Here is a 143774-nt window from a genome sequence, read left to right on the forward strand (position 1 = left end):
CTTAGCAGCACTGAAAGAAGAGGTGAAACAAAGAGCAATTTTCTGTGCTGCCTGCAAACTCTTCTCCTTCAGTGCCACTGCCAGAGATCATCCCTCTGTCAGCTTGGCACTGTGCCTGCTACATCCTCGTCCCTGTCCCTTGCATCAGCTCCTGCACATCATCAGCACTCGCTGTCCCACATCATGAACAGAGAGAGCTGTGTCAGAAGAGCAAGGAGTGCATTTTCTTGGCCTTTCTAACAGACACAAGAAGCATGAGTCCAAATAACTTTGTTGTTTGTTCCTGCCCTCCTTTTCGATAACTCTTTTCTGCTTTAATGCAAAAGCCTCTTTTCACACATGGATGGAATGATCTGGAATTGGCAGTTCCTTCAGGCTTTCAGGCACTATGGGAGTTTTCTCTTGTCTCTGATGAGGATTTGGTGAATTTTCCATTGGTCACTTGGTGGTGTCACCATGGGCTGAGCTCAGCGGCCGACCCTGCTGTCCCCAGGGGATGCATTGGGACGCCAAGCCCCTCATGGCTGGGATTCGGGGTTGGGCGGGCTCGGAGCGCCCGGAGCCTGGGCCCGTGAGGAGCTGCTGCTGGCGCCGGCTGTGCTCAGCCCGCTGTGCCGAGCAGCCGCGGCCATGGAGACACAGGCGGGAGCTGTGGCCGAGGCCGGCAGGCGGCCCGGGCCGTCTCGCAGCTGCGAGGACGCCGGCAGCCTGTTCCCTGAGGCTGAGGCCGTGGCGGGCGGTTTGCGGGCAGGGCTTTTCCGAGCCGGCCGCAATGTGCTGCCTCCCGTGTGGGCCCAGCTGCGGCAGAAGCAGGCGGGAGCGCAGCGGGGCCGGCAGCGGCGGGCAGAGGCCGCAGAGAGCAGCAGCCCGGCCGGGCCCGCTGCGGAGCGGCATGGAGCTGCCGGGCAGCCCTCGGCCGTGTCTGTGCGCACAGGGCAGGAGCAGAGGCAGGAGCCGCGGCAGGACCCGGCCGTAGCGGCATATCGCCGTGCCCGGGGCCGCAGCCGCAGCTCTCCCCTGCCGGCCACAGCAGCAGCCGCTCGCCTCCGAGGCTCCGGCGCATCCCGAAGACGAGGGGCCCGGCCCCCAGCAGGCCCTGGAGCCCCGCAGCGAGAGGAGCCGCCGGCGCCGCAAAGGGCAGTGCAGAGGGCGCAGGGTGAGGAGGAGGACATGAGGCTTGCTCTGGGCCGCGCTGGGGCGGCTCTGCCCTGTCAGCCTTCGCCTTGAGCCCTTTGCTTCTTTTCCATGAGACTTGATCCCCGTCCTTGGCCAAGGGCCCAGGCAGCCCTTTGCAGGGCTGCAGGAAAAGCTGCCTCAGTCACAGAATCACAGAATCCCTGGCTTGGAAGACAGACACTTTCAAGATGATCGAGTTGAATCTGTGGCCTAATACCTCAACTAAAGCACGGCACCGAGTGCCACATCCAGTCTTCTTTCAAAGGCTTGCAGGGATGGTGAGTCCACCAGCTCCCTGTAGGGGTCTGTCCCAGGAAGAACCAAGATAACACTGGGGCCTTCTACCCCCCGGTGCTTGGAGCTCTGGAAGTTTGTCTTTCTGCTTAGGCAAAGGCCATGGAAAAGGACTGGGAAAAGTAGTCACAAATCGAGTAGCCTACAGAGCTCTAAATTGATGTGCAAGGAATACAGAAAAGACAGAAAAGAAAAAAGGCAAAACTCAAATGCCATCAGCAAAGTCTTGGGCATGAAGACGTAGCTGCAAATGGTCTTCTCAGCCCTATTTCTTTGTATTTCTGGGAACCAGAGGAATCCTGCTTGAGCCTCTGGGGAGATGGGTTTGGGAGGTAAAAGTTCATGTCTTTTTTCTCCTTGGGGCAGCTCCTGTTCCTGGCATCAGCTGAGCCTCTCTCCAGCCTGATACCTGTTCTGATTGTTGCAGCAAAACAACTCAAGGCAGACAGAAGACACTGACACTTGCAGGGACGTGACTTTTTCCAGTGCCAGCTGGGAGTGGGAGTCAGAAGAAAAACTCCCGAAAGCACAACTCCATTGGAAGATTGCCTTCCTTTTTGTTGCGTAAAGAAGCTCTAGATCCACTTGTGAATTGTCAGTTGTTTGTTAAGGATGGGAAGTTTTCTTTCCTGATTTTTTTCATGTGGTTTGGAAGTGGATGAGGCTCTTGTTCATTCACAAACTCCAGACCAAAGTGCCTTTGGAAGATGGCCCACGTGGCAGTTTTTGCCCAGCCATGGTACTTGTGGATAGAAAAAAGCAAGGGCAATGGTATTTGCAGCCAAAACCCAGCAAAGCTTGGCTCAGCCAAAACATCCTGGGGAGAGAGAGGCCTCCAGCTGTTCCTAGAAATCAGCAAGTTCCAGCCAAATGGTTGTGTAGCACTAAGTGCAATCTCTTTGCCTGGCTCAGAGCCTTGCTCAGCTGAAGAAGCAGAAAGATCAGCAAGGAGCTCCCAAAGGTCCATCTCATAATTTTCATTTTGCTCATCTTGTGTAAGTTTGCAACTGAACGTGTGTTTGCAGTTGAGCTAATGAGAGAAAAAAAAAAGTAAATAGAAGCTTTACGGTGGGGCCATGATATTCCACAAGAGGAATCACTGGTGTGCATTTAATTGGAGCTCTCTCAATCCTATAAAAGTATTGTAGCCCTGATTTAAAATAGGCCGATATGAACCAATTTGGAGAGACAGAGACTAAAATGGCTTATGTGGTTTTTTTTTAAGAGTGAGAAAAACTACCCAAAAGGTGTTGTTTTGTGACATTTTAAAATATACTACCTCAAAATTACCAACTGCAACAAATCAAGACTTTAAAATGGAGTGTTTAGGTATATGAATAATTAAAACCACAAAAATGTGAAGATATGAATGGATGTTTTCATAAAAACCATGAAAGTATAGACCAAAAAATACATGCCCTGAACTACAATGCAAAGGCAGGTAGAACTGTACTTGAATGATTTCTTTTTAGATTGCTGGAGTTTTTTCCTTGTGAAGAGGAGCTAGGGTATTGCTGAAGAAAAGTGGCACAAGCAGGACGGGGCAGCGTGCCGTGCTCCGTGCAGAGGCTGCCAGGGGCTGCCCGAAGAGCGCCCTGCTGCAGCCAGAGCCCTCCTGGCCTGGGGCCCGGGAGCAAAGGGCCAGGGCAGGCACCTCTTCCTCGTCCTGACCCTGCCACCGCTCCCTGCTGCTGCTGCTGCTGAGGGAAAGAGAAGACTCTCCTAAGGCCCCATGAACAAATGCACTTACGCAGCCTTGGGGATGCCAGTGAAAGAAACCATGTGTCACGTAATGCATGTGTGACCAGAGTCACCAAACACCACCTAAACATGGGATTGTGGCCCCTCTCTAGGACAGGCAGAAATTGAAAGAATTAACTGGGGACTTGAGGGCAGAAGAGGCTGGAGGAGGAAAACAACTCTGAGGGGAAAAAAACAACCATATCTGGAGGGGGAAACATCTCCGCCTTCTCAGAACTGGTCGAGGGAACATGTCTCTAATTCTCTCCAGAAAGGGATGCTTTAGGTGAGCTCTGCACCTCCAACTGCCTTGGACCAGAGCCAGAGCCAGAAGATTCAGTTATGTAAATGTTACGTAGATAGATGGATGGATGGATGGATGGATAGATAGATAGATAGATAGATAGATAGATAGATAGTAGATAAATAGACAGATCTCATTACTGAAATCTCTCTTTACTGTCCTCTCTGTTGCTACACACATCAGAACTTGGTATCCAGTGCGCCGCTCAACTACAATCCTGAGATTGCTCTCCTGTTGCTTCAGTAACCCACACTCTTGGGGCATCTGGAGCATGTAGGTCATTATGGAATGCAATCAGACACCGAGCATTGCTGGGAGCTGCACTCTTTGTGCATCTGTGCTCGGGCAAGTTCTTCTCTTGGACTCGACCACACTGATGGTGCTAAAGTGGCTGGAATCAGAAATGCAGCCCAGCCCCTTCCAGCTCCTGTAATCTCTGAGCACCAGCTGGAATGCAATTGATTTCCTGCTCAATTCCCAAACACAACACACACTGATGCCCTGGGCTGCCAAAAGACACAGGAGCCGTTAACCTAGTGAAAGTGATGTGTTTCTGCCAGTGCTGGAAAAGGGCAGGAAAGACGGAGAAAAAGCTCCCTTGCTCCCTGGAGAAGGAGAAATTACACAAGGCTTCTCCTTCTAGCAAACAAACAAACAAATAAACAAAAAAAAAAAAAAAAAGAAAGTGTTACCCACTCCAGTGTCTAAAGCACTTAGATGCAGTGAAGGGATGTTTGGCAGGGAAGCAGCCCCTGTGCTGAGCAGTGGCTCTATGGATCTAAGGCAGGGATCTATGGCAGTCTGCCTGAAGGTCCCTCATGAGCCCCCATTGTCCAGGTTAAAGCTCCCTCAGCACCTCCTCACTGGCCTTGTGCTGCCCCCCCTTGCCCAGCTCCCCTGTCCTTCTGTGCACGCGCTGCAGCCCCTCAATGACTCTCTGCTTCCCAGGGCCCACAGCTGCACACAGCACTCCAGCTGTGGCCGCAGCGCTGCCCAGCACAGGCCACGCTCCCTGCCCTGCTCCTGCTGCCCCACTGCTGCTGGCACAGCCACCGTGCCCTTGGCCTTCTTGGCCCCCTGGCCCCACGCTGCCTCATCTTCAGCTGCTCACGGCCGCCAGCCCTGCGTCCTTTGGGCCCACGCAGCTCCCCAGCCACAAAGGTGCCCATTGCACTTCAGGTACAGCAGGCACCATTGCAAGATGGTCCTCCTGTTCTACAACGACATCTTCTAAGTAGATATCATAAAGTGTGATGAGAATAGAATTGTAAGGCACTCTGACTAAATCAAAATGGTCTAATTCAACTGTACAGGAAATTGCTCTTAAGTAAATATTCCACCCTATCTGCCGTCAGCAAGCAAGGTTCTCTCTGCAAAACTGGATTTGTAGTTCTTTAAAGCTCTGAGATGGAAATTTTAAAATATCCATTTATGCCTTTGTTATTTTCATTGCAGGCATGAAAACTGATTTTCTTTCAGCCTTCCTTGCTGGCCCTCTACACTCTATTGCTACTGACCAAGCTCTCAGCTTCCTCTACAATTCTTAAGCACCAGGAACATGAAATGTTCCTTTCTCACTCACCTCAGGGTCAGCACTGCTGAATGCACACTTCAGGTGACCTGTAGTGGGCAGGGAAAATGAACCAGATGGTGTGAGAAAACTGCTTGGGCTGCTGAATCCAACAGAAAAGTCAACCCAAACAGAGAAGATTTCCCATTTTGTAACATCCCTCCAGGAGACACCTTTCATTCACACAGCCAGCAAGGGGTCAGGACAATATTCTTGCTTGTGCCTACACTTCAACCTGTTTAGCCAGTAAATGAATACAAACATGACCAAGAAAATCCAAATTGTTCTTTAACACTCAATGCTCCTGTTCTAGAAAACACATAAAACGGCTTTTTAAATCCACTCCTTCAGGTCTTTTTTTTGGTTTTTTTTTGTTTGGTTTTTTATTATTTTTTTTAATCAGTTGCATGCACTAATTCTCTTTAATTTGCTCGAAATGCTTGCCCAGAAATGCTTCCTCAAAATCCCCTCTGAGCTGTGGCGGACACTCACTGCTTTAGAGTTTACATTTCCTTGCAAAGAGAATCACTAGTTAAGCACTTGGTAAAGGGTCAAGTTAGAGAGTTAAATCCTTTCATGACAAAATTTAAAAAGAAATAAGCTGTCCCTGAGTTTTGGGAACAACTGCAGAGATTTTAAAAGGCATTCCAAGAAGGTCTGCCAGTCTGCATTTTCAAAGCTGTCTTGCTTGTCCCAGCAGCCTGAGGAAATGACAGACTCTGCTGCCACAGACTCTCCCGTGGAGGGAACGGAAGCCCTGCAGGTTCCCCTGCAAATGCTGCCCCTGTGGCTACAGACACCCCCTTTTTAGCTGAACCTCTTGGCAGGAGCTTTACCAAACCACTGGCATCCTAATGCTCTTTCTCTTTCAAAATCAGAAACTCAGCCACCAAGAAAGAGCAGGAAAACATAGAAAAGCCAGGTTGGGATACACCCTAACCTAATTAGAATGGAAAACTCTACTTACGTGCAAAGTGGGTAACATAACACGCGGAAAAAGAAATGCCATAAGCAGCAAAAGCTGCCCTGGCCAGATAGAGAAACATTGTTATTTTTGAAAGTTAGGTAAATAGATGAAACAATGCTCTTGTCAGTGGGCAGCTACCCACTGACAAAGGTGCCAATCAGGAAAGTTCTCCTGAATCTGAGCCAGCACTAGGGCTGCTCTGACACTCAGGCCTTCTGTGCACCAAGGCAACCTTCTGATGCCACTATGACGATGTGGCAACCATGCCCTGACATCACAAAGCAAACGCTCCATATTGGTCTGTGAATTTATGCCAAGCAATAACCAACCTTCCCTACAGCAAACACAGAAGAGCCTGGGAAGTTTTCCTCTGTCACAAAGCAGCACAAATTCCCCTCATGGGCCAAACCCTGTTGTTCAGGGGATCCAAGAGGAGCTCCAAGAGTGCCCCAAGGACCTACAGCCTGTACCCCAGCTGAGCACTCAGATGGGATACAAGCAAAGGAAACCAGACCAAGAAAATGGTCCACAGCCCAGGGCTCCTGTGTATGTACATCTCTGCCTTTCTTTCCCTTTGGAAGCAGTCAAACTGGCAACTTGAGGGGAAACCAAGGGCTTTGTGGAGGCTGCATTGCTCTGCACACACCCAGGCCACCCGTGGCACAGAGCTTTGGTGCCTAAAAGGATAAACCAGCTGGAAAATGTTTCATTTTGACCTTTCTTACCTGCTAACAGAAGTTGCCAAAATGAAAGTTTCCAAGCAGGGCCTGATCCCTGTTGCCAGCTCTGGGCTAGAAAGGAGGCATTACTTTGTTTCAGTGGTGGGTGCATAGGGAATCACTTCCCTAAGCCCTGCACACCCAGCAATCTCACCTACCCGTTTTGTATCCATGGATCTAAGACATATTCAATACTTTGCTGAAACTCATAGGCTAAACATTACCTCAAATTTATTGACATATTTCAATCACTTCTCAGAATTTACTGACATGAGAATAGGAGTGTCCTGTAGGTCCCTGCTGGTCGTTGCCACAGGTTCAGGAGGCGATCCATGCACAAAAGAACCTAAGACACAACTGAGCTTGCAAAGCAACTTTATTCCATTAGTTGCAGTAGCAAATAATACATACCAACCCCTGGATTCCCAAAAATCCGCTGAGCAGGAGAAGGAGATGGAGCGTGGTGCTCGGCAGCAGGGGCAGTTAGGCAGTGCACTTCCAGGACATCCTCTGGATCAAAACGCTGTGCATCTCATCCTTCTCACCCTTCCAGCTCAGAACCAGGCCTTGTATCTCCTGCTAAGGATGTGGAATTTTCCCAGTTACAGCACCAGCTCACACATGGCTGGCGTGTGAGATGATGGCTCAGGATGACTCCATGACTCCCTGCCACCGACGGCTCCATTGTTCCCCTTTCACAGCTTGACTGCCCACCGATTGACCAATACATTGTTTCTCTTTCAAGGGTCAAGGTCCCCCATGTTAAACAAGACACTTTCCTTCACTGTCTTGTTAACCTGCTCAAACATGGATCAAATATGGCAGGGCTTCGGGCCCGTCTCTGGTTCCTGACACAGTTGTTTGGGAAATATTCCCATTCCTCAGATTCTCCTTTGGTGGTCAAGAGCCTCCTAAAAACACTTTCTTCCCTTTGAATGCATTCCAGCTATGTTCTTAGCAGGGGCACTCTCCTTATTCTCAAGGCCAAGATCGCCAGTTGCACACAGTAAGCACCGCAGTGGGGGAATACAGGCTTCAGCACTCCTGTTAAAGCTAAAAGAATTCAAAAGACTAAGCCCTGTTTGTTACACGCCTCTTCTTCCTATTCTGGGAATCAAACACAAGCGTTTCATCAATACACCCTGCAAGTGCTCTTGCTGAGTGAAGTCACATTGCTGTGTCAATAAAGCAGCTGGGACTCAGTTTCTTCATGCAGGGAAAGCCAATTCTTCATTCACATAACTCATTTTTACACGGTTTTCACAGATCTCGTGTTCAGTCCAGCTGGCTGGTAGTTTCCTTGCCACACAATTTATTGCTTAAAAGGTGTATTAGTGTGTACATGCAAAGACTCACTCTTTTTAAGACTCACTCTTACTCAGGTGATTACATTTTTTTTCGTGGATGCTCATGGGAGAGATTTCTTGTTTATTACAGATGCAAACAGTTTTCTTAGCACAATAGCTTGTTGTGCTAACTGCACTCATGACTGTTCCCATGGGAAGTTTGCTGGCTGCACGTAGAAGATGTAACAGGCTATCTGGGAATTTACTATAGCAAGGCCTGATTTTATAAGGCCTTTCTTTTCTAATAACCCTACCTGTGTGCAACACATTATGACTTTCTTTCAGAAATTAATGAAGAAAACACAAATTGCCTGCTCAAACCCTTCTGCCCCCTTCCAAATCAGTTCACTCCTCAAGCACAAACCTCAGGCACATCCCCAACTGCCTCTCTCCCAGCAACTCAGAGCTGCATTGCACAGTGCATGCTGTGCGCCACAAAGCAGGCTGGCCTGGTGGGCCTGAATATTTCTGCCAATCACTCTGCATCTCACACCTTTGCTCAGGCTCAGTGCAGAACTGCAGGATTGCAGGTGCTTCCTCCCAGAGCTGTGTGAGGCGCTGGCTCCTGCAGATGTGCCCTGCCAAGCTGTCCCTGTTTCACGCTGGCCTCACTTCCCTGGCACAAGTGCCGGCCTGAAGGAGATGCCCTGTGCTCCAGCCTGCCGAGCAGCCCGGCTCCCTCCCACGGTGCCCAGAGTGCTGCACACACTGCTGGCCTTTGCCAGGAGTTGCAGAGCAGCCTGCAGAAGAGGAGGAATCCTCAGCCAACTCAGCGGCCCGCAGCTGCCCTTGGCCTTTCCCTGCTCCTGGGCACACTCCAGACAGCCAATGCCTCCAGGCCGGGCTGTGCCCAGCACGGCTGCGCTTCCCCTCAGCAGCAGCCAGCTGCCACCTGGGCTCTGAGAGCGGAGGATTCACCCGCTCCCAGCAAGAGGCACCCAGGCCCGGCTCCTGCCTCTTGCAGCTCCAAGGGCCTCCTTCCAGCCTGCCTCTGCCGGGGCTCAGGCTGCTCCGGCCTCTGCCAGGGCTCTGCTGGGGCTCCAGCCCGGGCAAGGCCGGGCCCGCTCTCACCTCACAGGCGCTGACAGCTCTGCACCACAGGAGACCTTCCCGAGCACCCTCTCTGATCTTTCTGCTTTCTCACTTGAGCAAGGCTCTCCTCCAGCCAAAGAGATTATTGCATTTAGGGATCCAAATCCAAGTGGCAGGAACCCCAATGCTCTGCAGTCACAGCTGAAGGCCTGAACCTGCACAAGATGTTTGGGCTGCCTCATTCTTCCTTTGGTTTTGCCTTCAAATGCCATTGCCCTTACTGCCTCAACTAGAAATATCACAGCTGTGCCATAACCAGCCAGTGGCTCATATTCCAAAGGCAGTGTGGTCTGGAGAGGATGAATGAAGAGGAGCCCTCCTCACTTATGAAACCATACAAAAGAAGGCATATGTGTGACTTAGCACCCATAAAACAAAATTGGTAATTCAGAAGGAAATGTTGAATTTTCTGAAGGGGTCAGAAGGAGGAGAATCTTCCAAATGAGTTGATGTTTCAGAAACTTTATTAATTACAACTCTAATCTATAATTCTATGCTACAAATCTGTTCAGCAACCCTACTCTACAATCCTACTCTAAATTGGTAACAGAGATAACATCTTGACATGATTGCTATGTTCTCGTCTCCTAGGGTTAGGGTTAGGCTTAGGCTTAGGCTTAGGCTTAGGCTTAGGTTTAGGTTTAGGCCTAGGCTTAGACTTAGGGTTGGGGTTAGGGTAAGGGTTACAGATAGGGACAGGGTTAGGGTTTGGGTTTGGGTTAGCATTTAAGGTTAGGGTTAGGGTTTAGGGTTAGGGTTTAGAGTTAGGGTTATTCGTCTTCTTCACTGAGTTGATGAGTTGTGCCAGGATGAATGGTGGCTTGGCTGAAGTTACAAATGGATGCTGTCCACCGGAAAAAAAAATACAACAAAGAACAGTGAACCATTACTTTCCAAGCTCATTGCTTCAGGGACTCAATCAGGATACATCAAGTTCCTGGAAAGACCCAGAAAGAGGAGCAATGGGACCATCTGCTCCCCAGTCATCTCCAGCGTGCAAGACCTTGCCATCACAGGCAAACCTGGCCCAGAATCCCAGTCATCTGTTTATTGTGATGTATTCATCATGCTGGGATTTTTGCCCTGCCAGTGCTCTAGAAATGGCGCTTTCTGTCCCTGGGTTTTCTTCCTTTCAGGAAACTCCAGTGACTCACATAGGCCCTTGCCTTTGAAAGGCAGGCACTGTGCTGATTGCCACAGGGACAGAAAGCAGTGTCTACCTTTCCATGCCCTGCCCCTCGTGTGCTGGATGGCACCTTCCTTCCCAGCAGGGCCAGCCCAGTGGCACTGGGCCCTGCAGTTCCCTCTCTGCCACACAACCTGGCAGTAACCCTGGCGCAGTTCCCGTCTGCTTGAGCGTGCCAGGCAGCAGATGGGGCTGGGACAAGTCCCTCCAAGCTGTCCCTGTTTGCGTGGCAGAAACCTCTAAGGGTGGGCTGGGGGGCACAAACCAGGGCCCCTCAGAGTGAGCCCCCCACAGCCCCTCCTGCCCACAGCCAAATCTCTGACTGCTCAGCTGGGACTGGCTTCCTTGGGCTCCTCCACCACCATTTCATGTCTCTGTACCCTGCATTGCTCTACTTCAATTCTTTTGCCATTAGATAAACCTGAACACTCCACCGAATTACAAAAGAGGGTGACAGAAACAGACAGAGGGCAGAGCATCTCTCCTCTCAAGAAATGCAGAGGGAGCTGGAGTTATTCAGTTTTGTGAAGAACAGGCTCCAGGGAGACTTTATTGCCACTTTCCAAGACTTCAGAGTGGCTTTGAAGAAAGTGGGGGACATCTTTTTTAACAGGGCCAGTTACAATAGGATATGGACAAATATTTTTAAACACAAAGGGCATCTAATCAGAGTAGGTCTAAGGAATAACTTGTTTCTCGGAGTATGGTGCAACCCTGGCACAGCTTGCCCCAAGAGCTTGTAGGAGCCCCATCCCTGCAACCATTTCAGCTCTGGCGGCAAAGGGCTCTGAGCAACCTGATCTCTTTAAAGAGGTCCCTGCTCATTGCAGGACACTTGCACCACAGGACCTTTATAGGGCCTGCCAGCCCAGCCCAGTCTAGGATTCCTCACCATTTTCATTTGAAGAGCACCAAGAGTGGAGGTGAGGAGGAAGGGGGCTCATCTGCTGCCTTGGACTTGAGTGGAAGAGGAGCCCATCCCTCAGAGCCTGTTTCACCTGCAGCCCCTTCACATTTTACCTGCAGGAGCTCCTTGGCAGACCAGCGCTGCTCCTCGTCTGTCTGCAGGCAGCAGCTCAGGAAGTCACGCAGCAAAGCCGAGAGGAGCTTGGGCTGCCGCAGCTGTGGAGTCCCTACTGTGGCTATCAGGTGTGTAGCCTGGAGAAAAAGGAGACACCAGGCTCCACCTCCTGCTTTCACATCTCTAAGGCTCTCCCAGATCCCTTTGTTTAACCTCTGTTCTGCAGTGGCAGTTTCTGCCCTGGCAGAGACCCAGAGATGACTTTCCTTTACCAACCAAAAACCCAAACCCCGATGCAGCCACAGCTTTTCCACCATCCCTCAGATCTTGCCTTGGCAGCTGATTTCATTGTCTGACCTAGTTAGTGGGAACTACATCAGCAAAAGGACATTTGCATCTCTGAGGATTCATGCCAGCTTGAGAGGCTTTTTGGAAGAGGGACTTTGCTATACTAACTAATTTCAAGGGTTAGTACATGAAGGGCATCTCTGCAGTGCTTTTTGGTCCTTTAAGCGCACGTGCCCTAGAACAAAACTCATCAGGCTTTTTGTGCTGTTCTTGAAAACAATGGTAATTGGAAGAAAAGAAAGGAAATCCATCAGTTAATACCCAGGTAGGGAACCAAACATTTACAATCTCCTCTTCAACACAGACACATTAAGGTGCCTGCACAAATGTATTGGGATGAAAATGCCTGCTTGGGCACACAGGAGCCACCTGCAGCTCTGTCTCTCAGCAGTCTGAAAATTTCAGCTTCCCATTTTTGCAGCAAAAGAAAAATTGTCTAGGTCAGAAGAAGGAGAGGCTCCATCCCTATGGCCACCCTCTAGTCATTTGGCTACTCAAGTCAATGCATGAATGGTAGGCCCATCCCAGAAAGTGCCAGGAATCACTGGGAGGTTTTGGCAGGCTCTCTGCATCACCAGGCTCTGGCTTGATGACGTGCAGAATGTTGCTTGGGCTAGGAGGGAAACACGGTCACTGAGTGTTTCAGCAGCACTGCACAAGAAGCAGAAGAGACTCTGTGGCCTTTACACCCTCATGCCCATGTTTCCCAATAAGAAGAAACTGCACACAGGGTTAGGTTCCTCTCTAAAGACCACAGTTTTAGAAACTTTGTTGGGTTTGGGTTTGGGTTTCCTTCCTTCATTTCTGGAAAGATAACAACACTCTTAAGATGCTCTTTTCCTGTTATTAAGGCCATCTACACAGACAAAAGAACTGGAACCACTAACCCAAATGAAAGTGTTGCCTGAGAACACTTTGTTTGTTTGGAGTTTGTTTGCATGTGGTAAGGCTTGAATTCCCCCATTGATGCAACCAAAAGTCCAGCAGATGCTGATGTGTTGCAGGGACATTTGTAGGAGGGGACCTTGGTGGAAGTAGTTCCAGCAGATGGCAATGGGATTTTGTCCAGTGGCACACAGGACATGGGACAGGTGAGAAAGACAGTGGGATCAGTGAGTATTTGCTCCTTACCGTGCCAGAACTTTCACTCAAGTAAGGAGGTTCTTGTTCTATCATTTCAATTCCCACAATTCCAAAAGACCATATGTCCACTTTGGGGCCATATGGTTGACCTGTCACCACTTCAGGCGCCATCCACCAAGGAGTCCCGGTTAGCGAGCACCGTCTGCTCTGCTCAGGGGTGAGCTGAGTAGCGAGGCCAAAATCAGCTGAGGAGAAAACAAAATACTGGTTTTATCTGAATTCTGTGCAATTAGGAAAGCAAGCAAAAGAATTCCCCAGTGGAAGTTTGAAAATGTGCTGTTGAATCTCCTGGCATTGGTGACTTTAAAAATCCCCCCATTTTTTACACTGCCTCTAGCAGTGGCTTTTGTTCTTTGGAAACTTTGGACTTGTAACTCCCTCCCTCTGGAAGGGACACACACAGAGCAAGGCCACTCTTGACTGCTTGTGGCTCCTTATACCTCTGTGCATGTTGCAACTGTGCCCTCAGCTCGCAGCAGGGGTCCCTGCACTGCCACCAGCACCATTTTTGGGGAGATGGCAGTCACTCCAAGCAGCCCCACACCCACATCCCTGGAACGCTGCACCTGACCAAGAATATACTGACCCAGTTTGACAGAACCGTCGGTTTTGAGAAGGATGTTGTCACTCTTCACGTCTCGATGGATCACATTGTTTGAATGAAGAAAATCCAGTCCTTGCAGGCACTGAGCGAGAAAACAGAAACAGAAGGGCAAAAATGAGTGATGTGATTTCATCACACAAGAAAGGAAACAAAGAATCTAAAAGATTCCCTCTCCAGGGGAATGGGGAGTAATGGCAGAACAGTAATGGCCACTGAGAGGAAGAGCTTGCTGCTCCAAAACTTGCAGAGCAGGACCTTTCTGAGGAAAGGCACGTCAGCTTTTGAAAGAGCAACAGCACCTGCTGTTGTAGGCTGTCCCCTGCCAACCAGCCAGGATGACTCCTGCTGCAGTGCATGTGCTCAGAAGCAAAGAGCATTCTGGCTGCACTCCTATCCTTTTTAGCTGAGGACTGAGAGAAACGAGTCTCTCTCTTTTTTCTTTGCTGTTTGTTTCAAATCCTGCCAGCAGCACCTTTGCTTTTACAGGCAAGGAATGCAGTGAAGACAGACTCCAGGCAAACATTTAGAGAGGCAAGGTGGAGAGCAGCAAATACAAATACAAGAGACAGAGAGACAATACAACAGCAGGAGATAAGAGTACTGGCACTGAGTACAGGGAGTGCAGGGGCACTGGCAGGCCTTTCACTTGAGAGGCTTTTACTTGCCCATAGCATACCAGCAACACAGAAACAAAGCTTGGCACAGGAAACCTCTCCTGTTCTGAGCCCCTGTTTCCCAGACAATCCTGCCCAAGCCCTTGGAAACACAGCTGGGATTGCTGACCTCCCGACTGATGGCTGCTGTCTCATCTTCAGACAGGCAGGTCTGGCTGACGATATCGCTCAGGACACCTCCATCCATGTACTCTATAACCAGCAAGAGTTCCTCGCCTAGAAGGTAGCTGAAAGAAGGAAACAAGGGGGTAGAGATGAACATGCATGGCTACACTGATTTTTTGCTTCCAAGTTTCTTATTTCCAGATGCCTTTGTGACAAGGACAGAATCAAAGGAATAGATATTCCCTCTTGGCTGTGCATTGTTTGCAATCTGTGCAGTCTCAAAGAGAAAGACACATCTGTGAAAAAGGAGATGTCTTAGATGGGCAGCAAATGAAAAGTGCAGTTTAGAAACAGCTCAGACAAAAAACCTGTCAGGCACGGTGTTTCTGGAAATAAGCACCTAGTCTTCCTGGCATGCATAGCAATGGCAGGGAGGGGCAACAATCCAAGGGTAATCCACTTTAGGATGGTTCATCTGCACTTAAGAAACTTTAAAAAATCAATCCCAAATAAATGTGGAGGCAGTGAACTTTGAGGCTATTGAGTTAGGAAGATACAGCTGATCCAGGTTTTGAATAATTTTGGAGTAATTATCAAACTAGGTGTGCCAGGGAAGACTGATGCAGACAAGATGCACTCTCTTCTCATCCATTGGAGATGAGTAGAGAAATATGAATAAATAAAAATAACAGCTTTACTTGCTGCCACTGACCAAAGTGGGTTTTTAACCTCTCATGTTTGCTTTATGTAAACACACATCCATGGGATAAGACCATGACCTCTCACCTGTCTAAATAATTCACAACATTGGGACTCCTATACCTCTTCATGATCGTTATTTCATTAAAGGTTAGCTCCTTCCTCCTCACTCCTTGAAGATTTATTTTTTTTATTGCCACCTAAAATGACATTGAAAATCAGTAACTTGGGAGGTTGGTGGCACGAGACCACAAGGCACGTGGAGCGAGTGATTTTGCAATGACACAGCTGAGCTGTGCCAAACTGCCTTGTGATTAGGCACTGCAGCCATTAGGAACTGACATTCCAACAGCCCATTTCTCTGCTCCCTTGGGAGCCAGTTACAGGACACGTGGGGGCACTGACATTTTGCCTTGACCACTTGGTAACAGCAGTGTCTCAGTTATCACCCACAAACCTCTGACCGCACTCTCTGCTGCTTTGTTTGGGACTCAGAAGAAGTAATCCATGCCTTAATACTCTGTGGATACATCTTGGGATATGGGCAGGGCTTAGGGCTTTCAGGGATGCCTTGCAGATCTCTCCCTATGTGCAGTTTCCAAGTGCAGCACTGCAGGTGGCCAAGGAACTACCAGTAACTTTCAGATGGATTTGCTGGCAGCCAGAAATGAGAATTCAGGACTCTGAAGCTGTAGCCCCAAAGAGCAGTGAGGTGCTCAAAGGCACCACCTTTGTTTTAGCAATGGAGAGCGAGTGAGCGCGTCCTTCTCTGAAAGGAACCGCTGCCCTCCGTGCCTTCCTTCCGGCAGCTGAGGGGAACAAAGTCCCAGATGTGTTCTGTGGGCTGGCACCAGTCTGTGCTTCTTGTGCCTTTTCAGCACAGCTCTGCCCAAAGCTCCAGCCACAGCTCACACCAGAGGGGAAAGCCCTCAAGTGCAGCAGAGCCTGCAGGGGCTGTTGACATTTACCTCTCCTCCTGTGGCAGTGTCGAGTGCTCTGTAAACATCTCCATACCCCCTAGAAACAAAACAGAAGCAGAGAAAGGAGAAGCCATTTAGATCTTGCAGTGAAAGCCAGCCCACACAGGAAATCTCTGCTGGAAGTGTCAAAACCTGCAGGATGCAGGAGGGCTCTGCCAGAAGGCAGATGATGCATTTTCCTCTCAAGTGCATGGGCACTGGGCCTGTTCCTGAAGCACTGGGGTTCAACTTCTAAAGGGAGGTTAGTCTTTCCTCTTGGGTTTCACTGTCTAAATGGTGTGATTCCTATCCTGACCACAGAGTGTTTCCTTCCTCAAACCAGGGGAAAGAATTGCTCCTGGGAACTGTTATCTCACAGCTTTGATAGGGCATAGGTTGCTCTTTCAGGCAAGCAAGTTTCTTCTCTTTTCATTAGTGTGCCACTATGATTTTGAGACATACAAAAAATGCTAAAGAAATTAAGACAGAGCTGTCCCACACTTGAGAGACAAGGAGACGTTCCAGATCCTGTTCCTTGATGCAGGCAAGACCTCGGTAGCAAGGCATCTCTGACAATGCCTTCTGAGCCCACTCACAAATTCTGAGCAGCATTGAGAGATGGGACAATCTATCCCCAGTGTGTGAACATCTTTGCAGCTGGCCTGACTTCACGCTGGATAGACATTCCACCAGAAAAACACCTGGCTTATGGTTGTGCAGGAATAACTGCTGTTGGACTCACCCGCTGCCAATATAATTCAGATACGTGTATTTCATTAGGGGATTTTCAGTGGGGTTCACCATTCTTCCTGAGGAAAACAAAATGCAAGATGCTGACTTTAAAGCAGAGATCCCAGCTTCCAGGAGACAGAAAAGGCAGCCCCAGCGCCTGGGGCTCTGAGCCCTTTGTGGTCGGCAGGGTAACAACGACCACAACCAGGCAGACAGCTCTGCAGCACAAGTGGCCAGCACAGAGACTGATTTGTACAGTCTTTTGAAGAGTTCTCTTGACAGGAAACAAAGCACAGGGACCTGCAATCCCAGGAGAGGAGGACATCTTCCCCACCTTTCAGCAATTTGCAAAAGGAATGCCTTCCCATTTGTAAACCAGAGCACCTCAAGCTGTAACTGATTCTGACGGGGCTTTCAGCATCAGGACCCTGACCTGTTTATGAGCAGGCTGAGCTCCAAGATGCCCCTCTCCCAGCTAAGGAAGGCTCCAGCCTCTGCAGTCCCTCCAGCCCTCAGGGACAGGGCAGTTAGCACAACAAGGCTGGCAAAGCCCAAGCATGAGCACTGACAGGCACTGATGGGAAGAAGCCAGAGTGAGCCTGGGCCCCAGACAAGCTGTTGCCCCCATTCAGGACACACCAGGATGGGCTTTGAGATCAGCCACACCGAGGCACAGATCAGTGCCCTTTTTGTCCCAACAGGTGATGGCAGACACAGAATTCACTGGGCTCTGGCCTCAGCCCCACCAGGTCTTATCTGAGAGCACAGCACTGGCAGCTGTTACGGGCAAGAAGCAGATTCATTGGGTTGTGCTGCAGAATCCCAAAGGGCTTGATATGTTTTCCTAGAGATGTATCTGAGCAGGGCCTGGGCCAATGGGTAGGATTCTAACACTCATTGGAAAGAGTGGGAATCAGGTATGGAAAAGTGCCATGGATCTGAGGGATATACCATGGCTGAGCTGGAGGCTCTCTCCTGAGAAATGCCTGCAGTACAGTTTTGTCAGATCACGCCACCTGGATGTGTCTCCTGGACACATCTTGACAAGCATAGAACTAGAAGATTAAATAAAGTTTGTTATCAAAGTCTCTGTTTTTTCTTTGGGGCACATGGAAAATACCTCGTGCTCTCTATTTGTCCTGTAACCTGATGTTCTTTCAAAGTAGTTCTTATTGACAAAAAGATAGCATTCTCTTATTGACAAAAATATAGCATTCTCATGCAAATAAACTGCAGATGTAGTAGTGGTAACAGTAACAGTCATAAAAATGACATCAGTAAGACGTGGGGTAGAAGGGCTCCTTCAGGAAGGAGAAAAACACAACAAAAAACCTCCATGAAAAATGAACAACACAAAAGCAATCCCACCCCCCCTCCCCTCCAAAAAAGAATCCCCAACCAAAAAGACAAAACTCCAAAGCCAGTCCATTTCTGTGAAGTTTTTTTGCTCTGATGACTGGTTGGAAGTCAGGAGTCTAAGGAGAATTTAGGAAGCTAAAAATTCTGTTCAGTTTGGCCACTAGCACACAGGACTTGCCTAGATCATTTGCTAGGTCACAGCCTTCTGCTGATCCAAGAACAATCCCTGCTTCAGCCTTTAGCAGAGAGGGAAGCTCAGGCAAACCCAAGCCAGTCCCAGGTGCCCTCGGAGGCAGCAGGAACACCCAGAGCTCTCTCGCTGCCTCGGAGCACAGCACTTCCCTGGGGAGTCCTAAATGGCCCTGTGACACCAAGCTCGGGAGGAGCATTTGGTACAGCTCTGCTGACACCCGCACACAACACACTGTCCCTCAGATAAGAAACACCCCAGACGTACCCAGCAGCTCCAGGTACTCCTCCTCAATCTCCTGTTCCCAGGATCTGCCCAAGCTTGAGTTCCCAGGTTTCACAGAAGGGTTTCCTCGAGGTGATGCTGCTGCAGCAGCAGGTTCAGAGCCCAGGATGTGCTGGACCTGGAGCATTTCTGGTGGGCACTGTTCCTGTGCCTCACTCCTAGCTTGGGGTCCTTCATTGCCACACATTCCCTGCAAGTCTTCGCAGGCTGCCGGGTGACAGGTCAACACTTGCACCTCAAGTCAAACAGAACAAAGCAGTCAGACACTACAGCTTGTCCCTGTCAGCCAGGAGTCATCGACTGTGAGGAAAGGCAAAGAACAGATTGACAGCAGATACAACAGCTTGTTTCAATCCTCCACCTGGGTCACCAAGTTCCACTGTAAAAACACCTCAAGAAAAAAGGGGAGCAGGAACAGGCCAGCAGGAATCAATTTGGATGACTGCGGGCCAAAAGGCCAAAGGACAAGTTTCAGGGCAGCAGCTGAGATTCAGCACACCAGGAAATGTCCTTCAGAGTGACTGTGATACACACACTACAGCAGCATGGCACTCAGAGGCATGGCCCCACTCCCTGCTGCTCTGCACTGGAAAGGCAAGAAGGGCAGAAACCACCAGATTGGTGACTGCAGTGGCTGCATTCCTCTTTCACTCACTAGGTTTTGCAGAGACTGATGGAAGCGATTAAGTTTCTCTCTGATGATTTTCATTTCTTCCTCCAGCTGCTTATGCCTTGCCTTGGTCATACTGTGAGCTATCTGAAGCTCTGCATCCAGCTGTTCCTTCATGTTCTCTAACAAACAAAAGAGAGGACATTTCATGAGTGGAGTGGCTGCCACTCTTTCATTCACCTGGTTTTGTTGATCGCCCCTCTGCTGATGGAGATTCTCCTCTTGAATTCTTCCCATGTCTTCCTTGTTCTTTCTCTTCACTGCCATGATGTCACTCTGAGCTTCGGGCAGCTCTGCTTGTGGCTTTGCCTTGATGTCCTGTACACACAAAAGCAGAGGAAGGGACTGAGAGCTGCCATCAGGCTCAGCTTTTTTCCTCTTGCAGCCTCAAAATCACATTTATTCAGCCATTTCTTTCTGCTTCCCTCTCCACATCAGCCTCCATTGCAAACCTCCTGTCCCAGGGCTGATCTCTGCAGATTGCAAGGCTCTGTCCTTCCAGTGCCTGTGGGACTCCTGGCCTCCTCAGTCCCAGGAGCTCTGGTTTACGCCCCTCTTCCTGCCCTTCCCTCTGTCCCCTGGCCAGTCAGGCTCACCTGGCCATTCTCCTGTGGCTCTTCCACCTGCTGCCTGTGCTGCTCTTCCTGCTCTCGGGCAGGGAACAGCTCTCTCTGAGTCTGGCATGGCATCTCAGATAAGGCAGTGTGCTCCTGCTCTTTCTCTAGAAGCACCTGCACAGAAAGCAAGACAAGATGGGTTTCAACTTCCCATACGCCCTTTGTGGGCCAAGACTCAAAGACTGCTGGACACAAACGTTCCCAAAGCACTGTGCTGCTGCTCTCCTGGGTCGTTCTCTGCCCGAGGGGAGGCACAGATTCCAAAGTGACCCTGGCCTTACAATCAGGGGCCATCTGGGACTGAAGCCCCAACAGCCTCTCAGGCAGCTGACAGGGAAGGGGTGGCATTTCTCAAGGGTCTGGTGAGGGCCTCCCTCTGCTTCTGCCATGTCCTGTTTGTCTTTCAGTAGTGACTGACACCCCGCCCTGTCCCACAGCTCCATCCTGGCTCCGCAGGGGCTTCCTGGGTGAGCTCACTCCTTGTGAGAGACACTTCTGGAGTTCACCTTCTCTTCAGGCCTGCACCAGCATTCCTCCTTCCTGACATCTAAACTCTTGCTAGAAAACCGGGTCATTCAGGAGATGAGGATGCGTGCAAAGATCTCTGATGGAAGGCAGAGAACCTCTATGGCCATCTCAGTATATGGAGGAAGACCAAGGTGTTTCTTCTCCCTCTTTTGTCAACTGAGAATTCTGACCAGCAGTAACAGAGTTTCTCATAAGGCCCCATTAACGAATGCACTTACACAGCCCCGGGGATGCCAGTGAAGGAAACCATGTGTCATGTATGGCATGTATGAGCAAAGTCACCAGACCCCAGCTACAGCATGGGATAGTTCCACTCCCTTACGACATGCAAAAATTTAAAGGATAAAAAGAAGGTTTCAGGGCACAAGAGGCTGGAGTAGGAGAACAGGAGGGGAAAAATCAACCATCTCTGGAAGGGGAAACATCTCTGCCTGCTCAGGATCAGTCAGTGGAACTTGTCTCTACCCCTCTCCTGAAGGGATGCCTTTAGGTGAGCTTTGCATCTTCCACTGCTTTGGAGCAGAGCCAGGAAGATTCAAATAGACAGGTAGACAGATCTCACTTTTATAATCTCTCTTTACTGTACTGTGGTATTTACATTTTTTGTACACAAAGAGATATAGTTCTCTCTCCTAGGTTTTTTTTTTTAAGAGAAGGTAGTGAGAAACTTAAAGAACAAGAGAAAGCAATTATTATCTCTACTTGCTGTTCTTGTTGTTTAGTACATGTAGAATGTGTTCTAGTGATTGTTTACTGAAAGTGATTTGTTAATTGGATTTTAGTGGTAGTTGTTTAGCTTGATTAGCTAATTAGATAAAAGCTGTGTTGTGACTGTCTGGAGACAGTCACGAGTTTTTCTTTAGTAGCTTTATAGTATAGTATCTCTTTAGTATAGTTTTAATACAGTACTAGTGTAATATAACATAGCTTAAAAAAGAATTTGTTTAACATTCTAAATCATAGAGTCAAAGCACATTATTCACCACGTGGGGTTCACCCTGAATCAACACTGTTTCTGTCGCTACACACATCAACACTCGGTAGCAGTGCCCCGATCAGCAGCCATCCTGAACTTGCTCTCCTGTTGCTTCAGTAACCCACACTCTAGGGGAATATGGAGCGTGTGGGTCCTTATGGAATGCAATCAGACCCAGAGCATTGCACTGGGAACTGCACTCTTTGTGCATCTGTGCTCGGGCAAGTTCTTCTCTTGGACTCAACCACACTGATAGTGCTGAAGTGGCTGGAATCAGAAATACAGCCCAGCCCATCCCAGCTCCTCTAATCCCTGAGCACCAGCTGGAATGCAAGGGCATTGATTTCCTGCTCAATTCCCAAACACAACACACACTGACTCCCTGGGCGGCCAAAAGACATGGGAGCCGTTACCCTGAAAGTGATGTGTTTCTGCCAGTGCTGGAAAAGGGCAGGAAAGATTGAGAAAAAGCTCCCTGGAGAAGGAGAAATAACACAAGGCTTCTCCTTCTAGTAAACAAACAAACAAATAAACAAACAAAATATCAAAGTGTTACCCACTCCAGTGTCTAAAGCACTTGGATGCAGTGAAGGGATGTTTGGCAGGGAAACAGCCCTTGTGCTGAGCAGTGGCTCTATGGATCTAAGGCAGGGATCTATGGCAGTCTGCCTGAAGGTCCCTCAGGAGCCCCCATTGTCCAGGCTAAAGCTCCCTCAGCCCCTCCTCACTGGCCTTGTGCTGCCCCCCCTTGCCCAGCTCCCCTGTCCTTCTGTGCACGCGCTGCAGCCCCTCCATGACTTTCTGCTTCCCAGGGCCCACAGCTGCACACAGCGCTCCAGCTGTGGCCGCAGCGCTGCCCAGCACAGGGCCACGCTCCCTGCCCTGCTCCTGCTGCCCCACTGCTGCTGGCACAGCCACCGTGCCCTTGGCCTTCTTGGCCCCCTGGCCCCACGCTGCCTCATCTTCAGCTGCTCACGGCCGCCAGCCCTGCGTCCTTTTGGCCCACGCAGCTCCCCAGCCACAAAGGTGCCCATTGCACTTCAGATACTGCAGGCACCATTGCAAGATGGCCTTCCATTTCTACCACCTCATTTTCCAAGTAGATATCATAAAATTTGATAGGAATAGGAGTCTAAGTCACTCTGTTTAAATTAAAATTATCTAATTCAACTGTACAGCAAAACGGTCTTAATTATATTTTTCCTATCTGCTGTCTGCAAGCATTGTTCTCTTTTCAAAACTAGGTTTTAGTTCTTCAAACTCTGAGAAGGAAATTTAAAAATATCTATAGCTGCCTTTGTTACTTTTGTTTCAGGCATGGAAATGGATTTCTTTCAGCCTTCCTAGCTGGCCCTCTACAGTCTACTGCTACTGGCCAAGCTCCCAGCTTGCTCTACAATTCCTCAACACCAGGAACATGAAATGTTCCTTTCTCACTCACCTCAGGATCTTTAGCACTGCTGAATACACGCTTCAGGTGACCTGTAGTGGGAAGGGAAAATGAACCAGATGCTGTCAGAAAACTGCCTGGCCCTCTGAATCCAACAGAACAAGTCAACCCAAACAGGTACGATTTCCCGTTTCACAACATCCCTCCAGGAGACACATTTTGTTCACACAGCCAGCAAGAGATCAGGACAATATTCTTGGCTGTTCCTACACTTCAGCCTGTTTAGCCAGTAAATGAATACAAAGATGATCAAGAAAATGCAAATTGTTCTTTAACACTCAATGCTCCTCTTCTACCAAACACATAAAACAGCTTCTGAAATCCTCTCCTTCAGGTACTCTTTTTTTTTTCCAATCAGATACATGCAATAATTCTCATTAACTTGCAGGAAACAGTTGCCCAGAAAAGCTTCCCAAAATTCCCCTGAGCTGTGGCAGTTCTGTTGTGGAAGAGCACAGCAGCACCTCTAGGGTTCAGGAGTAGACACTCACTGCTTTAGAGTTTGCACTTCCTTTCAAAGGGAATAAGTATTTTTGCACTCAGTAAAAGCTTATTAAGTTAGACAGTCAAATCCTTTCATGATAAAATTTAAAAAGAAAGAAGCTTTCTCTGAATTCTGGGAACAACTGCCGAGTTTTTAGAAGGCCTTCCCTGAAGCTCTGCCAGTCTACATTTTCAAAGGTGTCTTGCTTGTCCCAGCAACCTGAGGAAATGACAGACTCTGCTGCCACAGACTCCCCTGCGGAGGGAACGGAAGCCCTGCAGGTTCCCCTGTAAATGCTGCTCCTGTGGCTACAGACACCCCCTTTTTAGCTGAACTTCTTGACAGGAGCTTTACCAAACCACTGGCACTCTAATTCTCTTTCTGTTTCAAAATCAGAAACTCAGCCACCAAGAAAGAGCAGGAAGACATACAAAAGCCATGTTAGGATACACCCTTACCGAAGTAGAATGGAAAACTCTACTTACGGACAAAGTGTGCACCGTAATATGCGGAAAAACAAACACCATAGGCAGCAAAAGCTGCTGTGGCCAGATGGTGGATCATTGTCCCAGTGCTGTGCAAGTTTTCTCCAACACTAGAAAAACAAGTGCCCTGTCAGAGTGCAGCTGCCCACTGACCAATGCTCAAATCAGGAGGGTTCTCCTGATCTGAGCAAGGCCTAGGGCTGCTCTGACACTCAGGCCTTCCGTGCACCAAGGCAACCTTCTGATGCCACTATGACGATGTGGCAACCATGCCCTGACATCACAAAGCAAACGCTCCATGTTGGTCTGTGAATTTCTGCAAAGCAATAACCAACCTTCCCTACAGCAAACACAAAAGAGCCTGGGAAGTTCTTCTCTGTCACAAAGCAGCAAAAAATCCCCTCATGGGCCAAATCCTGTTATTCAGGGATCCAAGAGGAACTCCAAGAGTGCCCCAAGGACCTACAGCCTGTACCCCAGCTGAGCACTCAGATGGGACACAAGCAAAGGCAACCAGGCCAAGAAAATGGCCCACAGCATTGCACATGTGAGAAATGACTCTCACTTTTAAAGGTTTAATAAACCTTAACAAAGGACTGACTAAGGAAAAATTGCAGCATTGGGAGTCTCTGTGACTAGCAGCCATGTGCTCATCTACAAAAAGGATGCTCTGCCTTTTATACCCTTAGCTCCTCCAAAAGTTTTGTCAGTCAACTCTTTCTCTACTGTCCACTGGTGGAGATTACTTTCTTGCATCTTGACTGGAGGTCAGGTGTTGTTACACCCTGCCTGCTGGTCACAAGCCAGCCCTCCCAAACGCCCTGACTACCAAGGCTATTACAAGGGAGACAAGAAAGAGGACTATGGGAGGATATATTACAATACCATCACTACACATTTGAACATCCACATAACATCTACTTCTTAATTGTCAGAGCCAACCATTGCATTACTTGTCTAGAACACACAGAACCAGGAGTGAAGCCACTGTTGGCATCACAGCTGAAATCCTTCCTAACAAATCTCCCCACATATTTGCACGTTTATTGGACATGCCCAGGGCTCTGGTGCGGGTACATCTCTGCCTTTCTTTCCCTTTGGCAGCAGTCGAACTGGCAGCATCTGCCCGCCAGCAGCAGCTGCTCCAAGCTGGGAACGCCACTGGCGGTGCTGATTTCCAGAGGCTTCTGTGTGCCAGGGGAAGCCAAGGCAGCAGCGGGTTGAACGGTGCTGGCGCTGCTGCTGCTCTGTGCCAGAGAGCCCCGGCTGGGCAGGGCACGGTGCCCACTGCGCTGCGGGCTCCTTCTCCTGCCACAGCTGGGCACACCTGGCCACAAGGCATGACAACTTGTGGGCAAGCCAAGGCGTTTCTGGGGCTGCACTGCTCTGCACACACCCAGCACACCTGCAGCACAGAATTTTAACCCTCAAACAGGTAAACCAAAGGGAAACAGCTGGAAAAGATTTCATTTTGACCATTCTTACCTGCTCAACAGAAGTCTTCAAAATGAACGTTACCAAGCAGGGCCCAATCCCTGCTGCCAGGTCAGGGTTAGAAGAGAGGCAATCCTTGATCTCAGCACGGGGTGTGTGGGGAGTCACTTCCCCAACACGTGCACACCCAGCAATCTCAGTTACTAGTTTGTATCCATGGATCTAAGACATATTCAATACTTTGCTGAAACTCACAGGCTAAATATTCCCCCAAATTATTTGATTTACTGATTTATGCTTATTGACTTATTGACACTTAAATCACTTCACCAAATTTACTGACATGAGAAGAGGAGTGTCCTTTAGTCCCTGCCTGTCTTTGACACAGGTTCAGAAGGAGACCCATGCACAAAATAACCCAGGACAAAACTGGGATTGCAAAGCAAATTCATTCTATTTGTTGCAGTAGCAAATCATACATACCAAGCCCTGGATTCCTAAAAATCTGCTGAGCAGGAGAAGGAGGTGGAGCGTGGTACTCGGCAGCAGGGGCAGGTAGGCAGTGCACGTTCAGGACATCCCCTGGATCAAAACGCTGTGCATCTCATCCTTCTCACCCTTCCAGCTCAGAACCAGGCCTTGCATCTCCTGCTCAGGAGTGGAATTTCCCAGTTACAGCATCGGCTCACACATGGCTGGTGTGTGAGATGAGACCAATGAATCCAGGATTGAAAAGAACTGGAAGAGTTAAAATTTTAGCAAGATTTAGTTAGGCAGAAAGAGTATAGCAAGAAGAGTAGAAATAATAAGGAATAGTTAATTTTTAGCAGATAAGGTAGTTAAGTCTAGGGTAATATATCACTTGCCTGTCTTTACTATGTTTAAAGAAGCAGGATGGGATGCGGATTTCTTTGTGACAAAGAAGAGGACCGTAGCCTGCACCTGGGCCCCGAAATTTCAGCTTTAGCCAAGGGGTGCGAAAGCCTGCCAACAGGTCATAAGGAAAGAGGTCAAATTGAGGAAGACGTCTTGGCTTCATCAGAAGGACATCATTCCCCACTTTAAAACCCACCCAGCCATGTGATGTGAAAGAACCCGCAAATATGAGGGAACTTTGGACTCAGTTATAATACATTTTAATACAAAGGGGGTAGGTGGGGTTACCTAATGAATATGTATTAGTCATTTTGTGAATTATATGAATATGTAGGACTTTTTTAGATAAGTAGGGCGGCAGTGATTCTTCACACATGTCTTTAGGAGACAACTCCTCGTGTGCCTGGCGCTGTAATAAACACACCACCTTCTACCTTCATCTGTGGTGAGTTCTATTCCACACCTCATTTGGTGACCGCGGCAGGAACGCTTCTCTGCTCCAGTGAGAACAACCGGGCTCTGGACATCTCTGGGTGCTGCCAGGACATTCCTTTCCTGGAGGCACCTCCGCTCTCAGCTGTTCCTCGAGGGGGACAGACAAGACTGCTGGGACTATGGAGAAAGGGGATGTTTAACTCTGTATAAAGAAACCCCTAAGGTGTATGCAGGGGAAGGGCTGTTCACAAGTCACACAGAGATGTCCTGTGCACAACGTACGCCTGTCCAGTTTGGGTTTGGGTCTGGCTGCTGGCAGAAAGGATTTGCTGTGTTAATCAGGACCTGCTAGCAATTCTGGGGGTGAATTGAGCAAATCCTGTTTCGTTGCTGCTGTTTTTCCTGTGTTTTGTAATTGTGGTTGTGTTTTCAGTGTGTGAATGTTTGAGGAAGATGATGTGGGTGGATGCTGATGTGGTGGATGGTGTGTGTTGTGTTGAGAAAAGTGAGCACTCTGTCCCCTCATAAAGATATACTCCTTTCCCGGTGAGCCTGTGTGTGTGGACTTTCTAGTTGCAGGGGTTGGTGCTCCCTGTGACACCTGGTGCTTGGGTATACAGGGGGGTTTAGTGGTTTTTCTCCCACATTGTGGTCATTTGGGACTGCACGGTTGTGTTTGGGGAGATTTTAGGATTTTGTTTGCAACAAGTGCAGCAATTTATGCAGAAAACTTCAGTGTGGTGATTTATTATGTTGAATTATGGTAGTTCCTTTCTACCCACCCTCCTCCCCCAGGGTTTAAAATCCCCTGCCATGAGGTGGACACTCTCTATCCTCCTCTGGACATCTTCTTTCCTCTCCTGGACACTCCCTTTCTCTCCTGGAGTTGTTCTCCATTAAAGCTGTGGGACTTTGGTCCCGGGAAGAGAGAGCGCCTCTCGTCTTTTGCTTTTGTCCTTGTCAGTGTCACTGGGCCCAGAGCTCGCCAAACTGATCCCCCACGAGATGAAAACTGACAAATGGCCCCATATACACAGCTCAAAAATTGGCCACATTTTTGATGGACTGGGGTGTTCGCCACATTTTAGAATTCCTTATTCCCACACAGGTCAGGCAATTGTTTAAAGGACGCACCAAACTCTAAACTCATTCTAGATCAACAAAAGGGGGAGTGGCTCAAGCAACAACCCAGATGTGCTTGAGCAAAGCTTTATATGTTTTTATATTTTGAATAGCTCATTTGCAGGACCTAATCCTCCAAATTTTAGGCACTTTTCAAACAGCACACAGGCAAAATTGAAAGAAAATCCTTCGATTTTGATCAGAAACCTTGAGTAAGGACAAATTGAAGGACCATTTCCGCTAATCACTTGGGGCAAAGGGTATGTTGCATTTGCACAGGTGCCGGACCTAAGATGGTCCCTGTGAAGGACGTGAAACCGTCTCATACACAAGAGCGCAGCGACAATTCCACCAGCAGGGAAATGAGCACGCAGACGTGAGCCGCATGGAGTAGCTACGGTGCATGCCACCTGTTCCCTGTTCAACCTGTGAAAGCTACAAATCTTGAGTTTGATGTTGATTTTTGGACTGTGAAAATGGTTTGTATCATAGAGCTCTTTCAGCAAAAGCGTGGTGTCCATTGTGTTCAAAAGAATTCTACGATATCCAAAGTTTTAAAAATTGAAGGGTGGAGGGACAGTTTAGTGCCCTATAGTTGGCCAGTCCCTGAAGAAGTGCTAAAAGATTTGCTTGAGAACTGAAATAGATGGGGAAGCTTTTGCCAAAAAACAGCTGAGCAGGAACATGGAGCTTGATCAAATGATATACAGGCGCTTGTTGGTTTTGCTTGCTTGCTTTTGCATGCATACATGCCTGTAGATCAACCAAAAATGAATGTTTGCCTTGCTTTAGCCAAGTCAGCAGGCTCAGACACCATGTGTTTGACCAATTTGAGCCCAGATAAATCCTTTGCAACCCTTTTGGTCGGTGTGCCTGTGCCAGCCAAGGAGTAGCCAATACCCAATGGTGACAAATATTGGTGTGAGGCTGCCAACGAGACCAATCCCATAACCAGCTGACATCACTGGGCCCCGGATCTTCTTAAAGCACCTTCTGAACCTCAAGAATTGGAATTCTTGGTTCATTGGCGATGTAATTTTGTGCTGAGTTTCAGTACCAGGGAGATCCACAGTAAAATGTTACTCCCCATCATCCTGAGGACAGATACTCAAGTTTGTGGTGCAATTGTACTACCCCAGTGCCCCCTAAGGGTGAAACTGCCTACGAGTAGATGACCTAGATGAGTCCCCATGACAATTAGCAACAAAATATTGGCTCATTTGGGGTGATAGAGCCTGGCAGGACATTCCCTCAAAAATTAAAGGTGGCCCATGTAGCATCATGCAACTCACTGTGATAGCACCTAGTGTTAAAAAAGCCATCAAGAGAAAACACAGAGAAAAAAGATTTGCCCATCATTATAAAGAAAACTGTAATAGCAATTTCAGACCCTAGGGCCCTGCAAAATGAGGTACATGGAATTTATTTCTACATGAACTTGCCTCGGGCGAGGCATTGAAACCATTACACCGACTGCAGTGTTGGCTGAAGAAAGAAGACAGTGCTACTTCCATTGCAATTAGTGACATGATGACTGATGTTAGTGCTGTCAGACATGCAACCTTACAGAACAGAGCAGCAATTGATTTCCTTAGCAGCCATTCCATGTGTTCAGTGTCACCCCCATGTTCAACACTGTCACTGTCAGCTTTGACAGCTCTTGGACTGTGTTTGAGAAGTCAAATTTTTCTGACTGTTGAAGGGCTTTGGGGCCCAGAGTTCTTGTTAGGAACAAGGGATTAAGTGTGTGAGCCATGGAGTTGTTGGACCAGGTGTTTTGTGTAAGTAGTGAGAAGGGTTTCTTCCTTTCTGTTTCTCTTTCAAGGGGAATATTAATTTGCCCCTGAGTCCTCAGGAGGGGAGCCTGTGGACAGAGCTGCAGCAGAGGGAGCTTTGCCTGGCACCGAGAGCTGTGGGAACAATTCCCAGGAGCCCGAGGAGCCTGGTAAAGACAGAGCCCCACTGGTTTAGAGAGGGGTGAGATGGCTGCTCTGAGCCTGCCTCTGGCAGTGAGGGAGATGAGAAGGGTTGAGTTCCTCTCTGCAGGCTTGGTGCTTCTTGGTGCCTTGAGTTCAAATCCTGCAGTGGCACAACCTGCCTGAGCCCTGCTCTCCACGCTCCTCCAGAGGCTCTGACACTGAGTCCTCTGAGGGAATCCACAAAATTAGAGGGTTTTGGGAAAGCTGCAAAAGGCAGGTCTCAGATACAGTAGAACTGTGATTAGAGCCAAGCAGAAGCCATGAGATAGGTCAGCAGAAAAATTATTTAAACTGCAGAAAAGCAAGGAAAAATAGAACAATGGTCTGTGCATTAACGCTGGTCTAGAATAACTCTCTAAGCTACAGAAAAGTTTATCTAGCAAGATATTAGGAAGGTTGAAGCTTAATAATGGAGCTCAGTGCGTTGTGTTTTAAGGCTTACACGTAGGTATTGTATTCGAAATAAGCAAGCATTGTTTTAAGCAATGGAACATGTGCTTAAAGTGATTGGATAGAACTACTGTCAATATGCTTTTGCTTTGCGTGATTGGTAAAAAAATTTTTAAAGTAAGTTGTAACATTAATTTCTTTGTCTGCTGCCTGGGATGTGAGCTGCTGGCATGTTCCCATTGTCATAACCATGTAATGAGACTGATGCTGGAAAACAAACAGCTCGAGGCGCGTTCCTCAGCAGTCCCGGCCCATTCGTGATTTCTACACAGCCCCCTGCCAGTGTCAAATGGCATGGCTTGATTTGCAGGGCAGACAGTCTTAAACATCTGCAATACCCTATCAGAGTCCTAGTTTGGCTTCATTCAAAGAAAGAGGAGAGTGCACCTAACACTGACCACTTGTTAAGCAATATCTTCCACCTTGCCCTTGTACCCCTACAGAGAGGCTGTCTGCAAAATGCCCAGAACACCATCCAAATCTGCAGCAAGTACAGGAAAATCAGGCAGAGAATCTTTCTGTTTTCAAGGTCCCCCTTCCTAGGTGACTTGACCCTTTCTACCTGATTCTCACTTGAGATCTACCCATGATAGAGCACTGCAGGAAAACATTTTAAAGGGTCATTAACCAGGACCTGCTTGGAAAGCAAGGGCAGAAACTCTTTCCCTCCCTGATAGGATGCGGGCCGACAACTGCTGCTCTGAAGATGTGCAGCTGCTCCTCTCTGGAGAGGCCATGGAAAGGCTGTGATGGTCTACGGGAACCAGAGGAACGATGAGCTCAGGTTGGCATTTAAGCTTCAAGGGAACAAGCAGAATGAAGAGCTCACAGTGGAGATGAAATTTGCCTGTGCCTGGCTCCTCCGATGAAACCCCAAGAAGTCCAGATGAAGCAAACACCTTCTCCCAAGAAGCTAGGAAAACCTCAGAGTCCTGAGCACCTGCACTTAGCCTGGAAGGGCCTGGAGGCAGCTCTAAATCCTCAGGTGAGGCAGCACTGAGGTCCTGGTATGAGAGCGCTGTGTAGCAGTGAGGGAAGGAAAAGGGAAGCAAAGGGAAGGCTGGGTCACTATTGGTCTTTGGGTGTGTTTCCCTTGGCAGCAACTGTACTGTCAGGGGAAACAAGAGCTCCCTGAATTGTTAAAACTGAAAATCAGGAACAAAGACTCTCTAACTAGTCAAGGTTACAAAGTGGTATGTTCATTACACTGGTGGGCGGCACAGGGGAGGGTCATTCCCGAAATGCGTGACCACTGGCCGGGCTCGGCTCGGCACGGCACAGCACAGCAGGATCCCGCAGGACAGGGAAGGGCAAGGCAGGCAGGGAAGGGCAGGGCAGGCCACTGGGAGCAGTGACAGGCTCTGTCCCCACGCTGCATCCCATGCCTGGGTAACCATCGGGGACAGAGAGGAAGGACATTGCTCTGTCTTGGCTGCGGAAAGGATGAAAAGGGGGAGTTAGAAAACATTCATTTGGACTCCTTTTCAGCAGACTAGCTGGTTTTATCTCACCATGTCTGCCTGTCTTTGGCAGAATTGGCACATTTCTCGTGATTCGGAGTCAGCTACAGCAGCAGGAAGGGGCAGCAATTTTGTCAGCATTGATATCAAAGGCAAAGTGCTGCACCATGATGGATGTTGCTTTCTTCAAAAGATTTCTGACCTTGAGTGGTAGCAAACTCACACTGGCGTCTTCCCAAATGGCGTTGCCGTTTTATTTCCACAGGAATCATCTCTTCTTTTTCTTCCCCCCCCAGGCAAATGCCTCCTGCAGCCAGCTCCTGTCACTGTAGACTGACAAAGGAGGTTTTGCAATGGAGAAAGACTCCCTAGAGCTGCTGTGGAGAGCTGAAGGGGAAAGCTTTGTCCCTTAGTCTTGAAGTCTTGTTGGGGAGCTGCTTGTGCTTTGGGGGATGGACACCAATGTTGTTTATCCAAGGCTTGTAGGTTCATTCCTGAGCTTCCTGACACACCACAGAGACTTTGGGGTTGTCATATTGGCAAAAAAATTTCAGTCTGGGCACTTCTTGAAATGCTTCAATTATTCTTTTTTTTCCTTTTCTGCGGAAATGTTGTCATCATCTATTCCTTCCAGAGAATCTTTTCCTACTTTTTGGGGAATTCCTTTTGCTGCCCTCCCAGATCAGGCCAATTCCCAGGGCTCCTTCCCAAAGTGAGGTGCAGCCCATGGCCTCCACTCTCCAGCTGGAACAGAAGGAAGCACAGAGTTTGCGGTTGTGGGAGAGGAGCTTCTCTCTCCTGCCTGCTTTCCCTTTGGGACAGGTTGGTGTGTGCTCATTTGGTAAAGGCAGGTTTAAACTCTGAAGCAGTTGTGTTTCAAACTGCTCCCTTCTCCAGGTCTTCTGTGGGTATCCTTGGACAAAAGGCCTCTTGGTGGGAGCTCTCGTGGCAAGTTAAGGAAGGAGGTTGATATTTCAGGGTTGTGGCTGCTGAAAACAGCTGGTTTCCAGAGGTGTCCAGAGCTGGGAGTGGCTCCTTTTCTCACCTGCCTGCAGAAAAGGAAGTTGCAAAGTAGGAATTTCATTTGTGGAGATGGCCATCAGGGGTGTTTGCCAAGAGATGGGCTGGCAGAGAGGCAGGTCACGTGCTAAACTGGCTGTGTGTTTGATTTGATGGTGGGGAAGGTCAGAGATGCAGATACAGACACCAGCTGAAGGAACAGTGTGATTTACTGTAATGCAGAAGTGCAAAAAAGAGTCAGGAAAGGATAAGCTGAGCAATGCACCTCAGCATTATTACAAAAGGGTGCCTCTGGTGATTAAGGAAGATCCATCACCAGGTAGCCCAGTGGTTTCCCCTTCATCCAGAGCTGCACATCAGCTGGGGGAGGATGTCCCAGCCCAGCCCAGCAGAGCCACGGCCGGGAACCGGGAAATCCTGCGGTGCCTCCACCTTTGGCGGCCACGAGGCTCCCGAGAGCGCTGTGAGAGTAGCCCGGCTCTGACAGTGCTGGACGAGCAATGTGCCAGAGCTTCTGCTGGGGGCACAGCTGGTGTCATTCTCCTCTTGGTTTTCTCCCCAGGCCTGCCCAGGGCTCAAGGAGGAACCAAGGCCAGGTGGGGCCTTGTCCATTTTCCTCATGCAGAAAGGTGAAGACGTGTTTCACCAGTGAATGGATGCAACAATCCTTTTGATAATAACACTTGGTTAAGGAGCAGGTACATAGAACATTGGGTTGGGAAGGTCACCTAGAGGGCAGCTTTGGCGCAGGTCCTGTTGTTGAGGCTTCAGTCAGGGTCTGTTGTTCAGGCCTTGGTCCTTCAGTATTTTGTGGTGCAAATCATACCTGTGCAGAGCTGCAAACAAACAAGCCTGTCCTTAGCACATTTGAGACAGGATACAGGATTAGCCCTGCAAGGCCAGGCTAGGGCCAGGAGCAGAAGGCCAGCACCCTGCTTTTGCCCACAGGCAGCCCTGCAGAGCAAGCAGCCCCTCCTGCCCAGGGACTGAGGTGCCTGAAGCTGCCTCCCCGCTGTGCAGCTCTGCAGAGCCCGCGGGGCGCAGGGTCCTGGGCAGCCAGGGCAGCCCGGCTGCCTTGGGGCACAAGGAGTGCCCCAGAGAGAAGCTGCTGCCCTTTGCTTTGGAACTGTTCCTCAGAGTCTTGTCAATAATCCACAGTGTCTGATGTGTTTTCCTTTCCTCTCCCAAGTTTAACACAGCTTTTTGAGAAAATTGACTGATGTAGCTGCTGCTGGTGGTGATGCTTTTGTCTGCAGGTAAGGGGAGGTGATTTGAACCAAGGACAGAGTCCATTGTTAACACCCCAGCCTTTGCCAAGTCAAGAAAACCATTCACAATTGGGCTATCACTGCTGAGCAGTTTTCCTAGGTTTTGGAAAGCTACCACCTTAAGAAACCCAACAGATTTTCCTCCAGGATGATACCAGCAGTAGCATGATGCCAATGTTTTCCACCCCTTTTCTGTGTCATTTTTAGAGTTCCACAGTGCCCAGCAGGAATGAAATGACCTGTGATAATGTGATTTGAGAGCTCTGTGTTGTTCGTTGCCACATGAGTGTTCATGACATGCTGGACATCCCACTCGTGGCTCTGTGGAGTTAAATTCATCCCAGTTCTGTGCAAACAGCAGCCCCGAGATGCTGAGAAGGGCAGGCACAGTGGGTTGGTGTGCATGCACGCCACCGGGGGCTGACTGCTCTGTGGGCAGATGGTTTTGCACTGTTGTAAATCTTCACTCTCCCAAGCTGAAAGACTATTTCAAATATATATCTTAAATGAAAATATATATCAAAAAATGAAATTGTCCAAAAATACATGTGCATAAAATTTCATGCATATTATATATTATGTATTTTGATTAATATAAAAATAACATAAAATAACATAAAATAACATAAAATAACATAATGTAATGTAATATACTATCATATAATATAATATAATGTAATATAATATAATATAACATATAACATAACATAACATAACATAATATAATATAATATATACATACATAACATAACATAACATAATATAATATATACATGAGATCATTTTTGTAGCCATTGCTTGTGGGGGATATTAGATGATCTCCTAGTGTTTGTACATTTTAGTTTCTGCTACTGCTGATCCTAGCAGCAACTCCCTGTCAGTTCTTCCAGGTCACTTCACACAAAGGGATTCCATCATTTCAGTGCCTGTGAGAGTTTGGCACTGAAATGCCAAGTTGATTCCTAGCTCTCCAGCCTCCCTCTGGATTTTGGGGCATCTCAGCACTTGTGTCCATGGCCCTTCCTTCATCCCCAGCCTGCAGCAGTCACAGTCGCTGCTGCCTCCCCCTTGCTGCAGCTCATTTGCCAAAGTGCTGTCAAAGGCAGCAGAGCTGGCTCAGGACCCCTGCTGGCTTCTGCTCTCTGGGATGAGCTTCAGGGGGACACTTGGAGCACTTTCCTAAAGAGCTGCCCGTGGGATGAGGGATTTGTCCTCCCGGGTGGCTCCTGCTTGGACTCTGTGCTCATGGAGCCCCGGAGTTTTCTCAGCAGCCTCTGCAGCGAGTTCTGAGCCAACGTGGGGCTCTGCTGCCAGCCCAAATCTGCGCTTCCCCTGCCCAACCTGAGTGCAGGTGGGGCATGTGCTGGGCATGGCCGGAGATCTGCATGGCCAAAATCCTCCAGCATTTACATCTGCTCATGGCTTTGTGTAGCACAAATCTACACTTACTTCAGTTGAAACATTGCATTTATTGCAGATAGTTACACCCGCACTACTAATGTACAAATACACAAACATTAACTCATGTTTAAAAATGAAATTTATTTTAAATTGCAACACCTGTGCTACTGATATAGAAACACAGAAACATCAATTAATGATTAAAATCTAATTTATTCTGAGAATTGTGCTATGTAAATATATAGAGATATCAACTTCAGTGAAAAAAAATTACTTTATTGCAACCCGCTGCAGCAACTCACTGTACACAAATATTGAAGTTACTGAATTGAAGTTTAACAATTAAATTTATTACATATTACTACAACCGTACAGCCCATATACAAACACAGAAACATCAATATCCCTCTCTAAAGAATCTCAGATCCAGAACTAAATAAATAGAATTTTAGAATTATACAACTCCATACATAATAAATAGAAGTAAATACATATATAGGCATAACAATACAGAGATGTAAACATGCATTGCATATTTCATGACATATAACATGACAATATAATACAAACATAACAAACCTGTCTATAAGTACACAAATATCAATGGACCAATAAAAAAATCTATACATCCCCAGCAATAGAAATGCACAGCTACAGAGATGTACAAGTATGTAGACAGATGAATATACACGCATCAATATAACAATATACATACATAATATCCCTATACAAATATCAGTCAGTGTATGTAAATATTCCTATACTTGTAACTATCCAAATCTAACTACACATCCACAAACAGCGCTAGATCAGGAGGGATTGCAGCCGCCGATGTTCCCAGGCCCTCGCTCGGTCTCCTTCTCCAGAGCAGAGCAGCTCTCCTGGACAGGGACAGCAGATGGGACATCTGGCAAGCAAAGGGAACACTGAGTGAGTGTGGGGACGTTTCCCTTGGCAGCAGCTGCGCTTCCATCAGGGAAGAGGAAATGTCAGAGCCTCCCCAGGAGGGTCAGAAGGAAAAGCAGCCGAGTGGGCCGGGCTGTGGTGAGCTGCTCACTTCTTTCTGGCATCCCAGTTGCTCTGAGGGAACTCCCTCATGTCACGTTATTGAACCACCTCTGCACTTAGCAAGACTGTGGCCCCCAAATCAATCAGCATTTATGTCTCCAGCTGCTTGCACCAATGACAGGGAATGTCCTCTAACAGTGCTGGGGCACAAAGTTACCTTGCACAGGTCATCTGACAGGGCCTTGTTCTTTCTCTGCTTCCTGTGTTTCTCCTTACCTTCCACTTGGAATTTTCACAGCATTTCTTTTTCTTTCCCCTTGATCAGTGCTGAAATGCGTGTTTCTCTTCCAAGTTACAGTTTGTTCAGTGATCCCGTCAAGCCTTTTCTCAGAAGCTTTTATCATGGAATTGAGAGTTAATTTCAGCAATTTTGGTGATTTTCTGTGAGATTTATGCAAGTGTCCTGTTCATTGGGCACCATTTAGGAAGGTACAAAAGAGAAAAAGGATGTTCTGTTTGTCAGTTCACTAGTGGAATATTCATGCATAGAGAGAGTGATTGGCTGAATTTTACATCTACTCCTAACCTGAAAGTGCAGCAGGTAATTTGGGGAGAAATTAAAGCCTGATTTCTCCTTCTACCAGCCTGTATTCAAATGTAAAGTAAATAGAGCAGGGTGAGAATGTCAGTGTTCAGTTCCTGAAGTCCCTTATTAAGGTGTTCTTAAAGTAAGGGAGATAAAATCTGGGTGGGCATTCCTAATTTCCAGCCGCTCATTGTCAATTTCATTGACTCTGAAAACAGCAGAGATGTGCACATCATACCTGATCAATCCATTTGGGGATGGTTTAGGTTCAGATTCTGTGAGGCTTTAGATTTTTAGATCTCTAGACAATGTTTCCAGGAATCTAAAAAGCTTTCAGGGATTCAACATTTTCCTTTTTTCCTCAGTCCTTGTCACTCGTGCACCAGAGCCTTCAGTGAATGGATTCCACTCTAATCCATCTCCAAGCTGAATCTCCCAGCTGTGTTCACACTGGTGGTTCATGTGTCTCTTCTGCACAGTGCAATTTTAAAATCTTTGTTCCTTATTATCTCTGCCCTTCCTTTTCTGTTTTAGCTTGCAAATGCATGCAGATGTATCAGAAATGATACATCTAATTTCTGACGCATCAGTTCCTGTCTAGCAATTTCATTTTATCCTGTTCTGATGTCATGCTAGCCTTATATGTTTTATTCTAAGTGGACTCCTGTTTTCTTGCATGTGGAAGTTTTACAATGCAGTGCTCTCATTCACCTGCTTTCATGAAACCCTTTATTAACATTAGCACAAGTAACTGTGTGATTCCCTTCTGCTTTGTAGACGATTTGGGAAACTCAAGTCCTGCTCAGCTACAGAAAAACATACATGGTGCTTGGTAATTCCCCTAAGAGCTTAAGTTAATGGTAAACAACTGCAGCTTATTCATTTCACAGAAATTGGGAGAAAAGACATTGCAAATATTGAGGAATGTAGTGCAATATTGATGGGCATCCCTCAGTTACCCAGACAGTCTGATGTCACTGGCAAAATTCCCTGTTTTCCAAAAGTTTTCATTTGCTTTGGCTGTACTTCGTAAGGCTGCAGGTCACATTTCCCTTGATTTAAGGAAGTATCTTGGCAGGTGTTCTTGGTGATATATCTTGCTAATTCTGCCCTTGGAGGAATTACTTAGTTCTGCAGTCCTTATTACACACCCTATTCTAAAAGACTTTTATACTATTTTCCCTCTCTCTGTGTTTTCACACTTGTTCAACAAGGTTTTCTTTCTAAGAATATTAATCACAATATCCCAAAGGATTAAAAAATGCTTAGGTATTTTTTCCCTAAGTATTTACTAAAGAAAAATAAGTAATTAAAAAAAACCCTGTATGCATGCTGGATGTAAAATAGAAACAGAAATAAACTTGAGAGTTCTCCCAAAAACCTTAAGAAAAAACCCCATGTATTCTATAAAACCCGGAGTATTCATCTACAGCATACAAAAATGGGCATGTTCTAGAAGAGAAAATTTGTGCAACGGTTCTGCACATAATTATATGCTTTCAAGCTTTTTGCCCTTCAGGGGCAATGCCATTCTCTGAACTGTAATGCTCTGAGCATGCTCTGCTCACCATGGCAGCTTTCTGCTCTGCCCTGGTACAGATCATCCTCCCAGCAAAGGGGGAGTGCAGCCACCACAACTCGCAGCACCTTCCCACACAGCAAGAACCTGAAGGAGAGAGATGGCTTTCACCACCTGCTGCTGGTTCTAATAGTGCCACCTCTCAGCTGCGGAAACCCTGAATTTCTGTGTTGCACTGTGTTAGTTTATTGAGTCAAATGTTCTGTTATGTAGTGGTATGTTCAAGTGTTCCCCGAGTTATTACAGTTAGTTTCTCCCCTGTGTTATGCCCTCCTACCCAAGTGTCTCTCGAGGAAATCCCTCCCTCCTCACCAGATTTTTCCCTGTCTGTCAAGTCAACCTGGCCCCTTTGCCCCACCCATTAACCCAAACCCTACACTTTGTTCCAGAAAGTTCCCTGTCCCTCACCCTAAGATCCAATCCCTATCCCAACGCTCTCTCCTCCCCTTGTTCTGATTTGTTGTAGCCCTCAAAACCACACCCCAAGAGTCACTTATTGGTTACTGTATGGTGTCCACTCCCTGTTTTGAAAGATTTTAAAAATCCGGTCAGAGGGATGTTGGGGGTTTTTTCAACATCTGTTCCCTTTGGGAATTTTTGCCTGCACGACCTTCCCCCCGCCTCTCCTGATTAATTTGCTGCACTTTACACCGCAGAAGAGCCTCCTCTGCTTCCTTCCCTCGGTCCTCCAGAGGTCTCTACTGCTCGGCATTTGGCCTAGAGGTTCTGGCTCAGGCAAAACCCTAACCTAGCCAGATTCCCGCTCTTGCCATTGTCCCTGGAGCATCACAGAGCTAGTCAGGGCTGCGGAGGGCAGTGACAGTGACCCATGGCCTGGCATGTCACAGCCCCCAGAGCCACACCTGTCAGGCCACAAACCCCAGCCCTGGTCCCCACTGCCGGCCTCAGCAGCTCCTGGGCATCCTCACCCTGAGTGCAAAGGCAGCCTCAGGAGCCCCCCAGGGTGCTCTGGATCCAGGCTGCAGACACCCTAAAGCCAGCACTGAAAGGGACATGCATGGGGACTGCAGCTGGATCTTGCAGTGCTCACCAGCCCCGACTACTCTCTAAGTGAACCCAAACCTCATTGGCAGCACCTTGAGCACATTAACCCTGCTCGCTCCTCCTGGAATGTGGTGTTCCCACTTCCTACACCAGCCCTTTGCAGGGAGTGACCAGCTCCCAGCTGCTCTGATACCCTGGCCTTACTTGCTGTTTGCTGGCAATGAACTTAACAGATACACTCCTGAGAAACCTAGCCCAACCTTTGCTTCTCAGGAGCTCTGTGGCAAAAAGTCTCCACCAGTCCCTTGTTTTGCACAGAGAAGGAGGTCCTGACAAAGCATAAGGCACAGGCAGGGCTCTGGCATATGAATTCCTGAGCCACAGGATTCCACCCATTGTTGTTCCTAGCTACTTTGCTGATATTTTAGAGCCAGTTCTGGACAAGGGCTGCTGCTGACAGGATAGGAAAATTTGGAGAAAAAAAGGTGCAGGAGACAACCAAAAAAAACCAAGGGGGAAACCCCTTAGAAATACAGAGCACAACAGAAGTCCTTGGAGATGGTTCAATAGAAAATGCCAGCAGCAGTGAGCAGAGCCCGAGGTTGCTCACTGCCACCCCAGGGGCTCCTCAGTCCCCTGCTGGTTTGTGTCTGATGCAGCCCTGCCTGGAAAGGGCTCCAGGCTCTGGAGTTCCCAGCTTGTTCCAGGCTACATTCTTAGCAGCACTGAAAGAAGAGGTGAAACAAAGAGCCATTTTCTGTGCTGCCTGCAAACTCTTCTCCTTCGGTGCCACTGCCAGAGATCATCCCTCTGTCAGCTTGGCAGTGTGCCTGCTACATCCTCGTCCCTGTCCCTTGCATCAGCTCCTGCACATCATCAGCACTCGCTGTCCCACATCATGAACAGAGAGAGCTGTGTCAGAAGAGCAAGGAGTGCATTTTCTTGGCCTTTCTAACAGACACAAGAAGCATGAGTCCAAATAACTTTGTTGTTTGTTCCTGCCCTCCTTTTCGATAACTCTTTTCTGCTTTAATGCAAAAGCCTCTTTTCCTACATGGATGGAATGATCTGGAATTGGCAGTTGCTTCAGGCTCTCAGGCACCATGGGAGTTTTCTCTTGTCTCTGATGAGGATTTGGTGAATTTTCCATTGGTCACTTGGTGGTGTCACCATGGGCTGAGCTCAGCGGCCGACTCTGCTGTCCCCAGGGGATGCATTGGGACGCCAAGCCCGTCAGGGCTGGAAATCAGGGGAGGGCGGGCTGAGAGCGCCCAGAGCCTGGGCCCGTGAAGAGCTGTTGCTGGCGCTGGCTGTGCTCAGCCCGCCGTGCCGAGCAGCCGCGGCCATGGAGACACAGGCGGGAGCTGTGGCCGAGGCCGGCAGGTGGCCCGGGCCGGCTCGCAGCTCCGAGGACGCCAGCAGCCTGTGCCCTGAGGCCGAGGCCATGGCGGGCAGTTTGCGGGCAGGGCTTTTCCGAGCCGGCCGCAATGTGCTGCCTCCCGTGTGGGCCCGGCTGCGGCAGAGGCAGGCGGGAGCGCAGCGGGGCCGGCAGCGGCGGGCAGAGGCCGCAGAGAGCAGCAGCCCGGCCGGGCCCGCTGCGGAGCGGCACGGAGCTGCCGGGCAGCCCTCGGCCGTGTCTGTGCGCACAGGGCAGGAGCAGAGGCTGCAGCAGAGGCAGGAGCCGCGGCAGGAGCCGGCCATAGCGGCAGCTCGCCGTGTCCGGGGCCGCAGCCGCAGCTCTCCCCTGCCGGCCACAGCAGCAGCCGCTCGCCTCCGAGGCTCCGGCGCTTCCCGAAGACGAGGGGCCCGGCCCCCAGCACGCCCTGGAGCCCCACAGCGAGAGCAGCCGCCGGCACCGCAAAGGGCAGCATTGAGGGTGCAGGTTGAGGACGAGGACATGAGGCTCGCTCTGGGCCGGGCTGTGGCAGCTGTGTCCTGTCAGCCTTCGCCTTGAGCCCTTTGCTTCTTTTCCATGAGCCTTGATCCTCGTCCTTGGCCAAGGGCCCCCGCAGCCCTTTCCAGGGCTGCAGGAAAAGCTGCCTCAGTCACAGAATCACAGAATCCCTGGCTTGGAAGACAGACACTTTCAAGATGATCGAGTTGAATCTGTGGCCTAATACCTCAACTAAAGCATGGCACCGAGTGCCACTTCCAGTCTCCTTTCAAAGGCTTGCAGGGATGGCGAGTCCACCAGCTCCCTGCAGGGGTCTGTCCCAGGAAGAACCAAGATAACACTGGGGCCTTCTACCCCCCGGCGCTTGGAGCTCTGGAAGTTTGTCTTTCTGCTTAGGCAAAGGCCATGGAAAAGGACTGGGAAAAGTAGTCACAAATCGAGTAGCCTACAGAGCTCTAAATTGATGTGCAGGGAATACAGAAAAGACAGAAAAGAAAAAAGGCAAAACTCAAATGCCATCAGCAAAGTCTTGGGCATGAACACATAGCTGCAAAGGGTCTTCTCAGCCCTATTTCTTTGTATTTCTGGGAACCAGAGGAATCCTGCTTGAGCCTCTGGGGAGATGGGTTTGGGAGGTAAAAGTTCATGTCTTTTTTCTCCTTGGGGCAGCTCCTGTTCCTAGCATCAGCTGAGCCTCTCTCCAGCCTGATGCCTGTTCTGATTGTTGCAGCAAAACAACTGAAGGCAGACAGAAGACACTGACACTTGCAGAGACGTGACATTTTCCGGTGCCAGCTGGGAGTGGGAGTCAGAAGAAAAACTCGCGAAAGCACAACTCCATTGGAAGATTGCCTTCCTTTTTGTTGCGTAAAGAAGCTCTAGATCCACTTGTGAATTGTCAGTTGTTTGTTAAGGATGGGAAGTTTTCTTTCCCGATTTTTTTCATGTGGTTTTGAAGTGGATGAGGCTCTCGATCATTCACAAACTCCAGACCAAAGTGCCTTTGGAAGATGGCCCACGTGGCAGTTTTTGCCCAGCCATGGTACTTGTGGATAGAAGAAAGCAAGGGCAATGGTATTTGCAGCCAAAACCCAGCAAAGCTTGGCTCAGCCAAAACATCCTGGGGAGAGAGAGGCCTCCAGCTGTTCCTAGAAATCAGCAAGTTCCAGCCAAATGGTTGTGTAGCACTAAGTGCAATCTCTTTGCCTGGATCAGAGCCTTGCTCAGCCGAAGAAGCAGAAAGATCAGCAAGGAGCTCTCAATGCCCCATCACATCATTTTGATTTTGCTCATCTTGTGTAAGTTTGCAACTAAACATGTGTTTGCAGTTGAGCTAATGAGAGAAAAAAAAAGTAAATAGAGGCTTTACGGTAGGGCCGTGATGTTCCACAAGAGGAATCACTGGTGTGCATTTCATTGGAGCTCTCTCAATCCTATAAAAGTATTGTAGCCCTGATTTAAAATAGGCAGATATGAACCAAGTTGGAGAGACAGAGACTAAAATGGCTTATGGGTTTTTTTTTTAAGAGTGAGAAAAACTACCCAAAAGGTGTTGTTTTGTGGCATTTTAAAATATACTACCTCAAAATTACCAACTGCAACAAATCAAGAGTTTAAAATGGAGTGTTTAGGTATATGAATAATTAAAACCACAAAAATGTGAAGATATGAATGCATGTTTTCATAAAAATAATGAAATTATAGAAAAAAAACCACATGCCCTGAACTACAATGCAAAGGCAGGTAGAACTGTACTTGAATGATCTCTTTTTAGATTGCTGGAGTTTTTTCCTTGTGAAGAGGAGCTAGGGTATTGCTGAAGAAAAGTGGCACAAGCAGGACGGGGCAGCGTGCCGTGCTCCGTACAGAGGCTGCCAGGGGCTGCCCGAAGAGCGCCCTGCTGCAGCCAGAGCCCTCCTGGCCTGGGGCCCGGGAGCAAAGGGCCAGGGCAGCCACCTCCTCCTCGTCCTGACCCTGCCACCACTCCCTGCTGCTGCTGCTTCTGAGGGAAAGAGAAGACTCTCCTAAGGCCCCATGAACAAATGCACTTACGCAGCCCTGGGGATGCCAGTGAAGGAAGCCATGTGTCACATAAAGCATGTGTGACCAGAGTCACCAACACCACCTAAACATGGAATTGTTGCACCGCTCTAAGACAGGCAGAAATTGAAAGAATTAACTGGGGACTTGAGGGCAGAAGAGGCTGGAGGAGGAAAACAACTCTGAGGGGAAAAAAACGACCATATCTGAAGGGGGAAACATCTCCGCCTTCTCAGAACTGGTCGAGGGAACATGTCTCTAATTCTCTCCAGGAATGGATACTTTAGGTGAGCTCTGCACCTCCAACTGCCTTGGACCAGAGCCAGAACCAGGAAGAGTCAGTTATGTAAATGTTATGTAGATAGATGGATGGATGGATGGATGGATGGATGGATGGATGGATAGATAGATAGATTGATTGATTGATTGATTGATCGACAGTAGATAGATAGACAGACTGTAGTTGATAGGGTTAGGCGTTCGGAAAATCTCGCGATGTCACGGAAAGCAGTAGGATCCCTCTCCCCCTAACTTCTAGTGATAAGGGATCACCCAAGAATGTAGTCCCCCCTAACATTAGTAACTTTCGACTCCTTACTAACCAATTACAGTAAAGTAAGACCCCCTGACGTAGAGAGAAAACTCCCCCAGTATAAAACCCGACGAGACGGGACAATAAAGGTCTTGAACCGTCCACCATACTGGTGCCTGCGTGTGTTCTTGGCCCAAGTGACCCTGGAGAGTTTGGGTTGCCGTGCCGTTTCCTCAGAACCAGGTCGCCTCGCCTTGCATCAGAAGGCGACAAGTGGTGCCGGAAACCCGGGACCGAACCAGTGCCCGGGGAACGGGGATCGCCTGGACAGAGGACGGCGGCTGCACAGCTGGCCTTGTGCAGCAGAGGGGACGCCCTCGGATCATGGAAGCAGTCTCAAAGGTCGTAAGTGAAGTGTGCACACAATGGGGAATAGATTGTAAGCTTAAAGATGTGACTCTTGCATTGTCGATATTGATTAAGCTGGGGGCTATAGAGAGCCCCGTGGGTATTTTACACCCAGAGGTGTGGGATAATTGTACGAAAACCCTGGCCAAGGATACCATGTGTTCAGGCTCGGGGAAAGCTCTAAAATCGTGGTGCAGAGTCATCCGGGCTCCGCAAAAAGCTTGACAAGAGCAAGAAACCTGGAAAGCTGCCAGAAGCTACTTAATAGCCACTCTGCAGCTAGGGGTGGGGGCACTGACACAGACCACCCCGGAAAGCGATCAGATTGCAGATGGGGATGTGCGGGGGCTAGGCGCGTCCCACCTCCCCTCGAGCCCGAGCCCAAAACCCCCGGGAGACCCCCCAACCCCCCCGCGAAGCCCGCCAGATCCCAGCCCCCCCCCGGAGCCTCCCGACAAAACCACGGCTCCTCTACCCGTTCCCCCCCCGCCGATTGCCGACCCAGCACAAGAGGCAGAGCAACGGGCGCAGTATTTTTGGGGGGGGGCTCACGGAGGAGGCGCGGGAAGCGGCGGGACGGTCAGAAACCGCCCGGATCAGTAACATCTCTCCGCCGCCGTATGGGCTCGAAGATGGCGGCCGGCCGCGTGGTCAGGGCGGAAGAGAAGAGGGGACAAAGGGCAGAAATGGGATCAGCCCGCTTAACATCGCATGCGTGGGAGAGCGGGGAGGGGGGGCGGTCCCCGCAGTGAGGGGTGAGACCAATCAGAGCGCTCTATTCAAATTAAGCCTGTATAAGGCAAGGACCTCCTCCAGCAGGAGGCGGGGAGACCCCAGGGGGAGGGAATGGTCCGCCCCCCGCAGGAGGGGGCGGGGTTGGAGCCCGAGAAAAAGGCAGAGCAGCCCGGAAGTGCTCGACCAGTCGACTTCCGACTCCGACTCAGACTCGAGCCGGGACGAGTCCGAGAGGGAGTCGGGGAGCTCCGGTTCGGATACTAGCCTTAACAGAGGGAGAGCAGCAGCATACAAGATCTCTAGTCACAGTGCTCCCGCATGGGTGAAGGGGTTATCAGAGAAAGACCAGACCCCTCTTACAGATTGGCGAAAAATAAAGATAGCCTGTGCCGAGTACACCCCTTCAGCCAAGCTAGTGTTTCCTGTCCGTGTGGGGGGGGGCAGGCGAAAACCAAAGAAGGACCTATTCTCCAGTGAATCCAAAAGAGGTACAGGCAATTATTAAAGCGATTGCAGACAAGGGAATTAATTCTGCCATGGTTAACATGCTCATAGATGGGGTTTTTTGAGGGGATGACATGCTTCCCTTTGACATCAAGCAGACGTGCAGAATGATTTTTGATGGGGCAGGAATGATTGTTTTTAAACAAGAGTGGGAGGATCAATGCGCAAAGGAGCTAGCCCAGATAACGGGGCCTGACCATCCACTGCACGGCTCCAGTATACAGAGATTGATGGGTAGAGACCACACGATGATCACCCCCCAGGCTCAGGCTGAGGGATTAAGGGCCCATGAAGTTATGACAACCACTCGTGCTGCCCGGGAAGCCATCCGTGCTACTGCCAAAGTAGTAGCCAAACCCTCACAGTGGTCTACCATAAGACAGAGTGAAAGTGAGAGCTTCACTCAGTTTGTGGACAGACTTCAGGCAGCGTTAGATTCCTCCTCATTGCCCCCAGAGGCTAAGGGTCCCGTGCTGGCAGACTGCCTATGCCAGCAATGCAACTCAGTCACCAAGGACATTCTAAGATCACTGCCACCTGGAGCCAACATAGCAGACATGATCAGACACGTTGCAAAGGAGGAACACCTTGCTCCCATCCAAGCAGCAGTCCACACTGCAATAACCAGTGTGATGGCGTGCCTTGAGTGTGGCCAGGCAGGCCACTTGGCAGTAAACTGCCCCCAGCCAAGGCACCTATCAGCAGCTGCTCCACCATGAGAAGGAGAACTTAAGGGACCATGTTGGGCATGCGGGAAAGAGGGACATTTAGCTAAGGAATGCAGATCCAGGCTTCAGGGAAACGGGGGAGGGAGGGGGTGGCCGGGCCGCGTTCAGCCCCCTCCCATCTGGAATGTGCAGCGGCCCAACTTCAGCAACCCCCAGTGGGGCAGTGGACCCTCATTCCCCATGCCCCCACAGGGAGCAGTCAATTTTGCATCCCCGCCTATGGCGCAATGGCAGAGTTATACAGCACCCTCAGTACCTTCGCACCCCCCACCGCCACAAGCCGCACCGGTGCCACAGGGCCAGCAGGAGACGCCCCAGAGGGGGGTCCCTGGGTGGCCCTGGCCATGAAAATAGGGAAGGAGCCCCTGATGGTGTGGGGGACATGCCGCCTTTACGGCAGTCAAGATCCCCACGTCATAGAGTTTCAGTTCTGGGCAGACACGAGATCAGACTGCACAATTATTCCCCGAGCGCATTGGCCCGGACGTTGGCAATTCAAAGAAGTCCCTCCAGTGAACGGGGTGGGAGGGCAGTCCCGGGTGTGGAAAAGCACCCAGCTGGTGGCTTTAACACCTCACACAAAAAAGGGACCAGGAGTGCCAACATCAGCAGCAGCCCTAATGCTGGAAGAAGCACCCTCCTCGCAACAGGGCACCGTGTCAGTCATTCACATCAACAGCCACCTCCAGATCGGCAACGACAAAGCGGACGCCGCAGCGAAAGGCGTCTGGACGTGGCAGGAAGCCCTGAAAAAGGCCCAGATCGAGGAGCAGAGAAAGGCAGAGCTGGAGGTCCAGAGGAAACAGGGGCTGATGAGAGCCCAGCAGGGCATTGCGAAACAGATGGAGCAGAATGTAGAGGAGCGGGCATTGAGGGCTGAGGAGCTGTACCAGCAGGGCCAGAGGCAGCTGGAGCGACTGGAGCAGATGAAAAAGGGGGGATCAGAAGGCCTGGGAGCAGAAACAGGAGCAGGGGGCCCACAGGTGGTAATTAGAAACGAGCTAGGCGAATGGGAACGGGGCTGGAGGTTGATGCTCACGGGGGGAGGGTACGCAGCTGTCAAAGAGGATGGCAAACTAAGTGGTGTCCACTTGGGTCAATTAAACCGGACCTCCATAACGAGCAGAATGAGACTGATGAGAGTTGCGAGTTTCTGTTTGCAGGACCTGCTCGTGAGACGTCCTCATGACGCGTGCATCCCCATTCCAGAGGAAGGCGGCAGACTACCAGGCCGCCGGGCAGCGCCCGAGGGACCCGCGTGGGTGAGACCCAAGCATCAATGGTGTTTCTGTGTGATTTTGCTGTTGGGGCTTGTTGCCAGAGGGCAAGCCAGCCCAGATCACTACCCCCATCGGCCATTCAGGTGGGTCATGCAACACCTTAGTAGTGACAAAGTGCTCAAAGAAATCACCGCACCAAACACCCCATCCTTCGTGCCACATCACCCCAGCTGGGCAACAGGCAGAACGTGGAGAGTAGTCCTTCAAGGGTCAAAAGAGAGAGTGAATGTGCGAATTATCAGGCTCCAACCGTCGGCATCCCGAGCGGTCGGACCCAACAAAGTGATTAAAAGTGTGCCGAAAGGGAGAAACGCGACCCACCCCAAAGCCTTGCCCACAAGGGTCGCTGATATCCCGACCGGCCATGTAGAAGCCTTTCAGGTAGACCGTTTAGCCGAGTCAGACTCAGACCCAATCCTTCGTATGTTAGAAGCTACCTTCCTATCCCTGAACGAACCTAACCCTAACCTGACCGAATCCTGCTGGCTTTGTTACGATGTCGAACCTCCCTTTTACGAAAGAGTCGCTCTAAACACTCCCTTCAGTTACTCCACAGCAGATGCACCCAACCAATGTAGATGGTATACCCCCTGCAAAGGAATCACCCTGAGTCAAGTCACAGGCCAGGGCAGATGCTTTGGCAATGCAACCCTAGCTAGGCGGAAAGGCAACGTCTGCACCGAAGTTGTCAGACCCAGAACTGCAAACAGCACTCAAGGTGCTGCCCAAGCAGTGCTGAGAACAGGGGAAGAATCCCTGCCCTGCTCCTGCTGGTCACACCATTCCTGAGCCAGGCCAGGAGCCATTGGCCTTCTTGGCCAACTGGGCACACTGCTGGCTCATGTTCAGCCTGCTGTCCATCAGTCCCTGCAGGTCCCTTTGTGCCTGGCTGCTCTCCAGCCCCTCTGGCACCTTGTTGAGGGTGAGAGGCAGGGAGGGAATGGGTCCAGATCCAATCCTTCCTGAAATGTGGTGTTTGCTGGCACTGCCAGTTCCCAGATCTTGATATTTCCCTATTCTGGTACAGCCCAAGTGCAGCAATTTGCTGGCAAAGAAAGTCAAAACCAAGCAAAGACCTGGTACCTACAGCAACTCAATCTCGGGTTTGCTGATACCGCCAGTACCCAGATCAGGACTGTTTCAGATGCCTGCACAGCCTAATTCCAGCAGTTTGCTGGCACGGAAAATTAGCATCTGGAAATTTCTCAGTGCCGGCACATTCCTCACCCAGATCTGGTGTGTGCTGGCACTGTCAGTGCCCACATCTGGCAATTTCCCTCTTCTGGCACCACCCATGTCCAGCAATTTTCTGGCAAAGAAAGCTAAAACCTGGCAATTTCCCCTTGCCAGTACCGCCCAATCTGGAGTTTGCTGGCAGCAGGACCCTAGGAAAGAAGGAAGGAAAGAAGGAAAGAAAAGAGGAAGGCATCCAGATCCAGTCCTTCCTGGAGCCTGGAGCCTGAAATGGGCTGTTTGCTGGCACTGCCAGTGCCCAGATCTGGAAATTTCCCTATTCTGGCACAGCCCAAGGGCAGGAATTTGCTGGCACAGAAATCCAAAACCTGTGGCAGCTTCCTGCTACTGGGTCTGGCTCCACCCACATCTTGTTTTTCATGTAACCAGAACCCAGATTTGGAAATTTCCTGGTGCCAGCAGAGCCCAAATCCAGCAGATTTCTGTCGCTGGCAACGACACCACCCAGATCTGGTGTTTGCTGGCAGCACCAGCGCCCAGATCTGAAAACTTCCTGGTGCTGGCACAGCCCAAGTCCAGTGATTTGCTGGCACAGAAAGCCAAAGTTTGGAAATGTGCAGGTTCTGGCTCCAGCACCATCCAGCTCTGGTGTTTGCTGGAACCACCAGTGCCCAGATTTGGAAATTTCCCGATGCCTTCACAGCCCAGGTCTAGCAATTTGGTTTTAGCTAGCTTAGGAAGAGAAGTTTCTTTGGACTGTGACTTTCCTTTTTCTTGGAACTGTTTAAACCTGCTCTGGACTCAAAACCCAGAAAAACACCGGCAGCTCACACCTGTGGCCCACCGAGTTCTGGGACGCTGCATTCCAGAACCAGAGGGACTTAGAAGAGACCGAGTGAGCCAACTACAACCCACAAAAAGGACTTCCTGAATTTGCCATCTCTTCAGCACTGTCCGAGGTTTTATTTAATATTATTCATTTTTCATGCTTGTGAATACTTTACTTGTTTAATAAACTGTGTTTTTTTCACTTTTCTCCAGGGAAGTATTTTCCTGAACTAGTAGGGGGAGGGGCTGCTTGAACTTGCTTTCTAGACAGACCCCTTTAGGAGGTTTCCTCTCCAAATTTGCCCTAAGCCAGCACTAACAGTCATCATGAAAATTGCACCAGTGGCCTAATTTCCTGGTGGCAAATCTTGTGACAGAAGCTTGACCTCGTTTTCCATGAGAGATTCTTGGGAAGAGCAGACAGTAGAAGATTCCTGGAAAACTGAAACAGCTTTACAGAAGTGAAATGAAAAATGAAAGAAACAATCCAAGATATTTCCCTCTATTTGTTTCTATGCTCTCCTTTTCCATGTTGCATCCCAGTAATTCCAGATGCACCTCACCTCTAGGATCGATGACTTAGTGATTTTTAGACACTCTAAAATACCATGAGCCACACACAATGTTTTCCTTCCCTTGTTTTTACAGGAAAGCAACACTGGAGATGTAAGTGCAGTGCTTGGGTCAGGTAGGAATCCTACCCCAAAGGAAGGTGCCCCGACAGTGTTTGACCCTCAGCAAGGACAATGCACAGCAGCAGGCGAGGGGATCGCTGTGCCAGTGCGCAGGAGTCAGGGCTCTGCATCTGGGCTCAAGGCTGCAAAGTTCCCGTGTTTGGGCAGACAGAGGGGCTGTCCCCGGGGCGCGCGGGGCTCGAACGTGGGGCTCGTGGGGCGAGCAGGGAACGGATACGGGGACGAACGGCCCCAGTGCTTCAGTTGCAGCAGCGGCAGCAGCGGCGGAAGCAGCAGCAGCAGCGACAGCAGCAGCAGCGAACACATAATTTTAAACACTCTTTCTATTTCTCTTTTCCTTTCTCTCTTTCTTTCTTTTTCTCTCCCTTTCCCACGGTCGGGCACCCTACTCTCGGGGTCCCTTGCCCGGCGTCCCTCTCCTCTCCCCGCCTCCCTGTCCCCTGCCGGGCTGGGCGATGCCCCCGGCCCGCCCCCGGCCCCGGGCGGGGCTGCCCCGTGCCCGGCCCCGACCGTCCCACTGCGGTCTCGCCTCCGCTCGGCTCTGGCCGTTCTGACGGTGGCGCTGCCGGGTGGGAATCAGTGCTAGGGGCCGAAACGGCGTCGCCGCCCTTCGGCTCCGCCTGGCCCGAGCCCGACCCCGGCCCCGGCCCCGAGGCAGGGTCCAGTCCCGGCCTCGGCCCCGGCTCCTCCCGGGGCCCGCGCAGGACACAGGCGGCGCTGCCGCTCCCGCCGCCTCCGCTGCGGCTTCCCCGGCCCGAGCTCCGCCGCTTGGCAGCGCGGCCGCCAGCCCCGAGCCTCCCGTGCCGCGTTCCCGGAAGCGAACGCCTGGGCATGGCCGGCCCGGGGCGGGTGAGGGGCGCTCGGGGGCCGTTGCTGGCCCCGGGCCGAGCGCTGACCGCCGCGTCCCGCCCGCAGGTGAGGCGCAGGAGGCCCTGCAGGAGCGGCACCGGCTGCATTTGGTGCTGGGGCGCGCTCCAGCAACAGCCATGGACCAGAGAGCCCCCAGAGTGCCCAAGCTGGTCGGCGTGGAGGACGAGGAAGAAGGCCCTGGTGCTGTCCCAGCACAGCAGACCGAAGAGGTGGTGCCGTTCCAACCACCGCAGGAGGGTGAGTGGCTGAGCTGGGCTGCAGGGCTGGAGCCTGCAGCTAACTTGGCCCTATGCCATGCCATGCCATCCCATCTCATCCCATCCCCTGGGGAAATGCCCATGGACAGGACAGAAGAGGGGCCGGGCAGACACCCCATAGGAGCCGTGCTCCATCCCCCTGGAGCATCCCAGGGCTCTCCCTGCCTGGGGAGCGCAGGGCTGGGCTGTGTTCTCCGGCCTCTCCCGCAGCCCCTCAGCTCTGGCTGCGCTCACTCTTTGCCAGATGCAGCCCTGGAGCACACACAGCAGCAGGAGCGCAGACGTGGCCGCTTCCGAAGAACAGCGCAGGTACCTGCAGTCACCCCCACCTGGGCTGGGCCTGCTGTCCCTGCTCAGCCCAGCACCGTGTGTGGAGCACTCCATGCAACATCCCCGGCTTCTTGCCCATCTGCTACAGATGGTGTGCAAATTCATGAAGAGGATTCGGGAGGAAGAGACCAGCGTCATGGGCACTGTGGTCAGAGTGTACCCTCCCATCTTCAAAACCAACACCAGTGCTGCCCTGCTGGATATGCTTGTGGAGGAGGGTCCTTCCAGTCCAAAGCAAGTAAGCAGCCTGTGGCCTGGCATCCATCCTCACAGCAATTGCTTGGCCTCCCAAGCCACGCCTGCTGCTCACTGTAAGCCTTGAGGCCATGGCGGTGTGCTGGCAAGGGAAGCACTTCTCTGGGGCAGTTGGGCACATGACTCCCTCTGGCAGCTTTCCAAGTCTCCCCTGCCTCTCCAGGTGCCCGCCATGATCAGGTACATCTACCAGTGGTTCGTGGCAAATGAGTTTCCTGAGTACAACCTGTACAGGCCCCTTCTGGATCTGACAGAGGCACAGCCCGCTGATGTGGTGATGGCTCTCCTGCGTGTGGCCCCATCATGTGACAGGTACAGGGCCCACGGGCCCACAAGGCTCAGGGCTCAGCAGCTCATCACCCTGTAGAGCCTGTCCCAGTGGTCTGACACACAGAGAATTCCAGGGCCCTCTGGCTCCTCCCTTTGCCAGTCCCCAGTGTTCTGCCATGCTTCTTCCCTGCTCCTCAGGGGCCAGTCCCATGGGGCTGGGCTGCCTGCATGCTGAGGGCTAGTGGGCAGAGGCAGAGCTGGCAGCCAGCTCAGCTCCCCACTGCGGCCCAGGCCACAGTGCTGTGTCCCAAACCCCCTGAGACAGAGCTCTAACCCCACAGAGCTGCTTTGACCATGTGGAAGACCATCATGTGCTCGTGCAGGACTGCAGAGACAGCCATGCTCGTACTCCTTGACGTTCTGGCCTACTGGCCAGAGCACAGCACGTGCACCTCCGATGGGGACCACACGGCTGTCCTTGCCCTGGCTGTGAGTTTCTGCAACTGGCCTTTGCTCAGCCCAAGCTCACCTCTCCATCAGGTCTCCATCCTCCCTCCACCATGGTGTCTTGCTGCCTCTCCCTGCTGGGCTGAAACCTGGCCCAGGGGCAGCTTCAGAGCCACCAGGCCCCGTGCTTCCCCTGTGTCTCCACTGGCCTCTCCCTGCCACACGGACACCTCGGCACTGAGCTCGGGCTGCTCTGTCCTTTGCAGGCAACTGTGGTGATGCGGAAGATCCTCCAGATGCCCTGTGTCCCACATGTGGTGACCCTTCATTTCCCTCGCCTCTTTGTGTATCTGCTCTTCCAAGTGCTCTTCAGCACCTTGGATATGCCAGAGGCAGCCGATACCTTCTGGAAGGGATGCCAGCAGCAACACGGCCTTGCCACCAGCCCCAACAGGGGCTCCATCCCAGTCCTCCTGTCCCTGTCACGTGCCCAGGGCAGGAGCCAGTGCTCCCAGCGTGACCTGGGCTTTTCTCTGCACACAGCTTTGCAGAGCAGACCCTGAAGGCCCTGCTCTGCCGACTGCACTATGAGGATGTGGTGGTGGCAATGGAAGACAAGCATGGCTGGGACACACTGCTCTGTGCTGACACCCACCACTGTGCTGTGGGCATGCTGGCCAGGTGAGACGCCCTGCTCCCCAACTGCCCCTGGCATTTGTGCCCTGTTCCCGGGGTGCCCCACACAGTGGGGCCCCTTGGTCGTGGGCCACAAAGCCTTGTCACCAAGGGACAGCCAAGGAGACTGCAGAAGGCCAGGAGAGGGGCTCGGCTCCCCCTTGCTGGGTGCTGGAGAAAGGCCAGACCTCTGTGAGTCAGTCCTGGGAGAGCTTTAGCCCTGCTACCTCAGGGTTTTGCTTCCTGTTTCCTCCTACCAGAGAAATGCACCATGCATCTGAAGCCTTGTGTTCCACAATTGCATTCCACCTGCTTGGGCTGCTCTGCAAAGACACGCCATGCCGGGATTTGGCTGCCATTGCGTTCCTTGTGGAGGTGAGGCTGAAGGCCAGCACTGCCTGGCTGAGCTGCCTCCCGGCTCTGTGCCCTCTCGTGGCCGCAGCTGCCCGGGACGGTGCCCGCGCCCTGTGCTGCTGCCTGGGCCTGGCCCTGTGCGGCTCCCCCATCACCAGCCTTGTGCCTTTCAGACCCTGGACTGCCTGGACTTGAGTGAATGCCGTGACAGCATCCTGGAGGTCATGTCCAAGAAGCTGCAGAGCGAGTGCAGGGAGATGCGTCGCTTGGCACTCAGAGGCCTCCTGGTGCTCGGCACCAGTGTCTCGGTGAGAAGAGGGCAGCGGCTGAAGCCATGCTGCCAGCGTGGGGCTGAGCAAGGCAGTCGCTTGCCCTTGCCTGGCCTTGGGGTGCTGAGGCAGCTGCTCCCAGCTCTCTTGCCTCCCGTTTCAGCTGCTCCAGTGCTTTGGCACAGGCCTTTGGCCTCTGGGCCCTGTGGCAGCAGGATGGCCTTTCACACACTCATGTTCCACGCAGGCCGCAATAAGAATGTGGAGTTTGCGTGAAAGGCTCATGGAGCTGCTGCAGGAAAATGACAGCAACATGCTTAGGATGACCGTGGTTCTCCTCAGCCGTTTGTTCCTGTGCAATGGTGCCCCGCTAGCCAGCCCCCTCGCCCTGCAGCTGGCTGGGGCGCTCCTGCCGCTCTTTGACAACGTAAGGCTCTGCGCCTCCAGCCATGGCCACTGGCTGCTGCCTGCAAACTTTGTGCCCTGTGCATTTTCAGGCCTGTGCCCAGATGGGTGTGAAGCAGCCGATGCTGAGGTCTCTTCTTTCTTTCATACAGGATGATAGCCAGGTGCAGGTGTGCTCCATGTTCATTTTCAGAGAGATGCTGTATTTTTGGCCAGAAGAGGAAAAAAAGGCCGTGAAGTCACATGTGCGCCAGAGCATGCTCCCACTGTTCTTCCACTGCCATGACAAGAACCAGCTTGTGCCAGAGGTGAGGACTCAGCGGCTGCTGCCGGCCCCCTGGCAGGGGGGCTTGGCTGCCTCCTGCTCTGTGGCCTCGTGGGCTGCAGCCTCCTCCTGGCATTGGTACAGGGACCTGTGCGGGTCCTGGGCCCTGGGCTCTGGTGCCATCTCCAGGTCTCTGCTGCTCTCCAGGACTCCCGAAAAACGCTGCATTGTTCAGCCACATTCCTGCACAGAAAGGATCTCCAACACATGCTGCAGCTGGGTCAGACCTGGAGGTTCGGCGAGGCCCTGGTAAGGACGGCCTGCAAGCCCCAGCCTCAGGCTGGAGAAGCCCCCTGACCGCACTGCTCAGTGAGTGCGGCCGGCAGCTGAGCCCCTGCCCAGTGCTGCAGCCAGGGCCGCCAGCCTGCGCCCCACACGCCGCTGCCTTCCCTGAGCCGCGCGGGCTCTTCTCCAGGCTCCCGTGGGCCAGAGCCAGGTGCCCATGGAGCCCCGGCCCGGCGGGGCTGCGGGCCGGCACTGCGGCTCCCCGGGCAGCAGCCGGCCCGCTGCCCCCTCCCCTCGGGAGCCCTTGGCCAGCGGCTGCTGGCCGTGCCTCAGGGCTCTGCGGCCAGGGGAGGCCGGGGCTGGGCACAGGCAGCGCCCGGCCCAGGGGCTGAGCCCGCACCAACCCTTCCCTCCTGCCGCTCTCTGCAGCTGGCAGAGGACAGGAGCAGAGCGGCCGAGCACCTGCGCCGGGCCCTGCGCTACGTGGAGAGCCCAGAGGAGCCCCTGCGAGAGGCGGCCGTCAGGTTCATGGGTGAGTCCCGAGCGCGGGCTGCCCTTCCCCTCCCCGGCCTGCCGCATCTCGGCCCCGGCCCCGCCTGCTGCCCCGGCAGTGCCAGCCGGGCCCGGCGCCGTGGAGCCCCGCCTGGCCTGGGCATTGCTGCTGCCGCCCTCTGGCAGCCGTGCCCTGGGGCGGCAGCGAGCGGCAAGGGCCGGGCTGAGCCCTGCCCGGCCAGCAGCCCGTGTGGCCACAGCGCCGGCAGCGCCGCTGGCAGGGAGCAGTGCCGCTGGGGCCGTGACAGGTTCTGTGTTCACAGGCATGGCCGGGCGGCGCCTGAGGGGGCAGCAGCAAGAGCTGCAGCTGATCTGCACTGGTGAGTGAGTGAAGGCAGCGGGCTGACAGCGGGGGCTGCTGGGGGGAGCTGCAAGCCCTGCTCCAGCTGCGGAGGGCTCAGCTCCCGTGGGCAGAGCACAAGGAGCTTTCAGGGCGACGTGGGCCATTCGTGGCCAGCAGCTTCGGGCTGATTCCCTTGCTCCCTGCTCCCTCCTGGCCATGGCAAGAGCCGGCCGGGATGGCCCTTGCAGGGGCTCTTCTTGGCTCCCCGCAGATCCAGCTCTGACCATAGCTCTGTTCCTCTCTCTTGCAGCCCTGGAATGCCTGATGGAGGACAGGAGCAGTGCCGTGTCACAGCTGGCACTTGAAACACTGCATGTCCTGGGGGAAATACAGCGTGGGCGATATTCCACCATCCAGAGGCTGCAAGATCAGCTGCGCAGGGCATGGAGGGCTCGGCCTCGCCTGTCGGGGCTCGACTGCCTGGTCTGCCGCATGACTTAGGAAGAGAGCTGATCCCGGAGGCTGTCTTTGCTGGGGCAACCTGTGCGAAGGGTAATTTTCCTTTTCTTTAAGATTTTTCTTTTCTTCATTTCCCAGCTAGGGTCTGGGCTTTGGCCTAGCTGTGTCCCCTGCTGATTGTGAAGTGTGCCATCAGCTGCAGGGCTTTCTGGGCTAAAAATATCATCAAGTCACTTGGACTTGCTCTTTTTGGCCTCTAAAATCTGGATCCAATTTCGGGGCAAATTTGGAGACCTCATCTATGGGTGGATGGAGCACCTAGGATTTTCCCAGTTGCTGGGAATGGTTCTCCAGGTCCCTGGAATATCCATGGCCCTGGTAAGTTCCAGCTGCACACATGCCTTGGCAATCAGAAGCAAAGGAACCCAGCCCTTTTTGTGTTGCCTATGTCACTGCACCGGGCTCATGGGATGGGAACACGCAGCCCTTGGGCTGGAGCTGAGCTGCTCTGCCCAGCACTGATGCCCGCCATCCCAGCTGGTTTTGCTTGTCCTGGTTCCCTGACAGCTGGGGCCCTGGGCAGAGCCCTGAGAGCCTGGTCTGCCCCCAGTGAAGGAGAAGGAGCCCCTGGAGAAGCTGTACTGGGTGGGGATGCTGCTGCTGGAGAGAGTGAGGGTGACATCAAGGATGACAAGCTCTTCCTCAGCCTGGCCACGGGAGGCTGAAGGTGATGGACTTTGATTCTGGCACCTTCTTCAAAGCCAAACTCCAGAGGGAATTTGCGGGTGAGTCCCACCTGGGCAAATTCTGCCAGATTTGGGCATGGCCCAGCCTGGTGGGGAACCAAAGGCTCCCCCCTTGCTGGGGGGAGATGCAACTCATTCTTCAGTCACTGCCCAGCTGCTTTTGGCAGGGCTGGGGCATGGGCTGGGGTGGGTACGAAATGGGAGCGGGCTCCTGGCCCTGCCAACAGCCCCCAGCACCCACTGTGGCCATGGCTGGGGCTGGGGCTGGGGCAGCCAGCCCGACACAAACAAAGCCCCATGGTGGGAGCAGAGGTGGGACTCCAGAACATGTGCACAGCTGCTTTGCTGTGCAGGCAAGGAAAGGTTTGGGTTGCTCCACTGCCCTTGTTTGCTTTGGGGTCACTGTGATTTTTGGCAGCAGTGCAGAGGGGAAGAGAGAAAGTGTGGGCTTCCCTCACCCATGGCTGGGTTTTTCCCTGGCATGTGGGGGTTGGGCCTTCCTCAAGGCCCTGACACAGATAAGAGTTTTTACCGTTTTTCTTGTTTTCCCTTTTTGCATCTAATCTCTTTTCAATAATGTGTTGTTTATTTTTCCAGAGGAAGCATTCAAGGTGGTCCAGTGTGGATGGGGAAGTGCTTGGGAGCAGCTGTGGTGTGGATGGGCCATGCCCTTGGAGAAGGCTGAGGCCGTGGTTTGGGAGCAGCTTTTCTTGCAGCCGTGGCTGGCGTGAGGTGGGTCCCTGTATACTTGGCAGGGTGGGATCAGAGCTTTTGGGAGCTGGCAGCAAGCACAGGAGCATCCTGCTCTGGGCAGCTGCTGACGGCTGGATGTGCCGTGGCTGGCTGCAGGCTGGGCACATGTGCTGCCCTCCTGCTCTGCTGCCAAAGGCAGCAGGGATGGGCAGCTCTGGGCACAGCTCTGGGCACAGCCAGCATGGCCTGGGCACCGCAGGCCTTGGCACAAGGGCACAGGAGCCCTCAGCTGACGGGCGGTTTCTGCTTTCTCTCCTTGCAGCCGGGCTCTGCGGGTGCTGAGGCTGCTCTGGGCTCTGCCAGGGTGTCGTGGTTTGACCGGAAATGGGACATCTGGGATATTTTGTTTTGCTGTGATTACCAATGGGTAATTGGAATTTAAGATGGGCACTTAGTTTGACCAGTGGGACATTTGGATCCGCCTCTTGAGACTACGAACTCAAGGGGTTAAAAGCAGGGCTCTTGGCCTTCGGAGCCCTCTTGGGATTTCCGGCGTGAAGAAGTCTCTCCCTCGGCCCAGTTTCTGGCTGGGCTGGGGGAGGGGAGAGCCACGTGGCCCATCTACGGTAGGCCCGGGAGGAAGGGTGGCAGACCCTTGAGCGACCAGTTTATTCCCCCCCCCCAGAGAATGCAGCCCGTGCTCGAACTGTATATCTTGAAACTTGATATCATGTGCCGGCAGGCAGCACGGCTGGGAGGAGAAAGGGGGGGGCAGCGGGCAGTCCGGCCGCCTGGGAGAACTTTTAACCCTTTGGGGAATGAAGGCTTCACAGAACATTGCCTTTCCTGGGAAAGGGACAGGAGTGGAAGATGAAGGAAGAAAATCAGGCCAGTAAGGAGGGTCTGGCAAAGGGAGAAGAGAGATGTTGAAGGAATGGAGGAAGATGGAGTGGCAGTTTTTGCTGGACTCTTTTTTGTTGTATTTCCATGGACTGTTTCCTGGTGAGGCAGAGGCTGTATTGCAGGGGGAAGCGGAGGCTCGGCGTCAAGAGAGTTTGGTTTTGAGACCCCTCGGCCCCAGGGGGTATAGAAGACATGGGGGGGGGGACAGAGGTCCCAGGATTGTGACTGTACTCTGCTTGGAACGAGACGAGGCATTCTTAAAAGGCCCTGAAGGCAGGCCCCTGCCCCATCCCATGCCAGGTGGTGAGAGCACCTCGGCATGGAAAGGAGATGTCACGAGATAGCAAGATACCGGGCGGATTGCTGATTGTGACAAGAAGTCCGTGGCACAAGGAAGGACTCCGTCTATCCCTTATGAGCTGAAGATTTGATTTTTTTTTCCAAAGGGTGGTGCCAGACCGAGTGTGGATAATTTTTTGGGAAATGTAAATGTGTTTGGGAATTTGGTGGGAGGAGGATAAGGAAGTGTTTCTGTGTAGTTTTCATTCTCCTTGTTTTTTTCCCTGTGTGTGTGTAGGTTAGTAATTGTGTGTGTAGTTTAGTAATTGTGTGTGTAGTTTAGTTAATAAACTTCTCTTTATGTTTAAGTTGGAGCCTGCTTTGCTTATTTCCTGGCCACATCTCACAGCAGATATCAGGTAAAAGGTATATTTATGGGGGCCTTGGCTTTGCCAGGCCTAAACCATAACACAGGGCTCTGCTGGGCTGGCTCTGCCCTCACATTGCTCTGACAGCTCTGCATCAGATGAGCCCGTTGCGAGCACAGTGCCTGAGCTTTCTGCTTTGGCAGGTGAGTGAGACTCTGCTGCAGGCCCAGAGATTGCAGCTGGGGACACACATCCAACTGGCAAGGACCCAAACTCTCCACAGTCCCAGCTGAATGCCTGGATCTGTAGAGGGTGTTTTGTCTGTCCCATTCTTCCTTCTTGAGTGGCTGGAATTGTGCAATTGCACTTTCTTCCTCCTCCAGAAGTGCCACGAGTGGGCCAAAGCTGGCGAGTGGGCGATGTTCCTGAGGCAGTGCAGTCTGGAGCTGGTGGATGGAGAATTGCCCTTCTGCACTTCCAAACCCGAGCAAAAAGCCGTAAGTGAGACTTTATGTCTCTAAGAAATCCCTGACAGTTTCAAAAGGAATGTGCAGCTCATTCCCAGGCTGAGAAGGAAGGTGATCTTCTAAAGGATTTGGGCTTTGACAGAGTTTCCATTCCCAGTCCTGCTTGGAGCTGGAAGGGCACAAAGCAATTTCCTCTTGCTTCGACCGCAATTTCAAATACCAATATTGGAAACAAAGCCCAAAATCTTTTAAGAGGCTTTTGAGGTCACAAAGATGGATCCCCGCCATCAGCACATTTACAATGTAAATAACTGAGTTGTCTTTTTAAAAAGATCATTTACCTCTTAATGCAAAGAATGTAATTTGGCATTTATGTTTTGTTTTTTCATTAACTGTATGGTTTTTTTTTCACTAACACTTGGATTTTATTCTTATCTTTTACAATTTTTTTTTCTTTTTTCCTTTTTTTTCCTTTAAATAGAAAACATGTCCTATAAAAGGAATGTCCTTTGCTCCTGATTCCCGTGTGGAGCAGCTCCCTTCCTGCTGGCTGAGCTGCTCAGGCAGAGCCCGGCAGCTCCTGGCCCTGCAGGGCTGAGGCTTTTCCCCGTTGCTGGGCACAGACTGATGGAGCAGCACTGCTGAACACGGGCACACAGAGGGACCAGCAGCAGCTGCTTTTGGCCACCTGAGGCTCCAAGGCCCAAACTCTGAGCAGCCAGGGCTGGAAGAGACTGGCAGGATCTGATCCCTGACTCTGGGCCAGGGCTGCACAAATGACCCCACAGCAGCAGCAGCAGCAGCAGCAGCAGCAGCAGCAGCAGCAGCAGCAGCAGCAGATGGAGCTGACTTTGAGCACAGCCCCTGCCCCTCTTCCCTCCCGTGTGCAGCGGTGTCACAGCAGCCTGAGGCACCTGGGAGCCCCCAGTGCCAGCAGGGACTGGAGATGACAGCCCTGGGCTCCTGGAGGCTGTGCAAGGAACAGAGCTGGGCACTCCCTGTCCATGGGGAGCTTCCAGATGGAAAAGGCTGCTGTGCCCAGGGAGCTGCAAGGGCACAGAAAGGAGGCTCTGGAGCACTGGATCTGTGCCAGTGCCACAGTCCTGGGCAGAAGCCAGCGAGCCCTGGGGAAACAGAGGGCACAGCACGAGGGACAGAACCAGGCAAGGGCAGAGACTGGAGAGAGCCAGGCCCAGGAGCAGGAACAGCTGCTCCATTGCACTCTTGGAGAAAGCTCTTGGCTGGTTCAAAGCGCTGAAAGGCGTGAAGGGCAGAGGAGGAGGCCACAGCAAACAATGCTCCTGTTTGCACAGCCTCCCCTCTCCATGTCCCAGAAGGAATTGCATGGACTGTGTTCTTCTCTCTGATTCGTCTCGTTCAGCAGGAGCAGCTCAGCACCAAGAGCTGAAGGAGCTGAAGCCTCAGGCCACAGGAGCTGGGCAAGAGGGAACTTTTGGAGCAAAGTAATGCTGCTAAAATAGACCCAGCTGAATGCAGTGGATAGAATCAAGGAATCACAGAATCCTTTCTGTTGGAAAAGCCCTCTGAGCTCAGCCAGTGCAGCCGCTCACCCAGCAGTGCCAAGCCCAGCAGTAAACCACGTCCCTGAAGTGCCAAGGCCTGGACACCAGCCCTGAGTGAGGCCTGGACAGCAGGCCCTGAGCCAAAGGTGGCCTCTGGATGAACCTTCCAAGCAAACGTTATCTTTGTATCTGCTCCCTGATGAAATATGCATGGTCATTAGCACTGAGATAGATGTAGCCACTCATTAGTGAGACATGGATTGACCTTTGTGTATTTAGAAGCCAGACAAGGCCATGAAATCTGACATCTGGCCTTGTTTGGGGCTGTATGGTCAAAGTCAGCTCCCTTGGTTCCTCCTTGAGCCCTGGCCAGGCTTTGGGAGGGACCCAAGAGGAGGATGAAAGCAGATGTTGCCACACTAGCAGTGCTGTCAGTTTGTTCATTCAGCACTGTCAGAGCTGGGCCCTCTCCCAGCGGGGTTGGAGCCTCACCTGGGGCTGGAAGCACCTGCAGGAATTCCCAGTGCCCAGGAGTGGCTCTGCAGCCCTTGGCTGTGACAGCTTCCCCAGCTGCTGTGTGGGTCTGGGGGATGGTAAAGCCTGAGGGTAAATGCTGCTGGATCTTTCTTAATCACTGCAGGCAATCTTTGTTGGGGATGGTTGGGTGCATTGCTGAGCTGCTCCTTTTGTGATTCTTTGCTGCTCTGAACTGCAGTGAATGACACTGATTCCTTCAGTTGGTGTCTGTGTCTCTGGTGCTGACTTTGGCCACTGGTAAAACAAAACTGGCACAGTCTGGCCAGATCCCAACAAAATGTCACTTGTTCAGTGTCAGTGTGAGGAATCAGTCCCATCAGAAATTCCCAGCTGGGAAGCCCTTCCCTGGAGATCCCTCTGGAGTGGGCTGAGGTTGGAGCCTCATGTGAGCAGTGAGACTGTTGGGTAAAAGAGGCTGCACCCCTGGATGGCTTCAAATGCATCCAAAAATTGCAAATGGAAAAGGAAAAGACTTTGTGGATTTGGGCAGACAAAGATGAATTTGTTGAGAGTACATAGGAAACAGCACCTTCAGAAGGAACAATCATTGTTGGAATGCTCCCACAAGGAGCAACAGAAGAAGGTTTTCAGCTTGAGCTCAGATGCCCTTGTGCAAGTGAAATATCAATATAACAAATAACTATATACATATTTATAGTATAATAAGACCTTCCTGTTTATATTTATAGATTTTTATGTATATATGTCTATATCTACATGTCTATATCTGTATTTATATATAAATATGTACATATAATAATAATGTGAAATAGTGCTTACAATACTAATTTGGTATTTTTGGCTGCTCAGGGATGTAACACTAAATACCCTACAGAACAGGATTGGCCAGGACCCTAATGTCAGTGGTCAACTTTGTGAGATTGTATACAATGGAAAAAGGAGGAAGGGAGGAAATTGGTGACTTTTACAGGGTGTGCTGATACTGTGATGCAGAGTGCTTTACCTGTTCCTGTGAAAAATACAGTGATTTTTCCTGCAGGGTTTTTCATGTACCAGAGTATGCACAAGCTGCAGGATTGGTTGAAAGAGTGAAGGGGTTCTTAAAAGAGCCGTTGGAAAGATGAGGAGATGGGAACCGTTGCCCATGGAGAACCCATCTCCCAGATGTGCTCCATGCCCTTCACAATGGCCCACGGGGGAAATGAAACCCCCTGGCTGTGCACGGCTGCCCCCAATTTGCAAATCTAGCCATGGGCAGTGAGACTTGGGCTGCCTGGGAAATTGTTCTGGCTGTGATGGCCCCTGGCAGGGCCAGCCCAGAGGCTGCAGGGCTGGGCCTTCATGCATTGGAATTAATTAGGATAAATTCAAAGCAAATGAGAGCTATCAATTCTGAAACAGGAATTCAGATTCCTTCAGGACACTTTGCTTTGGTAACTGCTGCCTTGGAGCTTGGCCTTGCAAAGTGTTCCTGTCATGGCAGGAGGAATTGATGCAGAATATCCAGGAGAAATTACAGTAATTCTGTTAAACAACAATGAACAAGATTGGATTATTCAACCCCATGACAGAGTAGCACAATTATTGATCTTGCAATTTTAAGAATGATTTTGAAAAAAAGAGATCCAGCTCCAATCACCACCGTTTGTGGAGATAAAGGGTTTGGATCCAGCAGCCCTAATAATGGAGCCAGAGTGTGGGTCCAGAGGCCAAATGGCCCTCCCGAGGCAGCTGAAGGAGCAGCTCCTAGGAAAGACAACTCTGAGTCCTGAACCCTGGGCAGGAACAATGGGAATGTGTCCCTGCAGCCAAGGATTCTGTGTGAGAACAAGTAGATCTGCCAGGATATTGTTTTACACATCCTGCCAGACCAGATCTCCCTGTTTGCCCCAAGGGCCCCTTTGGAAAATGCTCTGATCCACGGGGCTCCATGTGAAGGCTGCTGTGACACTGAGGGACTTGCACAGGAATTCCATCCAGGAGCCTGGGTGCCCCTCAGGGACTGGGACCCGGCCCCTTCCAGCCAGAGGGGAAAGGGGCCCCCCCAAGCCTTGTTAGCCACAGACAGCATGGTAAAGCTGAACAGCAAAGAGCCTTGGGGCATTATTTTGGAATTAACATGGTGGCAGCTCCATGGACAACAGAATTCTTGTTCCTAATTGGAATGAGATTGAGAAAAAAGAAAGAAGAACAGTGTCACTAAAGTACAGCTGATGTCTGTAAGGTGTACCTTGATAGTCAGGCAGAATCTTTGTCTGCCACAAACACCTCTGGTGTTTCACCAAGGGATTGGTCATCAAAATGTAATGATGGCTTATGATGGATTGCTGAGGTTCTTTTGTAATTCTTTGCTAATGATGATGTGCTTTGCTGAGCTTATCCTTTTGTAAATCTTGGCAGCTGTGCTCTATATAAATGACACAATTCCTTAAGTTGGTGTCTGTGTTTTTGGTAGTGACCCTGCCCACTGGTGAAACAGGGCCCCCTCTTGCGTAGGTATTCCCTGGGAAGGCAAAAGCCCTCCCTCCCAAATTCCCCCCTTCCTCCCTGTTCCCCCGCTTCACACCCTGAGCATGATGTGCTCCGGTCTAGGGTATGCCCGGGGTCAGTTGGGCTCCCCTGTCCTGGCTGTGTCCCCTGCCCAGCTCCCCCGCAGCCCCAGCCCTTCCCCAGCATGGCTGGACGAGGGGCAGGACAGGCCTTGGCTGTGCTGCAGCTCAGCAAGAACAAAACCATCTCTGCATGCTCAGCCCTGTGCTCAGCACCCGGCCCAGCAGTGTCTCAGTGCCAGGGGCTGTGCCCTCAGTGCCTGCCAGGGGTTTCCATGGCAACTGCCAGGCCAGGTGACCCAGGTGTCCCCCAGTGCCGGTTGCCATGGAAACAGTGCCCAGCCCTGCCCCTTTCTGTCTGGCTGACCTGGCCTTTGGCCCTGGCAGTGCCGTTGGCTGCTGGTTCCTGGTGCCTGAGCGGCCAGCATGGCACAGGGCAGGTGGCCATGGCACAGCCCCCAGCAAGGGATCCCCTCTGGCTCTGGGCACTGACACCAGCCCTGAGCAAGGGGCCAGGACAGCTTTCCATGGCCACCAACCATCACAAGGGGGCCGGGCATTGGTTACCATGGCACCAAACCAAGGAATGGTTCCTCATGGCCATTGCCATGGCACCTGGTGGCACCAACGAGTGTCACTGCAATTGTACCTGGAACAACCCTGGCGCCGCTCTGTCCCAGGGTTGCCATGGCAACCGAGGGCAGCAACAGCTCTGCAGGCAAGTGGCCATGGAACCTGGCTGCAGAAATGGCTCCTTGAGCTGGTTTCCAAGGAAACCTGAACTGATGGGGGTTGCCATGGCACCCAGACACGGCATTGGGGTCCCTGAAGTGTCCGTGGAACAGTCCCTTGCAATGGCACCATTGCATGTTGGGATGATGATGCACCCTCACAGCTGGCCCGGGACAGGTCTGGAGTGCTCTGGGTGGCACCTTGGGCTTGGCACACACTTGAGGAGGATGTCTGTTTGCAGTGGGGAAACTCAGGAGTTTTAGATTGCTTCAAAAAGAAATGAAGAAAAATCCCTCTTTGGCTGTGTGCAGCCAGTTCTTCAAGCAAAGCAGGTCCCAGGTGAGTGAGGAGGGACACGATGCGGAGCAAGTTTGTCTACACTGGCTCAGAGCTCAAGACACAGCTTCTGTGAGCAGGCCAGACCTCCTTAGGAGAGTCCCTGCATCAATATCAGTCACTGAATGCTGCAATCATCTCTTGTGTAATAGGAACAGCAATAAAAGACACCCTTTAAAATAGGACTACATATTTCCTGGAAGGTCTTGGAACTATTTCTCCATAACTGTCAAAGGAAAACCTCCTAATGAACTACACTGGAGCAGAGGGAAATCAAGGCAGAGCCAGGGTTTGTCAGGACTTGCTTGATCCTCATGAGCCTCACTGTGCATTTGGAGCTGAGCCCTTGAACATCAGGGCCTGGGAGGAGATTGCACAAACCTTGCCAAGAGTCAAAGGCAGAGGAAAAACCCAGAGTGTCTCCAGGCATTCATGGCTCCCACTGAGGTCCCTCTCCAACACAGGCTCCTCATGGACTCCTTGGAGGAAAGAATTGGTGGCCAGGATGGCACAGAAACCTCTCAGACACTCAGTGTGGGAAGGAAAATCCAAAGTACCTTCAACACATTGAAGTGTCTCAAAGCATTAATTGAGGCCCCTGGGATGTGGGCTAGGGGAGGATGCTGAGGGCAGGACAAGGGGCTGACAGTGCCCAGCCTGGCTGGGGCTGTGCCAGGAGGCCCCAGGGCCTCAGGACAAGGTGTCTCCTCACAGCCCTTGGTGGCACAGACCCTGCTGTGCCCCAGGGCAGCAAGACTTGGCTTCTCTTTGTCCCCACCTGTTGTCACTTCCTCCAGTTCTCTGCTGTGCCTGGGGCCTGGGGACACTTTCTCAGTCGTGTCCCTGACAGGGATGTCTTCAAAGTACAAGAAACTTCAGTGTTTCAATGGAATTGAGTTCTTGAGGGTTCTTGAGGGTTCTGTGACATCACAGAGCTGGTGGTGACATCACAGAGCTGGCTGTGACATCACAGACCAGAGTGTGAGGCCATAGAGCAGAGTGTGCCATCATAGAGGGTGGCTCTGAGGCATCAGAGAGTGGGTTGTGACATCACCTGGTGACTGTGTAACATCATAGAGGAGGCTATGACATCACAGAACAGATTGTGACATCACAGGGTGACTTTGTGACATCAGTCTTCTGTGATGTCACAGCATTGCTGTATGAAATCACAGGGTGACATAGAGTTGGCCCTGTGACATCACAGGGTCAGTGTGACATCACAGGGGCAGTGTGACATCACAGGGCAGTGTGACATCCCAGGGGCAGTGTGACATCACAGAGGCAGCTGTGTGACATCACAGGGGCTGTGTGAGGTCACAGGGGAGGTCACTGTACCCCGGCCCCCCTCACAGCTCCCCCCAGAGCAGTCCAACCCTGCTCGTGCACAGCAGGGTCCCCTGTCCCCCCAGGTCCCCCCGCCCCCGGCCCCGCAGCATCCCCCAGAGGATGTTCCACGAGATCGACCCCAGAACCTGACACGGGGATGGGGGGACAGGGCCCTGGGGGTGGCACAGGGGGACAGGGACCCCCTGGCAGCGTCCCCATGTCCCCCAGGGCCAGAGCCTGGGCCAGGGCTCCTTCACCCTATTACCAATGAGGCCTTGAGAGTGCTGAAAAAATCTATGGCAAGGGATCAGCAAAAACCAGATTTAATATTAAGGGACAGCAGCACAAAGTTCCTTGGCAAGAGTCACTCTGCTCCTGACTGGAAACTTGAGGCACACCAAGGAAACAAAGCAACAACACCAAACAAAATCCAGGCAATCAAACCAGAAATGAACTGAGAACTGTCCCTGTGTGTGTGTATGACACATGCACAGTGAGGGCAAGGATAAAAGGAATATAGCCTAAAGCTTAACAGGCCTCACGCTTAACAGGACTTAACTTACACCTTAAATGTACCGATACCTTAAACATCAAAGTTTAGCAAAACAACAGCACTAAACAGTATTTAACTTTACTTATAGCCTATGACTTAGCAATTTAACAGAGGAATAACACCTAACAATATTTAATTTAGCTAACAACTTAAATTAAACATAAAAATTTTGCAAAAGAACAACTCTTAATAGAATTGAAGTTAGCTTAGACCTCATGACTTTACATTACTTACAGCTATCTGGATATCTGACTGACTCAGCTATCCAAGGCACTCAAACCCCTCAGAGAGCAGCATTTCTGCCACATTTCCCCAGCACAGGCACTCCTGTGTGCACACAAAGAGTCAGTGCAAGGCACCTGGGAGAAATTCCCCTGAAGGCAGAAAATGCTCCCTGTGGATCCGTTGGCATTTCCCCAGTGGGTGAAGGGTTGAGCCTGGAGGAGTGGGGGGATCGGCCCAGGCTCCGTCGTTGTTCGGGGATCCCCGAGTGCAGCAAACGGGAGAGTTCCCGGATGGGAGAGGCCCCACTCAGAGGGAGTCGCTGGCCCAGGAGAGCTCCAAGGGCTCCTTTTGGAGCGCTGTTTGCAGGGCCCCAAGAGAGGGGCTTCATTCCCAGCAATGGTTCATCCTGGCCTCACTTGGCATCAACAGCTTTCTTTGGCAGTGTGAGAACAGGGATGTTGTGCCACTGAGGGAACAAAAACAGTTCCCAGGGCTGCTCCTACAGGAACCAGGAGCTGGTTGGGCAGCAGCAGTGCCTGGAGCAGACAATGTTTGTGATGAGCTGCAGAGGACTGTGGAGACCATTGTGACACTTTGGGGTGTCATGGAACCAAGGGACCATTGTGACACTGTGAGACCCCATGGAGCCAAAGGTCCATTGTGACATTGCAAGGCCTCATGGAACCATGGACAGACTATTAAGATACATCACAGCCTCATGGAACCAAGGGGCCTTTGTCACACTGTGGGGCACCATGGAATCATGGTGACCAATTTGACACTGAGGGAACTCATGGAATCATGGAGATCATTGTGACACTATGAGGCCCCATGGAACAAGCAAAGCATTGTGACACTGTGAGGCCTCATGGAACCAGTGAGACCACTGTGACCCTGGAGGTCCCCATAGAACCAAGAGGACCATTGTGATACTGTGGGGCCTTGTGAAACCAAGAGGCCTTTGTGACACTGCAGGGCTGCATGGAACCAAAGGTCTATTGTGACAGAGAGGGGCTTCCTGTCATCAATGGTCCATTGTGACTCTGTGGAGCCAAAGGAGATCATTGTAGCACTGCAAACCTCCAGGGTCCAAAGGTCCATTGTGACATTGCAGGCCTCATGTAACAGAGGAGCTGCATGACATTGTGGGGCCTGGGGAACAACAGACCATTGTGACACTGCAAGGCCTCATGGAACCAAGGTGACACTATAGGGCACCATAAAACTAAGGGAACATGGAACGGGTCTGGCTGGTTTGACCTCCTCTTCCCCCTCACTGGTCCAGCTGACCATGGCATGTTGAGGGTCTCTTCTCATCTGCTATTGAAACACGGGGGCTCTCTGATTTCCTTGCTATGGAAAAGAACTGTCTTCTCCTCCAGGTGCCCATGGCCAGAATTGGGATTTGACCTCCAACATTGCCTTTTGTGAGAGACTGGAGGAGACTGTTGGCTGAAAACATTTCATGTGTGGGGGATGAAAAGGCAGGTCCAGCCTTGCCCTGCCCAGTAACCCCAATCCCCCCAGAGCCTCTATCCCAGCCCAGCAGTGTCTGCCAGTCCCTGGCACAGCACAGGCAATGCTCCACAGCCACCTCTGCAGCCCCCAGCCCAGCTCCTGAGGGACCAAATGAGCCCAAGTCCCACCTGGGGGAAGGGCCCAGGGAGACCAAGGGGTATTTAAGGCTGACCACAAGGCAAGCACACATCTCGACCCTGCCTCCTCTTGGAATTTCCATCTGAACACTGCTGGAATCCAGGAGTTGGTAGCTGTGTGTTCTTCTCTGTATCTTTTATGTCTTTCTTGCTTTCTATGTCTTTTTCTTCAGTTTCTGTGCTCCTGCAAATTTTGATTAACTTAAAATTGAACAGACTTAGAGTTTGTGAGGTTGAATGGGCCAAGTCAACACTTTGAGAAGTGTTTTTTGTTGACTGAATATCTGTCATCGTTTGACATGAGAAGAATTTTAAAAAGTAATACAAAACTTTTTGTGTAACTGACAATCTGTTGAACCACTAAGAGACTGAACACATTTCTGTGAAACACAAATGTTAAAGATGAAAAAGCCCAGGAACCTCCTCTTTCTTTTCCAGTCAACAAAGAAGCAGTGGGCCCCTGCCCAAGGCCCCATCTCAACCAAACCAAACCAAACCAAACCAAACCAAACCAAACCAAACCAAGCAGCCCTGGCATGGGCTGAGCCCCTCCCCCCTCCCCAGGCTGCCCCTCCCCATCAGATCCATTCTAACCAAACCAAACCCCAACAACTACCAAACAGGAAAACAAAAGTGGCTACAAAACCCCAAACAGAACAAAGCCAGCCACAGCCATTAAAATCTTATCATCAAGTCGTTGTCCCCCCCCTCCCAACACAACTCAAACCAAAAACCCCTACAACCTGTAACGCATAAAAAATAACCCTACAACTAAAATTAAACACAAAAAAACCCCCAAAACCCCAACCATAAAACCAATCCTAACACAACCCAAAACCAACTCCCACCACAAGTTACTGGCAGGTCAGGTGTTAATCCTTTCAATACATCAATCCTCCATTGAGTAAAAGAAAAAACAAAATGCACACATATTAAAAAACACTCCTCAAAGTCAGTAAAAAAGAAATGCAATCCCAAATAAAAACAAAAAAGAAAAAATACCTTATTCTTAAATCTTAAATCCTCCTATAAAGTATGAAAAAACCCTCTTTTTTATAGCACATAAAATTGTAAAAAAATATTCAAATAATTATCAAACAAAAACCTACATACTAAAATAAACAAATGTTAAAATTACTGTAATTTTATTAAAAGTTTAAAAAGTAAAAGAAAAAACCCATAATCCAATACCTTCAAGAGAAGAACTCTATTCCGGAAGATAAAAATAATTTAAAAAGTAAATAATAAAACCTTTTGCCTTTAAAAAACTCATCTTTAAAACAATACCTCATAACAATATAACAATACCTCAGCATGGCCCATCAACAAGCAGTAAAATGGCTTATAGCAATAAAAGGAACTTCACAATACCCAAGTTCCCTAGACAACTGTATTCATGACAAAATTAAGAACCACAAAAAAACTAATTTTTCCTCCTGTAAAAAAACTCCATAAGTTTAACATGAAAAACTTCTCTCTCAAAGTGTTCTAAAAAAAAGACTATTCTGGAAAGAGTAAACTAACTAGAAATTTTAAATTTAGTTACTTCACATTGTCAGAAAAATTTGGAAGAAAAAAAGTGTACTAAAGAGTTTATTTTAATTCCTTACTACTTTCTTCTTTTTTAATTTATTTTTAATAAAATTTTCTTTATACCCTTTTAAAATTTTAAGACTACTTTACCTTTCTCGTAATCCTGTCTCACAATAAAATAAATACAGAAATAATTAATTGACACTAAAACCCACAACACTCATCAATACATTAGTTAAGAAATCTCAAGATTAGAAAAATCTTAAATTAACAAACCAAAACCACTACAATATTGTAATAAATATTTTGCCAAAGTTTCTCTGATTTTCTAAAGTTGCCAGTAAAAGCTGTTTGGTTGTTTTGAGTGCCTGAGAATCTCTTGTTATTTTCCAGGGAGTCCAACTCAGAGGACACGAACAATTGTAATTCCTTTTAAATCTCTCTTCGAGAGAGTTGTCTGGGAGATGGGAGTCAGGGTTTGTGTGTCCTGCTTGGCACAGCCCAGGCAGGGCTTTCCCAGCCACATTCCACACTCCATTGCCCAGCTGGAGCCCCTGGTGCCTCTGAGTTGTGCTGCCCCAGCCCCAGGGACGCTCTCCTTGTCTGCCCATTCCCCCACGGTCTCTGGGCAGGGATGGCCTCAGTGGGGGCTGCTGACATCCTCAGCAACTTGGAGGCTGCTGCTGAATTTTCCTGCTCCAGAGGCTTGTTCAGCCTTCAGCTCTTCAGTGCAGGAATTCAGTGTCCCAGGGCTCATTAACATTCAGAACACCTGAACAAGCCAAGCCTCTGGGAATAATTTGATTTTAATTTTCAAATCCTTTGCATTTAATTAGATCTCAGTAGTGTATTCAAAGTGAATACATGATATTTAAAAAGACAGCCAGAAAAGATTATTTTGGTCCTGTTTAGTTTTGTTTTCCTGTTAATTCATTGCTATGTGCAATCTCCAATTGATACTGAATCCAAGTACCTCCTCATGCAGTTTGAATAGATATGAAAATCAAGATTCTTCATGGCTGACAATCCATCATACTCTGTCCCTACCCCCACCCCACCATTCCCCCCCTCCAAGCCCTGGCCCTCAGAGCAGCCTTGTGCAAATCTGAGCTCCCTCCAGCCCAGGCTGCACCTGCAGCTTTCAGCTCCTTGGCTCCAACTCCCACCTGCTTTCCTTGGAGAAGGAGCTGCCCGAGACACAGAGGGATGTTCATTCATTGTCATCTAACAAACCCAAGGGGAGGCACAGCTCCATCAAATGCAAAAGTCATTCTTCTCCCTGGCTCTGCCCTGCCTCTGATCCCCACAGCCTGTCTTGTTTCCTTCATCCCTCCTTTGCCAGGGACTTTGTGGGACAAGGGAGCACTGCTCTGGCTATGGAGGGAAGTCCAAGTGCATCCACTGTAGTGGGAACCACAACTCATCTGGTTTGTGTCCTTTGAGGGACCAGGAACTGCTGAGACTCAGAGGCACAGAAAGGATTCTCTTCATGGCCAACATAAAAAATGTGAACATGATAAATTTTAATAAACATCAAAACACTTCTCTGAGCTGCTTGTAACATGTCAGCAACATCTGACATGTCCACCATCCACAAGTGATTGCCATACAGGAAGGATTTTGGCACAGACGAAAAAAGAGGTGATATAAAAAATAAAACTACAACAAAGGTGCTGACTAAGGAGTTATTTAAACTTCTGAAAGATTGGGCAACTCCCTGATGCTCAAAGCATGAAGCCTGTTAAGGGAGATGCATTGGAATGATCAGAGAACAGCTGCAGAAGGAAATCTGGGAGCAGCAGCAAAGACATAGATCCAGCTGCTCTAAATGAAGAGACATCCTTAGACATGGCCATTTAAACAGGAGAGCTGGAAACACCCAAAGGAAGAAGATAATGAAATATTAGACTAAATGTTGGTGGCAAAGGCAGAAAGGAAGATCATTATTTCTTCTGCCATCAGCATAAGAATGTAGTAGATCTTCAGGATATCCCCATTCCTAGTCAGAAAATTCTGTAATTTCTTAAAAGTACTCAAATGACCCATATAATAAAGATTTTCTTGTATATTATGAAACTAACAGGCACTAAAACCTGTGCCCCTGTCCAGGCAGACATCAGTTGTGTGCCCATGAACAGGCAGTGCCACTTGTGCCCTCAGGTGCCCAGCTGGGATTGGATCTCTCCAAGAGCACCTGAGTGAGGGCAGAGCACCTTGCAAGCTGCAGGTCCCAGCCAGCCATGCAGGGCTCCTGTCCCATCAACATCTGCTCTGCTCCAGTCTGAAACAGGGCCCAGCATGGTGCCAGGATCATCAGAGAGTTGAGGTGTGTGTTGGAATTCAATGCCCTCGTCATCGCGCAGCAGCCCTGCATTTCCCTCCTGCAGCCTTAGTTTCCAGCACAGCCATGGAGGCTCTTTGGGCTCTGGACTGTTCCTGCAGCCCCCAAGGGCAGCTGAGCTCTGCCTTTGGTTCAGTCAGGTCTGGCCAGTGCAGGCCATGCTCAGCAATTGCTTGTGTGTGCCTGGCCTTGCTGTCAGCCCCGGCAGTGGCTGTGTGGCCCCTTTGTGGCCCTGTGCTGGCCCAGCCACGGTGGCCCAGCCCCTGTGCAGGCCCAGCCCCTGTGCAGGCCCAGCCCAGGCCAGGAGCATTGCAGATGGGAACGGCCCCTGTGCCGTGGTGCCCACGGCAGCCTTGGGGCGCTGTGCCCCATGGCCTCCCTGCTGGGAAGCCACTGCCAGCTCCTGCAGAGCCTGTGGCACCTGTGGGGCTGCACAGACAGCTCTGCCCTGGGCTCTGCCGGCCTCTGGGCCAGCAGAGAGGCTGGCCAGGGCTGGCCATGGCCAGGAACAGGCCCTGAGCCCCGCAGGAGGATGGAGCTGGGCCACAGCCAAACTCAGCCCAGGCAGAAGCTGGGCTCAGCAGCCAGGGCTGCAAAGGCCTGGGCAGAGAGGCTGGCGCTGACAAATGTCCTCGGCCCCCTCCCTGCTCTGTCCATGCCACCAAGGGCACAGAGCAGCCTCCTCTCTGGGCCACTTGCCTGTTTTCAATGCCTTGCACAGGTGCTGGCCCTGCCCCACAAGGCCTGGCCTGAGTCCTGTCCCTGCACGCTCAGCCAGGCTGAGATGGACACTGATGGTTTCTTGGCCAGGCTCTCTGAGCCTAGCTCCCTGCAAGCTCTTCCAGCTGCGTGAGCTCTGGGCAGTACCAAGGGCCTTTCCCCAGCCCAGCCGGCTCTGGCTCCACAGCTCTGCTCAGGCCAGGCTGCTCTGGGCACTGCCCCACAGCCTCAGCCCCTGACAAGGGCACAGCAGCAGCTGCAGCTGCCACAGGACTCAGCCCTAGCCATGGGGGAAGGCGCTTGGCCAAGGCCAAAGGAGGCTCCCTGGCTGCCCTCTGCCTGAGGTGCTGAGAGCTCTGCAGCCCCTGGTGCCACCCCATCTGCCCAGGGCAGCACAAGAGCCCCGGCCTTGGGGCCCTTAAGAGCTGCTCCTGCTCCAGGCCCAGGGCCCATGCCAAAGCTGGACAGTCACAAAGCTGTGCCCATTTCTGTTCATTGCTGCTCTGATGGGGCTGAATCCTCAGCCTCTTGGAGGCTGCTGATGAATTTTACTATTCCAGAGGCCTATTCTTTCTGGAGCTATTCAGCTCAGGAATTCACTGAGAAAGGCTCATATATATGTGTTCACAATACCTGAGCAAAAAAAAAAAAACCCTGGGAATAATTTAAATGTTCAATTCTTCGCTGGTTAATTGAAGAGATTTCAGTAGTTTATTTAATGTGAATATATTGTATTGAAAACAATGCAGAGAGAACTGTTTTGTCCTGGTTTCTTTTCCTGTTATAGAAGGTTATCAGCAATGTCCAATTGATATTCACCCCCAATTCCTTCTAATGCAGTCTGAACAGATATGAAAATCAAGACCTTTCACAGCTGACAATCAATCACACTTTGTCCCCACTCCCTCCCCACCATTTCCCTCATCCAAGCCCTGGCTCTCCTATGGATCAGGAATGGTGTCGCCAGCAGGACCAGGGCTGTGATTCTTCCCCTGTGCTGGGCACTGGTTGGGCAGCACCTCGAGTGCTGTGTCCAATTCTGGGTCCCCCAATTTCGGAAGGACATGGAGAGGCTGCAGCATCTTCAGAGAAGGGCAACAAGGCTGGGGCGGGCTCTAGAGCACAAGTCCTGTGAGGAGTGGCTGAGGGAGCTGGGATTGTTTATCCTGGAGAAGAGGAGGCTCAGGGGAGACCTCATCACTCTCTACAACTCCCTGACAGGAGTGTGCAGCCATGTGGGGGTCCAGCTCTTTTCCCAGGGAACTGGGACAGGACAGCAGGACACAGCCTTCAGCTGCACCAGGGGATATTTAGGCTGGACATTAAGAAATATTCTTCACACTAAGGGTGATTGGGCATTGGAAAGGGCTGCTCAGGGAGGTGGATGAGTCACCATCCCTGGAAGTGTTTAAGGAAAGACTGGATGTGGCATTGAGTGCCATGGTCTGGGTGACAAGGTGGTGTTGGGTCCCAGGTTGGCCTTGATGCTCTCCAAGGTCTTTTCCAGCCTGGTTGATTCTCTGATGATTGTGACACTGCAGGGCCCTGGGGAAGCAAGGGGCCATTGTGACACTGTGGGGCCTGATGGCACTAAGAGGACCATGGTGACACTGTGTACGACATGGCAGCACAGAGCCAAGGGGCCATAGTGACACTGTGGGGCTGAATGGAAGCAAGGAGTCCATTGTGACAGTATGGGTACTGGTGGAACCACAGAGGCCACTGTGACTCTGCAGGGCCTTGTGGAACCAAGGGGCCATCGTGCCACTGCAGAACCAAGGAGACCCTGGGGAGAGCCTGGGGACAATGGAATCAAGAGACCATTGCTCCATTGTAAGGACTCTGGGAACTGAGGGAACAATTGTGACCCTATGGTGCCCCATGGAACCAAGGGTCCCTGGTGACAGTGCAGGATCATGTGTCACCAGAACTCCATTGTGACACTGCAGTGCCAAGGAATTCCTTGTGGCACTCTGAGGCCTCATGGAACCAAGAGGCCACTGTGACCCCACAGGGCCTTGTGGAACCATGCAGAGCGTTGTGACAGAGCAGGACCTGGTGTCAGATGGGGCCATTGTGACACTGCAGGGTCCCATGGAACCAAGGGGCCAGTTCGGCTCCTCAGGGACTCCTGGAATGACGCCATGGTGGCTGTTGGGACCAAGAGGCCATTGTGACACTGTGGAAGCAATGAGAGCATTGCTGCACTGCCAGACCTCATGGAACCACGGATTGTGACACTGCAGGGCCTGGGGGAACCATGGCACCATTGTGACTCTGTGGGGCCCAAGGACCCAAGGGACTTGGTGGCACCAAGGGGTCCCATGGAAACAAAGGGACATTGTGACACTGGGAGACCTCATAGAAATGTGGAAACCATTGGGACGCTCTGGGGCCTCATGGAACAGGCTGGATCCAGGGTCCAAATCCATCAAGGTGAGGTTTAACAAGTCCAAGTGCACGGTCCTGCACTTTGACCACAACAATCCCTGCAGCGCTACAGGCTGAGGACAGAGTTGCTGGACAGCAGCCAGGCAGAAAGAGACCTGCAGGGACTGATGGACAGCAGGTTGGACAGGAGGCAGCAGTGTGCCCAGGTGGCCAAGAAGGCCAATGGCTCCTGTCCTGGATGAGGAATGGTGTGGCCTCCAGGAGCAGAGCTGCTGTGCCAGCACTGATCTGCCCCCTGCTCGGCACACAGACATTGCTGCTGCAGCTCCAGAGAAGGCAGCCAAAGTGCATCTCTGCAGAAAACTTTGCTGGGAGATCCTTTAGTTCCTTTAATGCCACTGAGAGTGCAACCACTCATTGACATAGTCTTGGACCACAGGGAAGGCGGAGAGAAACAAAATGAGAAATGGCACAAACAATGACATTTCTATGTGGACAAGATAAAAAAATTAAAATAAAGGGAACCCCTCCCTCCACAATTAAACAAACAAGAAGTATCAAAGATGACTTTTATTACCAGTGATTTTCAGAAATTTGGCAGCAGTTTAATGTTTCTGAAAGCATCCAGCCATTAGTCTCCTCACAGCAGCCTTGAGCTCCTGGTTCCTCAGGCTGTAGATGAGGGGGTTCAGGGCTGGAGTCACCACCGAGTACAGAACTGACAGGGCCAGATCCAGGGATGGGGAGGACATGGAGGGGGGCTTCAGGTAGGCAAAAAAGCCAGTGCTGATGAACAGGGAGACCACAGCCAGGTGAGGGAGGCAGGTGGAAAAGGCTTTGTGCCGTCCCTGCTCAGAGGGGATCCTCAGCACAGCCCTGAAGATCTCCACATAGGAGAAAATAATGAACACAAAACAACCAAAATTTAAACACACACTAACAGCAAGAAGCCCCAGTTCCCTGAGGTTGGAGTGTGAGCAGGAGAGCTTGAGGATCTGTGGGATTTCACAGAAGAACTGGCCCAGGGCATTGCCATGGCACAGGAGCAGGGAAAATGTATTGGCTGTGTGCATGAGAGCACTGAGAAAGGCACTGGCCCAGGCAGCTGCTGCCATGTGGGCACAAGCTCTGCTGCCCAGGAGGGTCCCGTAGTGCAGGGGTTTGCAGATGGACACGTAGCGGTCGTAGCACATGATGGTCAGAAGGTAAAAATCTGCTGAAATGAAAAACATAAAGAAAAATACCTGAGCAGCACATCCTGAGTAGGAGATATCCCTGGCGTCCCAGAGGAAATTGTGCATGGCTTTGGGGACAGTGGTGCAGATGGAGCCCAGGTCAGTGAGGGCCAGGTTGAGCAGGAAGAAGAACATGGGCGTGTGCAGGTGGTGGCCGCAGGCTACGGCGCTGATGATGAGGCCGTTGCCCAGGAGGGCAGCCAGGGAGATGCCCAGCAAGAGGCAGAAGTGCAGGAGCTGCAGCTGCCGAGTGTCTGCCAATGCCAGCAGGAGGAAGTGCCTGATGGAGCTGCTGTTGGACATTTGCTGTGCCTTGGCATGGGGATCTGTAAGAAAAGCAATCATGGAATAGGTTGTAGGAGGACACAGTATGGGTAATGTAGAATGTAATCTCTTCCCCCAACAAGTTGCAGCTGCACCCTACTACTAAAGATGAGAAACAGGCTGGATGATAACAGGCAACACCTGTAACCAATAAGAACTAGTGGTATAAAAGAGAAGTCACTGGAGTCCGATGGTTGCTGCAAGGACCAAGAACAGTCAGTGCTTAGAGGAGGTATGAAACTCTGAGGGTATGAAATCCTTGCACAATAATGATAAGAGAACTCTTGATATACAAGACAATGTAAGACAACAGAACTCTTAATCTCTGAGACAACATATAATGATAATTGAACTGTTGTAATATATAAGACAACAATAGGTGGGTTTGGAGAGGACTTGAAATATCCCAGCACAGCCTTGGGGGAACTTTCCCCCCTTCTGCCTGCCCAGGGCTCTGCTGCCTGGAGCTGTCCCTGCCAGCAGCTGCTTCCCTGTACCCAGGGCTGAGCCCTGCCAGTGCTGCCAGGGCCCAGCCCAGGCCTGGGGGCTCAGCTCTGCCCTGCAGACCCCTCCCAGCTCTGGCACTGCCCAGGGGCAGCTCTGGCTCTGCAGGCTCTGATGGTAACGTCAGAGTGACCCTGAGGAGGCAGAAAAAGTGACACTGATGCAGCCTCTAGGGGGTCCTGTGTTGATTGCTGTTGCTGCCTGGTTTACTCAGATTGGGAGATTATTTTTATATTTCACAACCTGAAATGAGAGATGAATATGTATGTTCAATTTCTAACTCAGAGCAGTAGATAAAAAAGCAGGATTTTCCCTTTTATGCAGCCCCTGTTTCAATATGCTCCCTGTGTAATCTAGTTGGAAGTGCTGTGGCCTTAAATGCCATCCTTGAAGCAGTCCTGAACAATGCAGCATCCTCTCCACACAAGGAGAACACGTCCAAGCCTTACCAGCTGTCTCCTCCCACCCAGATCTTGTCCCCTAGTGCTGGAAGCAGCTGCCAGGGCTGGCTGAGAGCTGTCCCTGGCAGGCAGCAGAGTCCCTGCCCCAGCACAGCGCCCTGGGCTGCAGGACCCTGCTCTGCAGGACAGCCCTGGGCACCCCTGCCTGCTCTGCACAAGAGACAATCAGAGAATGTACTCACAGGGTCTGTAGGCATTGGGATGTTCCAGCTTTAGGAGATGGCTCCAGGAGCTGCAGCTGCATTGTCCTGCAGCCAGAGGTTCCTGTGCCAGGGGCTGGCAGTGATTCTGTCCCAGGCACTTCTCAGCATCTTCCCAGCCCTGACTGATTGAAGCTCTCTCTGCCTCTGTGCTGTGCCTGGGGTGGCTGCAGGCAGTGCCCCAGCCCTGCTGGGCTGGCAGAAGAGCTGCTCATCAAGAGAAATGTGCTTTTGAAGCTCTTCTTGGTTACCGGGAGCTGCCTCTGTGCCAGGAGCCCAGCCCAGCTCAGCAGCACAGACACAGCACAAGGACTGTAATGAGCCTCTGGGGCTTTGTGCTCAGGCCCTGAACATCAGTCCCTGAGAGGGAGCTGAAGAAACCTCTCCAGAACTCCAAGTCAGAATCCAACTCCAAAGTTTCTTGGAGTTTTAATGGGTCCCAGTGAGGGACACAACTGAGAAAGTGTCCCCAGGCCCCAAGCAGAGCAGAGAACTGGAGGCAGTGATGACAGGTGGGGACAAAGAGAAGCCAAGTCTTGGTGCCCTGGGGCACAGCAGCAGGGTCTGTGCCACCAAGGGCTGTGAGGAGACACCTTGTCCTGAGGCACTGGGGCCTCCTGGCACAGCCCCAGCCAGGCTGGGCACTGTCAGCCCCTTGTCCTGCCCTCAGCATCCCCCCCTAGCCCACATCCCAGTGCCCTCAAGGATCTGCTGGAAGGAGTCCCTGGGGAGCCTTGCTCAGCAATGGCCCTGGGGGCTCCTGAATGCTCCCTGCAGGGACTGCAGGTTTTTCAAAGGACTTTGAGTTTGGCTTTTGCCTTGGAGTCTCTGAGAGGTTTGTGCAATCTGGCCTCCAATTATCTGCTGTAATAAGTCCCTTGAGAGGCTTTGTCAGTAACAACACTCAGTGGGGCTCATTAATGCTTCAGAGTACTTCAGTTATTTTTGGTACTTGGTGTTTCCATTTTGATAAAGACTCTATTAGATTTTTGTGCAACCATGGCCCCAATTATCTGCTTTAACGAGTCCCTTGAGAGCTCTGTACTGACACTCAGTGGTGCTCATTAATACTTTGAGGTACTCACGGTTTTTAGGGTACTTTGGAATTTCCTTTCTACACTGAGTCTCTCAGAAAATTTTTTGCCGTCCTGGTCTCCAATTCTCTCCTCCAAGGAGTCCATGAGGAGCCTGTGTTGGGATGGACCTCAGTGAGACCCATTGGTGCCTTGAGACACTTTGGGGTTTTCCACTGACTTTGACTCCTGGAAAGGTTTGTGCAATCTCCCGTCAGGCCCAGGGTTCCAGGGCTCAGCTCCAAATGCACCACAGGGCTCATTTGGATCAAGCAAGTCCTGACAAACCATGGCTCTGCCTTGATTTCTCTCTGGTCTGGAGCAGTTCATCAGGAAGATTTCCTTTTACAGTTATGGAGAAATATTTCAAGGAGCTTCTGAGAAATATGCAATCCTATCTTAAAGGGTGTCTTTTATTGCTGTTCTTACTATAAAAGAGGTGATTGCATCATCCTGTGATTGATGTTGATCCAGGGTCTCTCCTAAGGAGGTCTGGCCAGGTCAGTGAAGTTGTACCTAGGAGCTGACCCAGTGTCGACAACCTTGCCCCACATTCCCCAACCCATAGGAGAAATTATTTTTACTTTCAAAAATTTAAATTGTTTATTGAGACCTCATGAAAATACAACAAAAACTGAATAAAGAAAAGGATACAATGCAGGGAGCAAAAATTCAGTCACTGTGTGCTCATCTACAAAATGGATATTCTGTCTTTTACACCTCTAGCCCCTCCCAAAGTCTTGTGAATCGATTCCTTGTTCACTCTCCAGTGGTGGAGATCACTAACACCTTGATTGGAGGTCAGGTGCTGCAACAGTAAGAAGCCGACCCTCCTAAATGCCCCAACTACTGAGGCCATCCTGTGATAACAATGCAAGGGGGAGGGGAAGGATAACTATACATCTACAAAACTTCTCTTAACATATACATTTAATATTCACCCCTTAACTGTGAAAATCAACCATGGAATTACACATCTATAACAAGCCCCCATTTTCTTTTTCTATAAGTCATTTTGTGCGAACAGTTAGGTAAAAAATTTTCTGTCTCTCTTGAATGAGTCATACCAGCATCTGTTGATGTGGGCAAGGACAGTGGGAACAGCAGAAAAAACCTCAGGTTTTCCTTAGACACACTTATTTGGAATGAACAAAAGGGCATCACAGAGGTCCAGTATGGCTTTGACTCCCATCTACAATGCCTATGTGCCTGATACCCATAGTTGGTGTTTCTTAGGGGTGAGTACAGAGGCCAACTCAGTCTTGCCTTCCAATTTCTGTTGAATTAAAAGACAACTGAGGAATGATAGAGGTCTGGTATGGCCTTTTGTCCCTACCTTACCATGCCTATGGGGTTCCTACCCACAGCAGGTCTATGGAGCCTTCTTGGTAGCAAGCAAAGGGGCCAACTTGGTCATGCCCTCCTTCCTTTGTCTTATTTTCTTAAGGAAGCTGTCCCACTGCCTTTTACAGTCCCTTGTGTACTTCTCCTCAACAGATGCTGGTAAATCTCTGCTTGAGAGTCAATCTTGTTTCACCCAGCCTGGATGTTATAGTCCACTCTTCGGGTTCCTCTCCTGGGCCTTTGACTCTGTTGGCATGAGTCCATCCCCGCTCTGCAGTTTGCACGGCTGATTCAGTGGTGAGCAGTACCTGAAAGGGACCTTCCCACTGAGGAGTTACAGGCTGATCTCTCCATGGCTTAATCATCACCCAATCCCCATTATGGATTCTGAAATCCAGGGTGGTAGTTTGAGGAATTGCCCCTCTATATCTTAGCCCTTATAAGGTTTGTGCTATAGACATCATTTATTTCTTGGCATTGGATTCCCCTTCCTCATAGGTGGCAGCCTTCTGGGGTGAGGTCAGGAAGGGTAACACAAACATCATTTCATAGGGTGACACCCTCAGATCTGACTGGGGTTGAGTTCTAATTCTTAATAAGGCCAAAGGGAGACATTTTATCCTTGACATTTGGGTTTAAATTATTAGCTTAGCTAGAGCTCTTTTAAGAGTTTGATTCATTTTCTCAACCTGACTGGAACTCTGTGGATGCCATGGAGTGTGTAATTCCCATTTTACTCCTAGGGACTGAACAAATTTCTGCAATATCTTTGATATGAAATGAGTTCCCCAGTCTGAATCAATCTTGTTTGCCATCCCATATCAGGGAATGATTGATTCTAGAAGTGTTTTACTCACAACATTGGCATTGAATTTCATAGTGGGTACCACCTCTACCCAATGAGTCACGTGGGACTCATCGCTGGCAAAAACTTCCACTGTTGTACCTGGGGAAGCTCAGTAAAGGCTACTTGGATGTTTTGGAAGGGCCATAAGGCTAATTCTTGCTCTCCTCTGGGTGTTTCCCTCATTATTTTTTATTAACTTGTTGACATATCACACACTGTTCAGTTACTTGCTTAGCTATTCTGAAAATTCCTTTGCATCCCAAATCCCTTAAAAATTGATCACTTAGCACTTGGGTACCCCAGTGTGTTGTTCCATGTATGCCTTCTAGCATTTTCCTGGAAAAGGGTTTATTCAATATTTGCTTCCCATCTGCTAATCTCCACTTCCCTTTATCTTTCTTTGCTTCTATTTTGAGAAATTCTTCCTCTTCTGTCCCACTGAATACAGGGACTTTTTGCATTTCTCTCATGGGTGTTAACACTATTATTAGTTTTTCTGTCGCTGATTCAGTGGCATTTTTAGCTTCTAAATTGGCTAAATTGTTCCCTTGCTCCCCTTTTTGACGTCCTTCAACATATACCCCCACTACTTCTCTGGCAATTGGACAGTTTCTAACTCTTCTCAGACAAATTTTTTGTGAATCAGTCCCTTTCCCTTTGAATTTAATAGCCCCCTCCCTTCCCAAATTTTTCCAAATATATGCACTATTCCAAAAGTGCATTTTCAGTCTGTATATATTGTTCCCCTTTTCTATGCTAATATATCCAGAGCTTGTTTTAGGGCATACAACTCAATGCCTGGGCTGACCAGTTGGAAAGTAACTTTATCTTTTCTATGGCTACCAACCCTTCATGCACTATAGCGTACCCTGATAACCTGTGCCCCTTTATTACCTGTGAAGATCCATTGATGTACAATCGTTTTCCACCTTGGAGTGGTTGATCTGTTACGTCCTCTCTCTAGTTTGACAGTTTATAACCTCTAGGCAATTATGTATTAGTGCCTCATCTGGTTCTCCATACAAAAACGGGGCAGGGTTGAGTTGGTTACTCACAATTAGTTCTAAACCATTATCTATTAAGATGGCTTCATACTTTAGCATTTGGGAATCAGTGAGCCATTTGTCAGCCTTTTGGCTCAGGATACTTGTTACTGAGTCTGGTCTGGGACATATATCTTCAATTTTTCCCCAAAAGGTTAATTTTTTGCTTTTTGCTATGAGTAGGGCAGTCACTGCCACACCTGAATGCAGGTTGGCCACCCCTGGCTGACAGGCTCTAGTAATTATGATACATAGGCCAGTGGTTTCCTGGATCCTCCTCAGTCCTGGGCTAACACTCCATGTATTACCTCTTTTTCTATATCCACAGACAGATAGAAGGGTTTGTCTAAGGCAAGAAGACTCAGGGCTGGTGCACTAACCAATTTTTGCTTCAAAGCTTCAAACTTTTGTTCATCGTCTTTTTCCCACCTAATCTCTTCAATTAACTTTTCATACAAGAACCAGATGGCCTGCATGTATCCTCCAATCCATAGCCTACAATATCCCAACAGGCCTAAAAACCTTCTGACTTCTCTCTTAGTTTTTGGTGGGAGTGAGACTATCCCTGTAATTCTCTCAGGGTTCATCTGCCAGGTCCCTTGGAGCTGGGTATATCACAAATCCTGGGTATATTACTTCTCTTTCTACAAATTCGAGTTTCCCTTTTAATACCTGAAGTCCTTGGCCCCCCAGAAAATTTAGCAACACTATGGTGGATTCCCAAACTTCTTTTTCTTCCTGTCCTGAGAAAAGCAAATAATTTGCATATTGGATGAGCTTTATCTCAGGTTTAATGGAGAAGAGTTGCGTTACTTCTCCTAGCGCTTGACCAAAGAGGTTTTGGGATTCAGAAAACCCTTGGGGTAACCCAGTCCACCGAAGCTGTTGCTTCCTCCCAGAATGGGGGTCCTCCCATTCAAAAGCAAAGACTACCCACTTTTCTCTGCCAGTGGGTATGCCCAAAAAGCATCTTTTAGGTCTATCATGCTAAACCACTGGCATGTTACTTAGGTGTGTATAGGGATTAGGCACTACTGGGTATCAATTCACTGGTTTTTTGTTCACTTCTCTCAAATCTTAGACAAACCTGTAAGTCCCATTTGACTTCTTTACTGGTAATATGGGTGTATTATGGGGGGACATACATGGTTCTAAGGTCCTGTCCTCAAGTAGGTCCTAGATCAGCGGCTGTAGTCCTCGTCTCCCCTCCAGGGAGAGTAGATATTGTCATAGCTGAACTGGATGATGCTCATTAGTTATTTTTATTACTATAGGTTTCATGTTCAATTTACCTCAGTTTTTTGGTTTTGCCCAAACCATCTCTTGAGTTTTCTCCTCATTTTCTTCCCTTAATTGGAGAAGCTTAACTACCATTTTCCCTTTCTCTGGGAGCACTCCAGAGAATGTCAAAATGCACCTGTAAATCCTTTCCTAATAAATTTCACCCTGCTTCTGGAACTAATAGAACATCCCCAATTCATATTTTATTTGTTCCTCCAAATTTTGTTTGCTTTATAACTGAGGCTTTGAAACTTTCCCCTTGTTAATGTTTGAAAAGACAGGTGTCATCTAATCAAGGCAGGAGCTACCCCTGAAATGGAAAATGTAAACCCCCTCCCTCCAAATTGTTATAATTTTGAAATTGAGGGGGCTCTCAGGCACAGATATGGGAGCAGGAAATAACAGTTCTTTAATAGGGAAGAAAATTAAACAAATAAACAATGCAGTACACTAGAACAATATTGACAGAGTCACAACTCAACCTGACACCCTGTGGGTCAGGATGTTGGTAGCAGTCCAATTAGAAATGTGGCTGCAGTCCTCCTGGAGTGTCAGGTGTGGTTCTGTTGGAGCAGGAGGTCCTGTAGAAAAGGATGTATTCTTCCTCTGAAGATCCAGTGTGAGAAAAGGCAGCTGCTGTTCCTCTGGGGAATCCAGTGGAGAAAGCTGTTCTGGTATTCCAGAATCTCCAGATTATATCTGGGTAGCAATGCTTGGCTCCTCCCTCTGGGCGGAGCATCTCGCAGTCAGATATTAGAGTTCTTATCAGTCATGCAGTGACATTCAATAGCCCATTATCAGCAGATGCCCCTCCCAAGGGAGAAGTGATTGTGATCAGTCAGAGAGAGAGATAAGGAAAACTGCCCACTTGACAAGACAACTGCCATACAGATGGTAATAGAATACATCTTGCCTTCAATCTGGAACAACCCCAGAGCCATCAGCCCATCCCTGCTGGTTATGTGATGAGGCCTCCAAATCCCATCTTGGGAGATTTTTGGTTCCTCTCCAAAGTCTGTGAAAATGGAAAAATGTAGTCAAAGGCATTTACTCACAAATCTTGCAGTGACAGGCTCAATATCTCTAAATTGAATGAGGGTGGATTTACATTGGCTAGAAAGAGGAAATATTTTACAATTATGAGAGTGGCACAAAATGGCAACCGTTTTTCCAGAGAATTGGAAGCCCCATCACAGGAATTGTCCAAGAGCAGGAGCTTTGTGCAGCCTGACCCAAGGGAACCCTCTCATCCCCTTGGACAGAATTCCTGTTTTGTGGTTCTCTGATGTCCTGGGTGCCCCCACAACGCTTCTGGCCAGAATGTCTGCTGAGGGCAACCAGGCTGCTGCAGGGGCAGTGACCTCACAGCCATCACCATGGCAGCCCTGTCCCCTGGGCCTGGCTCTCCCCTTTCCTCTGCCCCTGCCTTGTCTCTGCTGGCATGAAGAGTTTTGTCATTAATATCTTGTCCCCGAGGTGCTGGGGCCAATAGCTTTCCAGTCAGGCTCCTGGAGCAGAAGTGGCTTTTCAGAGCCCAGCCAGGAATGAGCCCTGAGGCAGCAGCTCTGCAGTGGTGGCCACCAGGCCGGGCTGCCAAGGGAGGCTCCTGGCCATGGCCTGCAAGCAGCTGCTACTGCCAATGTGCCTTTGGTGCCTCAGGCTCTCCCTGGCACAGCTCCCAGCATGGCACTCTGCCCTTGTGTCCGAGCCCTTCCCTGTGCTGGGGCTGGCCTGGGGCTTTTCCTGCAGCAGGACCTGCCCTGCTCATGGCACAGGAAAGGCAGTTCCTGCTGGAGCAGGAGGCTCTGCCTGCAATGGGCTGCAGCAATTCCAGCAAGGCCCTGTTGACTTCAAAATTGCCCACAGCACGATATTCTAATAATTGTTATAGCTCCTGATCTGTGGAATAAATAACTGTGCTAGTGATCTTTCCATCTGATCATGATGAGAATAAGCTAGAGACATATTTATATAAATTATTCGGGTATTCTACCATTGATTCTGCAGGACAAATTTTGTAAAATTTGAATTCCACCTGTTCAATCTTTTATACCTTTGACAAATTCTGGGGCTGGGATTGGATCCAGCCACTCCCAGTCTCCTCTCTTAAAAGGAATTTCAGAAGTCTAGGGGCTCTGCAGGGGTTTGAGGAACCATGATGGCTACTGGGTGTCATTTCTTCACCTCATGACTCAGCAGGAGTTTCTCCAATAAAGAAATAAAGCTTTTGCCTGAAGCTCCCACTGTGCCCATGACAGGAACCCCTGTGAGTGTCTGGGACATCCCGGCTCTTTGGCAGCCTGGGGACTCCTGGGATGTCACCGTGGAGACGCTGCGAGTGCCTTTGACAGACCAGTGCCTTTGCCGCCTAAGGTGCCCTGGGATGTCACCATGGAATGGCTTTGACTGCCTCTGACCCCACGGCTCTTTACCATCTCCAAAAAGCCCTGGGAGGTCTCCATGGAGCCCCTGTCTGTGCCTGTGACATTCCAGCTCTGGAACAGCCTGGAAACTCTTGGAAAGTCCCCACGGAACCCCTCTGAGGGCCTGTGAAAAATCTGATCCTTAGCAGGCAACCATCACCAGCCCCCTGTTGCTATGGTCAGTTTCCATGGCAACAATCACCAGCCCCCTGTTGCTATGGTCAGTCCCTCGGCAGCTCCATGGAGACCCCATGCCAGGGGTGGTTGCCATGGACACCAGCTCAGGCCTGCAGCCAGAGCTGTTGCATGGCAACCATTGGCAGCCCCATCCCCAGGCTCATGGGATCCCAGAACCACAGAATTGGCTGAGCTGGGAGGGACCCATCAGGATCCTCCAGTCCAACTGCTGGCCCTGCACAGGACACCCCAACAATGCCAGCCTGGGCCTGGCAGCGCTGTCCAAACGCTGCTGCAGCTCAGAGAGCCCTGGAGCTGGGACCCTTCCCTGGGGAGCCTGGGCAGGGCCCCAGCAGCCTCTGGGCAAAAACCTTTTCCTGACATCCAACCTGAGCCTGCCCCGACTCAGCTGCAGCCGTTCCCTCCACTCCTGTCCCTGGGCACCCGAGGGAAGAGGTTCCCACAGCCCCAGCCAGGGACCCGCTCCCAAGGCTGTTGCCATGGCCACCAGGGCTGGGACCAGCTGGGATGCTCGGTTTCCACGGGCTGGGGTTCAGGAATGGGATACCCCAATTTCCTGCTCCTGCTAAAACCACGATGCCCTCACTGCCCTCCCGCCCCCAATGGAAAGCACAAAAGGCAAAGATCCCAGGCTGGGATAAGAACCATTTATTTGGAACAGCAGCAAGATAAGGAACAAACAAGAACAGAAATAATACTGGTAACAGAAGGGATTAAATAAAGGGAAAACTACAACATAACTGACTGTCTCTTCCTGGACACAATTTTCCACTGCCTGGAAAGGACACCCTTCTTCTCAGGAGAGAGAGAGAGACAGAGAGAGAGAGAGAGTCCCTTTCCTGCCCCAGGCAATTTTCTGAGGTGGGAGAGAATATAATGACATGGTCATGCCACGACCCTCATGTGTTTTTTTCAGAGCCACATCATGTCCATTGGCAGGGGCAGGAAAAGGTACAAGTGTTTTCCCAGACTGGATCATGGGGAATATGGATCACCAGGGCTCTGCTTAACATGGGTCCTCCATGGGGGTTGAAGCTGGAGCAGTGCACGAAGCTCATCCTGCACTTGGGGCATTGGCAGAGATTACTTTACCAGTGCCTCCTTTGGTGACTGGTCAAGTGACAGCTCCGGGCGAAGCTCTTCCCACACTGGGGACACTTGTAGGGCCTCTTCCCAGTGTGGATGCGCCGGTGTCTGATGAGGTTGGACTTTTGCTTGAAGCCCTTCCCACAGTCAGGGCAGCAGAAAGGCCTCTCCTTGGTGTGAATCCGCTGGTGCAGGAGGAGATGGTAGCTGGTCCAAAACCTCTTCCCACACTCAGGACACTCGTAGGGCCTCTCCCCAGTGTGGATGCGTTGGTGGGTCACAAGGTTGGATCTGTAGCTGAAGCCCTTCCCACATTCTCCACACTCGTAGGGCCATTCCCCGGTGTGGATCATCTGGTGGCAGATCAGGGTGCTGCTCTGTTGGAAGCTCTTCCCACACTCCAAGCACTTGTGAGGCTTCTCCCCATCATGAAGCTGCTCCTGGGCCATCAGCTCCAAGAACTTGCTGAAGCTCTGTCCACCTTCCTGGCTCTGGGTAAGTCTTTCCTCCTCAGAGCAGCCTGGGCAGGGTTTGGAGCCCCTCTTCCTGCAAGATCTCTGGGGATTTTCCTCCCCATTAGAATTCTGCACTATGGAGTCACTCAAAACAGCCTCTTCCATGAGGTTCTGCCAAGAAGATTTTTCCTCCCTGGTCTCCATCATCAGCTTTTTGTTTGGGGAAGGAAGGGCAAGGAGAACATGGGATTTGCCTCCATTCCAGAAGGAAGGGGAAGGAGATTCCCCCAGTGCATCCCCGGCAGGACGGTCTTGGCACCAAGGTTGTCCTGCAGCCGCGGGCTGCGCTGGGCTGGGAGATGGAGCAGGAGAGAGGGAGAAAGGGGCACTGACTTCCTCCTCACCTGCCTGGGTATCCCAAGGCTCCTTCCTTTTCCTCAAAGCCTCCTCCTCCATCCAATCAAGATTTGGGAATGGGAAATCCTGTTCTGGGAAGAAAACAAAGGGTGCACACATTGTCTTTTGTTCTGGTTTGAAGGCAAACCAGGGGGAGAGTCTAAGTCAGAGTTACAATTTAAGAAGAAAATTTAGATCAGGGCAATGATACAGAAACACTGCTTTAAACTGACAGAGTCAGGATATAACCTGACACCCTGTTGGTCAGGGTGGTGGCAGCAGTTCCATTAAATGGTGGCTGCAGTCCTGTTGGAGTCATGAACGTGATTCTGTCAGAGCAGTGATCCTGTAGAAGGGTCTGGTCTTCCTCTGAAGGTCCAGGGGTGGTTATGGAGATCTTGTCCTCTGGGAATCCAGTAGGCAAGGTGCTGCTGGTGTAGGCAAGGCTCAGCTTATATCCAGGTAGGAATGCTTGGTTCCTCCCCCTGGGCAGAGCATGCCACAATGGGATGATGGAATTTTATCAGTCCTGCAGTGACACTCAATGGCCCATTAGCAGAAGATGTCTCCCCTGGAGGGCGTTATCAGGGGTGAGTCATGCAAGAGATAAAGAACACTGCCCTCCCTTTTTATAGCAGTTGATGAAGATGGGGATTGAAAACATGCATTTGGTTGCATCTTGCATGGCAACCTGAAACAGTGGGGTAATCCCTGCTCAGGGCGTGAATAACCCTCCCCTTACCCAAACAGGCTCAGGTGTAAAACCCCCACCCCGGGAAGGGCACACACACAGGGGACAATGTCACACTTGGCTCCCTCCAGAGGAGGTCTCTGTCCCTTGCTCTCTCCCCCTTCTGTCTTTCTTTCCATCTTTCTCTCTACCTCACATTTACTGTTCAATAAAATCCATTTTGGATTTGGTCTCGTTAGCACCTTAATTGGGGCAGAGGAATCTCTGTAACAATTTTCTTAACCAGATTGTGACATTGTTTTGGCACAGTGAGTTTAGGCACGGTTCTCTGACTCCAAGTGCCTTTGACAACAGCATGGTTCCCTTCTCTGAGGAGGTTGTGGTTCTTTCTGGAAGAACTCTTGGAAACTTGGAAGGACTTGGAAACAGTCCCTCCTTCCTCCTGGGGAACTTATGGGAGAAATGATGAAGAAAATTGCTGTTCTGACTGACCAGTGAAAAAGAAAATATTTTGTTGTCCTTCCTTGAAAAGGGTTCTCGGGGCAGTCTCTGTCTCTCTCAGCCCAGGGGATGCTCGTGGGTCTCTGTCCCCTCACCCTGGGGGATGCTCGGGGGATCTCCATCCCTCTGGCCCCAGGCAATGCCTGTGCAGGGCTGGGGACCAGGGCCTCTGTGTCCCTCTCACCGCTGAGGGTGCTCAGGGCTGGGGGGGCTCTCCCACCTTCTCACACCTGGGGAGGTCAGGGCAGTCTCTGTCCCTCTCAGCCCTGGTGTGACCCTACCCAAACATCATCGGGGTCAGAGAGACAGAGACACCCGCAAAGCCCCAGAAGGGCTGAACCTGGGATTTGGTTTGGGGCTGAGGATTTAGGAAGGGGCTAGAATTGGGGCTGGGGTTGGAGTTGGGGCAGAGATTTGGATTAGAGCTGGGATTGGGGTTAAGGCTACGCATGGGATTGGCTTTAGGGCTGGGGTTGGGATTGGGTCTGGGGCTAGACAAGTCTGGCACTGGGATGAAATTAAATACAGAACTGTGAGTGTGTCTAAACATGGAGGGAGATTGAGACCAGGATCAGGGTCAGGTTTGGGACTGAGCTCACCCAGAATGGGACAGGGGGGATGTCACTGCAGAATGTCCCTGGCATCATCCCAGCCCTACTCAGGCACATCCAAACATGAGGGGCGGCTGGGTGCTCCAAGATCCAGGTGCTCCCACACTGCCCCTCAATACCAGGTGAGCATTCCCTGAGGGCAGCCCTGACTGTAACCCCTGGGGCTCTGGGATCAGCCCTCACATCCCTGTGGGAGAAGCTGCAGACAGGATGGGAGATTCCTCTGGGCACTGGACAAAATAAACTTGGCAGAAATCAAACCTGACTCTGCATAAATCGCTTTGATGAATACTTGTTTTTACCACAAGTCATATGTGATGAAAACACAAATAAATTGCAAACATGAATAAACCAAAAAATAGAAGCAATTTTGTGGCAATTCCAAGTTTGATCAGTTCCTGAACAGCTCCAGCTCAGCTGCTGGTAGGTTCCAATAAGAGCAAAGTAGAAATTCGGCCCAATACAGATTATGAAAAGGAAGGGAAAGCTCTGTGTAGCTGTCACAAAGCTGACAGGGATGAAGAGAAAAATGATTCTCACATTTGGCAAAGCCCCCACCCAAGCCTGTGAATTCAGAAGTTATCCTGGAATTTAGCTACTTGAGTGGGGGTTCTTGTGGGACTTTCGCAGCCTTGTGTTCCTCATCGTGGGGTGAATGAACCTTGTCAGTCTGGCTGGTAGCATTTGCTCCCTTTCCTCCAGTGATTTTAACAAACTTTTCAAGGAAGGACAACAAAATATTTTCTTTTTCACTGGCCACCTACAACAGCCATTTTCCTCATCAGTTCTCCCATAAGGTGCTCAGAGGAAGCTGTGTCCAAGTTTCCAAGAGTTCCTCCAGAGAGAACCACAACCTCCTCAGAGGAGGGAACCATGCTGTTGTCAAAGGCACTTGGGGTCAGACAACAGTGCCCTGAACACACTATGGCAAAATAATGTTGCAATCTGCTTAAGAAAATTGTTGGAGAAATTCCTCTGCCCCAATTAAGATACTAACAAGACCAAATCCAAGGTGGATTTTATTGAACAGTAAATGTGAGGTAGAGAGAGAGTTGGAAAGAAAGAGAAAAGGGGGGAGAGTAAGGGAGTGACAAGGGACAGAGACCTCACATGGAGCAGGGCCAAAGTGTGACATTGTCCCCTGTGTGTGTGCCCTTCCCAGGGTGGGGGTTTTACACCTGAGCCAGTTTGGATAAGGGGGGTGGTGTTCACCCCCCGAGCAGGGATTACCCCACTGCTTCAGGTTGCAATGCAAGATGTAACCAAATGCATGTTTTCAATCCCCATCTTCATCAACTGCTATAAGCAGGTGGGGCAGTGTTCTTTATCTCTTCCATGACTCAGCACTGATAACGCCCTCCAGGGGAGACATCTTCTGCTGATGGGCCATTGAGTGTCACTGCAGGACTGATAAAATTCCATCATCCCATTGTGGGGTGCTCTGCCCAGGGGGAGGATCCAAGAATTCCTACCTGGATATAAGATGAGGCTGGCAACACCAGCAGCACCTTGCCTACTGGGTTCCCAAAGGACAAGAGCTCCATAACCACCAGTGGACCTTCAGAGGAAGACCAGACCCTTCTACAGCATCACTTCTTGTACAGAATCAAGTTCATCACTCCAACAGGACTGCAGCCACCATTTAATGGGACTGCAGCCACCACCCTGACCAACAGGGTGTCAGGTTATATCCTGACTCTGTCAGTTTAAAGCAGTGTTTCTGTATCATTGTCTTGATCTAAATTTTTTTTTTTAATTGGAATTCTGACTTAGACTCTCCCCCTGGTTTGCCTTCAATCCGGTACAAAATTTAGTGTGCTTATTTCTTGTTTTCTTCCCAAAACAGAATTTCCCATTCCTAAAACTTAGCCAGATGGAGGGAGAGACTGCAAGGACAAGGAAGATGCCCCAGGACACCCAGGCAGGTGAGGAGGAAGTCAGTGCCCCTTTCCCCCTCTCTCCTGCTCCATCTCCCAGCCCAGCACGGCCCCTGGCTGCAGGACAACCCTGCTGCCAAAGCCGTCCTTCCGGGGATGCACTGAGGGGATCTCATTCCCTTTCCCTCTGGCATGGGGGCAAATCCCATCCTCTCCTTGTGCTTCCTCCCCCAGAGAAGGAGCTGAGGATGGAGACCAGCAAGGACAAATCCCCACAGAAGAACCTCGTGGAAGAGGCCGTTTTGAGCAGCTCCATGACACAGGAATTCAATGGGGAGGACAATCCCCAGAGATTCCACAGGAAGAGGGGCTCAAAACCCAGCCCAGGGTGCGCTGAGGAGGAAAGACCCACCCTGAGTCAGGAAGGTGAACAGAGCTTCAGCCAGAGCTCGGAGCTGGTGGTCTATGAGCAGCTTCATGATGGGGAGAAGCCCCACAAGTGCTCAGAGTGTGGGCAGAGCAGCAGCCTGATCAGCCACCAGATGATCCACACCAGGGAATGGGCCTACGAGTGTGGGGAATGTGGGAAGGGCTTCAGTTACAGGTCCACCCTTGTGACCCACCAACGCATCCACACCGGGGAGAGGCCCTACGAGTGTCCCGAGTGCCAGAAGAGCTTTCAGACCAGCTCCGATCTCCTCAGGCACCAGCTCATTCACACTGGGGAGAGGCCTTTCTGCTGCCCTGACTGTGGGAAGGGCTTCAAGTGCAAGTCCCACCTCATCATCCACCTGCGCATCCACACTGGGGAGAGGCCCTACGAGTGCCCCACGTGTGGGAAGAGGTTTCAGACCAGCTCAAATCTCCGTCTGCACGAGCGGATTCACACAGAGGGGAGGCCCTTCCGCTGCCCGGACTGTGGGAAGGGATTCAAGCATAAGTTCACCCTCATCAGGCACCAGCGCATCCACACAGGGAAGAGGCCCTACAAGTGTCCCCAGTGTGGGATGAGTTTCACCCAGAGCTCTGCCTTGACCAGTCACCAATGGAAGCACTGGTAAGAGACATTCTATCAGTGCCCCAACAGCAGAAGAGCTTCATGCCCAGCTCCGGCTTCATCCCTCATTGGAGGACCCATATTGGAAAGAGCCCTGGTGATCCATGTTCCCTGTGATCCATGCTAGGAAGACACCTGTCCCTTTTCCTGCCCCTGCCAATGACATGATGTGGGATGGAAGAACATGAGGGTCTGGCCATGGCTGTGTCATTACATTCACTCCTACCTCAGGTCATTGCCAGGGCAGGAAAGGGACTCTTTCTCACCCCAGGGAGAAGGGTGTCCTTTGCAGACAGGAGGAAATACATTGCCATGAAGAGCCAATTGTTGATGTTTTAGTTTTCTTGCAAATAGTTTTACTTATCCCTTCTGTTATCAATATTGTTTTTGTTCCTGTTTGTTCCTTATCTCATTGCTGTTCCCAATAAATGGTTTTTATCCCAGCTTAGGATCTTTGCCTTTTGTGCTTTCCATGGGAGGCGGGAGGGCAGCGAGGGCAGCGCGGTTTTAGCAAGAGCAGGAAATTGGGGAATCCCATTCCTGAACCCCAGCCCATGGAAACCGAGCATCCCAGCTGGTCCCAGCCCTGGTGGCCATGGCAACAGCCTTGGGAGCGGGTCCCTGGCTGGGGCTGTGGGAACCTCTTCCCTCTGGTGCCCAGGGACAGGAGTGGAGGGAACGGCTGCAGCTGAGTCGGGGCAGGCTCAGGTTGGATGTCAGGAAAAGGTTTTTGCCCAGAGGCTGCTGGGGCCCTGCCCAGGCTCCCCAGGGAAGGGTCCCAGCTCCAGGGCTCTCTGAGCTGCAGCAGTGTTTGGACAGCGCTGCCAGGCCCAGGCTGGCATTGTTGGGGTGTCCTGTGCAGGGCCAGCAGTTGGACTGGAGGATCCTGATGGGTCCCTCCCAGCTCAGCTAATTCTGTGGTTCTGGGATCCCATGAGCCTGGGGATGGGGCTGCCAGTGGTTGCCATGGCAACGGGCTCTGGCTGCAGGCCTGAGCTGGTGTCCATGGCAACCACCCCTGGCATGGGGTCTCCATGGAGCTGCCAAGGGACTGAGCATAGCAAGGGGGCTGGGGATGGTTGCCACGGAAACTGACCATAGCAACAGGAGGCTGGTGATGGTTACCATGGAAACGGACCATAGCAACAGGGGCTTGGTGATCATTGCCTACTAAGGATCAAATTTGTCACAGGCCTTCCGAGGTGTTCCATGGGGACTTTCCAAGAGTCTCCAGGCTGTTCCAGAGCTGGAATGTCACAGGCACAGACAGGGGCTCCATGGAGACCTCCCAGGGCTTTCTGGGGATGGTAAAGAGCCCTGTGGGCAGAGGCAGTCACAGCCATTCCATGGTGACATCCCAGGGCGCCTTGGGGTGCAAAGGCACCGATCTGTCACAGGCACTCACGAGGGCTCCACGGTGACATCCCAGGAGTCCCCAGGCTGCCAAAGAGCCGGGATGCCCCAGACACTCACAGGGGTTCCTGTCATGGGCACAGTGGGAGCTTCAGGCAAAGTTTAATATTAGAGAAGCTCCTGTTGGGTCATGAAGTGCAGAAAGGATCCCCAGTAGCCCCCACTGATCCCCAAATATCACCACTTAGTCAGAGATGACACAGACTCACATCACAAGGCTAAGGGCTAAAACCTACCCATTTATTCAAACATCGACTTTTACATCTTGGTTTGCTTCAGGTGGACCTCATTGGTCATTTAATCAACACATTTCACATGAATGGCTAATTAAGACAGCACCCTTCAGTAAACAACTTTATGGAAAAAAGCCTACTTATTTCAAACATTGTCAGGGCACCATGTATTGATGGCTGTTTTATGTTGGGCCTTTCTGGGGGCTCTCTCGATGTGGGAAACCCTCCTGTAGCAGTTCTGTGCCAGGTAAAAGGAAGTGCATGGGACTTTTTCAGCCTTCAGCTTCTTGTTTATTGTTATCTTATCTAAAGTTTTGCATTGCTGTCCACAGGAGGCTCAGAATGCTGGAACAAACACCTCAAAATGGCTCTAAAATGTACGGTTTCAAGGTCTTTTAAAGTTGTCCTATCCAATCAACTCTTAAAACGTGTATTATTTCTACTTATTTACACATAACTCATCCCTTGACTGTCCACATAATGTCTGCACTGTGCTTTCCTTGACCAATCACCCTGTGCCACCAACACTGCAGAAAATGGAGTAGATGAAGATGACAGGGACTACACCCCAATTCCTCCATCTTGCTGCCTTTCTACACCATACTAAAAACCCCAAAACCTAAATTTCTCACCCAAGGAACATAGCATACTACCCTCTAAACTATGTCACACTTCAGAAAATTCTAATAGTTCTCAAATTTCTGGAAGTCCTCTCCATGGGCGAAGGTGAAAGGCAGTGTTTCTCTGGGGGTCAAGACCCCTCAGAGCAGACAGAAATATTCCCTGTGCCTTGGATTCCCACACATTTAATCTAAAATCTATTAACCCTTAACATGTGAAGTTACCCAAAAATTTTCCAGGTAAGTAGGATTTGACGGAGAAGAACTAGAGAAGAACAGAGAGACAGAAGATCCATAAAAAGACACACACATAGGTACCAACAGCTCAGGTTCCAGCATCACTAACAGAGGAAGCCAAGGAGAAAGCAGGATCCAGACCCTGGGCCTCGTGCTCTGGCTTTAAACCCCCTGGGCCTTCATGGGCCCGCCCCTGGGGTGGGACTGCCAGTTGCTTGTCCAATCAGAGCCAGGGTAGCACCTGCTGCTAGTGTGTGATTGATTGACAGCTGGGCCAATCAGAGCTGGGTTGACATCACCCCCTGCTGTGTGATTGACAGCTCTGCCAGGCCAGGGCTGGGGGCGGGGCTCTGTCCCACCACAAACCAAGGCCTGACCCAGCCCTCGCCCCACACACGCATTCCGAGCATCCCAAGGTGTCTCGGGACATTGATCTCATCCAGCCTCTGACAGCGACCACGGTGACACTACGGAACCTCATGGAACCATGGGTTAGTTGTGACAATGGAGATCCAAGGAAACGATGGTGAGACTGTGGAATCCAGGCATCAGGGAATCAAGGAGACCATTGTGCAGCTCAGGGGGCCTATGGAAGCAAGGATCAGTGATCGAACTGTGGTTTGATTGTGATTGATTTAAATAGAAACAAGGAGCCATTGTTTCACAGCGGGGCTGCATGGGGCCAATGGACCCTTGTGACTCTGTTGGGGCTCATGAAACCAAGAAGCCATTGTGACATTGCCAGACCTCATGGAATCAAGGACACCATTGTGACAGTTTTAGGACCCATGAAGTCAAGGGAACATGGAACACATCTGCCTGGTTTGGACTCATGGGTGCTGTCTGACAGGTCCCACTGAATTTGACATGTCAAGGGCCACTTCCCATCTGACCATGAAGCACTGGGGCTCTGTGGTTTTATTCCTATGGGAAAGAACTGTCTTTCTTGTCTAGGCACCCATGGCCAAAATTGAGATTCTGCATCTAAAATTCTCTATATGCAAGGGTTACTCCCAGACAAAATCTGCCCGTACAGTCAAGTCTGGCTAGACTTGGCCTCTGGTGACTGCCTCTCATCTGCCCCTGCACCACTGGGGCTCACTTGTTTCCTTCCTATAGAGACCATTGTGACACTGCGGAGCATTGTGGAACCAATGGGCCATGGTGACACTGCAGGCCCTTGTGGAATCTGTTACACTGTAGGAACTTGTGGAACCAAGGGGAACATGTTGACCCTGCAGGGTACCATGGATCCAAGGGGCCACTGTGACACTGTGGCACCTTGTGGAATCAAGGATATCTTTGTGGCTCTGTTGAGCCGCATGGTCCCAAGGGGCCAGTGTGAAGCAGCAGGGCTTTGTGGAACCAAGAGGCCATTGCTGCATTTCAGGGCCTTGTGGAGCTAAAGGGCCATTGTGATCCTGCGAGGCACTGTGGATCCATGGGGAGCATTGTGGCATTGCAAGGCCTCATGGAATCATGGAGACCCTTGTGACACTGTGGGGCCTCATGGAGGGAAGGGGCCTTTGTGACACTATGGGAAGTTGTGGAAACTTTGCAGGGGGCCATTGAACACAGCAAGGCGTCATGGAACCAATAGACCATTGTGACACTGTGGAGCTTTGTGGAACCATGGAGACCATTAAGATCCTTAAGGACTTGTCTAACCAAGGGGCCATTATGACACCTGAGGGCATCATGGAAGCAGAGAACCACTGTGGCACTGCAAACCCTCATGGAAGCAAGAGAACCATTGTGACACTGCAGGGCCCTGTGGCACCAAGGGAACATGAAATAGGTGTGGCTGCCTTGGCCTCCCAGGCGTCACCTGACAGGTCTGGCTGACCTGGGAATGTGGAAGGCTGCTCCCATCTGCCCCTGAAACACTGGGGCTCTGGGCTTTTCTTTTTATGGAAAAGAACTGTCCATTTTTTCCAGGCATCCATGGCCAAAATTAGGATTCCACCTCCAAATTTTTGTGTATTAAAGGATTGCTCCCAGACAAAATTTACCGGGACAGACAAGTCGGGCTGGTCTTTGACTCCTGAGGGACAGCATTCACTTATACTCCAAACACTGGAAAGGGCTCTGCGCTTTTCTTTTTATGGAAAAAACTCCCATTCCTCCTCTCCAGGCACAAATGTCTGAAACTGGGACTCCGCATTCATAATTTCAAATATCCATGAGTTGCTCCAAGCAAACCTGCCAGGACAGACAGGTCAGGCTTGCCTTGGCCTCTGGTGGTTGCCATTCATCAGCTTCTGAAACATGGGGCTAAGTGGTTTCCTTCCTATGGAGACCAATGTGACATTTGGGAGCCTTGTGAAACCTTCATTTGGCCATTGTGACACTACAGAGCACCATGGATCCAAGGGACTATTGTGACACTGTGGAGCCTTGTGGAACCATTGCAGATCATTGTGGCTCTGTTGGGCCCAAGGGACCAGAGCAAAGCAGCGGTGTGGAAGTTAGCCCAGCTGTAACTCAGAGTCAGATGGATTTTATCCCAAAGAACTGGGCGTGAGTTTCAAGCCCTGGGAATCATTCATTTAACTTAGGGTAAGTTTGAGAGTTCCCCCATAAGCCTTTAGTGTTGTTATGCTAAGTAGTCCAAGTTCTTCTCCTCCAGTGGTTACTTGTTTCCCCTACAGGATTATTGTTCTAGAGTGTTCTACCCTCAAGTGTATATATTGTTGCTTTGCCTTTTTCTCAGGTCTTTGAATCCCATCCCTCGTCCTGTGCTTGACTTCTCCATGTTTGTTGTTTTTCACCCTGTTCCTAAAGTTCTTTTTGGGCAACTCCATTGATCCTGCTTGTTGTAGCATTGGTGGGTAGGACGGTTGGGACGGAGACGGAGGTGAGAGATCTCTGAGGCCAGGTCTTTCAACTTGTGGTTTATTGCAAAGGGTGTGGGTGCAGGGGCCTTGTTTGGAGCTGCCAGCCAGAGCTCGGAGCAGGCCCGAAAGAGGAGCTTGAAAGAGGCGCCCAAAATGGATGCCCAAAAGAGGAGGGGAGTTCCCGTTACAATACAATAAATCTTCTGTGCTGCATATTCTAATTTTCCGTAACTAATCTAGTACAAGATACAAATCTTGCAGCATTTACATACAGCCTATAAGAATCATTACATTACCATACTGTGTTACATTTTAAACCCGAAAAACTACTCTTTGGACCCCTTCTGCCAAGCTAGTAGGGTCTGCTCTGACCCTTGGACCTGTCTGCAAGCAGAGGGAGTTGTTTCATCAGAAGGGGATTACCTTCAGCTGGCCATACCATTGTTTTCCAGTTGTTCAGTAACTAAGGCTTGGTATCTCAAAGCTTGCTTTCATTTCAATCTGACAGTTTCCATATTTTCAAAATCTTTTGCCAGGCAATCATATTTATAAGGCTTTTCTGTTTCATCTTCCCTTGCATCTGCTCCTTTTCATTTTCACCACACTTGCCCTGAAGTTGGGGAACCAGAAAGGTTTGTCACAGCCACCCTCATTGCGACATTTGGCACCCGAACAGGGACCCTGACATTCAGTCATGTCAGCTGGGGTTAGCTGATGGACAGGCCAGTGCTCCCCAGGATTGTGGATTGTGCCAGGCTGGCAGATTCATCATTCCTTGAGGGACCTTGGCCAGGATCCACAAGGGAAAATGACAGTTTCACCTGCATAGGATTGCAGGTGGGTTTGGGGACACACAGGACAATTATTGCCCATTTTGTCACTGTCTTTTTACAATACACACCGACGTCCCATAACTGATTTAGGGTGTTCCAGTGGCTGTCCTACGTAAGGCAGAGAAAGAGAAAAATGGGCAGCCAGATGTCCAAAGTAGAAAGGTGTGTATATCGATGCTTTAAGTTAATTTTCACAGATCATGACCAAATATCTTCAAAGAACAAGTTAAAATCAATCCTGAGGCGGATCATTAAAAATTCTCCAGATGCCCTCGAGCCTCACCATCCTCCCTCCATCTTGGCTCCTCCACTTCCTGCTTCCAAAACTTTCTCTTCCGCCCTGAATGAACATCCAGACTCCACCCCCACAACTGTGGGTCATGCCTCACTGTCAGTCATTCCACCTTCACCCTGGGCCATGCCTCCAGAACTCCACCCCGGAAGTCCGCCATCCTGAATCAAGGCCCTTCCTCCCAACACCTGACAAAATGGCAGTGCCCTTTGCCTCCCCCTCTGGCGACAATATAACCCCATGATCAAAGATACTAAACCCAACAGTCACAGTGTTTCTAATCCAAATGTTTCTGCTCCAAGTTGCTCTTCATCCCCAGAAGACAGTTTGGATTCCCCAGAGCCACCTCACCCCTCAGCCCCAGAAGATCCCCAGGAAAGGATCCGGAAAGAAGCAGTTAAGGAAGGAGACTGGCAAACAGTCTCAACAACTCCTCGTTGCCCCCGTATGTTATGAAAGAAGGGGGCAGAATCCCAGGTATCAGCCATTGGCTTGCAAGGAAATCAAGGATCTGTGTAGGGCAGCTAAAGACCATAGGAGGGACTTACCTTGTTTTAATGGTCTAATGAGGGCCATGTTTACAGTACATATGTTAACCCCCTGTGATTTAAAATATAATATGACCATGTTGTTGTCACCTACAGAACACACCCTGTGGGAAGGGGGATGGAAGTGTTTACTAAATCAATTAATAGCAGACTATGCTTATAATGAGGCAAGGGTGGAATTGACAATCAACCATCTAGCTGGAGAAGGACAATACAGCCTACCAGATGATCAAACAGCAGGTATCCTCAGAGAAGTATTGGATGATATCAAAGAGATGGCTTTGAAAGCTTTAATCCAGGTATCGGATGGTAGCACCCCCTGTTTGGATTACCTTGGGTGGCTGCAGCTAAAGCTTTAGGACAATTGGACCATCTTGGTGCCTGTTAAGTAAGCAAACCAATGCTATGTCCCTCACATTGAGTGGCCTGCTCTCAGACATAGAGACCATCAGACATGCCACCTTGCAGAACAGCGATAGAGTTTTTACTCTGGGCACATGAGCATGGGTGTGTAGACTCTGAGGGCATGTGTTGCATGAACCTCTCCAGTCACAGTGAGTCAATCCACATGAGCATTCAGGTTCTGAAGGAAGGGTTCAAGAAACTTCAAGTGGAACACAAAGACTGGGTCAATAAACTCTTCCAATCCCAAGGACTTAAGGTTTGGATGAGGTCTAACTAAAACCAGATTATTATTCTCTTAGTGGTGGTTGTTGTATTGTTAATTGTCCCATATTTGTTTGGATGGTTTTAGAAAGTCTTAAAAAATTCTTTCAGTTCCATCTTTGTTGCAAAACAGAAAGGGGGAAGATACCCAACACAGGATCCTCATGGAGTCCTTAGAGGAGAGAACTGGAGGCCAGGATGGCACAAAAACCACTCAGAGACTCAGTGTGGAAAGGAAAATCCTTAAAAGTACCTAAAAGTATTATTAAATCCATAAAATACCTTAAAATCCTTGTGTATCTCAAGGAACTAATGAGCCCCACTGAGTGTCAGTACAAAGCTCTCCAGGGACTCATTAAAGAAGATAATTGGGACCATGATGGCACAAAAATCTAATAGAGTCTTTATCAAAATGGAAACACCAAGTACCAAAAATAACTGAAGTACTCTGAAGCATTAATGAGCCCCACTGAGTGTTGTTACTGACAAAGCCTCTCAAGGGACTTATTACAGCAGATAATTAGAGACCATGATTACACAAACCTCTCAGAGACTCCAACGAAAAAGCCAAACCCAAAGTCCTTTGAAAAACCTGCAGTCCCTGCAGGGAGCATTCAGGAGCCCCCAGGGCCATTGCTGAGCAAGGCTCCCCAGGGACTCCTTCCAGCAGATCCTTGAGGCCACTGGGATGTGGGCTGGGGGGGGATGTGGAGGGCAGGACAAGGGGATGACAGTGCCCAGCCTGGCTGGGGCTGTGCCAGGAGGCCCCAGTGCCTCAGGACAAGGTGTCTCCTCCTGGCCCTTGGTGACACAGACCCTGCTGCTGTGCCCCAGGGCACCAAGACTTGGCTTCTCTTTGTCCCCACCTGTCATCACTGCCTCCAGTTCTCTGCTCTGCTTGGGGCCTGGGGACACTTTCTCAGTTGTGTCCCTCACTGGGCCCCATTAAAACTCCAAGAAACTTTGGAGTTGGATTCTGACTTGGAGTTCTGGAGAGGTTTCTTCAACTCCCTCTCAGGGACTGATGTTCAGGGCCTGAGCACAAATCCCCAGAGGCTCATTACAGTCCTGGTGCTGTGTCTGTGCTGCTGAGCTGGGCTGGGCTCCTGGCACAGAGGCAGCTCCCAGTAACCAAGAAGAGCTTCAAAAGCACATTTCTCTTGATGAGCAGCTCTTCTGCCAGCCCAGCAGGGCTGGGGCACTGCCTGCAGCCAGCCCAGGCACAGCACAGAGGCAGAGAGAGCTTCAATCAGTCAGGGCTGGGAAGATGCTGAGAAGTGCCTGGGGCAGAATCACTGCCAGCCCTTGGCACAGGAACCTCTGGCTGCAGGACAATGCAGCTGCAGCTCCTGGAGCCATCTCCTGAAGCTGGAACATCCCAGTGCCTACAGACCCTGTGAGTACATTCTCTGATTGTCTCTTGTGCAGAGCAGGCAGGGGTGCCCAGGGCTGTCCTGCAGAGCAGGGTCCTGCAGGCCAGGGTGCTGTGCTGGGACAGAGATACTGCTGCCTGCCAGGGACAGCTCTCAGCCAGCCCTGGCAGCTGCTCCTGGCACTGGGGGACAAGATCTGGGTGGGAGGAGACAGCTGGTAAGGCTTGGACGTGTTCTCCTTGTGTGGAGAGGATGCTGCATTGTTCAGGACTGCTCCCATCATGGCATTTAACTGCAGAACATTTCCAAGTAGATCATACAGGGAGCAGAGCTTGGCAGGGGTTTCATAAATGGGAAAAGCCTGGGTTTTTATTCTACTGCTCTGTTTTGCCTGAATGGGAAATTGCATATAGATATTCATCTCTCAGTTCAGGTGGAGAATAAATAAAAAAAACCCCAATAGACCTGAATAAACCAGGCAGTGACAGAAATCATCACAGGGCCCCTCAGACGGTGGCATCTTTGTTGCTTTTCCAGCCTCCTCAGGGTTGCTCTGACATTGCGATCAGAGCCTGCAGAGCCAGAGCTGCCCCTGGGCAGTGCCAGAGCTGGGAGGGTTCTGCAGGGCAGAGCTGAGCCCCCAGGGCTGGGCTGGGCTCTGGCAGCACTGGCAGGGCCCAGTCCTGGGCACAGGGAAGCAGCTGCTGGCAGGGACAGTTCCAGGCAGCAGAGCCCTGGGCAGGAAGTGGGGGGAAAGTGCCCCCAGTCTGTGCTGGGATTTTTAAAGTCCTCTTCAAACACAACTATACCATGATTACTTTTTTTACAGATCCCCATGCCAAGACACTGCAAATGTCCAACAGCAGCTCCATCAGCCACTTCCTCCTGCTGGCATTGGCAGACACGCGGCAGCTGCAGCTCCTGCACTTCTGCCTCTTGCTGGGCATCTCCCTGGCTGCCCTCCTGGGCAACGGCCTCATCATCAGCGCCGTAGTCTGCAGCCACCACCAGCACACACCCATGTTCTTCTTCTTGCTCAACCTCTCTGTTCTTGACATGGCCTTCCAAAGCACCACTGTCCCCAAGGCCATGCCCAATTCCCTCTGGGACACCAGGACCATCTCCTACACTGGATGTGCTGCACAGGTTTTTCTGATTTTCTTCTTCTCTGGATCAGAGCTTGCCCTTCTCACAGTCATGTCGTATGATCGCTACGTGTCCATCTGCAAACCCCTGCACTACGGGACCCTCCTGGGCAGCAGAGCTTGTGCCCACATGGCAGCAGCTGCCTGGGCCAGTGGCTTTCTCTGTGCTGTCATGCACACAGTCAATACATTTTCCCTGCCCCTGTGCCATGGCAATGCCTTAGGCCAGTTCTTCTGTGAAATTCCTCAGATCCTCAAGCTCTCCTGCTCCAATTCTTACCTCAGGGAACTTGGGCTTCTCATAGTTTGTACTTTTTTGTTAGTTGGTTGTTTTGTGTTCATTGTTTTCTCCTATTTGCAGATCTTCAGGGCTGTACTGAGGATCCCCTCTGAGCAGGGACGCTACAAAGCCTTTTCCACCTGTCTCCCTCACCTGGCCGTGCTCTTCCTGTTTATCAGCACTGCAGTATTTTCCTACCTGAAGCCCCCCTCCATGTCCTCCCCATCCCTGGATCTGGCCCTGTCAGTTTTGTACTCGGTGGTGCCTCCTGCCCTGAACCTCCACATCTACAGCCTGAGGAACCAGGAGCTCAAGGATGCCCTGAGGACAAAGATGACTGGGTACTTTTCAGAAGCAAAGAAGTGATTGTTTTCTGCTGCTTAGTTTTCAGAATGGAACTCATGACTGGCCCAGTCTCTGCCTTCTCAGGTATTTGGTCATGCCGATGGATTCTTCTTGCCATAATGTGCTCAATTAAATGTTTCTATTCATCCCTCACCTAATTCCCTGTCTGCCTCTTGAATTTGATCCAGAAGCTCTGTAATCCAGGAGCTGTACTATTGCTTTGTTTGAACAAAATAAACGACCTTGCAGTGCCTTGTTTTTTTGGGATCTCAACTCTGGGACCTGCATGAAGTTATAGGGGGGAAAGGGAAGGGTCCCAACACAGCAGCACTGCCAGGGAGCAGCAGCACTTGGTCCTTTCAGAGCTGCTCTTCCCAAGTCCACACTCTCTTTCCCAGCCCTGCTGTGGGTGCAAGGCCAGAGTGCTCTGGCAGCTTGGTCACTGTCCTGCTGCATGTCCCTGCTGTGACCACAGGCAGGGCCAGGACATGGGCACTGCTGGGACACAGCTGGGCTCAAGCACAGCAGCTCCATCAGGAAAGGGCATCCCCTGAGGGCAGAGCAGGAAGGCTTTGCCCTCTCTCCATTTCCTGCTGTCAGGAATGTGCCCCAGGAATGTCCTGGCACAGCAAAGCCCAGTGCCTGGGGCAGGGGGAGAGTGTGCATGGGGGGCTCACAGCAGAGTCCTGGCACAGCCAGAGCTCCTGGCATGGACCTGAGGCAGAAGCAGAGCAGGGCCTGGGCTTTGTCCTTGTTCCAGGACAGCCTGGGAAGGTGGCCCAGGGCAATTGTCCCACACCAGCCCCTGCAACCACCACTGCCAGCACTGGCCTCTCCCTACCTACAGGAGGTTGTTTGTCACTGCACAGAGGGATACCAAGTAACCAGGCCAGCAGGCCATGTTTGCTCTGTACTGAGGAGATCTCAGCAGTGCATCATGTGTGTGTGGGGAGATGAACCCCAGTGAGTACAAACACCATCAGCAGCACCTGGGGGTGGCACAGTTCCAGTGGCACAAACAGTGCCTTGAGGCCACTTCACTCAAGAGGAATGTCCTCTCGGAAACCACCTAAATTCTTTGCTTGGCTGTGCTGAGGACTGCATTGAAAGAAACATCCAGGGCAGGGAGGCTCCAGGGAAAATGCTCAGGACTGCCATAGACTGCACAGAGAGACATTGGAGTGGTGACTCTGTGGGGAGAAATCACAGCTGCCTCCCTTCTGAACCACCCTGAGGACCTGGACAGGGCTCTGCTGTGTCCTGGGCACTAAGCTGGCCCTGAGGGATGTGGAAAAGGCTTTTGGTGTCAGGGATGTTGAGAAGGCTGGGCAGTGTCACTGTGAGACTTCTCTCAAAGCTCTTGGAAAGGCCAGAGCCATCCCAGAGGATCCTGGGCACCTGGGAAGGGCAGACATGGAAGCAGTCTGCAAACATGTGGCAGCAGCTGGGAGCAAGGCACAACTAGCCAGGCATTGTCTTAGGGAAGGCTGTGAGAAGACCAGAGAAATTAATGAGAAATAATTCTTATCTTCACTTGCTGCACCTGCTGTTGTGAACATGTAGAATGTGTTATGAAGATTTGTTTACCAAAGGGTGATTTCTTAATTGGCCACTGGTGATGGTGTTTGGATTCAAGGACCAATTAGGTCCACCTGTATGGTGACTGTCTCTAAGGGCGATGGGTGTCTTAAAAGGCATAGTATAATAAAGTGATTGATCAGCCTTCTGAGAATCGTGGAGTCAATGCTAATTATTACCCCTTTGGGGACGCCTGGTTACGGCAAGGGGTGAACCCCGATGTGACCCGGGGGAGCTTGCGGTTGGGAAAAGGTGCCTGCAGAAATGGGCATCCAAATTTCTATGTCAGAAGATGAAACCCTTGCAGTGTGGGAACTTATGATTTGTCATGAGACTTCCTATGTTGCAAGATGTTCTCTGCAGGCTTTTCTGTTAGGCCAAAATTCATGGTTTCCCCATGGATGTGGAAATCTCACTGGATCTGCAGGCCTGGGACTCACTGGGTCTCTGTGTCTGGGGGAACTGAGGTGAGATGTGAGTGTACCTTGACTACTATCAATCTGGTCAATGCTTTCCAGAACTCTAAGGGGCCAGACCCCATGGGAAAGCGAATCCACCTTGATAGGCACATCCCAGTCAGACTTGGAGGAGCGCGTCCCCCGGCATGGGCAGCCACCAGCCCCTCTGCTACAGCCAGCTGTGGATCTGTTTAGGGACAGCCACCACTGGCTCATTGACCCCTGCCCTGCCGGGGAGGCAGGGGGGGGGCACTGCACCTGGAGCAGCTTGCTCCTGGCTTCCCAGAGCATGCACATGAAGGTGTGAGAGATGGTCTGCAGTTCCCCTCATTTGCCTCACTACCGTCCCCAGGACAGACATTGGGACCCTGAGGACCTGGATTGGAATTCTGGCCTGCCGGTGGTGGATGAACGCCAAATAATCCTGAGGCTCCTGAGCAGAATTCTGGCCTGCCAAGGGATTGTTTGCAGCTGTGTCTACAGTGACTGCTTCTAGCAGGGCCTGCCAGGGGGTGACACACCCCATGTGCTTGCACCTGCTCTGTGACAATAGCTTGTGGATTTCCCCACCTCTTGGCCTGGTTGGACTTTTCTGGGGTAACCTTTGGTGGTCCCCCTCCCACAGAAGAGCCATCATCTGCTTTTCAACCACCCTGATGGACGGACTGAGATGGGAGAAGACTCTCCCTCAAGGACTGAGATATGAGAACCCTATATGGAGAAGCTCCCCCTTCCCAAGGACTGAGACTGAAACCCTCAACATGGGGGAGATGTGTGGGGGAGCTGACCTGACCAAAGCCAGATATTTGCCTGCAGGTATGGCCATTGGATGAAGCCATTCATTACAATGAACAGTAGTTTCTGAGAAAGAAAAAAATTAAAAGATCTGAGGAATAAAAGAATTAAAAGACACTCTATCAAGGGAAACACAGAAGTTAATAAATAACCTAAAATACATTGTTTGGGAAAACTTTGATTAGATAAGTTAATAAATAATCTAAAATACACTCACAAAAGAAACTTTGGAATTAGAATATTTGAAGAAGCGAAAGTAGAAGCCAAAAAGTTAAGGTGACCTGCCAAGCCGTCAGAATCAAGCCAAGTGCAACAGTGATTTCTGCCAAGTCATGGAAAAACATGCCAAGGATGACAGGAAAATGCCCAAATTAGGAGAAGCTTAAAATTTAACCAAGGAAGACCAAGAGTTCCCAGAAGACTCCGCCTATATTCCTACCTGCCTATGAATATGCATGTAATAAATGATGTAATTCTCGTTCAAAATTGTATAAAAACCTGCTTTTGCTGTACCTAATATAGAAATCCACTTGGTGATTTCTCCAACGCGTTATCAATAAATACCTCCTGCCTATAGACCTCAAATCTAGTCTCTGGGCAGCTTATTATCGCCTTTTGGGGCAAAATTTGGCATCATTCTTGGCGACCGCGGCAGGACGGAAAGGGTCCTCCCGAGCCTTGGCTCGGGGGACCGGGATCTCTTCGGGGCCCTTGACGGAATTCTGTCAGAAGGGATCCCCATCCCCCAGCCAACGCGCAACGGTGGACAAGAACTTTCTGCATCTCCTGCTACAAATTAAGAGGTATTTATCTTTGCTTAAGGGTTTTATGGTAAAGCGCTTTATTGGGAAACGAGGGTCAGACGTGACCGCTCGAAGGGAAGCCGGGGGACGCCCTGGTAAAGAATTCCAGTTGTATTAGAGGTACGGTAATAGTAACGCAGGTTAGAGTCCTGCTGTGAGGAATATTTGTTTTTCGTAATGCAGGTTAGAGTCCTGCTGAAAGGAGTATTTGTTTTTCGTTTATCTTGGTATCTTTGGAAAGAATATTTGTTTTTCGTTTATCTTGGTATCTTTGGTTTGTTCTTATTATGTGGGAAACCGTTTTAACATTGTGTTTAATGTTATAATACTGTGAATTAAGGGTCAAGAACTGAAATTGTTCTCTGAGACCGGAAGAGAGGTCGGTCAGTTCGTGGTATTTTTGTGTCTGCTCTATGTGTCTGTTGCAAAATCTTACAGGAGGCGTCTTGTCACTCTTCATGTAATAGACACACGTCTCAATCCCGGGAAGAAATTTGTCACCCCCTGCAATTGTTACGGTGCTTTGCGATTGCATGAATCTGGCAAACCGGTATCTCACGGTCTGTAGGCGACCTCTCGTGACCCTACCTGGTAAACAATCTGTTCTGATATAGACCATAAGGTAGGAACTATTTCATAAAGGTGTGTGGGTGAGAGTGAATGAGACGCAGCATCGCTGTGAAGCGAGAGGGAGTCCCACTCCGCATTTCCTGTTCTTCGCGAGAAGCCAGGTCGGAAACGGACAAAGCGATTGGAAATTGTGTGTATGAAGTGTTAAAATCAATTGGCATACAGTATTTGCGAGAAAGAGACTGTTCCGGTTAAACAGAAAACACAGACACAGGAAATAGCAATGGGAGGTCAACAGAGTAAGGACGTAAATATGAAAACCCCCTTAGGATGTATCCTAAAGCACTGGAAGGACTTGGGAGGGATTCCGGGGGGAAACATAAGTAAAAAGACGCTCCTTAAATATTGCACACAGTGGTGGCCATTGTATAAGTTAGATGACAATGAGAAATGGCCACCGGAGGGAACAACTAATTATAACACTATTTTACAACTGATGCTTTTCCTCCGTTGACTTAATAAATGGGATGAAGTGATGTATGCTGACATGTTCTTTATGTAGCACCTCAGGACCCCCTAGTACTAGCTCTAGAAAAAGATAAGAAAGGTTCAAAGCCTAAAGAACATTGCTGTGATGCATGTAGCATTGGGGAACAATGTCTTAAGTTAACAAGAAGGGATAGTGGAAAGGAGAGTGAAATAAGCCTGTGGGAATACCATCCATTCGCCCCAGGACGGGAAGGGCCCCCTTCCCAGGCCAAAAGAGGAACAAGGGGATCCTAGCCCATTAAAGGAACTGGAACGATGGTGGAAATCTAAGTTTGGGCACAGCCCTCAGAAGCTAGACAACAGTTGGGGAGAAGGTAGCCCATCAAAATCGGGGATTGAAAAGAGGGAAAGCAGCCCGCAGGGACCAGATAGTCCACAGGGGTCAGGGAACTACAGGGATGCTGACAGCCCACCTAGACTAGAAGTTGAGAGGGAAGAAGCCAGTCCACATGGAGCTGAGAGCCGAGGGGAGACACGCAGCCTGCCCGAACTAAGTCCATGTAGGGATAGTAGCACACCTAAGAATGGAAGTTTAAGGAAATCAGGTACTTGTAGAATGGAAACTAGCACACAGAGGACTAAAGACAAAAGTAGCTCACTGGGAGGCGATGTCTCTGAGTTGAAATATAGTGAGAAGAATGACAATGAGGCATGCGAAAGAGAGGCAGAGAACAACTCACAGAAGCTGAATATAGTAATCCAGATAGAGGATAAGAGAGACGGAAGGGGAACGGAAGATGAGGAGGACAGTAGCCCGGAACAGGACAGGCGCCGGCAGATGCGGGAAGAAAGGCGACAGATGCAGAGCGAGAGGCGGTTGGACTGTGTAAACCATGCTAGGGGAGTAGTAGGAAAAGAGTTGACAGAAATTGAAAGTGAAGATGAAGAACAGGGAAAGGGAAAGAGAAAAGAGAAGAGAAAGAATAGGGAAGACACTGAGGCACAGGAAGAAGATCCCGGGGAGGCAATCAGTCACTCGTATTATACCAGATCTGTGGCACGGAGGGAAGCAAAGCAAAGAGAGGAAGGGAACCATACGATAGCTCCTCTCTGACAACTTATGCCAATGGTAGGGGAAAGGACTAGGGTAAAGGTGCCGTTCTCCACGAGTGATCTGAACAATTGGAGAGATGAGGCAAGGAACTTCAGGAGGAACCCAGAGGGAGTAGCGAAGAGGTTTGAATTGATGGCGAAGAATTTAGATATTGATTGGGAAGATATAGAGGTGATGCTGTCAGAATTGACAGATACAGAAAGGGAACTCGTATTGGAAACAGGAAAACGACATGCTCAAGTATTATCAGGGAGACTAGAAGATAATTTCCCCAGCAGTAAACCAGAATGGGACCCGGGCAACGAAGAGCACTATCGGCGGCTGGTGCAGTATAGAAAACTGATAGCGATGGGCTTGCGTAATGCGATCCCTAAGGCTATCAATTGGTCGATGCTATATGACATCAGGCAGGGAAAGGATGAGACCCCATCAGAGTTTTTGGATAGACTTAGGGCAGCCATGAGACAGTACACACCCCTGGACCCAGCAACGGAAGAAGGGAAGCAACACCTGTTAGGATTAATGATGGGACAGAGTAATCCAGACATCAGGAAGAAATTACAAAAGCTCGAACATCCAGCAAATATAAACCTGGAGGCATTGCTGAATGAGGCATGGAAGGTGTATAATAATAGGGAAATAGAGGAAAAGGAAAAGGAAGATAAGAGGCTAGCTCGAATAGTGGCTGTAGCAGTAGGAGCTCAAAATACAAACCATTTGGGGCCTAACACCAGGGGTAGAGGTAGAGGCTACCCAGTGAGAGGGGGAGGGAGGTTCCAACCCAGTTAGAATAGGGCCAAACCAGTGTGCCTATTGCTTCCAAACGGGACACTGGAAACATGAGTGCCCCCAATTAAGAGAAAGATCAATGGACACTACTACTATCGCACATCAGGGCAGTGAATGAGGGGGACCGGTGGGCCGTACCCTAGCAGACCCACTGGTTAAAATGGAGCTAGGGGAAGGTAAAAAGGAATTGAATTTTTTGATTGATACAGGAGCAACATTTTCGGTTTTAAATCAAGAATTGGTACCTAAGAGTGATGAATTTGTACAAGTTGTGGGAGCAACAGGCCAACCAGAAAAAGCTTACTTTTTGAAACCTATTAAATACAAAATTGGGAAACAAATGGGAATTCACCAGTTTCTGTATTTGCCAAATTCACCAAAGCCTCTACTAGGAAGAGACTTACTGGAGAACTTGGGAGCCATTATAAAATTCAACAAAGACAAATTGGAATTTCAAGTAAGTGAAGAGCAACTGATTACAGCCTTAAGCCTAACAATCAGTTGTATAGAATCGAAGCCTGAAGGCCACAATATTGAGCGTATCCTGAGTGAAACATATCCATTAGTATGGGCTACCGATATACCTGGGAGATCAAAACAAGCAACACCTATCATTATTGAACTTATACCTGGAGTGAGTCCGGTAGTTAGGAAACAATACCCACTGAGGTTAGAAGATAGAAAGGGAATTGAGCCCATAATCAAAAGGTTTTTAGAATTAGGTTTATTGATAGAATGTGAATCAGATTTTAACACCCCAATTCTGCCAGTAAAGAAACCTAATGGAGCTTATAGATTAGTCCAAGACCTGAGGGCAGTAAATGAGATAACCAAGATGCTACATCCGGTAGTTGCTAACCCTTACACACTCTTAACTAAATTAAAAGGTAATTTGACATGGTTCACAGTGTTAGATTTAAAAGACGCATTCTTCTGCCTTCCTTTCGCTCCGGAGAGCCAAAAGATCTTTGCGTTTGAATGGGAATCTGCAGTTAGCCAAAGAATTAGAACAGTGGGAAAGGTCGCTGGGAGATGGTACTCTTTTGCAATATGTAGACGACCTCCTAATAGCAACAGAAACAGAAGAAGAGTGCATTGAATGGACTATTTCCCTGTTAAACTTTCTGGGTTTAAGTGGATATCGAGTTTCTCAACAGAAAGCACAGCTGGTGCAAGAAGAAGTGGTATATCTGGGATATGAAGTTTCCAGAGGACAGCGATCCCTGGGAGCAGCCAGGAAAGAAGCCATCTGCCAAATGCCTAAACCAGAGACGGTGAGAGATTTGCGCGCCTTCCTAGGGATGACTGGTTGGTGTCGGCTATGGATCTATCAATATGGAATACTCGCCAAACCACTCTATGACTTACTGAAGGAAAGTAAGGGTGTTCTAGTTTGGACTCCCGAGGCAAAGGGAGCCTATAAGAGACTGAAACAGGAACTCATGAGAGCACCAGCCTTGGGTCTTCCAGACGTGACAAAACCATTCTGGCTGTTTTCTCATGAGCGACAAGGAATGGCCCTAGGAGTCCTAGCACAACAGTTAGGACCACATAAAAGGGCTGTGGCCTACTTCTCCAAACAATTGGATGAAGTGAGTAAAGGATGGCCTGGCTGCCTGAGTGTAGTGGCCCCAGTGATAATCAACATTGAAGAGGTCAGAAAGCTCACGCTGGGCCAGAAAATGACTGTATTAGTGGCTCACACTGTGTTTGCTGTGTTAGAGCAGAAAGGGAATCACTGGCTGTCACCTTCCAGATTCCTAAAGTATCAAGCTGTTTTGGCTGAGTCAGATGATGTTACTATTCAGGTAACTAACGTTGTGAACCCAGCTTCATTCCTAGAAGGGAAAACCTCAGCAGAACCCATCGAGCACGATTGCCTGGAAACGATCGAAGCCGTTTACTCCAGTCGCCCGGATCTCAAAGAAGAGCCATTCGAAGATGCAGACGATTGGTTCTCGGATGGTAGCAGCTTCGTAAAACAAGGAATAAGAATGGCTGGTTATGCAGTAACTACCACAGAAAAGGTAATCGAGTCAAACCCTTTGCCTGCAGGGACCTCAGCCCAGAAGGCAGAATTGATAGCTCTGACTCGAGCCCTGGAATTGGCAGAGAACATGCGAATAAATATTTGGATAGACTCTAAGTATGCCTTCTCCATTGTTCACGCTCATGGAGCCATCTGGAAAGAAAGAGGACTGTTGACTACTCAAAGGAAAACAGTCAAACATGCAGAGGAGATTCTACGATTGCTAGAAGCAGTCCAACTCCCAGCACAAGTGGCCATAATGCATTGTAAAGGACATCTAAAAGGTAACACTATTCCAGAAGTTGGGAGTAGAAAGGCAGATGCAGAAGCTAAATTAGCTGCTGCAAGGACCGGAAAGGTAAATATAGCAGCTCTGATACCAGGAGAGCTGGATGTAAACCTCCAACCAAACTATCAGGAATCAAGATCATAGATGGATTCAAAGGAATAAAGGTAAACTGTTAGACAGTGGATGGGGACAATTAGAGACAGGACAGTTGGTAATACCAGGGAACCTAATGTGGCAGATTGTAAAGACGGAGCATGAAAAGGCCCATTGGGGTCTAGATCCGCTTTACCAATATTTGCAAGCCAGGATAGCAGGACCGAAATTATTTATCACCATAAAACGTGTCACATCCCAGTGTGAGCGATGTTTGAAGAACAACCCGAATACAGGGAGTAAGATACACCAGGGAGCAATAAATCGAGGTAAATTTCCAGGCGAGGTATGGCAAATTGATTTTTCTGAACTCCCAAGAAAAGGGGGGTTTCGGTACTTGTTGGTATTAACTGATACATTTTCTGGGTGGCCTGAAGCATTCTCTTGCAGGACAAATAAGGAAAGAGAGGTGACTAAAGTATTGTTGAATGAAATTATTCCACGGTTTGGAGTACCGAAGAGCATATCTTCGGATAGGGGCGCACATTTCTGTGCAAAAGTGGTGAGAGCAATAAGCAAAGCATTACAAATTAAATGGCAATTACACACACCTTACCGTCCACAGGCCAGTGGGTGGCCTTGTGGGCTAAACCCGTTTTTGATGCAGCCTTGGCACCCTACGGAAGAGGACAGGGAGCGACTGAAGAAGAAACTGCCCCTAGTCCTACGACCACTGCTGCTACAGCTGAAGGGACACTCGAGAGGGTTAGACAGAGCTCTGATACGTCACTATCAAATGGCCCAGGATTTGAATGATTTTATTGACTCATTATCAACTTTTCGTTTAACAAGTCCGGCAAAGGCACCTTGCCTTGATTGTTATGATCCACATTGTGCTGCCTGGATAGCTTAACATTGTGGAGGTTGTGATAACACTTTTTGGATAGAACAATCATTATTATGGGATTTATGGTGTCATACTTGTGAGCACGAGCACACGTGGGGCAGAAGCTGGGAAAATGAATTAAGGAGAGACGGGGCAAAATGCATATGCAGCTTTAAATCTTTATGAGTCTCCCGAACAGAAAATTCTTGCTTATTGTCATTGGAAAGTACAATGTGTTGTGAATAGAATTAAGGTTCAAAGTAAATCGCGTATAGTTTCTGTAAGGTGTAGAAAATTAGTACCTTTAACACAGCGTTCAATTGTAGGGCCCTTCAGGGGAAATCCTGAAAAGGCATTAGATCATTGTATTGGAAAATTGCAAAAATTGAGTTTGCAAGTGACGGGACCAGTAAAGTTAGGAGCAGCAAAACTGAAAATAGATAAGAAAAAGAAGGCAAGAAAAGGAACGACTGCATCTAAATAAGGTTATTAGTAATTGTTAATTAGTTCCCTATGATTAGGACAATTTCACGTCTAAGGGACCCTGCCTTGTGGGACGCTGTTGCTCCATGGGACCCTGCTTCGTGGCATGCTATAGGTGTTGAAGAACAAGAACAACGATTACGAAGTAAGATACATGTTGCCTTAAAGAAGGAGCTTGAATTGGTAGCCGCATATAGTAAGAAAGCCGAAGAGGCTTTACAGTCACCACCATTGAATTGGTTATATTGGATTGAAGAACCAGACTTTTATACTGGCCCTTACTTACATTCACTTCCTTGTTATGTTTGTAAAAGGGATGTTGATAAGTGCTATGCTTGGATAGCTCTGCATTGTGCTGATTGTAATCAGATTTACTGGTACTCACAAAGATCAATAGGATTTTTATGGTGTAGACCTTGTTTTGGAAGATGGATTCGATATTCTTCCTGGTATAGAGCTCTTGAGCACAGTACTGGTCTACCAGGAAGGTCAGGATTACAACTTTATGAGAGTACAGAACAAGTGGCCATAGCATATATGAGGTGGAAATTACAGCAAGTACTTAGAGAGCTTGAAATTACTACATCCTCCCGCATTATAGCAGCTCGCTGTAAAGCTGATTTGCCTTTAAACTTACCTCACGCTATACCTGTAAGCAAAAATGCAGATTTGGAATTAGACCAGTGCATTCAAAAATTGACACAGCCTTATAATAGACATTCTAACAAACCAGGGAAAAGACAACAAAGAAAGGAAAAACAGAGAAGGCAGAAAGAAAAATAAAGCTTGTTCCTATTATACTGCTCAATGCTGTATACTACTCAACAGCTACACAGGTCTTCAACTACTAAGAATCATAATGAAAAGGACCCAAATGTTTTGGGCTATGGTACGAGTGTACCAGCGCCCTATAGGATTAGAATTTGACGAAAGAATTCGTAAGTTATAAGAAAAGGGGGGAATGAAGCCATTCATTACAATGAACAGTAGTTTCTGAGAAAGAAAAGAATTAAAAGATCTGAGGAATAAAAGAATTAAAAGACACTCTATCAAGGGAAACACAGAAGTTAATAAATAACCTAAAATACATTGTTTGGGAAAACTTTGATTAGATAAGTTAATAAATAATCTAAAATACACTCACAAAAGAAACTTTGGAATTAGAATATTTGAAGAAGCGAAAGTAGAAGCCAAAAAGTTAAGGTGACCTGCCAAGCCGTCAGAATCAAGCCAAGTGCAACAGTGATTTCTGCCAAGTCATGGAAAAACATGCCAAGGATGACAGGAAAATGCCCAAATTAGGAGAAGCTTAAAATTTAACCAAGGAAGACCAAGAGTTCCCAGAAGACTCCGCCTATATTCCTACCTGCCTATGAATATGCATGTAATAAATGATGTAATTCTCGTTCAAAATTGTATAAAAACCTGCTTTTGCTGTACCTAATATAGAAATCCACTTGGTGATTTCTCCAACGCGTTATCAATAAATACCTCCTGCCTATAGACCTCAAATCTAGTCTCTGGGCAGCTTATTATCGCCTTTTGGGGCAAAATTTGGCATCAGGACCAAGAAGACAATGGTTCTCACCTACTGCTGAGAACACAGACTGTCTGTACCTGTCTTCAATACCTTCTTTCCCCCTCAGCAATTTCAATAGACTTATTCTTTATTGCATCTTTTCCCCCTCAACAATTTCAAGATTTGTTCCCCTCCTCAGCAATGGACTATAATAGAACCTTGAGTTTACCAGGACTTTTGAGATCTCCCCAATGTGACTAGGCGAACTCCATCAGTTGGACTACAAGGACTTTTTCTCTCTACGTTTGGTAGCTCCCTCTCTCTCTCTCCACCTCTTTTCTATTCTTTTCCTTTCTCTAATTCCATTAACACATTTGCTGTGGTCATTCAATAAAGGTGCATTTGTTCTGATTGATACTGCAATCCCCTTTCCGTGTTGGTTTTGCACTCCAAGAGCAGTAAGCAAACCATCACAACCCCCATTCATATGAACAGATGGTGACAACTGACACCCATCAGGAGCTGCAGGCCGACCATGAGCAGCATCATCACTGCAGGGATCCCAAGGGACATCAGCGGGATCCAACGCATGGAGCGGGACAGGTGGGAACCCGGCACCAGCTGGTAACTCAGCTGTCCATAGACTTCTCTAACAGGGAATGCTTCACCGCGTGCCAACGGGAAGATGTGGGCCATCCGATGGTCCTTCCAATATATTCATTCTGGGAGGCACTTTTCATGGACCTGGACAAATTTATGTCACTTCCAAAGTCCAGACCATTGGCCCAGGGGAAGAAATTTTCGTACAGCTCTGTTGCACAGAACCTCCTTTTTATCTATCACAAGGGACTCCTATTGCACAAGCATTCCCGTTACCTAAAGACAATCCAGGACAGGTTCCCCTCAACCCCACCATCATGTGGGTGCAGGTTGTGGCCTCCAACAAACCTGTCGTGGAGTGTGGCCTGTTCTGCAAAGGGGAGAAGATTTACTGCCTGAGCATGCTGGACACCAGGGTGGATGTTACCATCATAGCCCGCTCTGAATAGGCAGCAAATTGGGAACTACAGCCCGTGGCGGGGATGATTTCAGGGATTGGAAGGGCAGTGGTTTCCATAAGGAGTAAGAGAAATATTATAGTAGAAGGTCCCGAGGGCAAGATGGCAACCATCCAGCCATTCGTGGTGAGGGCACTGATCACCTTTTGGGGCAGGGACCTTCTAGCCCAATGGGGTGCCTCTCTAAAAATTCCCAGTAGGGATTCTTAGTGGGGGCCACTGTGAAGTGTGTGAAACCCACCATCCCACAACTCACCTGGAAACAACAACATCCAGTGTGGAATGACCAGTGGCCCCTTTCTTTCTAACACAAAGTTACGTGCACTGGAGGCCCTCGTGGAGGAGCGGCTTGCCAAGGGCCGCATCACCAAAACCAACAGCCCTTGGAACTCCCCTATCATTGTTTTAGGAACACCCAGCAAAGACAGGGGAGGGCCCCTCCACGATCTAAAATAAAAAAAAAAAGTCATAGAAGATAAGGTGCCCTGCAGCCCAGCATGCCCATGCCTTTGATGCTGCCCCAGGACTGGAAACTTTTTCCTGAAGGGAACAGGACAGGTTGTGGGGATCAGGTGCAGGGCAGAGGCAGGGAGAAGAATGACTTTTGCATTTTACAGAGCTATGCCTTCCCTTGGCCTTGTTGGCTGACAAGAAATGAACATCCCTCTGTGTCTCGGGCAGCTCCTTCTCCAAGGAAAGCAGGTGGGAGTTGGAGCCAAGGAGCTGAAAGCTGCAGGTGCAGCCTGGACTGGAGGGAACTCAGATTTGCACAAGGCTGCTCTGAGGGCCAGGGCTTGGATGGGGGAAATGGTGGGGTGGGGGTAGGGACAGAGTATGATGGATTGTCAACCATGAAGGGTCTTAATTTTAATATCCATTCAAACTGCATGACGAGGTCCATGGATTTACTGTCAATTGGAGATTGCACATAACAATAAATTAACAGGAAAACAAAACTAAACAGGATCTAAACAATCTTTTCTCACTGTATTTTTAAATAGAATATATTGACTTTGAATACATTACTGAGATCTACTTAACCACAAGTGATTTGGAAATTAAAATCAAATTATTCCCAGAGGCTTGGCTTGTTCAGGTGTTCTGAATGTTAATGAGACCTGGGACGCTGAATTCCTGCACTGAAGAGCTGAAGGCTGAACAAGCCTCTGGAGCAGGAAAATTCAGCAGCAGCCTCCAAGTTGCTGAGGATGTCAGCAGCCCCCACTGAGGCCATCCCTGCCCAGAGACCGTGGGGGAATGGGCAGACAAGGAGAGCGTCCCTGGGGCTGGGGCAGCACAACTCAGAGGCACCAGGGGCTCCAGCTGGGCAATGGAGTGTGGAATGTGGCTGGGAAAGCCCTGCCTGGGCTGGGCCAAGCAGGACAGACAAGACCTGACTCCTATTCCCCAAACAACTCTCTCAAGGAGACATTTAAAAGGAATTACAATTGTTTGTGTGCTCTGAGTTAGAAGCACTGGAGAAATACCAATATAAGAGATTCTGAGGAGCACAGAAGAACAAAACAGCCTTTACTGGGTACTTCAGAAAATCAGAGAAACTTTGGCAAAAGGTTTATTATAGCTTTGTAATGGTTTTGGTTTGTTAATTTAAGATTTTTCAAATCCTGGGATTTCTTAAGTAATGTATTGATGAGTGTGGTGGGTTTTAGTGTCCATTAATTATTTATGTATTAATTTTGTTGTGAGATAGGATTGCGAGATAGGTACAGTAGGCCTAAAATTTTAAGAGTATATAAAGAAATTTTTATTTAAAAATAAAATTAAAAAGAAAAAAGTAGTAAGAATTAAACTCTTTAGAACACTTTTTTCTTTACAACTTTTTTTTTTACTGACAATGAAAAGAAACTAAACTTAAAATTTCTAGTTAGGGTACTATTTCTAGAATAGTCTTTTTTAGTTTACTTTGGGAGAGAAGTTTTTCTTATTAAGATTATGAAGATTTTTTTACAAGAGAAAAAAATGGATGTTTTGATGCTCTTAATTCTCTCATGGATAACAGTTGTCTATAGAACTTTGTTATTTTGAAGTTACTTTTATTGCTACAAGCTTTTTTACAGCTTGTTGATGAGCCATGTCAACTTATGGGGTATTGCTTTAAGTATGAGTCGTTTAAAGGTAAAAGTTTTTATTATTAAGTTCAAAATTATTTTTATCTCTGGGAATAGAGATCTTTTTTTGAGGATACTGGACTATTTTTTTTACCCTCTTTAAACTTTTTATGAAATTACAGTTATTTTAACATTTGTTTATTTAAGTATGGAGGTTTTTGTTTGACATTAATTTGAATTTTTTCTGTAGTTTTATGTGTTATAAAGAAAAAGAGTTTTTTCTCTATAGTTTACAAGACAATTTTATTTTTAAGATTAAGGGTTTTTTTTTTCTTTTTTTTTTTTAATTAGAATTTCATTGCTTCTTTACTTACTTTGATGGTTTTACATTGTTTCTTTATATGTTTGTATTTTGTTTTTCTTTTACTCAAGGGAGGATTGAAGTATTGAAAAGGTTACTGATCCGCCTGTAACTTGTGGTGGGAGTTGTGGTTGGGTTGTGTTAGGATTGGTTTTATAGTTGGTTTTGGGGGTTTTTTTTGTGTTTAACTTTTTAGTTGTAGGGTTATTTTCTATGGGTTGTAAGTTGTAGGAGTTTTTGGTTTTAGTTGTGTTGGGGTGAGGGGGCCTGATGGTAAGATTTTAATAGGTGTGGCTAGCTTTGTTCTGGTTGGGGGTTTGTAGCCTCTTTTGTTTTCCTGTTTGGTAGTTGTTGGGGTTTGGTTTGGTTAGAACAGGACCAATGGGGAGGGGGCAGCCTGGGGAGGGGGGAAGGGGCTCAGCCCACGGCAGGGTTGCTTGGTTAGGTTAGGTTAGGTTAGGTTAGGTTAGGTTAGGTTAGGTTAGGTTAGGTTTGGTTTGGTTTGGTTGAGATGGGGGCCAGGGCTGAGGCCACTGCTTCTTTGCTGACTGAAAAAGAAAGAGAAGGTTCCTGGGTTTTTTCATCTTTAACATATGTGTTTCACAGAGGCATGTTCAGCATCTTAGTGGTTCAACAGATTGTCAGTTACACAAAAAAGTTTTGTAATACTTTTTAAAATTCTTCTTATGTCAAACTACGTAAGATATTCAATCAACAGAGAACACTTCTCAAAGCATTGACTTGGTCCATTCAACTTCACAAACTCTAAGCCTGTTCAATTTAATGTTAATCAAAATCTGCAGGAGCACAGAAACAGAGAAAGACAAAAAAGCCAGCCCTGTTCCGTGTTCTTTTGTTTTTATGGCACCTCACAGTGACACAATGGTACCTTGTATCCATGGGGCCCCACAGTGTCATAATGGTGCTTTGATTCCATGGGGTCCAGCAGTGTCAAAAGAGATCCTGCTTTCAATTGGATTCCACAGTGTTGCAATGGCCCCAAGGTTCCAGAAGGCCCTGCAGTGTCATAATTGTCCCAATGATTCCATGAGGCCTTGCAGTGCCACGATGATCTCTGTGGTTCCACAAGACACACAATGTCATGTGGCTCCTATTCCATGAGCCCTGCAATGTCACAATGGACCTTTGGACCCTGGGGGTTTGCAGTGTCACAATGGTCTCCTTTGGCTCCACAGTGTCAAAATGGACCCCTGATGACAGGAGTCCCCACAATGTCACCATGACCCCTATGCAGCCTTCAGTGTCACAAAGGCCTCTTGGTATCATGAGGTCCCAGAGTATTCAGAATGGTCCTCTTAGTTCTGTGGGCACCCCCAGGGTCACAATGGTCTCAGTGGTTCCATGAGGCTGTGAAGTCTCTTAATGGTCTTTCCATGGGTCCATGAGGCCCTGCAATGTCACAATGGACCTTTAGCTCCATGGGGTGTCACAGTGTTACAATAGCCCCTTGGTTCCATGACACCACAGAGAGTCATAATGGTTCCATAAGGCACTGCAGTGTAACAATGGACCTTGGTTTTATGGGGCCTCTCAGTGTCACAATGATCCCTACACTCCACGGAGCCCCACAGTGTCAGTACAGTCCCCTTGGTTCCATGAGGCCCAGCAATGTCACAGTGCTCTCCACAATTCCATGAGGCCCCACAGTGTCACAACAGTCCCTTGGTCTCACAAGACTTCACAGTGTCACAATAGTCCCTTGGTGTCACAGAGCCCCACAGTGTCACAATGCTCCCTTGGTTCCATGGCCCTGTGCTGCTGCATTCCCCCCTCCCCTTCTCAGGCTGCCCTGCCAGCTGAGAAATGCTCCTTGGGGCTCGGCCTTGGCCAACAGCCCCTGGGCTCAGCCCCTCTGCAGCTCAGTACAAACACTGTCTGCTCCAGGCACTGCTGCTGCCCAACCAGCTCCTGGTTTCTGTAGGAGCAGCCCTGGGAACTGTTTCTGTTCCCTCAGTGGCACAACATCCCTGTTCTCACACTGCCAAAGAAAGCTGTTGGTGCCAAGTGTGGCCAGGATGAACCATTGCTGGGACTGAAGCCCCTCTCTTGGAGCCCTACAAACAGCGCTCCAAAAGGAGCCCTTGGAGCTCTCCTGGGCCAGCGACTCCCTCTGAGTGGGGCCTCTCCCATCCGGGAACTCTCCCGTTCTCTGCCCTCGGGGATCCCCAACAACGACGGAGCCTGGGCCGATCCCCACACTCCTCCAGGCTCAACCCTTCACCCACAGGGGAGATGCCAAAGGATCCACAGGGAGCATTTCCTGCCCTCAGGGGAATTTCTCACAGGTGCCTTGCCCTGACTCTTTGTGTCTGTGTGCACACAGGAGTGCCTGTGCTGGGGAAATGTGGCAGAAATGCTGCTCTCTGAGGGGTTGGAGTGCCTTGGATAGCTGTAAGTTAGGTTAAGTCACAAGGTTTGAGCTAAGTTAAATGCTGCTAAGAATTCTTCTTGTGCTAAGTTGTTATGTTTAATAAAAGTTAAGTTGAATATTGTTAAGTGTTATTCCTCTGTTAAATTGCTAAGTCATAGGTTATAAGTTAGGTTAAATACTGTTAAGCTCTGTTCTTTGCTAAATTGTGAAGTTTAAGGTGTCAGTTAAGGTTAAGGTATCAGTTAAGTCCTGTTAAGTTTGAGCTCTGTTAACCTTTTCGGCCATATTTCTTTTATCCTTGCCCTTGCTGTCCTTGTGTCACACACACACAGGGACAGTTCTCAGTTAATTTCTGGTTTGATTGCCTGGATTCTGTTTGGTTTTGCTGTTGCTTTGTTTCCTTGCTGTGCCTGAAATATTCCAGTCAGGAGCAAAGTGACTCTTGCCAAGGAATTTCGTGGTGCTGTCGCCTAATATTAAATCTGGTTTTTGCTGCTCCCTTGCTGGGGATTTTTTCAGCACTCTCAAGGCCTCGTTCGTAACAGGGTGAAGGAGCCCTGGCCCAGGCACTGGCCCTGGGGGACACTGGGACTCTGCCAGGGGGTCCCTGTCCCCCTGTCCCACCCCCAGGGCCCCGTCCCCCGGTCCCCAGGTCAGTCTCATGGACCATCCTCTGTGGGAGGCTGCGGGGCCGGGGGGACCTGGGGGGACAGGGGACCCTGCTGTGCACCAGCAGGGTTGGACTGCTCTAGGGGCAACTGCGAGGCGGGCCGGGCCAGAGTGACCTCCCCAGTGACCTCACACAGCCCCTGTGATGTCACACAGCCCCTGGGATGTCACACAGCCATGTCTGGGATGTCAAACAGCCATATCTGAGTTGTCACAGTGCCAAGTATATAATGTCACCCGGTGATGCCATACAGCAGTGCTGCAATGTCACTGAAGACTGTGAAGTCGCAAAGTCATTCTGTTATGCCAGAATCTGTTCTGTGATGCTGCAGCCTGCTCTATTATGTTACACAACCACCTGATGATGTCACAACCCACACTCTGATGTCACAGAGCCACGCTCTATGATGGCAGAGTCTGCTCTATGGCCTCACACCTACTCTATGATGTCACAGCCCACTCTGTGATGTCACAACTCCCTCAGCGATGTCACAAAACCCTCTCCGTAATGTCATACTGACACTCTGTAATGTCACAGCACACCTTTTGAACCCAAAGCCCACTCCGTGATGTCACACAGTCATGCCATGATGTCACAGCCTGCTCTGTGATGTCACAGAATCCCCTTTGTGATGCTGTAGCTGCTCAATGACCGCACACAACAAACTCTGTGATGTCATAGCCCAACCTGTGACCTCACACAGCCCACTCTGTGCTGTCACACAGCCCCTTGCTGACATCACAATTGCTCTGTGCCTTTATGACACAGCCACACAGGTGCTGCTGTGACACAGCCCACTCTGGGACATGCCACAGCCCCTGCCAGTGCTGAGCCCCTGTGAGCTCTGTCTGTGCCCTGCTGGTGTCCCTGAGGGGCTCTGGCAGTGCCCCAGCCCTGCTGGGCTGTGCACAGGAGCTGCTCCTGGCCAGAGCTGTCTCTCTGCAGCGCTGCCCTTGCCAGGAGCTGCCTCTGGGCCAGGAGCCCGGCCCAGCTCAGCAGCACAGACACAGCGCAGGGACTTCAATGACCCTCTGGGGCTTTGGTGCTCTTTGCATCAGATTCTGTCCCTTAGAGTGTGCTCAAAGAACTTCTCAGGGACTCAAAAAGAAATTGAAACACAGAAGTTTCTCATACTTTAAATAGATCCTTCTGAGGGACAGGACTGAGAAAGTGTCCCCAGGTTCCAGGTAGAGAATAACACAGGTGGCAGTGATGACAGGTGGGGACAAGCAAGGGAAAGGTGTCTCTGAAACTGAGCAAACTTGTGCCTCTGTCCCTGCAGGCTGTCGGCATCCCCCGGCTGCCCCACCTGGCTGGCCCCTTCCTCTGCTGACAGCTCTGCCTCCTGCCTGCCTCTGCCTGCCCACACAAAGCCTTGGGCTGCTCCAGGCTCCAGGGGATGTGCTGCACCACAGCCCTGCCCTGGCAGGGAAATTCCTTTCTCCTGGTGCCAGTCTGGGCCTCCCCAGCTGCCCTTGGTGCTAATGTCTTCTTCAGGCTCATTCCCACTATGAAAAAAAAGCTCCAGCCTCTCTGAAACCACCCTTCCATCCCTCCCAGGCTACTCCTATTCTACCCTCAGTCTCCACACCACTGAGCCCAGAGCCATCACACTCTACCAGCTAGTTTTGTGATGAGGCCTCCAAACCCCATCCTGGGAGATTTTTGTGTCTTCTCCAAGGTCTGAGAAAATGGAAAAATAGTGATCAAAGTTATTTTCTCCCAAATCTTGCAATGACAGAACAAGGGCCAATATCTTTAAACTGAATGAGGGTGGATTTATATATCTTAGAAGGAGGAAATATTTTACAAGTAAGAGGGTGGCTCGAAACTGCAGCTGATTTTCCAGAGAAGTGCATTCTCCATCCCAGGAATTGTCCAAGAGCACGAACATTGTGCAACCTGACCCAGTGAAACTCTCCCCTCCCCAGTGACAGAATTCCTGTTGTGAGTTCTCTGATGTGCTGGGTGCCCTCACAGCGCTTCTGGCCAGAATGTCTGCTGAGGGCAGTCAGGCTGCTGCAGGGGCAGTGACCTCACAGCCATCACCATGGCAGCCCTGTCCCCTGGGCCTGGCTCTGCCCTTTCCTCTGCCCCTGCCTTGTCTCTGCTGGCATGAAGAGTTTTGTCATTAATATCTTGTCCCCAAGGTGCCAGGGCCAATGGCTTCCCAGTCAGGCTCCTGGAGCAGAAGTGGCTTTTCAGAGCCCAGCCAGGAATGAGCCCTGAGGCAGCAGCTCTGCAGTGGTGGCCACCAGGCCGGGCTGCCAAGGGAGGCTTCTGGCCATGGCCTGCAAGCAGCTGCTGCTGCCAAGGTGCCTTTGGTGCCTCAAGCTCTCCCTGGCACAGCTCCCAGCATGGCACTCTGCCCTTGTGCCCGAGGCCTTCCCTGTGCTGGGGCTGGCCTGGGGCTTTTCCTGCAGCAGGACCTGCCCTGCTCATGGCACAGGAAAGGCAATTTCTGCTGGAGCAGGAGGCTCTGCCTGCAATGGGCTCCAACAACTCCAGCAGGGCCCTGTTAACTTCAAAACTGCTTCCTAAAGCACTAAATTCTAATAATTGTTATAGCTCCTGAACTGTGGAGTAAATGAATGTGCTTAAGTTCTTTCTTCTAATCATGATTAGAATCAATCAGAGAAATATTTATAAAAATCTATCGGGTATTCCATCATTAATTCTGTGGGACAAATTGGGTTAAAGGTTCAATTCCACCTGTTCAATCTTTTATACCTTTGACAAATTCTGGGGCTGGGATTGGATCCAGCCACTCCCAGTCTCCTCTCTTTGAAAGAATTTTAGAAGTCTAGGGGCCCTACAGGGGTTTGAGGATCCATGGTGGCTGTTCAGTGTCATTTCTCCACCTCATGATTAAGCAGGAATTTTTCCAATAAAGAAATAAAGATTTTTCCTGAAGCTCCCACTGTGCCCATGACAGGAACCCCTGTGAGTGTCTGGGACATTCCGGCCCTTTGGCACCCTGGGGACTCCTGGGATGTAACTGTGGAGCCCCCGTGAGTGCCTGTGACAGATCGGTTCCTTTGCGGCCCAAGGTCCCCTGGGATGTCACCATGGAATGGCTGTGACTGCCTCTGACCACAGGGCTCTTTACCATCCCCAGAAAGCCCTGGGAGGTCTCCATGGAGCCCCTGTCTGTGCCTGTGACATTCCAGCTCTGGAACAGCCTGGAGACTCTTGGAAAGTCCCCATGGAACCTCTCTTAGGGCCTGTATCCAATCTGATCCTTAGCAGGTAACCATCACCAGCCTCCTGTTGCTATGGTCAGTTTCCATGGCGACCATCCCCAGCCCCTGTTGCTATGGTCAGTCCCTCGGCAGCTCCATGGAGACCCCATGCCAGCGGTGGTTGCCATGGACACCAGCTCAGGCCTGCAGCCAGATCCTTTTGCCATGGCAACCATTGGCAGCCCCATCCCCAGGCTCATGGGATCCCAGAACCACAGAATTAGCTGAGCTGGGAGGGACCCATCAGGATCCTCCAGTCCAACTGCTGGCCCTGCACAGAACACCCCAACAATGCCAGCCTGGGCCTGGCAGCGCTGTCCAAACACTGCTGCAACTCAGAGAGCCCTGGAGCTGGGACCCTTCCCTGGGGAGCCTGGGCAGGGCCCCAGCAGCCTCTGGGCAAAAACCTTTTCCTGACATCCAACCTGAGCCTGCCCCGACTCAGCTGCAGCTGTTCCCTCCACTCCTGTCCCTGGGCACCCGAGGGAAGAAGTCCCTACAGCTCAAGCCAGGGACCTTCTCCCAAGGTTGTTGCCTTGGCCACCAGGGCTGGGACCAGCTGAGATGCTCGGTTTCCACAGGCCAGGGTTCGGGAATGGGATTCCCCAATTTCCTGCTTGGTATAAAACCGCGCTGCCCTCACTGCCCTCCCACCTCCCATGGAAAGCAAAAAAAGGCAAAGATCCTGGGCTGGGATATAAACAATTTATTAGGAACAGCAATGAGATAAGGAACAAACAAGAACTGAAACCATACTGATAACAGAAGTGATAAGGGAAAACTACAACACAACTCACTGGGTCTTCCTGGCCACAATTTCCCTTTCCTGGAGAGGACACCCTTCTCCTCAGGAGAGAGTCCCTTTCCAGCCCTTGGCGATGACCTGAGGTGAGAGTGAATGTAATGTCAGGGCCATGGCCAGACCCTCATGTTCTTCCACCCCACGTCATGTCATTGGCAGGAGCAGGAAAAGGGACAGGTGTCTTCCTAGCATGGACCAGAGGGAAAATGGGTCCCCAGAACTCTTCCCAACATGTGACTTCCAATGGGGAAAGAAGCTGGAGCTGGGCATGAAGCTCTTCCTGCAGTTGGGGCACTTACAGAACTTCCGTTACTGGTGACTCCATTGTTGTCTGATCAAGTCCAAGCTCATGGAGGAGCTCTTCCCATCATGTGGAGAACTCATAGGGCCTCTCCCCAGTATGGATGCACCGGTGCCTGATTAGGGTGAATTTTTTCTTGAAGCCCTTCCCACAATCAGGGCAGTGGAAGGGCCTCTCCTCGGTGTGAATGCGCTCATGCAGGCAGAGATTTGAGCTGGTCTGAAACCTCTTCCCACAGGTGGGGCACTAGTAGGGCCTCTCCCCAGTGTGGATCTGCTGGTGCCTGATGAGGAGGGAGTTGTGCTTGAAGCCCTTCCCACAGTCAGGGCAGCAGAACGGCCTCTCCTCTGAGTGAATCTGCTGGTGCTTGTAGAGATCGGAGCTGGTCTGAAACCTCTTCCGACACTGGAGACACTTAAAGGGCCTCTACCCAGTATAGATGCGTTGATGGGTGACGAGGGTGGATCTGCAGCTGAAGCCCTTCCCACATTCCCCACGCTCACAGGTCCATTCTCTGGTTTAATCATCTGGTGACAGATCAGGGTGCTGCTCTGCCTGAAGCTCTTCCAACACTCCAAGTACTTGTAGGGCTTCTCCCCATCATGAAGCTGCTCATGGACCACCAGCTCCGAGCTCTGGCTCAAGCTCTGCTCACCTTCCTGGCTCAGGGTGGGTCTTTCCTCCGAAGAGCATCCTGTGCTGCGTTTGGAGCCCATCTTCATGCAGGGTCTCTTTGAGTTTTCTTCCCTGTTGGATTCCAGTTCTCTGGAGTCACTCAAAATGGCCTCTTCCTTGAGGTTCTGCCATGGGGATTTGTCCTGCCTAGTCTCCAACCTCAGTTCCTTGTCTGGGGGGGGAAGGACAAGGAGAGGATGGAATTTGCCCCAATGCCACAGGGAAGGGGAAGGAGATCCCTCCAGCAGGATGGCATTGGCAGCAGGGTTGTCCTGCAGCCAGGGGCCGTGCTGGGCTGGGAGATGGAGCAGGAGAGAGGGGGAAAGGGGCACTGACTTCCTCCTCACCTGCCTGGGTGTCCCAGGGCTCCTTCCTCTTCCTTGCAGCCTCCTCCTCCATCTGGCAGATTTGGGGGTGGGAAATCCTGTTTCGGGAGGAAAACAAGGGATGAGCACATTTTTTTTTGTACTGGTTTAAAGGCAAACCTGGAGATGGTCTAAACCAGAATTACAATTTAATAAGAAAAATTTAGATCAAGGCAATGATACAGAAACACTGCCTAAACTGACAGAGTCAGGATATAACCTGACACCCTGTTGGTCAGGGTGATGGCAGCAGTCCCATTAAATGGTGGCTGCAGCCCTGTTGGAGTGATGAACATGATTCTGTCGAAGCAGTGATCCTGTAGAAGGGTCTGGTCTTCCTCTGAAGGTCCAGGGGTGGTTATGGAGATCTTGTCCTCTGGGAATCCAGTAGGCAAGCTGCTCCTGGTGTAGGCAAGGCTCAGCTTATATCCAGGTAGGAATGCTTGGCTCCTCCCCCTGGGTGGAGCATCCCACAATGGGATTATGGAATTTTATCAGTCCTGCAGTGACACTCAATGACCCATTTACAGAAGATATCTCCCCTGGAAGGCGTTATCAGGGCTGAGTCATGCAAGAGATAAAGAACACTGCCCCACCTGTTTATAACAGTTCATGAAGGTGGTAATTGAAAACATGCATTTGGTTACATCTTACACTGCAACCTGAAACAGTGGGGTAATCCCTGCCTCCTTGTCCCTGCCCAGCAGCCTGGCAGGGGCCGCCCCATGCTCCTGCCCTTGCCATTGCACATGCCCACATGCCAGTGCCCATCCTGGGAAGAGCCCTGAGCAAGGAGGGAGGGACAGGATCTGCCTGGCCAGGGGCTGGGGCTCAGGCCTTGGCCCTTTGCATTCCTGAAACACATCCAGCTTTGCTCAGCACCGGAGACACCTTTGCCTTGTTTGTCCCCACCTGTCATCACTGCTTCCAGTGTTCTGCTCTACCTGGAACCTGGGGACACTTTCACATGAGTTGTGTCCCTCAATAGGACCCATTAAAAGCAAAAGAAAATTTGGACTTTGAATCTGATTTTGAGTCCCTGAGAAGTTCTTTGAGCTCTCTCTGAGGGACTGAGTCTGATGCAAAGAGCACCAAAGTCCCAGAGGATCATTAAAGTCCCTGTGCTGTGTCTGTGCTGCTGAGCAGGGCCGGGCTCCTGGCCCAGAGGCAGATCTTGGCAAGGGCAGCGCTGCAGAGAGACAGCTCTGGCCAGGAGCAGCTCCTGTGCACAGCCCAGCAGGGCTGGGGCACTGCCAGAGCCCCTCAGGGACACCAGCAGGGCACAGACAGAGCTCACAGGGGCTCAGCACTGGCAGGGGCTGTGGGATGTCCCAGAGTGGGCTGTGTCACAGCAGCACCTCTGGGGCTGTCTCACAGAGGCACAGAGCAGCTGGGATGTCAGCAAGGGGCTGTATGACAGCACAGAGTGGGCTGTGTGAGGTCACAGATTGGGCTATGACATCACAGATTTTTTTGTGTGAGGTCATTGAGCAGCTACAGCATCACAGAGGGGATTCTGTGACATCACAGAGCAGGCTGTGACATCATGGCATGACTGTGTGACATCATGGAGTGGGCTTTGTGTTCAAAAGGTGTGCTGTGACATTACAGAGTGGGAGTATGACATTACGGAGAGGGTTTTGTGACATCAGAGAGAGGGTTGTGACATCACTGGGCGGCTGGTAACATCACAGAGCAGGCTATGACATCACAGAACAGACAGTGTCATCACAGACTGGCTTTCTGATATCACAGTGTTTTCTGTGTCATCACAGTGCAGCTGCGTGACTGAAATTCCAGGGTGACATCCCAGAGTTGACTCTGTGACATCACAAGGGGCCTTGTAACGTCCGGAGTGGACTGTTACATCACAGATGAATATGTGACATCGCAAAAGAGCTGTGTGGCATCACAGGGGCTGTGACATCAGAGATGGTGATGTGTCATCACAGGGGCTGTACGAGGTCACAGAGATGGCTGTGTGACATCACAATGCCTGGGTGACATCACAGGGGTTGTGTGAGGTCACTGGGGAGGTCACTCTGCCCTGGCCCCCCTCACAGCTCCCCCCAGAGCAGTCCAACCCTGCTCGTGCACAGCGGGGTCCCCTGTGCCCCTGGGTCCCCCCACCCCTGGCCCCGCAGCCTCCCCCAGAGGATGTTCCACGAGACCAACCTGGGGACGGGGGGACAGGGCCCTGGGGGTGGGACAGGGGGACAGGGACCCCCCGGCAGAGTCCCAGTGTCCCCCAGGGCCAGTGCCTGGGCCAGGGCTCCTTCACCCTGTTACGAATGAGGCCTTGAGAGCGCTGAAAAAATCCCCAGCAAGGGCGCAGCAAAAACCAGATTTAATATTAGGCGACAGCACCATGAAATTCCTTGGCAAGAGTCACTTTGCTCCTGACTGGAATATTTCAGGCACAGCAAGGAAACAAAGCAACAGCAAAACCAAACAGAATCCAGGCAATCAAACCAGAAATGAACTGAGAACTGTCCCTGTGTGTGTGTGTGTGTGTGTGTGTGAGACACAAGGACAGCAAGGGCAAGGAAAAAAGGAATATGGCCCAAAAGCTTACAGAGTTCAAACTTAAGAGGACTTAACTTACACCTTAAGCTTCAGCTTCACAATTTAACAAAAGAACAGCACTTAACAGTATTTAATGTAACTTAAAAACTATGACTTAACAATTTAACAGAGGAATACCACTTAACAATATTCAACTTAACTTATAACTTATATTAAACATAACGACTTAGCAAAAGAATAACTCTTAGCAGTATTTAACATAGCTTAGACCTTGTGATTTAGCCTTACCTACAGGCCTGACTGACTCAGCCATCCAAGGCACTCCAACCCCTCAGAGAGCAGCATTTCTGCCACATTTCCCCAGCACAGGCACTCCTGTGTGCACACAGACACAAAGAGTCAGGGCAAGGCACCTGTGAGAAATTCCCCTGAGGGCAGGAAATGCTCCCTGTGGATCCTTTGGCATCTCCCCTGTGGGTGAAGGGTTGAGCCTGGAGGAGTGTGGGGATCGGCCCAGGCTCCGTCGTTGTTGGGGATCCCCGAGGGCAGAGAACGGGAGAGTTCCCGGATGGGAGAGGCCCCACTCAGAGGGAGTCGCTGGCCCAGGAGAGCTCCAAGGGCTCCTTTTGGAGCGCTGTTTGCAGGGCCCCAAGAGAGGGGCTTCAGTCCCAGCAATGGTTCATCCTGGCCGCACTTGGCACCAACAGCTTTCTTTGGCAGTGTGAGAACAGGGATGTTGTGCCACTGAGGGAACAGAAACAGTTCCCAGGGCTGCTCCTACAGAAACCAGGAGCTGGCTGGGCAGCAGCAGTGGCTGGAGCAGACAGTGTTTGTGATCAGCTGCAGAGGGGCTGAGCCCAGGGGCTGTTGGCCAAGGCCGAGCCCCAAGGAGCATTTCTCAGCTGGCAGGGCGGCCTGAGAAGGGGAGGGGGGAATGCAGCAGCACAGGGCCATGGAACCAAGGGAGCATTGTGACACTGTGGGCCCTGTGAGACCAAGGGACCATTGTGACACTGTCGAGTCTTGTGAGACGAAGGGACCATTGTGACACTGTGGGGCCCTGTGAGACCAAGGGACCATTGTGACACTATGGGGCCCTGTGAGACCATGGGACCAGTGTGACACTGTGGGGCCTCATGGAACCAGTGAGACCATTGTGACCCTGGAGGTCCCCACAGAACCAAGAGGACCATTGTGATACTGTGGGACCCTGTGAAACCAAGAGGCCTTTGTGACACTGCAGGGCTGCATGGAATCAAAGGTCCATTGTGACATTGCAGGGCCTCGTGTCTTCAGGGTCCATTGTGGCACTGGGGAACAAAACGAGACCATTGTGACATTGCAGGGCTCATGGAACAGAGGAGTCACGTGACATTGTGGGGCCTGGGGAACTATGGAGACCATTGTGACACTGCAAAGCCTTCTGGAACCCAGGATCCAAAGCAACACTGTGGAACCCAATTGAACCAAGGGTCCATTGTGACACTGCTGGGCCCCATGGAATCAAGGCACCACTGTGGCACTATGGGGCCCCACAAAACTAAGGGAACATGGAACAGGTTTGGCTGGTTTGGCCTCCCAGAGGCCACCTGACTGGTCCAACTGACCTTGGCATATTGAAGGTCTCTTCTCATCTTCTGCTGAAACAATGGGATTCCATGCTTTTATTGCCATGGAAAAGAACTCCAGGTGCCCATAGCCAGAATTGGGATTTCACCTCCAAATTTCTTTATTTACAGAGATTGTTCCCATCGGAATATTGACAGGACAAGTCTGGTTTCACAAGGGTCACCTCTCATTGGTCCTCGAAACACTGGGGAAGGTTCTATGCTTTCCTTCCTAGAAAAGAAAAAACTAGGAAAAAACTGTCCTGCTTCTCCAGGTGCTCCATGGCTGAGACTGGGCTTCCACCTCCATAATTCCCTATGTCCAAAGAATGCTCCCAGACAACATCTGCCCTTACTGAAAAGTCTGCCTCACCTTGGCCTAGTGAGGCTCTCACCTGCCTCTCAAACAATGGGGCTTTGTGCTATGGAAAAGAACTGTCCTTCTCAGTCGAGGTGCCCATGGCCAGAATTGGGATTTCCACCTCCAACACTGCCTGTTGTGACAGACTGGAGGAGATTGTTGGCTGAAAACATTTCGTGTGAGGGGGAGGAAGGGGCGGGTCCAGCCTTGCCCTGCCCTGGAACCTCAGCACTGCCCTGCCCTGGAACGCCAATGCCCCCAGAGCCTCTATCCCAGCCCAGCAGTGGCTGCCAGTCCCTGGCACAGCACAGGCAATGCTCCACAGCCACCTCTGCAGCCCCAGCCCAGCTCCTGAGGGACCAAATGAGCCCAAGTCCCACCTGGGGAAAGGGCCCAGGAATACCAAGGGTTATTTAAGGCTGACTGCAAGGCAAGCACATATCTTGACACTACCACTTCTTGGAATTTCCATCTGAACCCCATAGGAATCCAGGAAATGGTAGCTGTGTATGTGCTTCTCTGTATCTTTTTTGTCTTTCTCTCTTTCTGTGCCTTCTTCTAAATCCCTCCTCTTCCAAATTTTTGTTAACTTAAAATTGAACAGGCTAAGAATTTGTGAAGTTGAATGGGCCCAGGTAATGCTTTCAGAAGTATTTTTAATTGATTGAATGTTGTATTAAACATTTTGCTAAAGTTTCTCTGATTTTCTAAAATTGCCAATAAAGGCTGTTTTGTTGTTTTGAACTCCTGAGAATCTCTTGTTGGTATTTCTCCAGGACATCCAACACAGAGGACACAAACAACTGTAATTCCTTTTAAATGTCTCCTCGAAAGAGTTTTTTTAAGGGAATGGGAGTCAGGGCTTGTGTGTCCTGCTTGGCACAGCCCAGGCAGGGCTTTCCCAGCCACATTCCACACTCCATTGCCCAGCTGGAGCCCCTGGTGCCTCTGAGTTGTGCTGCCCCAGCCCCAGGGACGCTCTCCTTGTCTGCCCATTCCCCCACGGTCTCTGGGAAGGGATGGCCTCAGTGGGGGCAGCTGACATCCTCAGCACCTTGGAGGCTGCTGCTGAATTTCACTGATCCAGAGGCTTGTTCAGCCTTCAGTTCTTCAGTGCAGGAATTCAGTGTCCCAGGGCTCATTAACATTCCGAACACCTGAACAAGCCAAGCCTCTGGGAATAATTTGATTTCAGTTTCTGTGTCTTTTGTGGTTAATTGAACAGATTTCAGAAGTGCAGTCAGAGTGAACATAATATATTTACAAAGACAGTGAGAAACCAATTTTTAGGTCCTGTTTATGTTCTTTTCCCTGCTAATTCATTGATATGTGCAATCTCCAATTGTCACTGAATTCAAGTACCTCCTCATGCCGTTTAAATAAAGATGAAAATGAAGACCCTTCATGGCTGAAAATTAAAAAGACTGTCCCTACCCCCACCCCATCATTTCCCCCATCCAAGCCTTGGCACTCAGAGCAGCCTTGTGCAAATCTGAGCTCCCCCCAGCGCAGGCTGCACCTGCAGCTTTCAGCTCCTTGGCTCCAACTCCCACCTGCTTTCCTTGGAGAAGGAGCTGCCCGAGACACAGAGAGATGTTCATTTCTTGTCAGCCAACAAAGCCAAGGGAAGGCACAGCTCAATCAAATGCAAAAGTCATTCCTCTGCTGCATATTCAATCCACTTTGCACAGCAGACAGTCTCAGAGCAATGGAAAATACCTTCTGTGCCCAGGACTGGTCCCAAGGCCCCAAACCCTCCCTGCCCCAATTCTGCCCAGATTTGCTCTTTGCACACACGAGTCACAGGCTGAAGTCCGGAGCTCCCTCCATGCCCAGAGGGAGGAAAAGAGAGAAAGGGGATGAAGAGCTCTCCTGTGCAGAGCCAAGGTCTAAGTGCAGCCCCTGCAGTGGGAACCACAACTCATCAGGTTTGTGTCCTTTGGGTTCAGGGCCTGGTGACACTCAGAGGCACAGAAAGGTTTCTTGTCAGCAAACACAAACTGAACATTTGAACAGTTTAATAACCATCACAACTCTTTCCTCAGCTCTCTGTGATGTCACAGCGGCATTTGACATGTCCACTATCCCCCAGGGATTTCTGTACAGGAACAGTTTTAAACAGATACATAAGAAAAGGTAATTCTGTGATAGATATAAACACAAGTAAAATGATATTTATTATCTATTTATTTGAACTTCAGAAATATTGGGCAACTGCCTGCAGCTCAAAGCATGAAACCAGTCAGTTGAGAGGCACATGAATGACCAGAGAGCATCTGGAGGAGGAAATCTGACAGCAGCAGGAAAGGTATAGATCCTTCTGGTCTTGTGAAGAGATGTCCTTAGACATGGCCATTTTACCAGGAGAGCTGGAAACAATGTAGGAAAAAGAGCGATTAAATGATAGACTGAATATTGGTGACACAAGAAGATGGGAAGATCAGTATTTCTTCTCCTGTCATCAGTAAATTTCCAGGAAATCCGTGTTCATCATGGGGAAAATTTGCCATTTGTTAGAAGTACTCAAATGACACAGATAATAAAGATTTGCTTGTATATTATGAAACTAACAGGTATTAAAATCTGTGCCCCTTTCCAGGCAGACATCAGCTGTGTGCCAAAGAACAGGCAGTGCCACTTGTGCCCTGAGGTGTCCAGCAAGGATTGGATCTCTCCGAGAGCACCTGAGGGAGAGTAGAGCACCTTGCAAGCTGCAGGTCCCTGACAGCCCTGCAGGGCTCCTGTCCCATCAACATCTGCTCTGCTCCAGTCTGAAACAGGGCCCAGCATGGTGCTGGGATCATCAGAGAGCTGAGGGGTGTGCTGGAATTCAATGACCTCCCCACCCCACAGCAGCCCTGCATTTCCCTCCTGCAGCCTTGGTCTCCAGCACAGCCATGGAGGCTCTTTGGGCTCTGGACTGTTCCTGCAGCCCCCAAGGGCAGCTGAGCTCTGCCTTTGACACAGTCAGGCCTGGCCAGCGCAGGCCATGCTCAGCAATTTCTTGTGTGAGCCCGGCCTTGCTGTCAGCCTCAGCTGCAGCTGTGTGGCCCCTCGGTGGCCCTGTGCAGGCCCAGCCCAGGCCAGGAGCACTGCGGCTGGGAACGGCCCCTGTGCCGTGGTGCCCACGGCAGCCTTGGGGCTCTGTGCCCCATGGCCTCCCTGCTGGGCAGCCTCTGCCAGCTCCTGCAGAGCCCGTGGCACCTGTGGGGCTGCACAGAAAGCCCTGCCCCGGGCTCTGCTGGCCTCTGGGGCAGCAGAGAGGCAGCCAGGGCTGGCCATGGCTGGGAACAGGCCCTGAGCCCCGCAGGAGGATGGAGCTGGGCCACAGCCAAAGTCAGCCTAGGCCAAAGCTGGCCTCAGCAGCCAGGGCTGCCAAGGGCTGGGCACAGTGGCTGGTGCTGACAAATGTCCTCAGCCCCCTCCCTGCTCTGTCCATGCCACCAAGGGCACAGAGCAGCCTTCTCTCTGGACCACTTGCCTGTTTTCAATGCCTTGCACAGGCGCTGGCCCTGGCCCACAAGGCCTGGCCTGAGTCCTGCCCCTGCACGCTCAGCCAGGCTGAGATGGACACTGATGGTTTCTTGGCCAGGCTCTCTGAGCCCAGCCCAGCTCCCTGCAAGCTCTGCCAGCTGCCCTGAGCTCTGGGCAGCACCAAGGGCCTCTCCCCAGCCCAGCCCAGCCGGCTCTGGCCCCACAGCTCTGCTCAGGCCAGGCTGCTCTGGGCACTGCCCCACCGCCTCAGCGCCTGGCAAGGGCACAGCAGCAGCTGAAGCTGCCATAGGACTCAGCCCCAGCCATGGGGGAAGGTGCTGGGCCAAGGCCAAAGGAGGCTCCCTGGCTGCCCTGCTCCCCTCTGCCTGAGGTGCTGAGAGCTCTGCAGCCCCTGCTGCCATCCCATCTGCCCAGGGCAGCACAAGAGCCGTGGCCTTGGGGCCCTCAAGAGCTGCTCCTGCTCCAGGCCCAGGGCCCATGCCAAAGCTGGGGCAGCCACAAAGCTGTGCCCATTTCTGTTCATTGCTGCTCTGATGGGGGTGGATCCTCAGCCACTTGGAGTTTGCTGATGAACTTAACTACTCCAGAGGCCTCTTATTTCTTGAGCTCTTAAGTTCAGCAATTCACTGAAAAAGGCTCATAAGCATTTTTTAAAAACACCTGGGGAAGAAAAGACCAGGTAATAATCTGTTTTCAATTCTTCTGTGGTTAATTAGAGAGATTTCAGAAGTGTTTTCAAAGTGAATCTGCTATATTGAAAGAAAAACAAGCAGAGAGAACTGTTTTGTCCATTATTCTTTTCCTGTTTATAGTTTGGTAACAGCAATGTCCAATTGATATTGAGCCCCAGAACCTTCTAATGCAGTCTGAACAGATATGAAGATCAAGACTCTTCATGGCTGACAATCAGTCAGACTTTGTCCCCACCCCCTCCCCACCATTTCCCTCATCCAAGCCCTGGCACTCCTATGGATCAGGAATAGTGCGGCCAGCAGGAGCAGGGCAGGGATTCTTCCTCTGTGCTCAGCACTGGTTGGGTAGCACCTTGAGTTCTGTGTCCAGTTCTGGGCCCCCCAATTTAGGAAGGACATGGAGGGTCTGGAGCATGTCCAGAGAAGGGCAAAAAGGCTGGTGAGGGTTCTGGAGAACAAGTCCTATGAGGAGCAGCTGAGGGAGCTGCTGGGATTGTTTGTCCTGGAGAAGAGGAGGCTCAGGGAAGTCCTCATCACTCTCTACAACTCCCTGACAGAAGGATGCAGCCAGGTGGGGGTCGGGCTCTTCAGGGAAAAGTGACAGGACAAGAGGACACAGCCTTATGCTGTACCATGGGACATTTAAACTGGACATTAGGAAATATTCTTCCACAAAGAGTGATTAGGCATTGGAATGGGCTGCCCAGGAAAGTGGGTGAGTCACCATTCCTGGAGGTGTTTAAGGAAAGACTGGATGTGGCACTGAGTGCCATGGTCTGGGTGACAAGGTGGTGTTGGGTCCCAGGTTGGACTTGATGCTCTCCAAGGTCTTTTCCAGCCAGGTTGATTCTCTGATGATTGTGACACTGCAGGGCCCTGGGGAAGCAAGGGGCCATTGTGACACTGCAGGGCCTGGTGGCACTAAGAGGACCATGGTGACACTGTGTAGGACATGGCAGCACAGAGCCAAGGGGCCATAGTGACACTGTGGGGCTGGATGGGAGCAAGGAGTCCATTGTGACACTGCAGGGCCTGGGGCACTAAGGGGACCATAGTGACATTGTGTACGACATGGCAGCAGAGAGCCAAGGGGCCATTGTGACACTGCGGGGCTGAATGGAAGCAAGGAGTCAGTCCATGGTGACAGTCTGGGTCCTGGTGGAACCACAGAGGCCAGTGTGAAACTGCACGGCCTTGTGGAACCAAGGGGCCATTGTGACACTGCGGAACCAAGGAGACCTTGGAAGAGCCTGGGGACAATGGAATCAAGAAGGCATTGCTGCATTGCAAGGACTTTGGGAACTGAGGGAACAATTGTGACACTGTGGTGCCCCATAGAACCAAGGGTCTCTGGTGACACTGAAGGATCTTGTGTCACCAGGGCTCCATTGTGACACTGCCACACCAAGGAATCCATTGTGGCACTCTGAGGCCTCCTGGAACCACAGAGGCCTCTGTGACCCTGCAGGGCCTTGTGGAACCATGCAGAGCTTTGTGACAGAGCAGTCCCTAGTGTCATGATGGGGCCATTGTGACACTGCAGGGCCCCATGGAACCAAAGGGCCAGTGGTGCTCCTCAGGGACTCCTGGAATGAAGGAAACATGTTGGACACTGTGGTGGCCCTTGGGACTAAGAGGCCATTGTGACGCTGTGGAACCAAGGAGAGCATTGTTTCACTGCCCGACCTCATGGAACCAAGGACCCATTGAGACATGGCAGGGCCTTGGGGGACCAAGGATCCATTGTGACATTGCAGGGCCCAAGGATCCAAGGACTTTGTGACATCAAGGGGTCCCATGGAACCAAAGAGACATTAAGGCACTGTGAGGCCTCATGGAACTGTGGTGACATCGAGTTGGCTGGGAGTGTTGATCTCCTGGATGGCAGGAGGGCTCTGCACAGGGCTCTGGACAGGCTGGATCCAGGGCCCAGATCCAACAAGGTGAGGTTTAACAAGTCCAAGTGCCAGGTCCTGCACTTTGGCCACAACAACCCCTGCAGCTCTACAGGCTGAAGACAGAATGGCTGGACAGCAGCCAGGCAGAAAGGGACCTGCAGGGACTGATGGACAGCAGGCTGGACATGAGCCAGCAGTGTGCCCAGCTGGCCAAGAAGGCCAATGGCTCCTGGCCTGGCTCAGGAATGGTGTGGCCAGCAGGAGCAGGGCAGGGATTCTTCTCCTGTGCTCAGCACTGGTTGGGAAGCACCTCGACTGCTGTGTCCAGTTCTGGGGTCCCCAATTTAGGAAGGACATGGAAAAAGGCTGGGGGGGGGGGGTGTGGTTTGGAACACAAGAGCTTTGAGGAGCAGCTGAGGGAGCTGGGTTTGTTTATCCTGTAGGAGAGGAGGCCCAGGGGAGACAAGGCGGTGTCAGGGCACAGGCTGGACATGATGATCTCCATGGCCTGTTCCACCCTTGCTGATTCTGTGATTCTCTGAAACCACCCTTGGAGCAGTTGCAGGATGTGCCCTGGGCATCCTCTTGAGAAGCTTCAGCAGCCCAGGTCCCTCAGCTTCTCCTGCCAGCCCCAAAGCCCATCCTGTCAGTCCTGCAGAGCCTCTGCAGCTCCTCCTCACTGCCCAGAACAGGGAGCCCCAGAGGCAGACACAGCAGCCCAGATGTGCCCCCCTGGCCTGGGGTGCCTCTGGCAAGGGAGCAGCACCAGGCACTGTAGGAGCCTGCAGGCAATTCCTGCAGCACTTGTAGGATGATCCTGCTCCCCAAGGGACATTCCCGTGGTGCCAAGTCAGGAACTGCAATGGGGAGTGGGGCCAGAGAGGAAAGGGCAAACAGGGATGGGCTGTTTGCAGGGGAGGGAACAGGGGTGGGCAATGGGAAGACATTTGTATCAGGAAGAGTAAAGAAAGCAAAGGGGAAGCAGAGGAACTGCTGAGGGCAGTTTGGGGGTGGCTGCCAGGCAGCCCTGGCTCTGAGCAACAGCATCTGCAGTGGCACAGGAAACTCCCAGCTGATGGGAAAAAACTTTCTGGCTGACTGCAGAGGCCAGGACAAAGCTGAGTGGTTTCCCTGGTGTCCTCGAGCCCTTGCTGGCCCCAGGGGCTGATGGCATTTGTGCTCCCTCAGGTTCATGTCCCCACAGCAACAGCATGGGGGTGCTCCCACCTGCTGTGTGCAATGCAAACAGGGGCTGCTGAGACAGTGCTGCTGTGTCTGTGCCTGCAAGGATGGGGCACCTGTGTGAGCTGGAGGAGAGGCCAGGGCTGCAGAGGGGGGATGTTGTTGGCAGCTCCATGAGGACGCTCTGGGACACTGCCCTGGGCTGTCCAGTGCTCTGGGATGGATCAGCCCCTGCTCTGCTGCTCCTTCCTGTCTCCGTCAGGGCCCTTGCAGAGCACCAGCTGTTGCTGCCCTCAGCTGCCATTGCAACCCTCAGGACGAAGCAGTGCCAGGGCTGTTCCAGGTACAATTGCAGTGACACTCGTTGGTGCCACCAGGTGCCATGGCATCAGCCACAGGGCCCGTTTCTTGGTTTGATGCCATGGCAACCAATGCCCAGAGCCGTTGTGATGGTTGGTGGCCATGGAAAGCTGCCCTGGGCCCTTGCTCAGGGCTGGTGTCAGTGCCCAGAGCCAGAGGGGATCCCTTGCTGGGGGCTGTGCCATGGCCACCTGCCCTGTGCCGCGCTGGCCGCTCAGGCACCAGGAACCAGCAGCCAACGGCACTGCCAGGGCCAAAGGCCAGGTCAGCCAGACAGAAAGGGGCAGGGCTGGGCACTGTTTCCATGGCAACCGGCACTGGGGGGACACCTGGGTCACCTGGCCTGGCAGTTGCCATGGAAACCCCTGGCAGGCACTGAGGGCACAGCCCCTGGCACTGAGACACTGCTGGGCCGGGTGCTGAGCACAGGGCTGAGCACGCAGAGATGGTTTTGTTCTTGCTGAGCTGCAGCACAGCCAAGGCCTGTCCTGCCCCTCGTCCAGCCATGCTGGGGAAGGGCTGGGGCTGCGGGGGAGCTGGGCAGGGGACACAGCCAGGACAGGGGACCCCAACTGACCCGGGCATAGCCCAGACCAGAGCACATCATGCTCAGGGTGTAAAGGGGGGAACAGGGAGGAAGGGGGGAATTTGGGAGGGAGGGCTTTTGCCTTCCCAGGGAATACCTACGCAAGAGGGGGCCCTGTTTCACCAGTGGGCAGGGTCACTACCAAGGATACAGACACCAACTGAAGGAATTGTGTCATTTATATCATGCACAGCTGCAAAGAGTTACAAAAGGATAAGCTCAGCAAAGCACATCATCATTAGCAAAGAATTACAAAAGAACCTCAGCAATCCATCATAAGCCACCATTACATTTTGATGACCAATCCCTTGGTGAAACACTAGAGGTGTTTGTGGCAGACAAAGATTCTGGCTGACTATTAAGGAACCTTACAGACATCAGTAGTACTTTACTGACACCGTTCTTCATTCTTTTTTCTCAATCTCATTCAAGTTAGGAACAAGAATTCTGTTGTCCCTGGAGCTGGCACCTTTTTAATTCCAGAATAATGCCCCAGGGCCCTTTGTTGTTCAGCTTTCCCATGCTGTCTGTGGCTAACAAGGCTTGGGGGGCCCTTTCCCCTCTGGCTGGAAGGGGCCGGGTCCCAGTCCCTGAGGGGCACCCAGGCTCCTGGATGGAATTCCTGTCCAAGTCCCTCAGTGTCACAGCAGCCTTCACATGGAGCCCCGTGGATCAGAGCATTTTCCAAAGGAGCCCTTGGGGCAAACAGGGAGATCTGGTCTGGCAGGATGTGTAAAACAATATCCTGGCAGATCTACTTGTTCTCACACAGAATCCTTGGCTGCAGGGACACATTCCCATTGTTCCTGCCCAGGGTTCAGGACTCAGAGTTGTCTTTCCTAGGAGCTGCTCCTTCAGCTGCCTCGGGAGGGCCTTTTCGCCTCTGGACCCACACTCTGGCTCCATTATTAGGGCTGCTGGATCGAAACCCTTTATCTCCACAAATGGTGGTGACTGGAGGTGGATCTCCTGTTTTCACAATTGTTCTTAAAACTGCAATATCGATAATTGTGCTACTCTGTCATGGGGTTGAAAAATCCAATCCTGGTAACTATTGTTTAACACAATTACTGTAATTTCTCCTTGATATTCTGCATCATTTCCTCCTGCCATGACAGGAACACTTTGGAAGGCCAAGCTCCAAGGAGCCGTTACCAAAGCAAAGTGTCCTGGAGGAATCTGAATTCCTGTTTCAGTACTGATAGCTCTCATTTGCTTTGAATTTCTCCTCATTAATTCCAATGCATAAAGGCCCAGCCCTGCAGCCTCTGGGCTGCCCCTGCCAGGGGCCATCACAGCCAGAACAATTTCCCAGGCAGCCCAAGTCTCACTGCCCATGGTTGGATTTGCAAATTGGGGGCAGCCGTGCACAGCCAGGGGGTTTCTATTTCCCCCGTGGGCCATTGTGAAGGGCATGGAGCACATCTGGGAGATGGGTTCTCCATGGTTCCCATCTCCTCATTTGTTCAACTGCTCTTTTAACAACCCCTTCACCCATGCAACCAATCCTGCAGCTTGTGCATAGTCTGGTACGTGAAAAACCCTGCAGGCAAAATCACAGTATTTTTTACAGCAACAGACAAAGCACTCTGCATCACAGTATCAGCACACCCTGTAAAAATCACCAATTTCCTCCCTTCCCCCTTTTTCCATTGTATACAATCTCACAAAGTTGACCACTAACTTTAGGGTCATGGCCAGTCCTGTTCTGTAGGGTATTTAGTGTTACATCCCTGAGCAGCCAAAGCTACCAAATTAGCATTGTCAGAACTATTTCACATTATTATTATTTTATATGTACATATTGATACAGAAATATAGATATAGATATGTAGATATAGACATATATATAAATGTATAAACACATATTAAGGTCTTATAATACTATAAATCTGTATATAGTTATTTATTATATTGATATTTCACTTTCACAAGGGCATCTGAGCTCAAGATTAAAACCTTATTCTGTTGCTCCATGTGGGAGCATTCCAACAATGATTGTTCCTTCTGAAGGTGCTGTTTCCTATGTACTCTTAACAAATTCATCTTTGTCTGCCCAAACCCACAAGGTCTTTTCCTTTTCCATGTACAATTTTTGGATGCATTTGAAGCCATCCAGGGGTGCAGCCTCTTTTACCCGACTGCCCCACTGCTCCCACAGGGCTCCGACCTCAGCCCACTCCAGAGCCAGGGAACTCCAGGGAAGGGCTTCCCAGCTGGGAATTTCTGATGGCACTGATTCCTCACATTTACATTGAACAAGTGACATTTATTTGGGATCTGGCCAGACTGTGCCAGTTTTGTTTTACCACTGGGCAGGGTCAGCACCAAAGGCACAGACTCCAGCTGAAGGAATCAGTGTCATTTCCTGCAGCTCAGAGCAGCAAAGAATCACAAAAGGAGCAGCTCAGCAATGCACCCAACCATCCCCACCAAAGATTGCCTGCAGAGATTAACAAAGATCCAGCAGCATTTACCCTCAGGCTTTACCATCCCCCAGACCCACACAGCAGCTGGGGAAGCTGTCACAGCCAAGGGCTGCAGAGCCACTCCTGGGCACTGGGAATTCCTGCAGGTGCCTCCAGCCCCAGGTGAGGCTCCAACCCCGCTGGGAGAGGGCCCAGCTCTGACAGTGCTGAATGAACAAACTGACAGCACTGCTAGTGTGGCAACATCTGCTTTCATCCTCCTCTTGGGTCCCTCCCAAAGCCTGGCCAGGGCTCAAGGAGGAACCAAGGGAGCTGACTTTGACCATACAGCCCCAAACAAGGCCAGATGTCAGATTTCATGGCCTTGTCTGGCTTCTA

This window comes from Melozone crissalis, unplaced genomic scaffold (assembly GCF_028551555.1).
Source record: "Melozone crissalis strain CALT ecotype California unplaced genomic scaffold, PUWL_Pcris_2 ptg000011l_1, whole genome shotgun sequence".
NCBI lineage: Eukaryota > Metazoa > Chordata > Aves > Passeriformes > Passerellidae > Melozone > Melozone crissalis.